The following is a 144,179-nucleotide window of genomic DNA, read 5'->3' as shown; positions in this document are numbered from 1 at the left end:
ACAGATACTATTTCCTCCTCTCTAGAAGAACAGATCATGATGGTTGCTGACCTCTCCTCTCTGGGGAGCAACTCCATAGCAGCTCCTTTTACAGATTGCTATGCAGCAGTCCTAACCTATAATAGACTGTAACTCCTAGCAGACACTCTAACAGATTGATCATTCCGCCTCCTGGTGGGGTAAGCCATAACAGACTGCTAACCCCTCTCTTCTACAGGAGTCAGATTACAACAGATTGCTACTCCGCCCTCCTGGCGGGGAAATCAATAACAGATAGCTAACTCCCTAGCAGAATCGATAACATTTTGGTCACCTTTCCTGCCTGAAAATAAAGGCGTGAGGAAGAAGGAGGACTGTTCTCTGTTTTCATCCTTCAGCCCAAAAGATCCCTGGTGCTACCTAAGGAAACTGTGAAGAAAGGAGTGGCTAACCAATAGGAAGCCAGAGCTGGGTCCCCACACTAGAGGTTCAGCCAGGAAAGAGATGGAGAAGGAAGGATCCCAGTGGATCCCGGATGCTGCGCAATAGGAGACCCATAAGGGCCAGGAGAAACCTTTACGTGAAAGCAGGCAAACTACATTGATTCCAACCAATATATAAGACAGGGGACCCTGGGAAAAGATCGAGGGGCCACAGGCACAGATCATTTGGGATTTGATTTATTGCTGAGGTTATGAATGTGACCTGGTGCCAATTATTTTTCCATTGAACGAGGTGAACAGTAAACTTTTTATTTTTTTGAACCTACCCTCCTCGTGGTTCCAGCTTGTTTATTTGGCATTCGCCAGCACAGAAACAGAGAGCTTGAGCTGACATCCATGAAAAGGCCTTAGGGGTCTTTCCTCCTTTCCTTTCAGAGTTTCGTGGGACTGTGCCCTGGTTGCGCCCTCAAGCCCTAGGAGTTCTCCCATTGGTTCTTACCTGGTTTGATGGGCCAGTGTACAATAATTAAATATACGTTGACAGTGATACGGGTTAAGATGCTGTCATATTCCAGAATGCTGAGGTTGCATTATATCTTAAGTGAGATATTATTTCAATTGTCATGTCATTCACTTTACTTTAGTTGTTTTATTAACATGAAAAATTCATTGATCATAATCAGACATCTTCCAAGAGAGTAAAACATTCTTTTTAATACTTTTCAGAGAACCCCTGAAGAAGACGGCCTTCCTGTAGAAACATGGTTTGTGTCAGGTCTATTGAGAAGTTGAGTTTGTGCTCCTGAATGAGCGGCATATTTTTGTTTTTACTTAAAAGTGCCCTGATGTTTTGCTTCACAAGTTAAGTCACACATTTTCTGAAAGTGTCTTCATGTTTTGTTTCACAAGATAAGTGATATATTTTTATTGCATCACAAACATTTAAAAATCATTCTGGTAAATGATTTGAACTAGTGTGAAGTCTCTGAGATTGCCTGAAGCCCATCGTGGGCAAGAGATTAATTCCACACACATTACCATCGATAAGATACCAGTCTGATGTGATTTAAAGCTCCTTTCATAATATTTATCATTACAAGCATCTTTTTTGTAATAGTGATGGATACTTCTAGGTGTTTTGCTTATTCAGTCTAAAATACCATTTATTGTACAGGAGTGCGTGCTACTTGCACGCATATATACTAATTTCCAGTTCGTAACACCTTTGAAAATGTACTCATAATTGTGCATGCAAACTGGTCTGAAGAGACATTAGCTCACGCATACTAATATTATCATATAAAATGCATGCAAACGCTGAATTCATTTCATGTTTCTGTTTTTTCCTTTTGCTTGGCTTTCTGTGTAACCCAGAGGCTATCTCGGGGGCAGCATGGACTCACCATGATAGCAATGAACCTCATTCCTAAGCCAGGCTTTCTTGGGGATGATCTCAGTCCCTCAAGTTTACTGCTAAAGCCCTTCTTAATATTTGCATTAAGCCAAATAGAACTTCCTTCTGGATTTCATAGCACATAATATGGATAGGAAGCTGGGGTAAGCAATGGGGAGCCCAATGGGCTTAAAGGAAAGCAATGAGTTTCTTGGAAAGAGGCGGGTATTCCCGTGGGTATCTACTGCATCTGGCAACGTGTTTATGATCTGAGTTTGTGAATAGCTCCTGACTCCGAACCTAGTTTGCACAGCATTTTCTGAGACCGATGTAAAAGACACCTCGTTCTGTTAGCATTAAGGCCTGGGAAAAACCTGAGTCTAGTGGAGAAGTAGTGCAGGTTAGAGAATGAGGGAGGTTACCATTCATATGCAGCCCCTCCCCTTTGAGGGGGTCTGGAATGGTCGTCTTCCTTGAGAGGGTTTTTAAGCAGGCCCTCTCCAGAAAGTGTTGATGCAGCCCTTCTCCTGTATCCACTTCCTGGTACCTGTCATTTCAAATGGCATTTGAAATGGCATTTGAAGTGACAGGTACCAGTGCACCCAGGGTACTGTATAGGCGCTGTATAGCACTCTATACAGTAAAATGGATTGAGCTTCATGGATGCTTCATGGACTCGCTTTGGACGCAGCTTGCATTTGCATGCCATTTAAATACTGTATCGGGTGGTATGTGATCCGGACGGTGCGTGCGGCAAACGTGGGGGCGCCCGGCACTACCGCACTCTTTCTTCCGCGTCCTTACTGTATCGGTTTGCTATCACTTAGAGGGAGTAATGAGGAGTTTTCCTGAGGTGATTTTTCAGGCCCGGTCAGAGGAGCCAGGCAAATCCTGTCTGGGGAGCCCGAGCCATGTTGGGAGGGTTTTTCCTTCTTCAGTGCACTCACTGGGCTGGTCAGGATTTTCCCTCTGGGTTGTTTTGCAGGTTTTTACAATTTCATTGGTAGGAGCCCTGTGAGACCAGTGCACCCACCCTCCCCCCCCCCCCCGGGCTCAGGACATGGAAAACCCTTTGGGGCTGCTCAGTTTTGGGAAGACCTGCCCATCCATACCCTCGACGAGGACGGAGGTGGTAGTGGCTTGCTGCAAGGAGGAACTCCCATGTTAACTTCTTTGGAAAGGAAACGGGCTTAGGTTTTGAGATCCAGGAGGACGTTTTGGCTGCCCCTTCCTTCTTGCATTTGGAGCAGGGTGAACTGCCTGTTTGCAGGGGATCCTTCCCACCAGGGATCCAGCAAGAGTTTGAGAAAGCAGAGAAATATTAGAGGGACAACCAACCGTGAGAAATAACAAAGTAAAGATCCCTGAGAACACCTGTCTGGTGCTTTCGCCCCCTGGGGAAAGAAAGGATTTGATGGTCTATGCAAAGGATCGTGTTAATATTTTTTTTTCCAGAGTTGGACGAGGTTTTCCCCACCCAGTTAAAGGAGGCCCTGCCCACCTGGGAGCTCCACCTATGCAAACCCTGGAGGGTGGAGGTTTCCCTGGCCCTGGTTCAGGGATTCTTGCACAGATAGGAAGGGAAAAATGTAAAAAGAGAGGCCTTGTGGTGTTGTCCCGCAGGAAAGACTTTTTATTTGGACACAGTGACTCCAGCGTGGTGAAGGGGCTTAATCTGCACACACAGACATGTGTCAGAGACAACACTCCCCGGGGGCAACGCATGAGGAGTGTATTCCAGTCACCCCCAGCACTCGGAGCCCTGAAAGAACTCTTTCCCCTCATAGAAAACAAATCCGCACCCTGGGGAAAAAGAGAGAGGCTGCAGGAAGAGCTAGTCAGGGTTCCTGCCCTGAGGAGATAATAAATAGTTTATGGCCCTAGCAAAAAAAAAAAACCTCCTCCTGATCATCTGAGAAACAACTTGATTCAAACCATTCCCAGCACATCGCACTATGTGTTTGTATTTAGTGCCATATTCCCTGGACAAAGACGTTTTTGAGGCCTCAGTGTAGGTGGTTCTTCATTAGGTAGCTCTCGCAGCCATTCTTACCAGTGGGAGCACCACAACTGTTTCATGCTTGGCTGAGAGACGTCTGTAGCTTCCATTTCTTCTTATTTGCACTTATCAGCTAGATTGCTGCTTTCTTGTACTGAACAGTCAGGTTGGTGTAGATTTCTCTGCAGAGTGGGCAGGAGCATTTGACGAGGTTGGTAGGAGGTTTGCACAGAGAATGGCAGAAACATCTCAGAGAAACCATTTCCACCACTGGAAGGAATGGAACAACAGTGACATGACAGAAAACTGCAGGCCTTGTGTACTGTGACACACATCAAAAGTGCACACGGCAAATAGCAAATAGCAAAGCTCCAGCTCCCCAATGTGTGATTTAGGATCAACATCTGACAGCTTGAGAAATGGCCAGTGTGCTCTCAAAATCCCATGTGCACCTGCATTTCTGACTAATTCTAATCTTGATCCAAGAAACGGAATCAGAATGTGCAAATGCATCCCATTTTCTTAAGGACTGACATGGATATGAGAATTCAGCTCTAGGTTTATAAGGAACGGTATCCAACATCTGGCAGCTGGGAAAGACCAGTAGTAGTGTAAACAAGGCATAACTGGGAGAATTGGATGTGCTGGTTGCCCTTGTAAACCCCCTCGGGGGAAGGGCCACACTTTCCAGTCCTGCTGAGCACAGGACCACTCGATGCAGGGTGGGGAACAAGAGTTCTGTGAACTGGAGACAGGAATACACCTGCTGGCCACTAAGTGGTTCACATAGTGTTATGGTTTTGAGGTGTTGGAGTGGATTCTTGGGTACTGCGGTGATGGCCACTCCCATGAGGAGGAGCCCTGTGAGGAACTGCAGTACTAGGCTAGACTCGAGACATGCAAACACAGAAGATTTGTCTTTTATTATACAGCTGGATGATATCACCAGAGGTGGCAGTAGTGAGGTGATTCTGTAGGAGCAGTCCAGGGGCCCTTGGCAGAGGAGACTCGTCTCACAATGATAGATGTAGCAGCTCTCAGTATTAAAGGGAGTCCTGGATGTAGGTTCCCAGTGCTGAGCTGTAGGTGAGATAGACTGACAAAGGTTAGATTACTCACTAAGTTGGTAGCTGTAATGTTGGAGATCCCAGCAGGCAGAAGTAGTTGGATTGCAGGCACCAAGGCAGGGAGAGCAGGCCCTCGAGGAGCGAGTACCTGGTATCCCAGACAGGCACCTGAAAGAAAGCATAGGGCCCCCGAGGAGCGGGTACCCAGGTTAGATGAAATACGCCGAAGGGCAGAGAAAGCTTCCAGTGGCAGCACGGAAGCAGTAGAGTAGCTTAGACCGGAGGCATTCCAATTCTTGCTAACTCAATCTGTTAGCAAACGAAGGGCAGGCTAATACCTGGATGGTGTGATGTCATTCGAGGGGGACGCCCCCAAGGTACCCCCACTAGCTAGGATAAGCCACATAAATAACTCCACCTCTCAGCTGTGTGATTTAGAATGAGCATGTATACATGTATAGTATTTCCATACAACTAAAAGTTCTCCCAGGTGTAGGGAGAAGAGGGTGGAGAAGCAAGTAAAAACAACATCAAATAAAATAAACACAATATTTTACTATTGCAAGTAATGAAAAGAAATCAGTGCATGCACATTTACATAACACATTTGGATTCTTATACTCTTTGGGAAACACAAGCAAATTACATTATAGTAAATAAATAATTTATTAACATTTGGAAAAGTAAGAATTTCAGCTTTTTGTAAGTTATAACAAAAAATCACTCATCTGCTCTGTATCTCAGTTAAGTTCAATAATAATTCAAGATTCCCATCTAAATTCTGGCCAAAATATTAGCACAAGTTCTCAATTGAATCTTATGTGATTTTTTGAATCCTTTAGATGAATATTTCTGCCGTCCAGGTAACTGATGAAGCAGCTTGAGAAGAATCCACTCCATCACTTCTAGGATTCACATGCTTCCCAGAGATGGATATCCAAAAATCTCACCCAAAGAATAATAATATTCCCTCTGTACTCTAAATAAAATTGCACCAAATCTTATGAAACTTCCCTGAACTAAATTACTTTAATACTATTCTTAATACTGTTCATCTAGCTTGAAATAAAACAAAAATCAGGGAATATCTGCAAACTATATTTATTTCTCTCACTACAAAATAACAAACAGCTGCTTGTCTCAGTACTGCTGGATATGTACTATTCTTCAGATAATAACTACAAAAAAACTTCCAGAAACTAAATTTTTTTTCTTTGTTAGGAACAGTCAGTTGAAGGCTGTAATTAAGTATCACCTTATGGCTACAAACCCCCCCCCCCCCAAAAGACAGCCACCTTGTAAATACAATTTAAAAAGCTCATTAGGATTCAATCCCTTGCCCCCATTGGCTCCAGATATATATCATTCACCCAAGCTCTGATGCAAAAGCCTACAAAAGGTCATTTTTTAATTTAAAATTATTTTTCATGGGAAATTACTTATGATTAATTTTAGTATCCTCATTTTCCAGTAATGTCCACTTGGTGTCAGTGTTGTCTAGTAAATAATACAGCACTGGCTTCCAGCCAAAGCAGCCTCCCTGTTGGGAAGTCAGGGATATCAATGGGAATCTTCTTAGGGATAAAACATTGAACAGTCCACTATAAAAACAGTTAATTGCTCTTCCCATTTTCTTTCAAAGAACATTTTGGTATTTTCAGCCCTTTGTAACCAACAAAAGGAAGAATTCAAGGAACTGATTCAAGTTACCTTTTATTCTTGCTAACTTAATAAATACTTTAATACACTGAGTTACAATATGCATCCAGTGTTGCTATTAAAGCAATGTTGGGAATGGCTATGAGCAGGTAACATACTACCACACTCCCAGCTGAGGTTTTGGGGGGAGGAGCACCCAGAGGGAGAAGTAGTAGAAGTTGTGGGAGGGTGGGAGGGGGTAGCATCTCATTCTCTCTTAATACTCCTGATCCCCCTCCCAATCTGCTAGATTGGGAGGGGGATCATATTATCTATGAGTAAGATTAATACAGTAGTCTCTCTGCTAAAACCTGATTGAAAGCCCAATTGAGCAGTGTGAAAACCTTCTGAGATTTCAAAAAAATCTCTCAACTACACCATTACAACAGACTCTAGTAATATGACCAGAATAACCAGGAATAGGATGATAGCACACATTAAACTGGATCTAGTCCAAATTTCTTCAACAGGGGTTTAATGACCACAGTTTTCAACACTTCTGGGTAACAACCTGCCTAAAAAAACGGATTAACTACCCATTCTAAGTAGGTTAGTAATTCCTCAGGGAGATCTTTCATTAACCAGGGCAAAGATCTAGAGAGCTTCCTCCTTTAATGTACTTATTCATCCATTTCCCAATCTTTAACATATCAAAAGGTACAAAACTGGAAAGCCTCAATGATTTTCCCTGATTCAGAGCCCCATCAATGAACTCAAAATGGGTTAAATATAACAGAAGCACCCAGAACCTTATTCTAGTTTGACGTTAAATTCCACAATTTATTTTCAGATTTATTAACCACAGGATCATTTTCTCCACACATAACTCCTACTGTTTGCTTAATATTACTAAAAGTATCCAACTACTTTGTCAGAAGTTTCTGATGAATATCTAAAATTATTATTTTCATTAAAATAGTTGCTATAAGTTATCTGCATTTAGGAACTGCAATTTCTGAGTAGAGTATTGTACAGAGTCTTGCAAAGCATTCATCACAATTGAAAAATACTCCTTTACAGGATATTGAGGATTTGGTGAAACTTTGTCAGGACTCAGCCCTGGGACTGAGAGTGACACCTACCTTCCTAGCCAACAACAAAAAAGAAACTACATGTGCTTTAGTGACTTAAATGCTATTTTGCTGGCAATGTAGAATCATTCACATGCAGGTGAGTTTTCTATGGAAGATAGTTCAGTTCCATTTATATGGAACTAGTGCCGTGCTATAGCCTTGGCTAAAAGCAAAGATTCTTATATATGAATATAACTGTTGCGCGTCCTGGCCATGCTGGTACCACAGCCAGCCACGCTCAACTCGGACTTCCCTCTGCAAGGCCTGGTCCGTCCTCCCTCGCAGCCGCTGCCAGTTCCCGGCATCCATAGCGTCCCACGGCCTCTTCTAGGCCTTCAGGGCCCTCGAGCTCGCATGGCTCTTCAAGCCAGGGCTTGGCATCCTTGTTGGTGTCGGGTCTGCCCCTAAGTGCGCGCGTGCGGAACACCCGGCCATTTAAAGGACCAAGTACGGGAAGCTCCCCCATGGCGCGTGACGATGACGTCACCCGAGCCCTGTATAAAGGGCTGGGCTCAGGCTCTGGTTTCTTGCCTTGGCAAATGGGTCGTCTCTTCATTGAGAAGCTAGTTGCCTCTTGTGTTCCTGCATTCTTGTTCCAGTACTTGTTCCTGTGTTCCTGTGTCTTCCAGTACTCCTGCGTTCCTGTGTTCCTGTGGTCCTCTCTGTGCTCCAGCATCTGTTCCTGTTCCACTTCCCAGGTTGTACTCTTTGGACTGATACTCGGTACTGACCTCGGCTTGCCTCTGACCACGCTTGGACTGATTCACAGTATTGACCTCTGCTTGCCTCTGACCACGTTTGGCCCGCTGCCTGGAACTGATCTCTGCCTGCCTCTGACTACATTTGGACTGCTGCCTGGAACTGACCTCTGCTTGCTACTGACCATGCTCAGACTGATACCTGGACTGACCTTTGCTTTGGCTGACCATCCTCGGATGGATACTCTGGCTTTGACCCTTGCGCTCCATACGGACACTCTCTTTGCTTCTCCCATGACCACCAGGCCTGCCTGCTCTAATGTCACCTGCGGCCTTCTACCAGCTAGACCACTAGGCCCTGCCTATCCTGACTGGAGGACCTTCAGTTCCTGCTCCATTCTAGTGTTCTCCGGTAACCTCTGTTCCGGTCTAGCTCAACTGTTCTCCAGAAGCCATGTACCCTTGCTCTTGGTGGGCACACCTCTCTGCTACCTCTCCGGGAGATCCTCTGAAGCCCACCTAAGCCCAGGCGGTCCGGGTACCCAAAAGCTCAACCTGCAGAAACCCAGGACTGTTATTGGTGAAGCTCCAGCTAGCCTCTATCTCCTCGTGTGCTCCACCTCCTGGCAGCAGGTGCCATCTGGGAACCCTCAGAGGGCTGTACCAATCCTGCGCCAGGCCAAGGGTCCAGCGCAACAGATTGCCAAGGCCATGGACTCGGCGGAGTCCTCCATCTTACAGGCCATTCCCGGCCTGGCTACATGTGTCCGGGAGCAGCAGCAATTTATTGAGGCATTGGCCACCTCAGTAGAAAGAGTAAGATCACAGCTCGAAGAGTCTTCCCTGGCCAATCCCGGGACTCTTGCTATCAACGCTTCCTCTACCTCGGCGCCTCACGGGCACTGCTGGCCCTCCCAGTTCCTACCTGTTTTAATGGGGATCCTCGTCTCTGTCGGAGTTTTATCAATCAGTGCTACATGCAGTTTGTACTCCAGCCTTCTTTGTTTCCAGATGAAGTGACGAAGATCACTTTTATCCTGTCTCGTCTGGTAAGGAAGGCCCTAGCATGACCCTCCCCACTCTGGGAGCGTTCTGACTCTGTACTTCAGCAGCTCCCTCAATTTATTTCCACGTTCAGATGCACCTTCGATGACCCAGGCCGACAGGTGGTCACCGGCCACCATCTCCTCCACCTTCGTCAGGGATCCCATTCCCTCTCAGAATACACTGTGGAGTTCCGTATCCTGGCTACAGAACTGGGTTGGCAGGAAGACTGCCTGTGGGCACACTATCTCGAGGGCTTGTTGTCGCCCTAAAAGACGAATTGGCAGCCTGAGAGATCCTCACATCGTTGGAGGACCTCATCGCTTTAGTTGGGCGGATTGACCACTGCCTCCGGGAACAGCACCGGGAGGTAAAAACCTAACCGACAACCAGCCCTGGAACCACTTCATTCCATGAGCCCCAGATCAAGGGCACCTTCAACAGCTTCTCCGTCGAAGGAAGAACCAATGCAAATAAACCGCGGTCGTCTTACTTCCGAGGAACGCCTCCGAAGATGGAAATCTGGTCTCTCTGTCTTTACTATGGAGGTTCTGGACACCTTATCCAGACATGTCAGGTGCATCCGGGAAACTCCAAAGCCTAAGCCCAGCGGGGGTCCCGAGCTTAGGTACTATAGTCACCAGTCCTCAACTTCTGTTGCCTGTTTCCCTCCTCAGGGAGGCCCACTCATTCTCCACCACCACACTCGTGGATACTGGGGCTGGTGAGAATTTCATTCTCAAAGAAATAGTTACCCTACTTCAAGTTCCAACTCAAGCACTTGAAGTACCTTTACGAATTGCCTCCATTCAAGGAGAGTCTTTACCTGATCGCATCACCCATCACACTCTATGCATCCTACTGACCGTGGGAACTCTTCACGAGGAAGAGATAACCCTCCTGATCCTAACGTGGTCAGTGAACCCTATTGTCCTCGGTCTACCATGGCTACAATTGCACTCCCCACATTTCGATTGGGAGTCTCTTCAACTTACCCAGTGGGGGCCCGATGCCAGACCCACTGCCTACAGCGGGTGTCCCCATCTGTTCCAATGCTAACATCTATGCCCTTTCAGGGCTACCGACATCCTACTCTGACTACCAAGATGTCTTCTCGAAGCAACAAGCCAACATCTTACCCCCTCTCTAGAAGTTCAACCACCCAATCAAACTACTACCCAGGAGTACACCTCCCAAAGGCAGAACCTACCCTCTCTCACTTCCAGAGACCCAAGCTATGTCCACATATATCAAGGAAAACCTAGCCAAAGGGTTCATTAGACCATCAACATCCCCGGCGGGTGCCAGGTTCTTTTTCGTGAAGAAAAAAGATGGCACCTTAAGGCCGTGTATTGACTACTGAGGCCTGAATGCCATCACCCGCAAGGACCGCTCATCAGCAAACTGTTTGATCGGCTCCAAGGGGCTCGAATCTTTACTAAGTTGGACCTACGTGGGGCCTATAATTTAGTCCACATTCAACCCGAGGATATATGGAAAACCGCGTTTAATACGCGGGATGGACACTACGAGTATGTAGTAATGCCCTTTGGGCTATGCAACACCCCTGCCATCTTCCAGAGGATGATGAATTAGATCTTCCGAGAACTCCTATACTCTTTCGTCGTAGTCTATTTAAATGACATCTTGATCTTTTCCAAAGACCTGGACTCCCATCGCTTGCATGTCCTGACCATTCTTCAGTGACTCAGGGACCACCATCTCTATGCCAAACTTGAAAAATGCCTATTTGAGCAGTCTAGTTTCCCATTCCTTGGCTACATCATTTCCAGACAAGGATTCACTATGGACCGGACAAGCTCCAAGGGATTCGTGATTGGCCTCAGCCAGTGGGTCTGCGGGCCTTACAAAGGTTCTTAGGATTCACGAACTATTACCGTCACTTTATCGCAGACTATTCCATGCTGGCTGCTCCACTCACCGCCATGACTAAGAAAGGATGTGACCTCTGGGAGTGGAGTCCCAAAGCCCAGTCCACCTTCCAGGCACTTAAAGAGACCTTTAGTACCGGGCCATGCCTTTGCCATCCAGATCCGAACTTCCCCTTCATTGTTGAGGTTGACGCATCCTCCATTGGTGCCGGGGCAGTCCTCAGTCAATACTCCTCAAGGGAGTTCTTATTCCATGTTATTTTTTATTCCCATAAATTCTCACCTACAGAACGCAACTACACAATAGGGGACCGCGAACTGCTGGCCGCAAAGTTGACTCTCCAAGAGTGGTGTCCCTGACTTGAGGGGGCCCAGCACAAGTTTACCATTTACACCGATCATAAAAACTTGGAACACCTGAAAGAGGCCCAATTACTAAATGCAAGACAAGCCCGCTGGGCTCTATTCTTCACACATTTCAACTTTGAGCTACGTTATTGTTATGGTTTAGCGGTGTTTGGGTGGATTCTTGGGTACTGTGGCAGATGACCACGCCCACAGGGAGGAGCCCCAAGGGGAGCCACAGTACTGGGCTAGACTCAGGATGCACAAACACAGAATTAGATCTTTTATTGTATAGCTTGATGTATACCACCAGAGGTGGCAGTAGTGAGGTGATCCAGAGGTAGCAGTCTTGGGACCCTTGGCAGAGGGGACCCGTTTCACCTCGTTGGTATAGGGGAATTCTGGTGTAGGTTTACCAGCAAGGCAATGCTGTAGATGAGACAGAGTGAGAGTTAGATTACTCACTAGATTGTAGCTGTAGGTTGGCGATTCCACCAGGCAGAAGTAGATGATACAGGCACCAAGGCAGGGAGTGCAGACCCTCGAGGAGCGAGTATCTGATCCCAGTAAGGCACCTGAAATAAAGCAGAGGGCCCACCAAGGAGTGGGTACCCAGGTTAGAGATTACCCCAAAAGGCAGAGAGAGAGCTTCCAGTGGCAGCACGGAAGCGGCAGAGTAGCTTAGACCAGACGAGTCCAATCCTTGCTAACTCAAAGTGCTAGCAAACAAGTACAGGCTATATACCTGGATGGCGTGACGTCACTTGAGGGGGACGCCCCCGAGGTTCGCACCATTGCTGGAATAAAGACGTGGGTAGCACACGCGCGCACACCATAGGAGGCCCTTGGGAGAAACATGGCGGGAGGCAACACCATAGCCATTCTGGGGACGCCGAAGAGCGCGGCTTGCAGACGTGGCGGTAGCCATCCTCCCAAGGCTAGTGGGGAGAGCAGAGAAAAAGGTGAGGCACAAGGGTCGAAGCCGTCTGAGACCGACGGATGCAACAGTTATCACCCAGCTGAGAAGAATCTCTGCGCCGATGCACTCTCACACTCAGTGGAGCCAGAAGATACTCCTGAAACACTAGCTCACATTATTGACTATGCTTGTATTTCCATCGCAGTCACCACCACCATGCCGGCTGGTAAGAAGGTGGTGCCTCGCTGTGTCAGAGAGAGAGTACTTCGTTGGGCTCATGACTCCCATCTCGCCGGCCATCCCGGCCGGACCCAAACTCTCGAGATGCTCCGCAGACACTACTGGTGGGCTACCATGGTGAAAGATTCCCAAGACTACGTGGTCTCTTGTCCTGTCTATGCACAACAAAAGCCCCCCACTGGACGCCCGTGGGGGCTTCTTCACCCTCTTCCAGCTCCCACTGAACCCTGGACCAGTCTCTCTATGGACTTCATTGTGGAGTTGCCCCCTTCCAAGGGGCACACCGTAATCTGGGTCATAATAGATCACTTCTCCAAAATGGCCCATTCTGTGCCTTTACCTGGCTTACCATCAGCTCTTGAACTCGCCCGACTTTTCCTGCACCACGTCTTCCATCTCCAGGGATTGCCGCAGGAGATTGTCTCGGATCGTGGCCCCCAGTTCGCTGCAAAGTATTGGAGATCCCTTTGCAACAAATTCAATATCACCCTAAACCTGACCTCCGCCTACCATCCACAGGCCAACAGCCAGACCGAAAGGACCAACTGCTCCTTGAAGACCTTCCTCCAGTCCTACATCAATGACCAGCAGGATAACTGGGTCGACCTTCTTCCTTGGGTGGAATTGTCACATAATACCCATGTCACATCCGCCACCGGAACATCTCCATTTGCAGTAGTCTTCGGTCGCCAACCCAGCCTGCCTCTACAGTTCCTCTCAACGTGCCTTTTCCTGCAGCGCAAGCCATTGCTCAAACCATCCACCGTTTATGGGATCAAGTCAAGGACTACCTGTGCCAAGCTGCCGAGCGGGCCAAGTGAGGTACAGATGCTCACCATCAGGTCACTCCAGTTTTCCTTCCCGGGCAGAAGGCCTGGCTCAGTACGCAGCATATCCGCCTCCGACTACCCTCACAACGCTTGGCCCCTAAGTACATAGGGCTGTTCCCTATTCTACGGAGGGTGGGAGCAGTAACCTACCAACTGAAACTGCCTCTGAACCTCGGAATTTACAACACATTCCATGTGTCCTTACTCAAGCCACTGGTCCTATCCTGGCCGTCGCGAAGACCACCGCAGCCCACACAACTTGCTGCGGAACCTGAAGCCACCCTCCAAGTGCGGGAAGTGTTAGATGTTCACCGCCGTAGAGGGCGCTGAGAATACCTCCTGGCATGGGAAGGCTTCAGTCTGGAGGAAAACTCATGGGAGCCTTCTCATCATATTCTTGATAAAGATCTCCTTCGCACCTTTCATCACTAGCATCCGGAGAAGCCCAAACTGGTAAGGGGGAGGCCTAGAAGGGGGGAGGGCCTAGAAGGGGGGAGGGCCTAGAAGGGGGAGGCCTAGAAGGGGGGAGGGCCCCCCCCTCCCCCCTTCTAGGCCTCCCCCCTTCTAGGCCTCCCCCTTACCAGTTGCGCATCCCGGACGCGCTGGTGCCACAGCCAGCTCCACTAAACTCGGGCTTCCCTCCAAAAGGCCTGGTCCGTCCTCCCTCATAGTCACCGCCAGTTCCCAGTGTCCGCAGCATCCCACGGCCTCTCCCGGGCCTTCAGGGCCCTCGACCTCGCCAAAGGTCCACCTCCAGCGCAACAATAAATAGTCATAAGTATCTGCCAAGCTTTGTGAATTAGCCCCTTAATGTTTTACCAGACAACATTGTACATTGTATTCTAAAAAAACATATTATGATAAATGTAAACTATTTTTATAGCTAATTGCATTATAGGAACAATGGTTAAACCCAAATTCAAAGAGCATGAGGAGCTGAATTTTTTTGGATAACAGCCTTGCTAGTTTTGTAGACTATAGGACTTATTACAAAATTTCATAATAAGACATAAAAGTGAGCTGGGTATTGGATTAAGTATTGATCTTTTAAGAATTAAAGTTGAAGATGACAAGACCTGACATGGCCTGCCAATAGAGATGGTTCAGTCCAGCACTTTTGACAGATTTTGGTCATGCTTTGGACAGATTTGAAGGCGGATGGCAGAGGTGAGTAAATGGTTAAGACGTCAGATATAAAACAAGATGGGGGCAGGAGGAGGAGAGTTGATGTTGGGTTACATATGGGAATTTGTAAGTGGAAGATTGCAACAGAAGACTGGATGTGCCAATTTGGTCTTTATTTGCCATTATCTACTATATTCCTATATAGATGTTACCTGTATGATAATTCTAGAGAGGCAGTAAATAGTTGGTTGTCACTAATAAGCTTTTGAGTAAACTGGATATGTGTATTTGTGAACGAGAAGTTGTCCTTTGAGATTTTACAATAATATGTGATGGAGGTGACTACCAAATCAGGCCCTCCATATACAACTGAAATAGACAGTATTAACCACTGGGCACTGGTTTAACCCACTCTTGATGTTATACCTAAGGCATACCTAATAGAATAATTATTACAATATACCTTTTTTAAATAGTGGAACTTAATTGAAGATAATTCTTGCACTGATGACTATATGGAGGTACAGCCTGAATAAATCAGTCTAATGCCCCACTTTCAAAGTTTTGACCATAAAAGATATATGGAACATAATGAAAGTGACGATGTCTTCTGATTCTATTGATACAGGCAGTGAGGAAACATGGTGCTTATGTGCCTAAGAAAGCAGAGATTTATTAGACTTGCCGATAGATAAAAAGTGAGAAAATGATGGTAGAGAAGTCCTTCAAGGTCCATATACTCTGCCCACTCCTGATGCCGTACCATAGAGTCCACCTGATCTCAGGCTTTACTTTCACATTTTCATAGCTAATGAATCTGGAATTTTCTTACTATTTTGGCCACTACCATAACCACCTCCACTGGGAGACTGTTCCAAATGTCTACCACCCTTCTTGTGAGGAAACATTTCCTTATGTTATCACCGAGTTTACACCCTTTGAGTCATACCTCTTATTCTTGAACTTCTTTTTCTTAGAAAAATGTTTGCTGCTTGTGCATTAATACCTTTCAGGTATTTTAATGTCTCTGTGCTATGGCCATACCAGGCTGTCATCTGTTTAAGGATAGAGATTGTAGAAAAGGAAAAGGAGTAACTCTTTATGCAAAAACTAATTAACAGATGTGTTTACCTGTAACAGGTGTTCTAGGTCCTCACACATGGGTGACATCATTGGATGAAGCCTGGCACAGAAAACTTAAGTCAAAGTTTCTGGAACTTTGACTAGGCACAGTGAGCATGTCCAGCATGCCCTAATCCACGCGTCCACAATAAAAATAAAATAATAAACTACTCATAAGTGGGACATCGACATTGCCATGGCTCTGACAGAATGAGCCTTGAAGTGACCCCCAAGATGCAGTCCCGCCTAGACATAACAGAAGGAGATGCAATCTGCTAGCCAATTGGATAGTGTCTGTTTGGCAATGGCAACTCTCAACCTATTCCTCTCAAAAGAAATGAAAAGTTGGGTGGACTGTCTATGGGCGTTCCATATACACCTTGGTCTTATGCTCCAACTGCACTTAGATGAGCCCTAACAGAGTTGGTTTTTAGGCCAGCCTCCAATGGGTGCAGAAGGTAGTCAAGCAGTTTTTGTGCAGGGCAGGAGAAAGGATCTAGGGCCTTTTGCTCACACCACATGGAAAACCTCCTCCACTTCAGTCTCTAGGACTTTCTAGTGGAAGGCTTTCTAGAAGCTACCCAGACCCGAGGTACATCTTTGGAAAGATCCAGTGGCTGCAGAATTAGCCTTTCAACATACAGGCTGTAAATGACAGGGCCTGGAGGTTGGGATGCCGCAGTCTGTCCTGATCCTGCGTGATGAGATCTGGGGAAGTTCGCAGACTGATTGGCTTCCGGAAGGACAACTCCTGCAGGAGTGGAAACCAGACCTGACTCGGCCAATGAGGGGCTATGAGGATCATAGCCCCTCGGTCCTGTTGAAGCTTCAGGAGAGTCTTCATTACTAGAGGAAGCGAAAGATATGCGTATAGGAGACCCTTGCCAAGGCTAGTTTGCTGTCCGACTTGTACAAGGAACAGAACTGAATAACCTTCCTGTTGCAGGAGGACGTGAACAAGTCCACATCTGGGTTCCCCCAGAGGTGACAATCCGGTTCACTACCCCCTGGTCGAGCGACCACTTGTAGAGCCTGAAGGCCCGACTCAGCCTGTCCGCTATGCCGTTCTCGGTTCTGGCCAGACACATGGCCAGGTGCACCATCGCATGGGTCAGAGCCCAGGACCAGATCTGGACCACTTCCTGACACAGGAGGTACGACCCCCATGCCTCCCTGCTTGTTGACATACCACATGGTTACTTGTTTGTCTGTTTGGATCAGGACAATTATGTTGGACAGCCAATTCATGAAAGCCCATAGAGCTTGCCTGATCACCTGGAGCTTCAGGAAATTGATTTGACACTGTACTTCCTGAGTGGACCACAGACCCTGGGTGCGGAGCCTCTCTACATGAGTACTCCACCCCAGGGTGGACAAATCTGTGGTAAGGACAATTTGGGAAGGAGGATTTTGGAAAGATATTTCCTGCTCCAAATTCGAGAGGATGTGCCACCAGGACAAGGAGTCCCGGAGAGACGGCGTGATGTGGATATGATTCTGAACATTCTAGGTGGCTTGGTGCCACTGTGACCTTAAGGTGCATTGGTCTCTGTGCATGCGCAAGCAGGCCAAGGGAGTGACATGGACAGTTGCGGCCATATGGCCCAGCAGCCTCAACATGTGCCGAACTGACATCTGCTGGCTCTGTTGAATCACCTCTGCTATGGATGCCAAGGTTACCTCCCTGGAGCATGGTAGGAAGGCCTTTGCCTGAGCCGTGTTTAGCAGGGCTCCTATAAACTCCAACTGAGGTGAGACTTCGGGTAATTGATGATGAACCCTAGTGACTCTAGCACCCGGATGGTCAAGTGCAAAGATGGATGTACACCTGTCCGAGAAGTGCTCTTGACCAGCCAGTCATCCAGATATAGAAAAACATGCACTCCCAGTCTGCAGAGGTGCACCCCCACCACGGCCAGACATTTTGTAAAGACACGTGGGACTGACGCTAGCCCGAATGGCAACACTCTGTACTGGAAGTGCTGTTTTCCCACCACAAATCTGAGGTACTTCCTGTGACCTGGAAAGATTATTATGTGAGGGTACGCATCCTTTAAATTGAAGGAACATAGCCAGTCTCCTTTTTTCAGGAGGGGATTCAGGGTGCCCAGGGAAACTATCTTGAATTTTTATTTTTTAGAAATTTGTTCAAGGCCATCAGGTCTAGGATGGGACGGAGTCCCTCTGTTCTCTTTAGAATTAAGAAGTACCAGGAGTAGAATCTCTGCCCTCTTTGTCCTGGTGAGACAGGCTCAACCATTTTGGCTGTTAAGAGGACAGAGAGCTCCCATAGAAGTATCTCCTGATGTACTATCGGCCTCCAAAATGGGCACGGAGGAGAATTTGGTGGGATACCCAAAAGGTTCAATCGATACCTGTGGTGGACGATGGACAGAACCCACTGCTCTGAGGTTATACTGGGTATCCGATTCGTGAAGAACCATAACCTGCCCCTGACCAGGGGTCCAGTGTCTCGGGTATGGATGGCTGGCTGATGCTCCCTACGATCCAATTAAAACCCTGTCTTGGGATTTAGCTGGGGTGCCGGTTGGGTCTTAGGAGCTTGCTGCTGCCTGGGACGACTGCGAGAGCTCACCCTCTGCGAATGAGAGCAAGAGGCCGGAGGATAATACTTCCTCTAGTGGTAGAAAGACCTCCTCTGACCCAGTCTCGCAGACCTCCTGGCTGAGGATGGCGGGACTGAAGTGCTGGAGGAGAGATGCTGGAGGGTATCATGATGATCCCGCAACTTATCTCTGAAGAGATTCTTTTCTGTGCATGGCAGGTCACAAGTCTTTTATGTACCTCCGGTCAGAGATCCTAGGCCTGCAGCCATGCCTTTCTGTGGGCCATTCTGCGGGCACCAATTCCCGTTGCAGAGACTCTCGCTGCTGCCTCAGAAACATCATAGGTGAAGCACACCTCGTGCTTTCCGCACTCCAGGCCCTGATGCACCAGCGACAGAAAGATGTCTTGCTGCTGTTGAGGCAGCCGCTCGGCCACCACCTAACCTGCTTCCAGGGGTTTAGTGCATCAAAACGTGTGTCCAAACCCCCCAAACTAATACCACTCGTCACATGCAAAGGCATGTTAATGAGGCTATTAGTTATTCACCCAGAATACAGAAAAAAAAATGTGTACCTGATCAAACTGCTTTTTCTGCAGCATGAATGTGATTTAAATCCAGCCCTCCATGAATATTTAGCTTGTCTAAACTATTTTTTTTTCAGAATCCCCGATTTCTACTTTTTTGTGATCACACAGTCCCAGCACTTACTGTGTAGGTGGAAAATAATAAAATTCTGTTGCAAGAATTTGTGGCACAGAACTCGTGTGCGGGTTAAACCTTGAGCTTAAGGTTTACGCCAGAGTAATGGTATAATTTTGTCCAATTGAATTCCATTTCTTGTTCTTAGCGCAAAGCACTTTCTTTGCTCTGAAATCTAGATACCAGTTTTTACTTAAAGCTATGGAGCCCCAGCTAGCTGGCACTGGAAGCAAATTAAGCATTGTTTTGTCTTAAGTGCAGAAGAAGCCTTCAGCGAGCCTTTTCACCTCTGTGAGATCCTACAGCTTCAGTGGATTTTAACAATAAATATTGACAACCTCCCAGGCTCACTGTGTGCAGATATACTGCCGTTCGTTAGAATATCTTGTTATCAAGTAAACTGCCTGACAGTTTGCAATCTGTGTAGCTGCACATTCTGACAGAGTATATTTAATTAGCTTTCAAGATTTGACAGAAAACACATCAGCACTGATCTTTCCTTTAACATAATAGCAATTTCAATCAAATAAGTCATGCCAGCCATTCTAATGAGATTCCAGCTCATATTAGATCATTTTAATGATCAAAATTACCTCATTTTAACATGTTAAGAAATCTGTCATGCTGCGTCATACCTCGTCAGATGTCTGCTAATATTTTGACTGATCCTGTCACTAACTATTCACAAATGTTATTACTGTTTGAAAATGAATCCTGAACAGAAAATACAAAAGCTTGTTGGATATGGAAAAGAAATCTAAAACAAATCCATGCAGCTTGATCTTGCTTGATTCCTAATGTTTGGGGATCAATTTTTCAAAGGGGTTAGCTGCCTTACCACTGAGAGTGGGGTGGTTAACATTGACTGGGGGGGGGGAGGGGGGGCAGCGTCTCCAGTGGGTTTGTTTTGTGCATACCATGACAGGACTGAACCTCACTCGTAAGCCAGAGTATGTTGAAGATGGATCTCAAACTCTCAAATTTACTGCCGGTGCTCTTAATACTTGCATTGTGTGCCAAGGAGAGCCAAGGGAGTTAATGTGTACAGGCAACATATCCAAGGGCGCTTGGAAGTTCTTTTTGACCAAGTCGGTGGCGCCCGATAGAGTTGGGACCATGTCTGCACCTTTCTGACACATTTTCTTGGTCTGATTGCACGCCTCGGTCCTTCCTGATTTTCATTTTCTCCGTACCTATTACTGAATAGTTGCTGGGTACCGCAGTGCTCTTCCTGTATCTTTCTCCTTTAGATGATGAATTTGAAGCTTAGTTTATTTATTTATACGCAGCTTTTTTTTGGCACTTCAAAGCGGATCACATTCAGGTGCAGTCGGTACCACAGTGTCCAGTTTTCCCCTCTGGGATTGGGATTTTCCCCTCTGCAGTTCTGCCGATGTGCTAATCCTGGGGTTTTCCTTGTGCAGCAACGTTATCGTGCTTACACAGTTCACATGGGATGAGCTTATTGTAGGGGGTAGGGGGTGAATGTAAAATAAAATCTCATCTTCTGTTACACGGTATTCCAAAATTAAATGGAACGTGACAAAACCTCCAAGGAAAATTTGTTTTTTCAGGAGGCACCTGCCCCGGCTGCAAGAATCTCAGTGACATAGAAATTTAAAAATGAAACCCTCTCGCGTTTTCACAATGGGGCTAGGGGAAGGCCCAGAGGTCTTCAGTTTTTAAATTTAGGCAGCGCTGAGTTTTCTCTCTGTGCAGAAAGCACAACCCTGGTTTCCTTTTCTTTTCAGTTTTTAACGCTTCCTTTTGATGCTTATTTCATTTTTCATAAATGAAATGAACAAAAATAAACATTAAACAAAAGAAAAATCCCTCTGTTCTGTGTTTGCAGGGGAGCAAAAATTTATTTATACTGCTGGCTCTGCTCTGCTTTCTCGTGTCCCAGAAAAAAAGGTGGCAGAACGTCGTTCTGGGTTGGTTCTGCCAGAAATTAAGCCCTCAGTAACGGACATAAAAAGGGGATGAAGCAGCACAAGTCTGAAAGTTGTGAGCAGTGGTGCCACTCAGCCCCTTGTTATGTCCGTTACTGAGGGCTTAATTTCTGGCAGAACAGGGTTGAAGCCTTGACAACTGGCACTGCTGCTCACAGGTTTCAAACTTGTGCTAATTCAACCCCATTTTGTGGCTTCATTATCGCCCCTCCCCTACTGTTCCCTGCAATGCAGGGGAGGTGGGTGTGGGGCGAGGGGGACAGGAGGGGAGGGGCTGGGTTATGCTGGGCTTCAGGCTCACCCTCTCTTCTTCTCTTCCCTGCAGGCTGCCTGAGGGGGAGGGGTTGGAGATGAACAACTCTGCTGCTCTGTCTCCTTAAGCATGAAAAGAAATGATGGAACTGCATTCAGGGCTGTTCCCTGCCTTCTGTTCTTCAGCATGCTTGTTCAAAACTCAAAGACAGCGCCCATTGTCCTGTTTAGAAAACAATATCAACCAATCCAAGAAGAGCAGGAGTAGCAACGGACTTAGTCGCTTTGAGATAATCTTGGCCTTTGTTTGGGAGGTTTTTGAAGAGCAGGAGTAACAACGGACTTAGTCCCTTTGAGATAATCTTGGCCTGTGTTTTTGTGCGCTTTCCCAAAGAGGTGTCCAGTAAAGGTATAAGGATAAGGATACATTTTGGCAGTGTTCACCTTTTGAGATAAACATATGGATTACAATGTTATTGGTCACCTATATGAATTACGAATTCGGAATAGAAAGTGGACAACAAAGGGACTTTTTGGATGTTTGAAACAATAGAAGTGTCATCTCTCCCATACAGGATATGTCCACAGCTTGACCTATTCATCAGGAGTCCACAATTAAAGAAACCTTTGAACATTGAATGACATTCTTCTGTCAATATTAACATATCACTAGGAGTTTATAATTAGAGAAATCCTTGGATAGTGAATGATGTACTTCCGGCGATACTAACACAAGTTAAGTGTTCTTGTTGAAGGTCTCCTGTTTTCTGGATGGGACAATAGCATATTTTGATGTACAGTATTTGTATATTGAGAATGCTTTTAAATATATTAAGATTTTGTTTGGGGTATTAAGGTAAATGATTGCCAGTGTGATGTTGCAACATAGGGCATTAGAGCGATAGATGTGGAGTAGGGTGGGTTTTGCATTTTAATTTTAATGCAATATAAGTTTTGAAGCACTATAAGTTGTTTTCGATCAGTAAAATTCAAATACATGTATCATTTAATTAGTAAATAATGTATTGATTTATTACCATTTATAATACTATACTGTTCTGGATTGGTTAACATGTCTTCAGCATGCTTGTCCAAGTTTAAGGATGTTCTCTTCACTTTCATAAATATTTCATATTTTAGCACATTTTGAGTATTTGGGTCTGTTGATGTTCTTACATATGGAGGTCCATGGTAGCAGTTCTGTATGTACATTCAATTTCTATAAGACTCATTCCTCCTTCAGCTCTTGGGATGTACAGTATCAGCATACACTGGTTCTTGTAGATTAGCTGTTGGACATGGAGGAGTTCTTTTGATTTTCACATCCAACTGGCTGAGACCTTTCTGGGGCCAGTCTATATTTCCAAAGCTGCAAAAGAGTGGCTTGTATCCTATTCTGTGCTGTTAAAGCACTTTTTGGCTTCAGTTTCAGTCTTCTATAGTATTCCTTGCTGATCTTTTTTCTCACTGATTTGTCTGGATTGTTGCACCTTCATCTGCTCCTAGATATTTATTTATGCTTTTTAGCTCAAGTTCCTTAATGTTGCAGTCTTCCGTCAAAGTTATTTTTTCAGTTTTGCTTAGTTTTCCATTAAGAAAGGTTGCTTCAATACATGTAGCCTCTGGGCAACATGGTGTGACCCAGGAAATCCTATATTTGTGGCTTCTGAGCATGCTCTGAATCAGAGGTAGGCAGTGCCAGTTATCAAGTAGCACAAGCCAGTCAGGTTTTCAAGATATCCTCACTGAATATGCATGAGATGCATTTACATTCGTTGTGGATATCCAGAAAACCCAAGTTACTTGTGACCCTCGATGACAGGAATTTCCTACCCCTGCTGTGAACATTCAGAAGCAAAACAGACCTCGAGGGGGAAGGAGCAGGAGAGGAGGTATTGTAATGGAGTATGCTCTAGTAAGACTAGATTGTCTAGATTGACTCAGAAGAATGATGTGATGCCTCCCCCAACACACCCAGGATGGTCGCCTTTGTTGCTCACCCCTTGCAATGGCCATGCTTTTAGAACTTTCAGCCTGAATGAAGTATGGATCTCCAGTCACAGAAGTGTGAGTATTGTGGGAGGTCCCTTCAGGTTTGAAAATAAAGGAAGTGCAGAACAAACAAGTCAGAAGCACCTGCTGCATGGATATCCAGCTTATCCCATGGATAAGGTGACACTGATTGCCTAGAAGCAGCATAAAGCTAGCACAGCTTGCTTAAGAGAGAACTCTAGAACTGCTATTGGAAGCTAAGGAGTAAACTGGAAGTTGTTACAGCTCTGAATAAGGAGATATCACCATAACATTTTTTATTGCTCTATGCAGGAACTGTTAAAACTCACTGCTTCTCATAGGTGAGCAACCCTGTAAATAAAGTCACACCAGTTTGGGAACCACACTAGCTAGTGAGTGAATTCCCCCCATCCCCCCCCCCCCACTACACCATATGATCAATCCCTGAAAGTAAAGAACCCTATAAATGATCACGACAATGACCCCCAATTTTCAAAAAGCTGCTGAGAGCAAAAGAAAAGTAGTTCATTTTTACAAGTTATTTTAAGATGAATTTTCACCAGAACCTGAACTGTGACGGGTTGATTTTAAAAGCATTGCTTGTGCAAAAACGGTCACATATGTGCGCACGTGGGGCTCACGTGAGCCACGCGCGTTTTAAGAAGCCGCGAAGGATGTGCGTGCATACCCGTGTGAGCATCATGAAGAAGGGGGCGGAAAATGGGCAGGGCATGGGTGTTCCGGGGCGGGGTCAAGACTGAGGCGCGAAAGTCTGCATTTTAAAAAAGCTGACCACGGCGCCCGTCAGCGGGCTATCCGCGTAACTTTAAGGCTGGTCCTGATGAGGAGCAAGACTGAAGATCTCTAGTTTAGGGGTTTTAGCACAGAATGGGGATTCGGGGGTCAAGTGGGGGGCTTGCAGGATGAAGAACCAGAGGGGTCTTGAAGACCTCAATATCAACTGGGCAAACTGGTTTTCCCCTCACACGAGCATGTTTTAAAATCCGCCTGCATACGTGCGTAAAAGCCACTAAAGCCCTAGTGGAAATATGCATGGGGCATTTACTTGAGCCACCTCTTAAGATCAGGCACTCACATACACATGGGAGGGGTATTTTAAATGATCCGCGCATACTGGTGCACATTATATAAAATTGCAGCGTCTCTCTGCGCAAGTGCCGATATGTGCGTTTATGGGCGCACACGCATTCCTTTTAAAATGACCCTGTTAGCTTTTTGGCAGAAAATTCCCCTAAATCTAGTCAAACAAAATTTTGATCAGTTAGGTTAAGATTTAGGTTTGCTATTTAATCAACTGGGACTAAGCGGTTAGTTAAAAGCATTCCCCAGAAGCCCCCCTACAGGTTTTCCCTTTTGTTATGCTCAGCTAAATTTGGTTGCCTTGCGAATTTAGGTGATGAAATTTAGCTGGTCAGTGGGAGAGAATTTTTAACCACCCAACTCCCAAAGTTTGCCAGTTCAGCCATTTTTGAAAATTGACCCCCGAGCTGTCTAAATGTAACTGCTCAAATTCTGGGCGGTTTGAGGTGTGGGGAATTTTATAACTACATGTATGCAGACGATATACAGTTTTTAGTACCCATTGAAGAATCCATTGAACATACATTCAAAATTATTAACGTTTACATTTCCGCGATAAAACAAGTATTACAACAATTGAAGTTGATATTAAATATGGACAAAACGGAAATTATTTTAATAGAAAGAAAATGCAGTTACAAATATATCCCGGATTTAAGGCTTGAAAATAATGTCACTATATCTCCATTATATTTTGCCCGTGATTTGGGAGTAATTATTGACACAGAACTGAATATGAGAAAACATATTGCTATGAAATTGAGGGATGGATATTGTAAATTATTAACACTGAGAAGGTTAAAAGCACTTCTGGATCATCAAAATTTTAGAACTATTCTTCAATTTCTCATATTCACAAACATAGATTATTGTTTTGCTGTATCTCATCTGAGTTCTTTGTAAACCGGCATGATGTGCTTCACGAATGTCGGTAAATAAAAGTTAATAAATAAATAAATAAAATAAATAAATTGTAATACTCTTTTTCTTGGCTTACCTGCTTCGACCATTAGATCACTTCAGGTGCTACAGAACTCAGCAGCTAGAGTCCTCTCGGGAAAAAGGAAGTTCAACCATATTACCCCAGTGCTGGTTTCTTTTCACTGGTTACCCATTAGTTTTCGAATACAATATAAAGCTGCTTGCCTTATACACAATTTGATTTATGGAGACCGAACTGAATGGCTGAATTTATCCCTAAAGCTACATGTACCACAGAAGAACTTAAGATCTGCAAATAAGGCCTTATTATCAATACCTACGATAAGATCAGCGAGGCTGAGTCAGGTGAGAGAGCGTGCAGGAACCAAACTTTGGAATAATCTACCAACAGAATTGAGATTAACAACAGACAAGAAAAAATTTAAGGCAGACTTAAAAACTTGGCTATTTAAATGCGCGTACACGGAAAATGGATCATAGGTTTCAAATACATATATCTAGACTCCAAATGGCCAGATACAGGTTTAAATGAATGCTTCAGATTTTAGCTACAGGCAGAACCTATTTTATGTTATGTTTTGTTATATAATACTTATGTTGTTTCATTTATTAATCTGTCTTAACTTTTTAGCTCTGAATAATACCTCGAGGAATAGCTTTATTATTTTAATAATTTTAATTTCTATCTTTAACAGCTAAATACTTTATTAATGTGCTTTTAAAATGTTAGCTGTTATCTTTTATTGGATGTATTTATTGTATTTTCAATATTGTTTTAACTGTAAACCGCTGTGAAGGCTAACGCCAATGCGGCGGTATAGAAAAATCAATAAACTATAAACTATAACTAGTCTGGCGGTACAACTCAGCCAGCATCTCACGATGGAAATCCTCCTTTGCCCTTCCTGCACCGAGGCCCAGGGTCATCAGCTGCATAAGCTACGTCAAGAAATGTGACCTAAGCTACTGCCTTACCAACCACACAGACCACTGTTACTCTCTGGTGATGCCAGGGCCCCCAGTCTCACTGGAAATAAGATCAGAGAGGGTGCCAACCTATCGCTCTTCTCTGAGTTTAAGACGTAAACAGGAGCCGAGCCGGGGGAAGGGAGGAGGAAACAGGAGAGAAAAAAATCACCCATTATAGGTGTCTCCCCCCCCCCCACCCAAGGAACAAGGGGACCCATAGGGAAGATGCGATGGGGAACCAGGACGGGTATTATGGGAGTAACTGAAGGAGGAGACTGAGTTGGATGAAAGAGGGCGTGGACAGGAAGAGCAGGAGATGGAGATCCTGCCCTCCTTTCCCAGAGATGGAGGCTCTCGGAGAGCAGGAGATGAGAGAAGCCTATTCCCCCACAGAAGAAAAAAGAGCTAAAGGATATTACAGAGGCAGCCTGAGACCCAGGTTTCATCCTGGAAGTTTGGGGGTAGGAAGTTGGCTGTGGGTGGTGGTAACTGAAATTTAATAGAAGAAGTTTCCCTTAGTTACCTGGAGGGTGGTGGCCAACTAGCAACTTGTCAATTAGCCTAGGTAGGATGCAAATCAAAGGCTGCATTACAATTGTTTGCTTTGTTATTTATTCTGTTTGAATTTAAAATTGACTGCTTAATGAGGACTGTGTTGGCTACCAAGTAATGAGAGTGCATGCAGGGGAGCCATTTGGGCCATTCAGAGCCTTGCATTGAAATTGTTTGCCTTATTTTTTTTTCTTCTGTTTGGATGTAAAATTGACTGCTGGAGAAGAGCTGAGTTTGCTACAGAGCAGAGACTGAGAGTAAAGGCAAGGAAGCCATTCATGCCATTCAGCACTCAGTGTTGGGATTGCTTGCCTTATTGGGGCTGGATTTGAACTTGCTTCCTAAGGAAGACTGTGTTTGAGTCTGAGTAAGGACTACAATACATCAGTTCCCTGGAAGGGGAAGCACAGAGAAGTGGCTCCAGAGCAGAAGCTGTTTGAGGTCTTCACAGAGGAAGGGAAACAGACCACTCTCTGGCAACTACCCAGATGGGGAACATGGGGGAAAAAAAATCACTAACCTGTAGGAATAAAAATTGGAGCCTCTAACCTCATGACATCTCTCTACCATGGCAATTCACAATATAATCTCACACACCTTTTACAGAGCATGATAACTAGACTTTTGGTAGGAGCCAAATCCACCCACCATGTTATGTCAGATTTGAGTCAGTTATACTGGCTCCCGGTTGAGAGCAGGATCAAATTTAAAACTCTTTGCTCTGTCTTCAAATGTATGTATCAACTGGCCCCTGAATACTGTATCTTTCCCATCTTCTGTATGTAGCCCTGGGAAGTGTGCTGCCTGCCAGGTGCCAAAATCCAAGACATTATGGAGAGGTGCCAAAAATCCTCAAGCCTTTTGACTGCTATCCAGTGCTGCTCATCCATGTTGGCACGAATGATGCTGCGAGGCACCGCACAGATCATAACAAAAGAAACTTCATGCCTCTGGGAGAGAAGATAAAGCATGACCGGAATACAGTTATACTAGGCTGCAATCTATTTAGGAAGCACTGGGTAGGAAGGAAGGGAGGAGGCGTGACATTAAATATACAAAATAATATTAAAGCAACAGAACTGAAGGGCTTATGAGGTTAGGAGGAGGCACTGTGGGTTAATCTGGAAAGAAGGAATGGAACACCTATTTATGTTGGTGTAACGTAGAGACCTCCATCACAGACAGGGCAGATGGATAGAGATTTTAATGGAGGATATTCACAGGATTGCTGTGGAAGGGGAGGTGCTATTGTTAGGGGATTTCAGTCTGCCGGATGTTGATTGAGATATCCCAGCTGCAGTGTCTTTTAGGAGAAGGGAGATCCTGGATTCCCACACGGATCCTGGATTCCCACACGGGAGAGGCTGAAGACGACAGCAGACTGAAGGCGGTGGCTGAGACTGAAGGCAAGCTTGGATGAAGGTTTGGACGAAGGAAATGCAGGCTTGGGGCCTGTTTGCTGAGGCGGCGAATGAACATCAGAAAAGCCCTTTTATAGGGCGTTGAGAAGTGACATCATCCAAGGGCGCTGCAGGCTTTTCCTGCCGCTGGTCCTTTAAAGGAGCTGGCTTTGGGCACGCGCGTGCCGAGGGGGAAGGTCCGACGGCTGTGCTCCCGGTGACATCCTGCCACGTCGTGCTGCTCAGCAACGTCCTGCCGCAGCAAGGCCCTCCGGCCTTGAAGTAAGTACAGCTGCTTGCGGGGGCCGCCTGTGAGCGGCAAACATAACAAGTCTCTGACAGTGATGGATGACCAGATATAGCCGGCCAGGTTAACTTAAGAGTCATTTCTACCACAACCTCACTTGATATCAGCCATGACTCATTTACAAAATCTGTCAGCGGCTTCTACCAAAGCAGACATTCTGAAATCCTTCACCTCTTTCATGAAGTGCATCAGGGCTGGTGCTCTCAAGGCTGCTAGCAATTATCATGCAAGCTAACCCATTTTGCCATGGGCGATAAATAGTGCCTTGTCCACTAAAGCTTCTCTGGCAGGAGTTGGAGTGGGATCTTGACTTTGGTATGCCTCGTGTCTAAAGGGCGAGTAGGAGATGCTTTTCCTGGTTTTACTCATTCAACAGAGGGGTCTTCAAAGAGTCAAAACTGGCTCCAATATTATTTGTTTACCTGCTTACCTTAGTGAAACTCATTAAGTCCCTTGTTATTAAATGTCAGATTTGTGCTGATTATTTACACAAAGGAGGTAATCTTGTAATTGGCCCCATAAATGCGTAGGCCGCCATGTGCATAATTTACAAACATTTTCAAAGCAAACTTACACACATCAATCCACTTGGAATATTATCCAGGCAAAACCATGCACACACAATTAAAGCAGGCATAGTGGGAAAGTTAGCCGAGATATTCAGCAGGAAGTATACCCCCCCCTGAATATCCCCAGCTAGGCTTACCCAGAAAACTTCTGCTCTCCGCCACAATCAGACTTGCTCTGATAAACTTACCGGACAGCGCTGATTATCAGCTAAGTTTAGGAGCCACCCCCAGACTGCCTCTGTGCCATTTTTTAAAATCTGGAAACGTTTTAGCTGGGCAAGTACTTACCTGACTAGTTAGTCGTCAATTACTTACCAGGGTAGGAAATTGAAAACTTTGGCTGAACCTGAACAAACCCCTTTTGAATATGGACCTCATACTTTCAAAAATAAAAAGAAAGAGCAAAAGTCCCAGCCCTTGTCTAGACTCCAGCCCCAGCAATACTACCCCCATGCATACACACAGTGTGTATGGTCATAATTTTATGCGTGCATCTGTCGCATAATTTTCCAAAGGACTGTCTGCAGGCAGTGCACTGCTTTACCCTCAGAAGACCCACTTTGCACTGAATTTTCAGAGCTATGCTTTGAGTGTATAAATGTCGGTCAGAAATTAGCCTGAAGCTCTGAATGTGTAAAAGTGGGCCCATAACCCAGTTACATGTACACCCTTTCTGCTCACTGGGGAGGGGTGTTCCAGGGGGTGGAGCTGGACCTTCTGCACGCATTTTTTCATTTTTTTAAAGTATGTGCATATATTTACCCCATGGAAGTTACATCCTCTAAAGAGGAAGTGCAGCTTTGTGTGAGTGAATCTCTGCACACATTGGGCCTGTTGCCCACACATTTTTAAAGTGAACATGTACATAAGTTTGCTTTGATACTTTAGTATAAAATCTTCATATAAAAGGTACCTGAAGACTTTAACCGATTATGCACAAAGTTATAAAATTAACCTTCCTGGGTGGAATTTACTTTATGTGATATTTATTTATGAGTTAGTTGATTTGCTTTGCTCTATATGCACTGATTTGTCATAATGTCTTGTTTATTTTTATGTGTTTGTATTATTATTTTCTATCAAGTTATTTTTATGGTTTTTATTGTATTTTATTGTTTATTTGTTTTTAAACAATTGGTACTTTAACTTGAGATAAATTAGATAGGGCAAAGAATAAAATATTTGTAAATAAATACACAAATTTTAATGCCTAGGCAAATGCTAATGAGCATAATCAGATGAAATTGAAAGCATAATGAATTTGTGCAAATTTTCATTCTAGACACTAAACCACATGCTAATTAGTTACTGTTTGCTAGAGCCAAAAAGTATCACCCAATCTAGAGCACACATTAGCTAATGAATGCATATGCTATAAGAGCCACCTGCTACCTAGAGTCAGTTTGTTGGGAAAGAACACAAGATATGCCATACTGGGTCAGACCAAGGGTCCATCAAGCCCAGCATCCTGTTTCCAGCTAAAAAAGGTCTTTTCACTCTCTTCTACTGTATTTGCTATTTTTTTCTTCAGTTTGCATCTTTGCTTTCTTGACTAAATTCCCAACTTAGCTTTTCCAGACATTGTCGCCTGTCTTCCTCTTTCTGCAGTCTCTTGTAGTTTATGAATGTTACCCCTTTTCTCGCTTACTTTTTTAGAAAACCATAATGGCTTCTTTATCTCTTCCCTTTACTTTCCTAACAAAAGGTGAGTTGCCCCTATTCTACTTCCCCTATATTTTTTTCATCCAGCTAATGACTCTAAAGTACTCCCCCATTTTATCAAAGTTAGAAGTCTTTGTTCAGTCACACCTGGCTCTGGTCTTGAGATTCTCTGGGCCATTAAAGCTTAGCATACACACAGGACAGTGCGTTATGCCTTGAGGCCTTAGCATGCGTGTTAAACTGAATGCAGAAGACAGTAATGCATATGTGCTAAAATTAGTACATACATGCACGTAACTGAATGAATGGAAGATGCAAATTAAGTTTCAGTGGGCATCCGGGATACTTTGCTTTATGCACTATTTGGTGTGTGTTTGCTAATGCTAAACTGTAACACCTGCCTTGGACTATGTGTTAACTTTTTAGTGTGTATGCTATTTCAAGGGCTCTGTTAACAGGATAAGAACATAAGATTTGCCATACTGGATCAGATCAAGGGTCCATCAAGCCTAATAATCTGTTTCCAATAGCGCCCAATACAGCTCACAAGTACCTGGCAGGATCCCAAACAGTAGATAGATCCCATGCTATAAACACCCAGGTATAAGTACTGGCTTTCCCCAAGTCTACCTGATTAATAATGGTTTTGGGACTTTTCCTTTAAGAACTTGTCCAAACTTTTTTAAATCAAGCTATGCTAATTTCCTTTACTCTATCCTTTGGCAATGAATTCCAGAACTTAATTGTGCACTGAGTGAAGAAGAATTTTCTCTGATTTGTTTTAAAAGTGCTACTTACTAACTTCATGGAGTGTCCCCCAAGTCTTTGTATTTTTTGAAGAATAAACAACAGAATCACATTTACGGTACACTTTCTACTCTACTCATGATTTTAAAGACTTTTATCATCTCTCCTCAGCCGTCTCTTCTCCAAGCTGAACAGCCCTAAGTAATCTCTTTAGTCTTTCTTCAGAGGTGAACTGTTCCAACTCCTTTATCAATTTGGTCACTCTTCTCTGCACCTTTTCTAGTTCAGCTATAGCTTTTTTGAAATGTAGCAATCAAATGATTTGTGGGTTTCAGGATGCAGGAGATGCCTGCTGGAGTAGGAGGGCTTGTTGGAGGAGTGGAATGGAGGACAGGGGAGATACAGAGCTAAGAGAGAGAGCGAGAGAGAATGAGACTAGACAAGAGAAGAGGAGAGAGAGGGGAAAGAGAGATAGAGGAAGGATGTGAAGGAGGGAAAAGAGAGAGGGATAGAGATTAGAGACGTCTTGGGGCAAGAGGATAGGAACAGTAGAAAAGAATAACCATAGCTATGGATCTTTATGATTATTTCTTGGATGCCTCTTTGATATGATTTGTTTTTAAATGCCTGAGATTTTCTTGTGCTTTCCCAAAGAATATGCTGTAATTTTCCAGTATCAGCTTCAGAGCATGCAGGGCTTAATTTGTAGACAAAAAGGAAGTGGAATTGTACAGCAGGGTGAGGGAGGGGCAGTGGAGGGACATGAAGCCAGGGCAGGCTATGTATGACCTGTTGTTGTTGTTGGTGGTGGTGGTGGTGGGGGGCAGGCCTAGGGCTGAGTGTGAACTCTTTCACCTAAACACACACACATATAAACACACTCTCACACATATAGAAAGGCAAGGTTTAATGGAACACAGTCAGCATGGATGTACTCATGGGAAGTCTTGCCTCACAAATCTGTTTCATTTTTTTGAAGGGATTAATAAACATGCGGATAAAGGTGAACCGGTAGATGTAGTGTATTTGGATTTTCAGAAGGCGTTTGACAAAGTCCCTCATGAGAGCCTTCTAAGAAAACTAAAAAGTCATGGGATAGGAGGTGATGTCCTTTCGTGGATTACAAACTGGTTAAAAGACAGGAAACAGAGAGTAGGATTAAATGGTCAATTTTCTCAGTGGAAAAGGGTAAACAGTGGAGTGCCTCAGGGATCTGTACTTGGACCGGTGCTTTTTTCAATATATTTATAAATGATCTGGAAAGGAATGCAATGAGTGAGGTTATCAAATTTGCAGATTATACAAAATTATTCAGAGTAGTTAAATCACAAGCGGATTGTGATAAATTGCAGGAGGACCTTGAGAGACTGGAAGATTGGGAATCGAAATGGCAGATGAAATTTAATGTGGACAAGTGCAAGGTGTTACATATATGGAAAAATAACCCTTGCTGTAGTTACATGATGTTAGGTTCCATATTAGGAGCTACCACCCAGGAAAAAGAACTAGGCATCATAGTGGATAATACTTTGAAATTGTCAGCTCAGTGTGCTGCAGCAGTCAAAAGAGCAAACAGAATGTTAGGAATTATTAGGAAGGGAATGGTTAATAAAATGGAAAATGTCATAATGCCTCTGTATCACTCCATGGTGAGACCGCATCTTGAATACTCTGTACAATTCTGGTCACCGCATCTAAAGCAAATGTTGCTTACCTGTAACAGGACAGCAGGATGTTAGTCCTCACAGTTACTACAAATTATTAGACATGTGCATTCGTTTATAACGAATTAGGCTGACCAATGACATCGTCAGGGCAAGGCTATCGGTGCCATTTTGAGTCATAGCAAGCCCGACAGCCCGATGGCATGGAGGGAGAGATTCCCTGGAATACAGGAGAGGTGGGGGAGGGAAACATGAGGGGAGGGGTTGGATTAGAGAGAAGAATGGCTGTTCTCTTCTCTGTGTGCTCCAGGCTAACCTCCTCCTCTTCTCTTCCCTGCAGGCTGGCTGGAGGGGAGGGGCTGGAGCAGAACACTCCTGCTACTCTGCCTCTTAACCTGAAAAGAAGTGCCGGAACTGCGTTCCAGGCCATTCCCCCATAAATTCTGCCCTGGGTGGTGCATCTGGGGCATGGCAGATAGGCAGAGCAGTAGCAGTAAGACCCCTCAGAAGGTGCATTTGGGGCATGGCAGGTAGGCATGGGGCAGCAAGACCACTAAGGCATGGCAAGTAGGCAGAGCAGTAGGAGGTCTTCAAGGTACTTTCAGTTTTCTTGCCACTAACTAACACAGAAAGTTTGGAACTCCAAGTAAAGGCAAATTAATTTTCAAAAAATCCAGCTTTTCCATCAACTCTGGCACCAGCCTTGTGTTATGAGGGCTCACAATGTCCCCTGCCATTGAGAAGGCACATTCACTGGGCACAATGTTTGGTGAGCAGGAAAGATAGCACTGAGCCATCTTGGCTAGGTCTGGCCAGAGTGCCGACTTGTGTGCCCAATAAGTCAGCATATCTCTGTCCTTGTCCTGCTCTCTAATCCAACCCCTCCCCTCATGTTTCCCTCCCCCACCTCTCCTGTATTCCAGGGAACAGAAGACAAAGGGGTGATACTGAAGTAGATGCAGAGAAGAGACTTAACAAAGGATTTGAATTAGCACAAATTTGAAACCCGTGAGCAGCAGTGCCAGTTGCCAAGGCTTAAGCCCTGGCCTTAATGAATGGCATTACTGTTCACAACTTTCAGACTTGTGCTAATTCAGCCTCTTTTTGTGTCCATTACTGAAGGCTTAACTTCTGGCACAACAAACCAGAAAGGTGTTCTGTCACTCTTTTTCTGAGACCCAAGAAATCAGAGCAGAGTTGGCAATGTATATCAGTTCTGGCTCCCATGAAGAAACAGAATATAGGCAGTAGTTGCACTGATTATTTATGTCTCCCCCAGTCATTGGAGGATACAGAGAAGAACAGAGAGAGTTAGTGCTGCTTACCCTGAGGCAAAGGCAGCCACATGGTTTTGATTCGAATATGTGTGAGAAAGTTCACAACCGGCCCTAGTCTCGCCACCTTTGCACAGATCACACCTGACCCTGGCCCCACCCATCTCCCCCTCTCCTCCCCTCCAAGGTTCCACCCCCTTTTTGACTACAAATTAAGCCCTGGTACCACCTTAATGTTTTTGCTGCCACATGCCTACCTGCCATGTCCCAGATGTACCACCTTAGGGGTCTCGTTGCTACCGCACTGTCTGCCTGCCTTGCTCCAATAGAACACCTCAGGGGTCATGCTGTTAATATGCCTACTTCTGAGATCCAAGATGGCGTCTTGAAGGGAGGATGTGGTGTTTGAAGCTCTGCTTTCTTTGATTTGCCTACTCCATAAGGCCGCATACCAAGAGGAAAGGACAGATTCAGGTGGATTCTTCGGCTCCCCCCTACCTGCTTCTACTCAGCCTTCCATTGAGGGCTTTTTCACCCCGATGAATTCTTTACCTCCAGGAGGGAGGTCAGCTGTAGGTACCGGAGACGAGCACACCCCAGCATTGCTGGACACGCAAATATTGTTGAACCCTGGGGCTCTCATGACTTTTTCTCCTCCATTCCACAACCTAGCTCTGGGTCTGGGCCAGCCACCAAAACAGATGCTGTTGGAAGAGACGGCGGCCGCTGAGGTGGATTCCGGTGCTTTTGTTGTGGGCTCCATGTCTGGTGGTGCTACAGGTTTTGCAGCCACCGTTGCAGCAGATTAAAGTAATTGAAGCAGGTCATCTAGGCCATTGTGCCTTGACCTCTACTCCTGTTGGGCGAGAAGAACCAGCAGGTCCCCTTCTTAGGGCTTCAGAATCCTGTCGGGAAGATGTGGTAAGCGCTGCTTCAAAGCTGAATTTGGTTAACCTCATGTTATTACTTTGGACACTGTGTGGAATGCTTTAATTTCTCTTGAAACATCTATATCAACATTAACTCCAATTATGACTGACCTACAAGAATGTATTCAACTTATGGATCCATTACTTATTTCTCATACTTCTAAGATTAATGATTTGTACTCTCGGGTTACTCAGATGCAATCTATTCAGAGTGGCTTGGTTCAGGGAGAACTTGCTATTTAAAAAAATGGAGGATATACAAAACTCTCTTAGATATTTAAATTAAATTAAATTAAATTAAATTAAATTAAAAATATTTTCTATACCGTCGTTAAGCGGGTGCCATCACAACGGTTCACAATAAGGCACAAAAACTATGTTGTTTTAAATTTTCCTTATGTAAATTTAATATCTCCACGTGACCAGTTTAAAAAATACCTATTGGATGTTTTGCAATTTCCACCTGATACTACCCCACCTATTTCCAAGATTTATTTTTCTTCTACCGAGAAAAAAGAAAACCCTGATACTTCAGCTATTTAATCGCAGATTCCTGCGAATGCCGACCTTTCAGTTTTCTCCCTCCTCCTCGGACTGCCCGCCTCCACCACAAAACCTCTTTAGCTACTGCAAAACGCTGCAGCCAGATCCCTCACAAACACCAATCACTCCTCACACATCACTCCAATTCTAAAAGAATTACACTGGCGTCCCATAACTCACAGATCACAATACAAAATTCTCACCATACTTCACAAAACCATCTACAACCAAAAAATCAAATGGACCAAAGACCCACCCCAACCATACCACAGCCAGAAAAACCTGCGATCCCAAAACACAGGCCTCCTTATCATACCCCATACAAAACTAGCACACCTTACCTCCACCAGACAACGTATCTTCTCTGTAGCTGGCCCCACCCTCTGGAACAAACTACCTTCCCAACTCAGACTAGAACCCTCTACCCAATCCTTCAAAAAGCAATTGAAAACATGGCTTTTCCAAAAAGCCTACCAACACCCTACCTAACCCTTCCTCCACCTGCCCCCCTACCTCCTCTTCCCCTCACCCCATATCTCCCTCTCCCATACACCCTATCTTCCCACCTAAATCTGGTTCTTGTCACCCCGTACATACTCCATCTGCCGCTTCTACATTATAAATTTTGCATGTTCTGACTCAGGTTATCCCCATCATATCCTTTATACCTATCCTTTATACCTACCTTATTCTTGCTTAACTTGCTTAACTTACTTAACTGTTTCTATCACTAAGGTTTTTTGCCAAATGTTATAAAGTTTGTTATAATGTTCCCCTCTTAAAGTTAATGTTGCAATGTATAAATAGTACGACATAGTGTCATACTATTCTTCTGTTATAATGTGAACCGATGTGATGTACGCCAACGAATGTCGGTATATAAAAGCAAATAAATACATAAATAAATAAATAAATTAGAAACTTCGGGGGAAGGTCAAGTGGAATTTCCTGGGACTTTACTTGTTAGTTTTGTTTTTTCCTCTGATCGGGACTCAATCCTAAGACTTTTTCTGCATAATAGGGATAAATTATACTATGGCCAGAAGATCTGGATATATCCCGATATCACGGGATCTACCCAACAGTGTAGGCAGACGTTTCTGGCAATGTGTCAAGAAACTAGACAGTTGGGTGCTCAGATCACTATTCGATACCCCTGTAAATGTGTATTGGAGTTGAATAACATTCGGTATGATTTCTTTGAGCTGTCTCAATTGCGATTTTTCCTTAATTCGCATACGACAACTGACAGTGCTCCCTAGCCTTGTCATGGTAGTATAATATTCTTTTGTCTCCTTTATATTTCCTTTTTCATTTTTCCTAGTTGTTTGTGCTCATTTGTAACCCTTGGATCTCCTAGATTTCCTTGTACTGGGTTGAATAATTATCTTGTAATTAAAGTGGATACTGTGTTTTATCCTAGCCTTACATTTCTTTTGTTTTCTATATTATTTATGTCCCTTTCTTTAAGATTAGCTTGATTGCTGTTTAAATTTATGTAAAATTCAAGTAATATAAAATAATTAAAAAAATATGCCTACTTGCCATTTCTATTATGTACCAGCATAGGAATTTTGTTGTTTTCTGTTTGGATTTCAGCCTAGATATCCCATTCTGTTTCTTTATTGGTCATACTGGGGTATTTAGTCCCCAGAATAAACATTTAAAAAAATAAGAAATAAATATGTTTCTTCTCCCACCCCACCTATTTTATGGTCTGTCTTGATGTCAAGGTTTGTCTAGGCCTTTGTGCTGTTTGCAATTCCATGCACTGTATAACATGGTGGTTCAGAAACCTTTGTGCTGTTTGTGATTCACTCCACTCCACACCTTGGTGCTTTAGACACCTCTATGCTATTTGTGATTCCCTGCACTGTATGTCATGGGGTTTTTGTCACTTGTGTACTGTTTGTGATTCCCACCAATGTATGCCATGGAGATTTTGACGCCTCTGTGCTCCTTGCGATTTCCCAAACTGTGTGCCTTGAGAATATAGACACCTCTGTGCTGCTTGCAATTCCCTATACTGTACACCTTGGGGGTATAGACAGCTCTGTTCTGTTTGTGATTCACCACATTGATGCTTGATGCTTTTGTATTATTTATAATTCTCCACACACTGAGGCTGGGGTTTTTTATGCTTTTGTGCTATTTGTGATTCCCCACACTGTACACCTTGGGAGTTTTGATACCTCTGACCGATACACACACTGTATTGTGTTGGTGGTCTTGCTGCCATTCTGCTAACCTGCTGTACCACAGATTTGCCACAGATGAATCACTATGGTGGTCTTTTTGCCATTATGTCTAGCTGCCATGCTCCATATGTACCAACTTGGGAACTTGCTGCTACTCTGATTAGCTGCCATTCCTGTGATGCTAAAACCTGGGGGTTTTCTGCTAGTCTTCCTAGCTGCCATGCTTTTGACGCTACACCTTGGGGGTCTTGCTGTCACTCTGCCTAGCTGCCATACCCCGATATACCACCTTGTGGGTCTTGCTGCCAATCAGCCTGGCTGCCATACCTCAAACTCTGCAACTTAGAGGTCTTGCTGCCACTCTATCTTGATGCTACACCCCTCAAGCTACACCTTGGGGATCTTTATGCCATTCAACCTTGCTGCCATATCCAGACTCTACATCTTAGGGTGTTCTTGTCACTGTAGGTGGCTGTTTTGCATTTCATATGGTGTCTAGGAGTCTTTTTGTCACTCTTACTGCTACTTCATCCCTCTATCAATACCTGGGTTTTATTTCTGCCACCTTAGCTTCTCTGTTTCCTCTTCATTGTGCCTTAAGATGTTCATGCCACTCCTAGTGCCATGTTGCCCTCTTGTGCTGCCTTTGGGGGTTCATGCCACTGTTATTGGTAACCTCTTTTGAAACCTTGGGGTGTTCTTGACACTCGTACTGCTGCTTTGCTCCTCTGATGGTTCCTAGGCGATCTCCTGCCACTACTGGTATCCTTTTGCCCATTTATGGTACCTCAGGCTATTCGCACCACTTTTGGTGCCACTTTGCCACATTCTTGGTGCCTTGGAGTTCTCATTACACTTCTGATGTTGTGTACCCACAAGTTTCTATAGAATTGATTAGAAATCCCAATTTTGAAGCTCAAAATAGGCTGCATTGCTTCTTTTATTGACTTTAAAGGGAAACAAATTTTCTTTTCTATTCGAAATTAATGACACAAATGGAGGTGAGCTACAAAATGAATAAACAAAGTGAAACAAAAATGTTACATCTGCGCACATTACTGACACAGAAGACTGACAGACACAAACTCATATTCTCCTTCACTCAATCTCTCACCCACAGACCAGGAGCAATGGTAAAAGAGAGGAATGATACAAGGCACAACAGAAGGCATGCAGATATATGTTTTTTTCTTCTGTCCTTTACCTTCCTCTCCTAGGGTTCAATTGCTCTGCCACTGTTCTCCTCAGCCCTGACAACTGGCATGTGCCTGACTAACTTTTATTCAGGCTTGAAGAAGGAGTTCTCTTTCCTGAGCAATGCTCGCATGTTCTAATTTTGTAGCAGCCATACGATATTTAGCACTCATGCGGACACAGTGTGTAGACCCTATACTTTTTTGGATTAGCATGCTTGCTAAAAATATGTGTACTCTATTGAGGATAATTGTTGGCACATGTGATAAAAGATTTTGTGCATTGCCTATTAAATATTTTAGTGTGTATGTTAAAAAAATATTTTAGTGGGAGGCACTGAAGAAAATGTAAGTGAATATAAGTGTTTTAGGTAAGGTTGCTGTGGAATTTACACGTCTAACACAATATTCTAGTGCAGCTCTGGAGATACTTTGCCAGTAACAGAACTCCAGCTGATGAACTCCAGCTCACAGCTAGTGGTAAACTCCTTGCAGTTTCTTTGCTAATTAATGTACTTTCTACTGTTTGCTCAGGTGTCATGATGTGTCTCCAGAGATTTCTTCCTTAAAAAACAGATTCTGTGCAGAAGTCAAGATGATGAAGGGGTTTGCTCACAGAAAAATGCACTGCAAATATTCCACAACTTATTACAAACAATTGAATGTTTAAAAAAAGTGCAGTGTTTGCTAAAATTGTGTAGAAGATTAATTTTAGCAAGATGGGAATTAGTAACAGTGTAAATGATGATAGAAAAAGACCAGATTGGTGCATCCAGTCTGCCCAGTTTGATTAGATGAGTAGATAAATTCCTATGCTCAGCCCAGCAATAGATCTGAACATTCAACCTCTTTCTTATCACCGCCCTCCATATCATTCCAAATCATGCCCAGAAACAGTTGACGTATTGGCCTCTACCACCTCCCTGGTATTTCAGATTTTGTCATCTTTCTGTATGATTATTACAAGACCAACATTTATCCAGCACCTAGGTCCCCTCCCATGTCTTATTATTAAGTTTTCTAATAATCCACACAGCTCCCAACTCTAGTGAAGCTATTGTCCAAAACATCCAGCCTCCACCTGCTCTTTGAAGTTTGGGTTGTAACCATGGTCGCTCTATGCAGGTTACCCCAGTGCCATTCCTGGAATCCCAGTAGAGTTTTGCCATTGCTGCTAGGGTCATGCACGTTAATCCTTGGCTATGCTTGTTGCTCATGGTGTCACTAGGTCATACTTCCACTGCCTCTTGACTTTTTGCAAGTGAGGATCCTTGTGTTTAGCTTTTAACACCTGATAGTATTTCTTCACGGAGAGGGTGGTGGATGCCTGGAATGCCCTTCCGGAGGACGTGGTGAAGACCAGAACTGTGAAGGACTTCAAAGGGGTGTGGGATAAACACTGTGGATCCGTCAAGTCTAGAGGACGTGAATGAAGAGTGGGTGGCTCTCAGGAATGATGGCTACTGCCTGGAGATTATACCCTTATTCAATAAACATACACACAGTTAATGTGACTCCAACATTGCTCTAAGCTTCAACGGCAAGAGAAAGTGTGGAAAAAAAGATTTACATTCACAAAAAGCGGGGAGTAGCTTGCTTGTTATGGCGGTTACTACCCCAAACTAAATAAGCCAGATACTTTACTTTCAATGCATATCCAGCATAGCTCTCTGCTTCAATGGCAGGGGAGAAGTCTGATACTTCAAGCAAATCCAACATAGCTCTCTGCTTCTACGGCAGGGGAGGAAGTCTGATACTTCATGCATATCCAACATAGCTCTCTGCTTCTACGGCAGGGGAGAAAGTCTGATACTTCACTTTCAACACACATCCAGCATAGCTCTCTGCTTCAACGGCAGGGGAGAAGTCTGATACTTCAAGCAAATCCAACATAGCTCTCTGCTTCTATGGCAGGGGGAACGTAGAAAGGTGAATCTATATACAGACAATAACCAACAAGGACTGAGTTACATAGTCTGGGTAAACAAAGGCATGGGTGTAGCTTGCTTATTGCGGCGATTACTACCCCTAACTATGGTAGATATTCATTTGGATGCAGTTCCAACACTGCTCTCTATATTAATGGTGCAGGTGGAAGGGGAAATAGAACCAAAAGGTTACTAAGAGCCAAGGATAACAGAAGTATGAGAGAAATTAAAAAAAGAAAAAGTGCATAGCTTGCTGGGCAGACTGGATGGGCCATTTGGTCTTCTTTTGCCGTCGTTTCTATGTTTCTATGATCCAGGAGGACATTCCAAGGATCCACCACCCTTTCCTGATGTTGTTTCAGAGGATTTATATCATGACCTATAATTCTGCAACTTCCTTTCCATCGAAAGGGTGGGAGTTGGGAGAGAAGCATATTAGAAAAAAAAAGGTGACTGAGATGCTGACTTGAGGACTGAGGTTAAAATCACACACACACACACACACACAAATATATATATATATATATATATATATATATATATATATATATATATAAAGTAAGAATCCTATAGTGCTGCTGATAATGCCATGATCCCCGTCCTCTTCCTATATAAATGTAAGGCTTGTCCAACTCTGTTTAGGCTTTTGGATTATCCAGTTTATTTAAAAGTACTGAGTTTATGATTTGTCCACAAAGCTCTATAGAAAGAGGATTCATGAAAAGTTTATACAACTTAATTTCACTCTGCTGGGCAATGCTGTCAGTACTGTAGATGGTTAAGGAGCTGCCTGAGCAGCTGGAGCTTAGTTCATGCCCTTCCTGAGTCCTCTAATCATAGCTAGCCGCACAGGGATGTTTTCGCTGCGTGCATGAACTCAGTAACACAGAATGCTGTATTTTGCGATTACAGTTGCATAAAATGTACTAGCCCAATCTACATTAATGGGGAACTAAATCTAAGGAGGAAGAAAGCCTCTAACAATAAAAAAAAGTATATGAAAGAAGAAACAAGAATGAATGGAAAGTTGATGAGAGAGGTCACAGTCAATTCAGTTCTGTTAAGCTTTTATTTAATTATATTTTTAACTGATTTATATTCCAATTTCAGGCACTTCAAAGTAGATTGTATTCAGGTACTATAGGTCACAAGGAGCAGTGCTGGCATTTGAACTCTGGCTTTCCTGGTTTGTAGCATTGATTTATTAATTTAATGGGCATTATGCAGATGTGCCACACAGTGGTGTATAATATATTCCCCCCCCTCCTCCCCAGAGCCCCTCTCTGCAGTTTGCGTAAAAGTTATATGAATTTTAACGTGCACAGTGCCCTGAGCTATTTTAGTACATCCATTTACATTCACAAAACCTGGGCTTTCTGTGCACGAATAGTTTTGAAAATTACCTCCAGAATGACCAACTTTTCTAGCTAAGGGCTTGATTTACTAAGCATTTTTCCCATTGTCACAGAATGGGAAACGTCTTAGTGAATCAGCCCCTAAATTTATAAACATGAAAATACTTCTGAGTCCTTGAGAATGCAATCCATTGCACGATTCTCCATACTTACAGCTAAAGGATTGGGTGTGATTACAGAAATACTGGAATCTCAAATATCTTTGAATCAGGTGTCCCTAAAATACCCCATAAAGCAGAAGGATAGCATAGGATAACCAAGAATAGGCAGCAAGATTCAGGTTTTTGACTCTTAGAAATGATACTTTGCCACATGAACTGGCTTTTCCACTTTGCATTTGATGAAATGCAAAGAAATTAGGAGGCAAATGAAAGAAACCCCAAAGCACTGATGAAACTGGCGCGTGGAGTTGCTAAACTATACTTCAAAGTGGCAGTAATTAAAACTGATTAAGAATCATTAAGCAGTTCCCATCTCTTTGCAGGAAGACAGGTGATACTACAGGGACAAATATAACTGTTTCGCTCCCAGGGCAATGACTTTTGCTATGTTCTAACTTTAGCTGCTGTTTTTCTTACTAGGGAGGCACCTATACGCTTAGTGAGAAATACAATTTATTTATTGGAAAATTTTAGTTAGCGGTGTCTCTAGCTAATGAGTTCTTGTTAAAGTAGCACATACTGTAAACGAAGGAAAATCAGCTGCTCTGCAGGGAGCTCAGCTCAAATAAATGGTACAGGAACCCACTAGAGAGGTAGTCCTACTTGACTTGGTGCTCACTAACGAAGAAAATGTATCAAATGTTCGGGTTTGAGCCCATCTCAGCACCAGTGATCATAAAACGGTATGGTTTGAGATTGCAAACAAGAGGAGTACCAGCCACACAAAGACCCGTGTTTTGAATTTCAAAAATACGGACTTTGTTGAAATGGGAAGTGCTAGAAATGGAGCAAAAAGATTTATATTCTACCTTTTGGCACTTCAAAGTGGATTATGATCATGTATCATCATCAACACGACCTTCAAGCTTTCACAACATCCTCCACTTTCGTTCCCAAAAAACACTATTCAATTCAGGAAACCTTGTTCTACAGACCTTCTCATCAATCAGTTCACTAATGAATTATTACATCTCGATCTCTCCAACGCATCTACAGCCACCACCTCATGGTGCAACATCACCAAAAAGATCGCAGACATTACCTGCCCTTCCATCACAAAAGTAGTACAACCTTCGCCAGACAACAGGAAACCCTGGTTCACCCCAGAACTGAAGCTGCTTAAACAAGAGCTAAGAAATAAAGAACACACTTGGAGGAGAAACCCATCCCCCACAACATTAGCTATTTATAAAACCTCCCTCAATGCTTATAGGATCACCATACTGAGAACAAAGAGAGATTTTTTCTCAAAAAAAATACATCATTTCATATTTGATTCAAAAGCACTTTTCTCCTACGTTTCAGCTCTCACTAAACCATCACCTCCTACCATTCCTGATGATCAAGCACTCAACAAAGCATCAGAACTAGCAGAATACTTTAAGGATAAAATTGACAAACTGACTATCTCTTTCTCATCATCTTTTTCATATCCCCCTTTCCCTCACATTACCTCACCTCAACTAAATACAACGCTGGAAACTTTTGAGACCACTTCAGCACTTGAGATAGAAAACATACTTAAAAAAATGAAACCGTCATCTCATCCCTTAGACACAATTCCTACTAACCTTCTCATCGCAATAAGAAACTCCATATCAAAACCAATTGCAGACATCATTAACTGCTCTCTCTCCCAGGGTCTAGTTCCTGACCAACTTAAATTAGCCATTCTCAAACCTCTACTTAAAAAACCTAACCTTCCAACCACAGATCCAGCTAACTTCCGCCCAATAGCTAATCTGCCATTTATCGCCAAAATTATGGAAAAGATAGTCAATAAACAACTATCTGAATATTTGGAAGAAAACAACATTCTTGTATCTTCCCAGTATGGCTTTCGGAAATCGTTAAGCACTGAATCTCTCCTTATCTCTCTTACCGATTCTATTCTATCTAATATGGACAAAAAACAACCACATCTTTTGATACTACTAGATCTCTCTGCAGCCTTTGACACTGTCAACCATTCATCTCTATTAAAATGTCTGGCAGATATAGGCATTAAAGGAACAGTCTTCAGCTGGTTCAAATCCTTCCTAGCAAATAGACATTTCAAAGTAAAGATTAACAACAAAGAATCACAACCGATCCCTTCCAACCGGGGGGTCCCTCAGGGTTCCTCCCTTTCCCCTACCCTCTTCAACATTTACCTCTTACCTCTATGTCATCTACTTACTAAACTAAACCTAACTCACTATCTCTACGCGGATGACATCCAGATACTCATCCCAATCTCAGAATCCTTACAAAAAACCTTGGCTCACTGGAACAATTGTTTGCAACAGATCAATCATCTTCTCTCCAGCCTTTGCCTCATTCTTAACAACAACAAAACTGAGATCCTAATCATCAATCAAGACATCAACATCAAACTTCTAAACCCAGCTGACCTACTCAACTCATCCACTCCCATATTAAATCACTCACCACATGTTCGAGATCTAGGTATCATGCTAGACAATCAACTCAATTTTAAAAAATTCATAAGCACAACCACCAAAGACTGTTTTTATAAGTTACAAGTCTTAAAAAAAAAAAAAAAAAAAAAAAAATTGAAGCCTCTTCTTTATTTCAACGATTTTCGGATGGTCCTACAAGCCATTATTCTATCAAAAGTCGACTATTGCAATTCGCTTCTCTTTGGCCTTCCATATTCATCCATCAAACCCCTCCAAATGCTACAGAACTCTGCAGCCAGAATCCTTACCAATACGAATAAAAGAGATCACATCACCCCCATTCTCAAGCTCCTCCACTGGCTGCCTATAAAGCAAAGGATCCTATATAAAGTACTCACCGTAATTCATAAATCCATTCACAATATCTCTCCTCTTCAATTATGTAACCAACTACGCCCTCACTCCTCCTCTAGACCCATCAGAGGAGCATATAAAGGCACTCTCTATGTACCTTCAACAAAATCCTCGCATCATAAACGTGCCATATCTACAGCAGGCCCCATTCAATGGAATGCGCTCCCACCAGACATTCGGCTTGAGTTCTGCCACTCTTCATTCAAAAAAAAAACTTAAAACCTGGCTCTTTAGCCAAGCTTTTCCAGGACCATGATCATCATTTTTTCCCCTCCAACCAGCAAGAACATATCTTCTTCACAAACCCCCATTTTCCATACCACTACCTACTTCGGTATCTAATCTCTTGCTGCAGGACACTTGAGACTTTCTCACTTATACGTTATAATTTTTATGCTCAATAAGACCTGTCAACTTAATTGTTTAAGTCTTTTTTTTTTTTTTTTTCTCCTTTATCTTTTGGTCATCAATGTTACAACGTTATTGTTAAATTTTGAACTTATGTACACTGTTCCAAGTTTCATAACCTTGTTCTATGTAATGCCTTTTGGCAATTTTCATGTTCTGTTTCAATGTAAACCGATGTGATCTTTATTTCATATAGGAACACCGGTATATAAAAATCTAAAAATAAATAAATAAATAAATGTACTATAGGTATTTCTCTATCATCTGAGGGCTTATAGTCTGAGGATAACTCAAAACAGCTCATGTGCAACCATGTACACGTGTAGATGGGTGCAAGCAAAGTTGCAATAATATTTTATGATATGTGCAGGTTATAAATTATGTGCACAAACATGCTCGCATATGTAAAAACTGTGAGCTGCATAAGTTTGAATTTCTCCATCTATGTAGTAAGTTTAGATTTACCCAGCTAAGTATTGTTACATACCTGGATAACATGGACAGAACAATTAGCACTTTTCAGACTTATCCGGCTAAGTAGTGCCTGCTGCTAATTATGAAAATCTATAAAAATATAAAGCTATATAGAAATACATATTATATAAATACATTTTTGTTATAATACCATCAATACACACCAAGAAAAAGAGAAAATACAAGAAAACAGAATAATCTAAAATATAAATGGAAATATAAATGATCAATCAACAAATGTTAGGAGTTAGCAATCTGTTAGGGAGTTAGCAAACAGATAGGGATATTTGTGGGTGGATCCTTGGGCCAGTGGCAGATGACCACGCCCCCGGGGAAAGATCCTGAAAGGGTCCACCGGTCAGGCTTAGAGTTTGGAGACAGACACACACTAGATCTTTTATTAAACCATATAAGGAACCACCAGAGGTGGCAGTAGTGAGCTGGAGTGCCCGGCAGAGCCGTAGTCCCTCAGGTACTGGATCAGCGAACCCTGGATGGCTGAGCTGTTGAGAAACTCGATATAGTGAGTAGGGCAGGTATGCAGAGTTCAGGTAAGGAACCTTGATAGAACACTCACACAATGGTCTCATAGAAACCCAGGAGTTGGAATGAATAGGCCCTCAAGGAGCGAGTACCTGGTTCCAGGGAAAGCTCTGAGAGAGCGATGGTAACTCACTGATGTAGTTGGCAGTGATGACTTCCAGGCAGAAGAGAATACAGAGCAAGTCTGGGAACAAGGGCCCTTGAGGAGCGAGTACCGGTTTCAGACTGTCACCTGAAAAACAAAGGAGACTGGGGGAGAGAGGACTGGTGAAACGACATGTAAAGTGTAAAGCAACAAAGCGACATACTTTTCTTGCAGCCTTCCTCCGGAGACAGACCGCGGCTCCCCTGCCTCCCGGGGGGCAGCCGGCGGCAAAAGCGGCCCCGCCGGCGAAAAGTCAAAAAAACGAAAAAAAAAAAAAAAAATCAACGAGTCTCCCCGCCAGCGGAAAAATGTAAAAAAAAAAAAAAATCGAGTCTCCAGCGATCACGGATCCTCCGGAGATGGACCGCCATGCCTTGAGCAACCAAATTGCATGCACAGGGGCCGCTTTCGCCCGTGCAGGCATCCATCTTCGCCAGCAGCTGCCTCCGGGAGGCAGGGGAGCTGCGGTCCGTCTCCAGAGGATCCGTGATCCCTGGAGATTCATTGATTTTTTTTTTTCGCTTTTTCGACTTTTCGCCGGCGGAGCCGCTTTCGCCGCCGGCTGCCCCCCGGGAGGCAGGGGAGCCACGGTCCGTCTCCGGAGGAAGGCTGCAAGAAAAGTAAGTCTCCGGAGGATCCGTGATTGCTGGAAACTCGATTTTTTTTTTCATTTTTTCCACTTTCGTTGCTTCAGGAGGAGGGGAGAGAGGACTGGGGCTGCCCCGGAGACCAGCACCCATGGACGTGGCCAGGGCAGGTGAGCGGGGGCTGGGGGAAAGTTTGTCGCCTACCCTTACCCCTGCCTCTAACGCAGGGGTAAGGGTAGGTGGTAAGTTAGCAGGTTAAACGTGCGGCAAAACAGCAGGGTAAAAAAGCGATAGTCAGGGCGCGTGTTACTGTATGGGAGGGAATAGCTAATTTGATCGTTTTCATCTAATATACATGCCGCGGGCGGAAGAGGTTACCCGGTGATTTAAAGAGGTGGTAAGAATGGGTTAAAGGGGATAGTGCATCGCGGTTTGGACTAACGTGGCCGAAAAGTGAGTAGAAAGCGGGTTAGGAGCAGGGTAACCGCAGCTGCACTTTACTGTATTGACCTGATAAACTCTACAAAGCCAAGATAGTTGCAATGGAGACACCAACAAACTCTTCCGTTCTGCTGGAGTCAATTTGCTACCCTTCGTGTGGACTATATAGCTCGAGGCAACAGACACTGTCACACTAGATGCCATGCTCAGATTAACATAGGCTGAAGTAACATATATCCAATCCCTACCTATTGTCAGGAGGCAAGCCTCATTATAGCTTTTTCAATCTGGTAAACCCAAACTGCCTTGAGACCAGTCCAATTTCAGTCAGCATTGTGGAATTTTGGGTTTTCAACCCTGCCACAGAAATTTTTAATGTAGTTTTCAATGAAAAGGATATCCTTTCTTAATAACTAGAGGGGAAGGGTCTAAAGAATATATAACCACTTGGGAAACATAATTATTTTGTATAAATTTATTCATTCCACCAAGGAAAGTGGCAATGAGTGCCACTGCTGAAATTTAATGTTAGAGATTGCTAATAAGGGCAGGATATTAATTTTAGACAACATCTCTAGAGATTCCAGAACCCGGATTCCCAAGTATGTAAAAGCATTTCCCATACACGTTAAGGGAAAATTGCCATCCCACCAGTCTATATATAATAGATCTAGGAAAGGCCAAGATATTTAATTTAAACCTCAAAAAGAATCCAAATTGATCAAAAAGTTTTAACAAGCTGGCCAAAGAAATTTTGGGGATTAGTGGGAGTGATCAAGAAATCATCTGCAAATGCTGCCACTTTAAAACAAAAAGATACTAACTGTATTCCCTTCACTTCACCCTTTTCTTCAATAAATTTTAATAGGAGGTCCAAAGAGAGCACAAACAGTAGAGTGATAAAGGGCATCCTTGCCTTGTGTCTCTAGAAAGAGTGAATTCCTCAGAGTACTCACCATTAGCAGCACTGCCATAGGTTCAGAGTACAACTGGGTTATTTTAAGGAGGGTCCCTCCCAAACCCAATTTGCTTAATAATTAAAATAAATAATTCCACTCTACCCAAGCAAAGGTCTTTTTGGCGTTGAAACAAATCATTAACGAAGGGATCTTATGCTTTTGAGACATCTCCAATGCTGCCAGAATAGTATGTACATTTGTAGCAGAACTGCTCTGTCATACAAGCCCCACCTGAACAATTAAAGTCAATATGCCATAATTTTGGCAAGTAGTTTGGCATCAAAGTGTAACATAGAGAGAGGATAGTATGATTTAGGTAGAATGAGATCCTTTCCAGACTTTGGAATTACTGTGATTAATGCCTGGTTAGAGGAAAAAGAAAAATGACCTACCTGAATCAAGGTGAAAAACAAGGAATTTAATGTGTCAACTATCCTATCAACAAGGACCTTATAAAATTTAAAGTCAAATGCATCTGGCCCTGGCACTTTGCAGAGCCCTGCCTTCTGGATAGCCAACAAAATGTCTTCCCTACTTAAATGAGCATTTATTTTTCATAGAACAAAGAACAGAAGACTATTAGTTTGCCATACAGGATCCATCAAGCCCAGAATCCTGTTTCCAACAATGGCCAATCCAAATCCCAAGTACTTGGCAAGATCCCACAGGGTAGATAGATACCATTCTGCTTATGCTAGGGTTAAACAGTGGATTTCTGCAACTCCACCTTAATAATGCTTTATGGACTTTTCCTCCAGGAACTAGTCCAAATCTTTTTTAAATGCAGTAATGCTAAAACTTTCACCACATCCTCTGGCAACGAATTCCAGAACTTAATTGAGTAAAACAAAAATTATTTTATTAGTTTTAAATGTACAACTTAGTTACTTCATTGTGCCCCTCGTCTTTGTATTTTTGGAAGAGTAAACAACCGATTCAAGTTTACTCGTTTTCCTCCTCTCATTATATTATAAACCTCTATCATATCTCCCCTCAGCTGTCTCTTCTCCAAGCTGAAGAGTCCTAACCTCTTTAGCTTTTCCTCATAGGGGAGCTGTTCCATCCCCTTTATCATTTTGGTCGCCCTTCTCTGTACCGTTTCTAATTCTGCAATATCTTTTTTGAGATGTGGTGACCAGAACTGCATGCAATACTCCAGATGAGGTCACACCATGGAACGATACAGAGACATCATGATATGCTCTGTTTTATTTTTCATTCTTTCCTAATAATGCCTAGCATTCTATTCACTTTCTTGGCTGCTGCTACACACTTAGCTGAAGATTTCAATGTGTTATCATTGTTGCTGCCTAGATCCTTTTCCTAAATGGTGACTCCTAATGTGGAACCTTGCATTTTGTAGCTATAATTTGGGTTACTCTTCCCTAGGTGCATTACTTTGTACTTGCCCACATTAAATTTCATTTGCCATTGCATGCCCAGTCTTCCAGTTTTGCAAGGTCCTCTTACAATTTCTCACAATCCTCTTGTGAATTAACAACTTTGAACAATTTTGTATCATTGGCAGATCTGATCACCTCACTTGTTCCCATTTCCAGGTCATTTGTAAATATATTTAAAAGCAGTGGTTCCAGAACAGATCCCTGAGGCACTCTACTATTTAACTTTCTTCACTGAGAAAATTTACCATTTAGCTTTACTCTCTTTTCAATCTTTTAACCAGTTCCTAATCCACAATAGGACACTGCATCCTATACCATGACTTTATAATTTTCTAAGAAGTCTCTCATGAGGGACTTTGTCAAATGGTTTCTTGAAATTCAGGTACACTATATCAACTGGCTCACCTTTATCCTCATGCTTATTTACACCTTCAAAAAATTGTAGTAGATTGGCGAGGCAAGACTTCCCTTGGCTAAATCCATCTTTTTACCATTTTGCCTGGCATAGATGTCAGACTCATTGGTCTGTAGTATCCTGGATCACCCCTGGATCCCTTTTTAAAAATTGGCGTTGCATTGGCAACCCTCCAGTCTTCAGGTACCATAGACAATTTTAATGATAGTTTACAAGTTACCAAAAGCAGCTCCGCAATTTCATTTTTCAGTTCTTTCAGCACTCTGGGATATATTCCATCTGGTCCAGGTGATTTGCTACTCTTTAATTTGTCAATCTGCCATAGTACACCTTCCATAGACACTGAGATTTGATTCAATTCCTCTCAATCATCACCTTTAAATATCACTTCTGGCATGGGTATCTGCCTTATATCTTCCTCAGTGAACACCGAAACAAAGAATTTAGTCTCTCTGCTATTGCCTTGTCATCCCTAAGTGCCCCTTTAACTCCTTGATCATCTAATAGTCCAACTGAATCCCTCACAGGTTTTCTATTTTGAAAGCATCTGAAAAAGCTTTTATTATAAATTTTTGCTTTCACAGCAAGTTTATTTTAAACTTCTCTTTTTGCTTTCCTTATGAATGCTTTGCATTTAATTTGCTAGTGCTTATGCTGTTTCCTTTTTCTTCATGTGGATTCTTTTTCCATTTCCTGAAAGATGTTCTTTTTTTTTTTTTAATTTAGATTTTATATTCCACTTTTTGCATTTTCTCAGCACTTCAAAGTGGATTACATTCAGATACTGTAGGTATTTCTCTATCCCAGAGGACTTACAATCTAAGGCCTGGATTTATCAAAATGCAGTAAATACCCAGGTAGAGAGTCCATCAAGCTAGGTTGAGAGAACATTGCACAAATTTCATCTTTGGGTGAATTTCCTCACTCCAAAGGTCATCAAATCTTCAGAAGAGAGCACTGTTCTGTTCGTATATCTCACTTTGAATGTCAAAGTGGCCCCTAACCCCTACACTAATACCTAAACCTCACCTCGAGTTACTAGGTGGGCCTCCCATAGAGATTAGGGATGTGCAGCAGGGACAGATTCATCCCATTCGGTATTTGTATTCGTCAGGACCCAAATCCGTTGCATCCATTCTTGGGGGACCCCAATCCATTCATTAGTTACAGATGTATTCGTTCCCCCAAAAAAACCCCATCCCAACCATTTAAATTTAATTAACTACAACCCCCCACTTTCCTGACCCCCCCAAGACTTGCCAAAAGTCCCTGATGGTCCAGCAGGGGTCCTGGAGCAATCTACTGCACTCGGGCCGTCGGCTGCCTGTATTCAAAATGGCGCCGATAGCCTTTGCCCTTACTATGTCATAGGGGCTACCGGTGCCATTGGTCGGCCTCTGTCACATGGTAGGAGCAATGGACGGCCGGCGCCATCTTGTGTCCATCTTGGGGGACTTTACACAAATGAAAAGCTTTGCTCTCATTTGCTGTGCTTTCACATGTGTTAAAGGCATTTTTTGCATGGAAAAACGCCATATAGCACTTTGATAAATGACCCCCTAAGTTTGTACCTGAGGCAATAGAGGGTAAAGTGACTCACCCAAGGTCACAATTTGCTATTATAGTCTCTCTCACCTCACCTTTTAACCATGCTGGTAGTTGTTTAGCCTTCTTTCCAACTTTTTTAATGCGTGGAATGCATCTGGCCTGGCCTTCCAAAACCAGGTCCAATCCTAATGTAAACTCCTAAAGGTGAATTTTAAAAGCCCGAGCAGGATTAAAAGCTGCCTAGATATGCATGTATCTTCTGCAGCACACACATCTCCAAATTAAAAAAAAAAAAAAGCAGGGTGTGGACATTTCAGGGCATGAACCAGAGATGTGTGCATAAATACTTAGGAGCTTGGGTGCATGCCCAGATCTCCTGCTGTATAAGTTTACTTCTGTTATGAAGGAAGCGTAAGTTATCAAATAAAGAAAAATAGGAAGGTCTGTGGGGTTTTAAGGGTCTGGCTAACTGGGGGAAGTGAAGGCTATTAAACTAAGGGGGTTCGGAGGACCTACCCCATAACTGGGCAATGGTGTTGGCGCGTACCACTTTTAAAATCCCCCGACATATGCATAGAAGCGGGATTTGCGTGGATTTGTGTGCACATACGCACGCCCACTTAAAATTTGGTGCATGTGTATGAGCGGCCAGACTTTTTAAATAACATGCAGTAGGATAGAGTATGTTATTTAAGTCAAGATATCCTACCAACTGTGTTTGCACTATTTTTTCAGTGATCTTAGCAATAAATGGCAAATTTGAAATGGGCCTATAATTATTTAGAATGTTTAAATCAGAACATTTATTTTTAACAATAGGTCTGACTATGGCACATTTTAGCAGCAAGGGCACCTTTCCTTTGGACAAAGATACGTTAACAATAGTAGAGATAGGGGCAGAAACTAATTGAGCTACATTCTTTAATACCTTTATAGGTAATGCGTCGCAAGGGTCGGTCGCAGGATTCATTTTCTTTAGAATAGACTCAACTTCTAATGAGGATGCGGTCTCAAAGATTGACTATGAGGGACTATCGTTTGGCAGAAATATAATCTTTTGGTCCGGAAAGGAGGGAAGATTTGTAACCAGATTTTGAATTTTCTCTTTCAAGGTACCTTTATTTCCCTTGCACTTGGGAATGGAAACATTTTTCTGAATAAGTTCATGACCATTGAGGTGGCTTCAAAAGAGACTTTGAAATCTTTAAGGGGCCAATGCAATACCGAGCGCTGCAGCTAGCGCACAGACTTAACACGCAATTGGACATGCGTTTTGGACATGCGTCCATAACCCCCGATGCAAAACAGGGATTAGTGCATCCAACCGCCGCATAGCTAATAGTGCTCATCACATGTAAATTCCATATAGATGAGGCTATTAGCTAATATCCATGATGCAAAAAATTTCCCATGTGTCCAATGCACCCATGGGAACACGGCAAAGGTATGCTACACTCATAGGATCATTGCTTTCTGTGATTTTTCCTATTCTGGGTGCCCAATATAAATGCACAAGATACACGGACCAGGCCTTGTATCTTGTGCATTCTAGGGGTATCCCTTGAAGTGGCCACATCCTGCCTTCTCCTGCTAGCCGTAGCTATAATAGTCACCTGCTGTAGCTTTCAGTGATTGGCTTATGACCTTAAGATGGAGGCCCAGGAACATAGATGCTGTCACTCAGTCAGCAAAAGAGGCCGATCTTTTACTATTTCTAGGGGGCATTCCATGAAGTTAGCAAGTAGCACATTTAAGACTAATCGGAGAAAATTCTTTTTCACTCAATGCACAATAAAGCTCTGGAATTTGTTGCCAGAGGAGGTGGTTAGTGCAGTTAGTGAGCTGGGTTCAAAAAAGGTTTGGATAAGTTCTTGGAGGAGAAGTCAATTAATGGCTATTAATCAATTATACTTAGGGAATAGCCACTGCTATTAATTGCATCAGTAGCATGGGTTCTTCTTAGTGTTTGGATAATTGCCAGGTTCTTGTGGCCTGGTTTTGGCCTCTGTTGGAAACAGGATGCTAGGCTTGATGGACCCTTGGTCTGACCCAGCATGGCAATTTCTTATGTTCTTATATTCTTTCAGCCGCTGTAATGAGAAGGGAAAATCAGCGATGGGCAGGCTGGGGCGGTGATTCTGCAGGGGGTGGGGAGAGGAAGAGGACTTCTGCAAGAAAACCACATATTCTGCTCACGGCCATGTGTGCACACTTCCAACTTGTCCTAATTCAATCACCTTGCTGTGCGTTTCCAGTGCCACATGGCCCGTATGAGGGGTGACCTAAGGGGATTTCCTTCCTATGGACCTTAATTTTGAAAGAAAAATCTTAGGGAGAGAACAAAAAACTATTCGTGAGGATGGGCTTTTTAACTGATTAATCTATTTCTGAAAATCAATTTTAAAGCTCACAAAACTCTTATATGGTAAAAATATTTCAGTTGATCTTTTACAGCATCTCTAAAATAAAATCTGGATAATTATAGCATTCTTTTAATGTCTACAGACAATATATATTTGCCATCAGAAAGGCAGTTTCCAGAATTGTTGAGATACTGAATTTTAGAAACCTGACCTACTTAAACGAACAGCTTCTCCAAATTTATTGACGTGTTCCCACTCGGAGGTCCTAGTCGTAAAAAAAATATGTCATTATCATAAAAGAAATTGTAACACTAGCAGCATTTTACTAACTTTTTATGGAGTAGAGCTGACCAATCACAAATAGCATCTTTCAATTTCTTAAGTTCAATGCATGTTTTCCCCACAGAAGGTAGGTATGTATTTAGTTATGTAATGCTACTTTGCAAGTTTAATTTGTTCTCTGTAAACCGATTTGATTTGCATACAATGTAAGAAGATCGGTATATAAAAAACCAAAAATAAAAAAATAATAAAAAATAGATACTTGCTGGAAATGTTTCAAATGGTCAATGTGGCTGATTGACTCAGCTTTTTGTGGTGTGATATCCGCTGGCCATAACTAGTTTAATCCAGTGTTCCCTGGTCTGAAGAGCAGCAATACACAATATAACACTACCTGACAATTCTGATAATCTGTGACACTTACATTGCCGTGCACATCCCTTCATTTGCAGAGACTATAGTGCTATCCTTAACTAGCCTCATTAAAATACATCCCTATGTATGCCAGATCCCATGCTGGTGCTGCAACAAATAATGGGGTTTTCATTTTAAAGGAAAAAGGAATTTGAATCTAATTCATCATGCTCAAAACTGTGGGAGCTGAGTGATTTTTAGGAAACAGCATAAAAAACGATGTAAAAATTACTAACAATATCCCTTGTTAATGAAGTGGCATATCCATGTAGCTGCCACTGGAGGTCACCATTACAATTCTTAAGTGCAGACAGCCGCTTCTCAGCATCTTGCTCTGAAGAGGATTACTGCCTCTCAACACAGATCTTATGCAGAAGAAGAGGGTTCGGGATAAAGAGCTACACATTTGGTTCCTTTGCTTTTTAAAGAAATAAAATGAATCCCATGACCATGTTATTCCCCAAACTGGTGATTATTTGAGTCCTTGCTTTTGCTTGCGACATGAATCTAAATTCCCATTTCTTTCACTGAGAAACTTTTTACAGTTTGGACACGGGAAATGTCCCATCAGTTGACGTTCTATTGTAGATCACCTGTGTGTCTGCTTCTTTCCCCCTCACTGCTCTATAAATAGGGTATGGATAAAGATGGTGAAACCCACACAAATCTCTGTCTTCATGAGCTTAATGTTTGCAGGAGGCAGAAACTTTTAATGTGCTAAGAATGCCAGTCGGGAATAATAATTAGAAATGATGAAATACCTCATAAGTGTGTTAATGAGGGCTTTAGCCGTGCAATTACAGGCCCAACACATGACATGTATTGATGCAGATGGTTCGTGTGCATGTGTGGGATGACGAAGAGCCCCCGCACAGTCCCCGAGCTCTCTAAACTACAGCTGTGCGTCCCCTTTCTCAGAGAGTGCTATCTCAGCATTTTCATTGCAGGGCTTGAAGGTGTTAGGGAAAAATGCTGTGCCATTGATTAGGAGACTCTTAAGATTGTCAGCTCATGCCAAGCCGATGAAATCCATAAAGGCATTTTTACATAGCAAACGAAAGTGCAGGAAAGCAGTTCTGGGGGGTTAAATATAGGATCTTGGGTAGGAAACTAAACTCCAGAACCTCCAGCGTAGCCTTTCTCAGAAATGCTCGCTGTTCCACATTCTGGAACAAAGAGGCAGATCGAGCTCTGGATTCTCGATGCATGGGTGAGACAATAATTCAGGGAGGACTGATTTAGGCTCATTAGGCACTGGGGACGGGATGATCTCCACCTTAACCATGATGGAAGCAAGCTGCTGATGCTAAAAAAAAAAAAAAGAAAAGAAAAAAAAAGCAGACAAGGCAACTTTAAAACTAGATCATGGGGGAAGGCCAGCGGTAGCTCAGAAGCACATTGCTTGGAGAAGGGTAACCACAAGGGACAGGACACCATTAAAAAAGGGAAATTATGTTGTCCTGACAGTGAGGATCTAGAAAAAAATAATTCCAAATTGCCTGAATTAACCTCTCTTGAGTGGGCTGAGAAAAAAAGTATATTTTAGGTGCCTGAATGCAAATGTCAGAAGTCTAAACAGTAAGATGGGAGAGTTAGCATGTGTGGCACTAGATTAAGATTTAGACATAATAGGCATCTCAGAGATCTGGTGGAAAACAGACAACCAATGAGAGTGGTATGGTGGCTGGTTCTCTACTTTTAGGGAAGGGGCTCTGCCCTGGCCAGTACCCTCCAGGTTTGGAAGGGATTTTCTGGGAGAGTGGAAGAGAAAAGCTGTTTTGTTGGTTTTCTGAGAGTCTTGATTTTTGGGATCCAGTCCTGCTTAAGGACGACTGTCACTCCTACCTCGGGAGGTCAGGGACGTGCTGCAATTCCCTCTGCCCAGCTAAGTGGATAGCAGTGAGCTCATAGAGAAGAAGAGAGAAGTATTATTGCAGAGACTTTTGTTCCAGTTGTTTTGGGAGGAATTCTTTTGCCACCAGTCCCTGCCCATTGAGAAGGAGGGGAGAGAGTTGGATTTTGAATACTTTTTTGGGACTTTCTACCACCAGAGGTCCAATGATTTCTGTTGGAGAAAGAGATAAGGAGATCCCATATTGATTAGGAACCCAGTCTGTATCACCAAAGCGTGTTGGGTCTTTTCCTAGTGCTTGCATCCTAAATGACACTGACTCAGCTAACTGAACCGAGAAAGAAGCACTTTAGAACTATGGATTTTTGTGAGAAGAAAACTGAAAATTTTTTTTTATTGTGAATTGGACTTGAAATATTTTTTTACAGTAAACTCATTTTGGAACACCTCTCACGAGTGTCCTGTATATCTTTTGGTGCTAGATACAGAGAATGAGTGTGAGAAGAATTCAGCAGAGAGTACACCCATTGGAGAGAAAGTGAGACGAGAGAGACTTGGCTTTTCCCCTGCATACCTTGGGCCTTGGAGGTTAAACCTTTCCCCCATTAGGAAACTCCACACCTGGGAACCCTCCATGAAACTAACAGGTAGAAGCTAAGAAGATAGGAAATGCCAAAGCTGGGTCAGACCTATGGTCCATCGAGTTCGGCATCCTGTTTCCAACAGTGGCTAGTCCAAGTTGCCTGGAAGTACCAGGCAAATCCCAATATTGAAGTCTGTTTCTGTTATGAGTGCAGCCTCGGCTGCTGTTACGAACTGAGGGCATGGTCGTTTCTGAAGCGGGTGTTGTGAGCCCTTGGGCCATGGCATGACTCAGGGAGGAGCCCCAAGACACACCGCGGGAGGTGAGCTGGTGCGAGCACGGGTAATGAAGAGCAGGACAAGGCTGAAGCGAAGACAAGGAGACAAGGTCTGACTCTCTACCGGAACTGCACGCCCCAGGATGACCAACAACGCAATGTTGATCGATGAACAGTCCTCTGACCATTCCAAGCCCTTTCGGACCTGCCGCTGGGTACAGCAAGAGGTGGCAGGCCATGCAGAGGATGAGGGCAGACTGAGTCCTTAGAAAACAGAAGACTTTGGACGAAGACTCAGGGGAGGACAATGTAGACGAAGGCAAGGATCAAGGCACTGTAGACAAAGGCAAGGATCAAAGCGCTGGGTCGAGACTGTGATGCAGCATGCCCTACACAGTCCACCCAGGGGACTGGTCGCGGACCACGCTGGGCTTGAAGCAGACTCCAGGAGGGAAGGTGGAAGCTGATACCGGAACATGACGAAGATATTGAAGAGGCCTGCACCGAGGCGTGCCCTACACAGTCCACCTGTGGGACTGGTTGTGGACCACGCTGGTACGGAGCAGGTTCGAACAGAGTCTTGACATGGACGGATGCGAGTTGCAATAGGCTCCGAAGAGTGGGACAAGACTCAAGCACAGGATTCACGATTCTCAAGGATTAAAAACTTAGGATTGAAGCAGAAGTCTTCCGGAGGGTTGCACTGTGGCGATGAAGATGACCTTTGTACTGTGAGGCGCCCTACACAGCCCACCTGTGGGACTGGTCACAGACCACGACAACGGTACGCCAGGAAAGTGGACATCAAGGAACCAAGGCATGGAGGCAGAGGCGAAGACAAAGGTATCAGGAAGGACATCGGACATCAGGAGGTATGAATGAAGAACATCAGGAACATGAAGACATCTGAAGACATGGACGAAAGACATCAGGAACTTGAAGATGACTGGAGACCTGGAAGAAGAACATCAGGAACATGAAGATGACTGAAGACCTGGACGAAGAATATCAGGAACATGAAGATGAAGCCGTCAAAGCAAGAGAAGACCACGGAGGACCTGGTCCGGAGAGAAGACACAGCCAACTGTGGAACCCGATCCGAAGGCCAGGAATGTCTGAAGAGAGGCCCTTAAATAGGGCTGAAGCAAGAAATTGTCATCAGGTGGAGTCCCGGGCATATCCGGCCGCGGGCCCTTTAAATATAGTGAAGAGGCACGCGCTGGCGCCTAAAGCAGGAAGAGATAGGAAGCAGCACCACGGACAGTGGCACCCAGTTGCACGGAAGGGAAACAGAGCAGGGAGGAGCAGGCAGGCTACAGGATGGCCTCCTTCCGTCTGATGAGGACCCCAGCAATGGCGGCGCGGCTCCATGCTGCGGAGAGAAGCTGGCTGGTGCGGCCTCCCGCGGGTCTCGGCGGTCACCCGACCGCATAGGTGGAGTCGGCATGGCGATTCAGGCTGCGGAGGAGCTGTAGACACAGCGGATCCCTGTCGCGGAAGGCAGCGGCGGTCAGAAGAGGTGAGAGGCCTGCTCGTGGGGAGTAGCTCCGCGGGCAGGAATCGTAACAGTTTCATGGTGCTGTCCCAAGAATGAAGAGGTGAAGAAACCAAAGACTATTCGGCTAATAATTATTTATGGATCTGTCCTCCAGAAACGTTTCCAAACCTTTTTTAAATGGTCATACTGCTATCCTTCTGTACATTATCTGGCAGCAAGATCCAAAGCTTATTTGTGTGTTGAATGAAAAATCATGTCCTTAAATTTATTTTAAATCTGTTAGTTTCAGGGAGTGTTCCCTAGTCATAGCCTAAGCCTCTTTGCTTCTCAATTCAGGATCTGCAAGCAGAGAGAGGTAGTTACAGCGAGGAGGAAAAAACAGCAATGCTCTCACTTTCACCAGTGTTCTTCAACATGGAATTTTGGTTGAAACTTTTTTCATGTTTGAACATAGGGACACATCAAATATTTCCTGTGTGCAATGATCAGGGCACTTTGTAACAATAAACAATTCAACACGGTAAAGGAATTGCAACAGATGAGTTTTTACTGAGGCAAACAGATAAGAAAAGCAATCTTCACATTAGTATAAATACGCATGAATTAACACAGCTCTTTCCTCAAAATGTGATATAGAGCACTCTGCTAGCATTGGATTTTTTGAACTTGCAATCCTCTGATGTCATTGAGGTCAGTTCCTTGGCTTTGTAGGTGAAAAACAGTTCAATTTGGTTTTGTGTATGTGCATAAGTTTTGCAAATGCAGTCCTACTGTCTCCCTTTGGAATTGCTTGTTATAGGGGATTTTGAGGAAAGGCAGGTGCTCAGCCTTCTAGCTTGCTTGCTTCTTAGAAAACTCCAGGATACCTTTTTCTCAAACAAAAAATAATATTAAGATCCTTCCACAGGCTGTAATTCAGAACTCAATTAGCTCTGGAAATAGCTTCCACTGCAGTCTTCTGCTTGTCTGATGTAGCAACTAACTGACAGGCAAACAAGAGACCCCTAGTGATGACTGAAAGACAGCAGCCAGGGTTGAAACCTTGACGATTGGCGCTACTGATCACAAGTTTCAAACTTATGCTAATTCAACCCCTTTTTGTATATGCAAGAGTTGTGGAAGTCTTACAAGGTGCTCACTTTTATTAGTCTGTCAAAGTGGGAATTCACAGTAAGGGATACACTGGTATTATTTGATAGTATAACCATTCCATATTAACCTATTCCATACACTCATAATTTTATAAAGCTCTATTATATCCCTCCTCAGTCATCTCTTCTCCAAGCTGAAGAGCCCTAACCTATTTAGCCTTTCCCCATAGGGGGTCTGTTCCATCCCTGTAATTATTTTTGTTGCCCTTCTGTGTACTTTTTCTAGTTCTACTATATCATTTTTGAGATGCAGCGACTAGAACTGCACACAGTACTCAAGGTGTTAGTGCTAGCAGCCTGGATCCACACCCTGATTAAGATGAATCCCATCCCATCGGATCCCCCTTCCCCAAAATGTTCTCCAATTCCTAACAAAGTACACGAGTGGATATCAGAACTCTCACAAGTAAGTAGATAAACAGGAAAAGGTGTGTGAGACTAATAACTGAAATAAAGTATATCAGTCCATAAGGAGGGTGCTGTTCATATTTTAATATATATCCATCAGGTATTTGATTGAATTAACATATCACAAAGTATGATGCAAAATGATAAATTCACCACTGTGCTCAATGGGAAGTCCATCTTTCAAACACAGAAATATTTTGGAATACTGTGTTCCCCTGCACGACCATGTTTCACCTGCCGGCTTCTTCGGGAAGGACTCGGCTAGGGATATTTATATAGCTTACATGCTTCACAGTGATGGCTGCACTAGATAGGCTGTGCAAACATAACAGCAGCTGAAGGGCTCAATACTTAACATCGTGACACTAGCAGGCAGATAATCATACATATGGCACTGTGTGCATAAGAGTGGGTAGCTCCAATATTACTGTTGCACTTCTGTCTGCATCTTTTATTATTAAAAAATTATTTCTTTTATTTATTTGACTTTTTCATTTACTGTGTACCCAGAGATTTATAACTGACCCCCTATTTTCTTTTTAATCTGAGTGAAAGCTTATTTTGGATTTTTGTCCAAAGCACTAGATGGTTCCTATTATTTAAATGTTCTCCCTGCCCTCTGCTAGGTCAATAGGCTATAAATGTAGATTTGAGACAGGGCTGGGTGGGAGTTGGAGTATGTGGGAAGGAAATACAAACAAGGAACCAGCTCCGTCGCACACTATCAATAACCAAATAATATTGCTGTGATGTGGACCCTTAGGCCGAGGGGTAGTTGGTGCAACTCGCAGGGAAGAGCTTAGCAGATCCTCATCGTCGGCAGGTGGACTGGCAGTAGCAGAGGCCCAACTGGCATTTCGCCAATACCAGTCCACGTTCCCCTTAGGTTGAGCCCTCAGGTGCCGGGGCTGGCTGGTCTTAGCTGCAGGCCTCTGTGGTGGTAAAGATCTGTGGCGATTAAGTCATTGCAGGCCAGCACAGAGAAGGAAGCAGAGTCAGGACAAGCAGCAATCAACAAGGTCAGGTTCAAGCTGGGGTTGGAGGCGGGCAGCGTTCTCAAGGTGTTGAGGTTCAGGCCAGTGGTCTGGGCAGGAGGAGTTCAGTCAGAAGCAGAAGCAGGGAGTGGTCAGGGGCAAGCAGAGGTCAAGCAGTGTCGAGGTCCAATCCAAGGTCAAGCCAGAAATCCAATCCAAGTCGATGCCACAAATCCGGACGGAGGTCAATGCCTGAAATCCAATCCGAAGAGACGAGGAACGAAGAGAGGAAGGAGGACAAGGGACCACAGGATCAAGATGAAAAGCTGAAGAAAGACAAAGAAAAGACTGACCATGAAGACAAGAACACAGGAGACAAAGCAGACTGCCAAGGAACCAGGAACAGGAGCACAGGGATGACACACAGCAGAAACCAGGAAGCAGGAACCAAGAACGCAGAGGCAAAGCACTTCTCCAGGAGTGGGTCAACCTATTGCCGAGGTGTTGGCTGCCTGAAGAGGTTGCCTTAAATACTGAAAGAGTCTGATGTCATCAAAAGGCAGGTATTTCCCACCGTGGGCCCTTTAAATGCCAGCAAGTCGGGCATGCGCATGCCTAAGGAATTCTTCCAGTGTGACTGGAGCGGCATTGGCCTAGTTGTGCTGCACTGGACGAGCGCGCCCTCGCTGGGGAGGCTGGTCGAAGCGTCGATGAGCTGTGCGCCATGATTGAGGCTGGAAGAAAGAGCAGTGGTCTGCAAGTTGGGCCTGCGGACCATCGCTTGCAACAGTGTGCTTTTAAAACTTGATCGCACTATCAAATTGCACATACTCACACTCCCCTTAAGTTAGACAGACCCCAGTTTTTATCCAGTGCAAAGTTTACTTTTACCAGCAACTCCCTCACTCCCACATATTGGAGAAAATATGTGGGAGTTGAGGCAATACTCGCTCAAACCACTTTAAAACCTAGATGCATAGCAGGGTTTTAAAGTGGTTTGAGCAAGCAATGCCTGACATTAGTGTACATGAGCTATAGATGAATATAAGTTCTTGCTTTGGTATCTCATCATGCTGCAATGCTCTTTACATGGCTTCTATATCATTCTATATTCTTAACAAAATCAAAGGCCAAGAACACTTTTACCTGGGCGGGCCAAGATCATAGGAGTTAGAGTTTTGTAATTTAAAAGCAGTCTCAGAGAGGGGGGGGGTCTTTAAGTGGGAGTTGAATACAGACAGAAATAGAGAAGTTGCAGCAACTTAGGAAGGCCCACAGAGTTGCAAACCAGAAAGCACAAAGCCTGGAGTTAGCACACAAAGACCCAGTTCAGTTTAAATGTTAGATCTTTGCATTAGCCTTGGTATGGCTCAAACATGAAGTTGATCATTTGGGGGGGGGGGGTAATTTTTGTATCAGTCCGTATAAATTATGCAGCAGATATGTTCCTAAGTTACACCGATTTTCAAAGGGAAGCTACATGCTTACATTCTCTGTGAAAATGATCCCACCAAAACTACCTGCACACCATTACACTGCTAAATTGTGCACAGAAATTGTACCTGCATGTTTCTGAAAATGCGTAAGTCTGCCTATAAATGCAAACCCCTACCCATCCCCATCCCCGGGAAGGCTCAGTCCTGGCAAACTAATGAGTGAACATGACCTGCATGCAGAGGTTTCTGTGTACCTACATATATGGCAGGCAATTTCTGCACAAGAAAACACAGTTTTTACCCTCCTAAGTCCCTTTGAAAATTACCGTCTTGGCGTGGTAGATTTCTGGCACCCTACAAAGCCACAATACGACTCGACACTACCGGCCTGATTCATCAAGGTCTTTTCCCTTAGAGAAAAAAGTAGGGGTGTGCATTCGTATTGAACATAAATGTAAAACACTACTTATTTTTTTTTTTTAACTTAAAAAAGAGATAAGACATAAACGATCGGATTTCCAACTTATTCAACATAGCTATGTTGAATAAGTTGGAAATCGCGATTGTTGATCCAAAATAAAAATTTAAACCCCTCACCTTCCTTAATCCCCCCCCAAAGACTTACCACAACTCCCTGGTGATCCAGCGAGGAGTGAGGACGCCATTTCTGAAAGCCTTTCCGAGGAGCAAGTGACATCGGCGCCACGTGATTCCCCGCGGGTTCACGCCGGAACGCTCGTTCGGCCCAAAAGGAACTTTTGGCCAGCTTGGGGGGGTCAGGAGGCCTCCCCCAAGCTGGCCAAAAGTTCCTTTTGGGCCGAACGAGGGTGCCGGAGGGAACTCGCGGGGAATCACGTGACGCCGCGTCACGCCGACGTCACGTGATTCCCCGCGGGGTCGCTTCCGGGATCCTCGTTTGGCCCAAAAGGAACTTTTGGCCAGCTTGGGGGGGCCTCCTAACACCCCCAAGCTGGCCAAAAGTTCCTTTTGGGCCGAACGAGGATCCCGGAAGCGACCCTGCGGGGAATCACGTGAATTCGGCGCCACGTCGCAGTGACGCGGCGTCACTTGATTCCCCGCGAGTTCCCTCCGGCACCCTCGTTCGGCCCAAAAGGAACTTTTGGCCAGCTTGGGGGGGGGCCTCCTGACCCCCCCAAGCTGGCCAAAAGTTCCTTTTGGGCTGAACGAGCGTTCCGGCACGAACCCGCGGGGAATCACGTGACGCCGCGTCACTCCGACGTGACGTCGACGTCACGTGCTCCTAGCAAAGTTGGTCAGAAATGGCGTCCTGACCCCGCTGGACCACCAGGGAGTTGTGGTAAGTCTTGGGGGGGGGGGGGGGATTAAGGAGGGTGAGGGGTTTAAATTTTTATTTGCACATATGGACATATACTCAACTCATTGAATTCTGTTTATGTCCATATTGACCGCAAATGGGACCCCCTTTGGACATATGGACATATGAACTTAAACTTTTGCTCTGCACATCCCTAGAAAAAAGTACTCTTTCAGTACTTTTTCCCCACAGCCTTTGCACCTAGATGAATTATTAAAAAAAAAAATCACAGATGAATGGAGTAGGTATAGAATCATAGGAAGAGAGAAATGATAAGACTTCAGGAGGTCACAGTCCATCCCTTGGCCCTTAGGCATCGTTTGCTCTATCTTTGTCATTAATGACTTTCTTTCTCATAGCTTGTGTCAAGGTTTGCATAGCCTCACACTTAGAAAGTCCTTCCTGATGTCTAACCTAAATCTCATTACTTCTTCTCCTTTACCCAGCGGGGATGAAGAATGATCCCTATCCTCCCTGGAATCCCCCTTTAGGCTAAATAAACCCGACTCCTTCAACCTTTCCGTACAGGAATGAGGGAAACCTCAGGATGCACTTGAACCTGTCGAATTTCAGTCTAATTTTGGATTTTCCTCAGATTTATTGGAGAAACTTAGAGAAATTATCTTAGGGAACCTAGGAATAATTAGAGCAGATTCATTGCAGATTCACCGCGGGTGCATCCATTCACAGGTTGCCACATGGAATTTGCCTCAGTGCCACTCTTTGGACAGAGCGAACTGGGGGTGTTGACCAGGATACTGTGAGATGGAGGGCTCTGTTTGAAATAAACACTGAAATTTTCACCCCCCAAAAATTACCAGTGGCACCACATACAGCAATAGTGCCTGTGTTTGTATGACTTGTGGTACTCTTATAGTCAGTAACTAGCCACATTGTGTAGTTTTGTGCTCATGCTCACATTCTATGGTGTAGGGGGAAATGCTTCGACATCGTGAGGATCAGCTGGGGGCGGGGGGTGGGGGTGGGGGAGGTGTTGGGCACCATCGATGATTTTCACCCAAGGTGCCCTGATCTGCCTGCTGTGGATCCCTCAAATCAGATGAATCTGCTCAAATTCCACTACAGATTCATTAATTTGAAGGTTTCCAATGAACTTTTTTTTAAAACAAAAGTCTGCTGAACTAGTTTGAGAAACGTTCAAGCTTCTTGCAAGTTCATCAGATAAGTTTGCAAACCTTTTCTCTTAAAATTTGCAGTCTTGAGCAATAGTGCCCAGGCCTGTAATCATTTTTACTGCCTTCCTCTGCACTTTCTTCAGTTTCTCCTCATTGTTTATGAAGCTTGGGGATCGGCTGCTGCAGAAAGACCAATGCAAAAGGGATTCAGATGAGATTAATGCTATTGCTTTAAAACTTAGACACTGCAGTATAGATAGCCTTTTAGAAAACACACCGTGTAGGTAACTCTCTCATCCAAGTACATTTCAGCTCCTTGTTCAACAGCACCCAGAACTTTATGGAAAATATGATTGAAAGATGACAAGACTGTCAATCTATTGCTGCTTTACACAAGCGTTTTGTAGTTTGAGTTATTCTCCATAAATTTCCTGAAAGCTGTTTTTCTCCACGTTGAAAAATTTGCTTTACAGGATATGGGAGTTTATTTGATTATTAAATGGTAGAGCTGTACATTTTCTTAGCCTCCTGCTTCTCCCTGCTTGACCTTCTTTATCCATGTGAAAAGCCATTAAAACAATGCAATAAGCATTTCTTCTGAATTGCCCAGAGTCTTTGTGTCAGAGGATGTATAGAAGAGTATTCAGCTGAGATAGGAACTTTTCCATGGTCACCACAGGAAGAATAATAGATTAAGCACTTTCACTGTCTCATGCACCACAGGAAGTTAGAACAATAGTTTAAGCATTTTTACTTTCTCATGATATGGTCTGCATTTGACAGATATTGTAAAATCTGACTGTAGCTCAGTTAAAAAAAAAATACTTCAGAAATGAGCCAGGTAACATTACCACGTCCTTTACTTTGAGGAGTGACTAGACTAGAAGCACGGGTGAACTGCTACAAAGAGGTTAGACAGAAGAGTTAAGAGCCTATCCTAAGAACACAGGAAAGAGGCAATAGTGTCCTATTCTCTAGAATTAGGCTCTCAGATCTCTACCTGAGATATATGCTGGAGTCTGTGTACAACCAGAGAATCTAGAATGAGAATGTTCTATGGGGTGGACATCATCTTCCATCCATAAAAACAATTGGTTATATACTCACCAACATTGTCATGCATGTAGCTTTCCAGCCACACAGAGTGAAGCTCCCAGATACTCTTTGGGCAGAATGTAATATCATTGCTTAAAAAATATGCATCCAAACTGGGCGTACGGGTTTTGAACACGCTAACATCCAGATCTGTTGGGCGCTTAATGCAACAGGAAAATGAGCTGCTGTGCTAAAAGGGATGCACAATGGATAATTTGTGCGTCCTTAGCGGACTTCATCAAGCACCCAGGAGAGTGGTTGTGCATTCACAACAGCCTAACCAGAGCTCCTCCCCCCCCCCCCCCCCCCCCGAACAGTGCTAATCCTGATTGGTTCTTTTATTTATTTATTTATTTTTAGATTTTTATTTATACCGGTGTTCCTGTATGAAATACAGATCACATCGGTTTACATTGAAACAGAACATACATTTTTTGCCTAGAGGCATTACATAGAACAAGGTTATGGAACTTGGAATAGGGTAAACAAGATCAAAATTAACATTGTAATGTAAACATATTGCCTAACAAGTCTCATTGAGCAGTATAAACAAAAACAAAAACATAAAAGCAAAACTGTAAATGCCTTATGTGACCTGCAGCAAGAGATTGGATACAGAGTCGAGTAGAAGTATAGAATCTGGGGAATGCGATGATGAGAAACTCTTGCTGGCTGTAGGGGAAAAAAGTGCTTATGGTCCTGTAAAAGCTTGTTTAAAGAGCCAGGTTTTAAGTTTCTTTTTGAAAGTAGTGTGGGAGATCTCTAGACGGATATCTGGCGGGAGCGCGTTCCATTGAATGGGGCCAGCAGTAGAAATGGTACGTTTCTGAAGCGAGGATTTTGTTGAGGGAACATGGAGAGTGCCTTTATATGCTCCTCTGATGGGTCTGGCTGAAGAGTGAGGATGTAGTTGGGTGCTTAAGTGAAGTGGGGATATATTGTGAATTGATTTATGGATTAATGTGAGCACTTTATAAAGAATCCTTTGCTTAATTGGAAGCCAATGGAGGAGTTTGAGAATGGGGGTGATGTGATCTCTTTTATTTGTATTTGTAAGGATAAGGAAACTGCAGAGTTTTGTAACATTTGGAGGGGTTTGAAGGATGAGATTGGGAGGCCGAAGAGAAGCGAATTGCAATAGTCGATTTTTGATAGTATAATGGCTTGAAGAACCAACTGGAAATCATTGAAATGAAGAAGAGGTTTAAGCTTTCTCAGGACTTGTAGCTTGTCTTTAGTGGTGGTGCTTATAAATTTTTTAAGGTTAAGCTGATCGTCTAGAATGACACCTAGGTCTCGTACCTGCGGTGAATGATTTAATAAAGGAATGGTTGCAGTGAGTGGGTTAGCTGGGATTAGCAACTTGTTGTTGATGTCCTGATTGATGATTAGAATCTCGGTTTTGTTGTTGTTAAGAATAAGGTTAAGGCTAGCAAGAAGATGATTAATTTGTTGCAAGCAATTGTTCCAATGAATCAGGGTTTTGTGTAGGGATTCTGTGATTGGGATGAGTATTTGGATGTCATCCGCATAAAGGTAGTGGGTTAGATTTAGTTTAGAAAGTAGTCGTCAGAGAGGTAAGAGGTAAATGTTGAAAAGGGTTGGGGAGAGTGAGGAACCTTGAGGGACCCCCTGGTTGGATGGGACCGGATGAGATTCTTTGTTGTTTATTTTTACCTTAAATTGTCTATTTGCCAGGAAGGACTTGAACCAGCTGAGAACTGTACCCTTAGGGGCGGATTTTAAGAGCCCTGCTCGCCGGTAAGCCTATTTTACATAGGCCTACCGGCGCGCGCAGACCCCGGGACTCGCGTACGTCCCGGGGTTTTCGGAGGGGGGCGTGTCGGGGGGCGGGCCCGGTGGTCGCGGCGTTTCGGGAGCGTGTCGGCAGCGTTTTGGGGGCGGGTACGGGGGCGTGGCTACGGCCCGGGGCGGTCCGGGGGCGTGGCCGCGCCCTCCGTACCCGCCCCCAGGTCGCGGCCCGGCGTGCAGCAGGCCCGCTGGCGCGCGGGGATTTACGTCTCCCTCCGGGAGGCGTAAATCCCCCGACAAAGGTAAGGGGGGGGTGTAGACAGGGCCGGGTGGGTGGGTTAGGTAGGGGAAGGGAGGGTAAGGTGAGGGGAGGGCAAAGGAAAGTTCCCTCCGAGGCCGCTCCGATTTCGGAGCGGCCTTGGAGAGAACGGGGGGAGGCAGCGCGGCTCGGCGCGCGCAGGCTATACAAAATCGATAGCCTTGCGCGCGCCGATCCAGGATTTTAGTGGATACGCGCGGCTCCGCGCGTATCTACTAAAATCCAGCGTACTTTTGCTTGAGTCTGATGCGCAAGCAAAAGTAGGCTGATCGCGCTTCTTTTAAAATCTACCCCTTAATGCCTATGTCTGCCAGACCTGTTAATAGAGATGAGTGGTTGACAGTGTCAAAGGCCGCAGAGAGATCTAAAAGTATCAAGAGATGAGGTTGTTTTTTGTCCATGCTAGCTAGAATAGTGTCGGTAAGAGAGATAAGTAGGGATTCCGTACTAAATGATTTACGAAAGCCGTATTGGGATGGTGCAAGAATAGAGTTTTCTTCCAGGTACTCTGTTTATTGACTATCTTTTCCATAAGTTTGGCGATCATTGGCAAATTGGCTATTGGGCGGAAGTTGGCTGGATCTGTGGTCGGTAGGTTCGGTTTTTTTAGTAAAGGTTTGAGAATAGCTAGTTTAAGCTGGTCAGGAACTAGACCTTGGGAAAGAGAACAATTAATGATATCTGCAATTGGCTTTGATATGGTGTTCCTTTTTGCGATGAAGTGGTTGGTTGGAATTGTGTCTAATGGATGAGAGGACGGTTTCATTTTCTTGAGAATGTTTTCTATCTCAAGAGCTGATGTATTCTCGAAAGATTCCAGAGTCGTATTTAATTGAGGTGGGGTAGAGAGCGGGAGTGGGGGAGAGGAACTAGATGATGAGAAGGGGCCAATCAATTTATCAATTTTTTCCTTGAAATAATCAGCTAGTTCAGAGGCTTTGTTGAGAGCTTGATCATCAGGAATAGAAGGAGGGGATGGTTTAGTAAGGGCTGAAACGTAGGAGAATAGTGCTTTTGAATAAAAAATGAAATGATGTATTTTTTTCGAGAAGAAATCTCTCTTTGTTCTAAGTATGGTGATCCTGTAGGCATTGAGGGAGGTTTTATACCTAGCTAATGTAGTGGGAGATGGGTTTTTCCTCCATGTATGTTCTTTATTTCTCAACTCTTGTTTAAGCAGCTTCAGTTCAGGGGAGAACCAGGGTTTCCTGTTGTCTGGCGAGGGTTGTACTACTTTTGTGATGGAAGGGCAGGTTAGGTCTGCAATCTTTTTGGTGATGTTGCACCATGAGGTGGTGGCTGTAGTTGCATTGGAAAGATCGAGTTGAGATAATTCATTAGAGAGCTGGTTGATGAGAAGGTCTGTAGAACAAGGTTTCCTGTAATGAATAGTGGTTTTTGGAAACGAAAGAGGAGGGTGTTCTGAAAGCTGGAGGATCGTGTTGATGATTTGATGATCCATCCAAGGCACAGGTGAACATGAGATTGTAGATGGGAGCGAGATGCACTGATTGATGAAAATAAGGTCCAGAGTGTGCCCTGCTTTGTGTGTAGGGTTTTTTATAATTTGTGTGAATCCCATATAGCTGAGAGCCGATAGTAGGGTAACGCAGTTTGGGGATTGTGGTGAAGCATCGACATGTAAGTTGAAGTCTCCCAATAAAATGGCAGGTATGTCTGGGTTGAAATATTTGGCAGTGAATTCAATGACAGGTGAAGGGTCCGAGTCTAAAGTTCCTGGTGGAGCATAGATTAGGCCAATTTGTAAATGATACGATTTGAAGACAGAGAGCTCTATGTTTAATGTAGTATTTGAATGTTGTAATGTAATTCCTAGACCTTTCTTGGCTGCCAGGAGCAGACCTCCTCCTCTTCTTTTGGATCTAGGGATGGAGAACAAATCATAAAGCTGAGTAGGTAATTGGTTTAATAGCACTAAATCTGAGGGTTTCAACTAGGTTTCTGTGATTGCACAGAAACCTAGTGCATTGAATAGAGTTAAAGATAGAAGAGAAAGGCCTAGGAATTGTGTGATTGGTGAGATCATTATTGGGATTAGCCTTTGATGACGGTTGTAATGTTGTGGGAGAGGTGAATTGGAAAAAAAAGGACCAATCCGCTTTCAAGACAACCTTCCGAAAGGGGATTGGTCCTTTAAGAACATAAGAAATTGCCATACTGGGTCAGAGCAAGAGTCCATCAAGCCCAGCATCCTGTTTCCAACAGTGGCCTTTCCAGGCTACAAGTACCTAGCAAGTACCCAAAAAACTAAGTATATCTCATGCTACTAATGCTAGTAATCATTACACAACTACCAACCTCTTTCCCTTGCAGGCGGGTGAGACCTCGCAGGAGCGGTAATAATTAAATGACAATATGAGCAACTAATGAACACCCATTTAGTGAAGTGGGAAAGGCCCAGGTGGGTCAGACAAACAGCCAGGGAGTAAAAATAAAGCACAAAAAAAGCAAAAATTTGAAAAACAAAAAATAATAAGTTGATTGAAGCAAATAAAGAATAAAATACGGGAGCTATTAAGTGGGACAACCACAGAGTGGTTGCCCTAGAGATAGCAACCGCACAAGACTGTGCATCAGGGGGTTCCCTTGATCAACAGTTGTTAAAGAGCTAATGTTAGTAATAGCAGTGGCTATTTTCTATGTCTACTTGATTAATAGCAGGTAATGGACTTCTCCTCTAAGAACTTATCCAAACCTTTTTTAAACCCAGCTACACTAACTGCACTAAGCACATCCCCTGGCAACAAATTCCAGAGTTTAATTGTGCGTTGAGTGAAAAAGAATTTTCTCTGATTAGTTTTAAATGTGCAATGTTCTAACTTCATGGAGTGCCCCCTAATCCTTTTATTATCTGAAAGTGTAAATAACTGATTCTCATTTACCCATTTTAGACCTCTCATGATTTTAAAGTCCTCTATCATATCCCCCCTCAGCCAATTCTTCTCCAAGCTGAACAGCCCTAACCTCTTTAGTATTTTCTCATAGGGGAGCTGTTCCATCCCCTTTATCATTTTGGTTGCCCTTCTCTGTACCTTCTCCATTGTAACTATATATTTTTTGAGATGTTGCAACCAGAATTGTACACAGTATTCAAGGTGTGGTCTCACCATGGAGCGATACAGAGGCATTATGACATTTTCTGATTTATTCACCATTCTCTTCCTAATAATTCCTAACATTCTGTTGGCTTTTTTGACTGCCACAACACACTGAGACGACAATTTCAATGTATTATCTGCTATGATGCCTAGATCTCTTTCCTGGGTTAGCTCCTAATATGGAACCTAAGATCATGAAATTACAGTATGGGTTATTTTTCCCTATATGCATCACCTTGTACTTATCCTCATTAAATTTCATCTGCCATTTGGATGCCCAATTTTCCAGTTTCACAAGGTCCTCGTGCAATTTTTCACAATCTGCTTGTGATTTAACTACTCTGAATAATTTTGTATCATTTGCAAATTTGATTACCTCACTCATCGTATTCCTTTCCAGATCATTTATAAAAATATTGAAAAGCATGGGTCCCAGTACAGATCCCTGAGGCACTCCACTGCCCACCCCTCTCCACTGAGAAAATTGTTCATTTAATCCCTCTCTCTGTTTCCTGTCTTTTAACCAGTTGGTAATCCACAAAAGGACATTGCCACCTATTTCATGACTTTTTACTTTTCTTAGAAGCCTCTCATGAGATACTTTGTCAATTGCCTTCTGAAAATCCAAATACACTACATCTACTGGTTCACCTTTATCTACATGTCTTGGGTAAAGCCATGCTGTCTTTGCAACGATACTGATCAGAGGAATCACAGAAAGCAGGATTTTTTGGGTTTTTTTCGTGAGCCCTTGAGCATGGCATGCTTTAACACCTGCTCCTAGGCAGGCGTTAAATTTGCCATGTTAAAATGGGCGCCTTGGCTGCGCTGTAATTTTTGGCATTGTAGTATAATAGCTAATACCCTCATGCACATGGAATTTGCATGTGATAAGTGCTATTAGCTATGCACTTGATTGGATGTGCGTTTTGGATGCTCTAATCCCCGTATTGCATCGGGCATGAATCTAGCATGTCCAAAACGCCTATCCAACCACGTATTAAGTGTCATGCTAACTTGAGCGCCTAATAATGCATTGGCTACACCCTTATGGTGCAAATAGCACAATTGTGCCTATCACACGTTTACTGTAAAACCCAAGGGAGTGATCCAGAACACTGGGCTGGGAATTGGACATCCTTATTGGTTAACATCTAACTTATCCCTGACTGAAGGTTACTTACCTCCAGTTTTGAAACAGGCATCAGTCTTTCCCCTTTTAAAGAAATCTACCACCTATCCAGCAGTTATCATGAATTACTATCCTCACTTTATTTTTTAGCTAAAGTGATTGAATCTGTGATCCGGTCCCAACTGACCGATTTCAAGGAAGAACATTCAGTGTTAGATCATCAACAATTTGAGTTAAGAAAACATTTTAGTACAAAGACGTTGCTCTCCAGTATCAACACCATTGAAATAGGCTTTTATGTTGGTATCTCATATGTTATGGTGCTGCTAGATATATCAGCGGCCTTCATTATCAGGTTTTGCCAAATAGGCTCACTGAGGTCGCGATAGAATGGATAGTACACACATGGTTTTGTTCCTACTTGACTGAGCAGAAACAGTAGGTTTCAACAATGGATTGGACATCATCTTGGCATATTTTGGAAAAGGGATTGGAGTTTTCTGCTATACTCTCTATTATCTATTTAACCCTGTTATGTAAGCTTTTGTTCACTCTTGGTCTAAATTTAAAATTTTATGCCAGCGACGTACAGTTTTTCTTTCCTAGACATTTTATGTGAGGTGCCACTTTCAAGTATCTTCAAATGTGTCTGTCAATGATCAAACAATGGTTGCATCACAACAGATTTATCTTGAATGTTGACAAGACTGAATTAATAATATTAAGCAGATTTCCCTTAGATGGGTTACCATCAATATTTGGATTTGAAGGGCAAAAATTTCCTATTGTCTGTGAAGTTAAAACTTTTGGTCTCACTTTAGAGCATCATCTCTCTATGCAACTACAAGTTAAGTATGTAATGACAACTTCATTTTTTAAGTAAAGGATACTTTATTTATTTAAAAGTTTTTTATATATCGCTTTTACACACAAAGGTGGATCTAGGCGGCTTACAAAGTAAAAACACTCATAATAATAAAATACAATTTTAAAAATTAAATAAAAGCAACAAAAGCATGTCAGGGGATCAAGAAGCAATACAGATATGAAGGGGTAAGGAATTCAGCGATCCTTTGAAAGGGAAATTAAGGTTGTTAATTAGGGAAAGCTAATGAAAACAAATACGTTTTTAAAGATTTTAAAGTCATGTTTTGTGGTGAGTTGGTAAATGAAGTTGGGTAAAGAGTTCCATACTTTAGGACCCGCAACAGAAAAAGCTTGGTTGCGAGTTAAATCTAACGTGGCAGTTTTTACAGTTAACAGTTAACAGTGTTAACAGTTTCTTCTATGTGTAATGCTCATCTGTGCGAGAAACGAGAGAGTTTTCTCTGTGGCCAAGCTGACTGCTTGGAATGCACTGGTACCTGCAGTGAGAGCACTTTCCGATGTGTAGATGTTTAAGAAAGCACCGAAAACATTATTATTTAGGAATGCTTTTAATATAGCAAAGTAGATGACTGAGCTACTGCTGAAGGCCTATATTATTATGCTGCTATTTTGTTTTTGTTTGCTCGTGATGATTTTTGTTTTGTGTCAAAATGTTTATGTATATATTTTATTGTTATCTGCCCTGAATTGTAGGAAGGATGCGACTATAAATCAGTTTTAAATAAATGAATACATAAAAAATATTGTTTCCTTCCAAGGTCAGTCATCTCCCTGGTAAGGACCTTGGGAGTACAACAGATGCTCACTGTGAGAGTTATGGTCCATGGACTGATTCTTTATAATATTTTCATGAGCGACATTGCAAAAGGATTGTTGGAAAAGGTTTGTCTTTGTGCAGATGAAACTAAAATTTGCAACAGGGTAGGCAGCTAGGAAAATGTGGAAAACATGAAAACAGATTTAGCAAAGCTCAAGGAATGTCTAGAGTCTGGCAGCTAAGATTCAATGCTAAAAAATGCAGAGTCATGCATTTGGGCTGCAAAACCCAAGGGAGCAGTAAAGTATAGGGTGTGAAATTCTTCTAAGCATGAAAAGAAGAGCGGGATCTGGGGGTGATCATATCTGATGATCTTAAGGTGGCCAAAAAGGTGGTTAAGGCAACCACAAAAGCCATAAAGATGATTGACTGCATAGGGAGATAAATGGTCAGCAGATAAAGGGAGGTGATATTGCCCCTGTATAGTTCGCTGGTGAGACCTCACTTGGAATTCTATGTACATTTCTGGAGACCGCACCTTCAAAAGGATATAGATAGGATGGAGTTGATCCAAAGGGTAGTTATTAAAATGATCAATAGTTTTTGGTCTAAAGTATATGGGAACAGATTTAAAAGTCTAAACATGTATATCTAGGAGGAAGGCAGGATGAGGAGATATTATAGAAACATTTAAATACCTCCACAGTTTTCATGCTGTTATTAGAGCTCTGTTGTTAAAGCTGGGAATTAGCAATCTGTTATTAGAGCTCTGTTGTTAAAGCTGAGAGATAGTAAACTGTTATTAGCGGAGTTGCTGGAGATAGCAATCTGTTATTATTTAGAATAGTTGTGGGTGAATCCTTGGACCAGTGGCAGGTGACCACGCCCTCGGGGGAGCTCCCGAGAGGGACCACTGGTCAGGCTTAGTGTAGGAGACAGACATACACTAGTTCTTTTATCAAACAATATATTAAACCACCAGAGGTGGCAGTAGTGAGCTGGAAGCACCCGACTGGGCTGTAGTCCCTCAGGTATTGGAACAGCGATCCCAAGGTGGCTGAGCTCTAGAGAAACTAAGAAAGTGAGTAGATAGGATATGCAGAGTTCTGGAACAAGTCCTTGGTGATAACATTCACACCATAGTCTCTTAAGGCAGCCCAGGAGTTGGAATGCAGTAGGCCCTCAAGAAGCGAGTACCTGGTCCCAGGGAAGACTCTGAGAGATAGATGGAAACTCACTAATGTTGTAAGCAGCAATGACTTCTTAGCAGAAGTGGTATTCAGGAGCTGGTCTGGGACGTGGGCCCTCGAGAAACGAGTACCAGTTCCGGACTGCGACCTGAAAAGAAGAAGAGAGAGCGAAGCCCCCGAGGAGCGGGTACCTCTAGTGAAGTCCGAGAAGGCAGAGTAGCTAGGTTTGCGGAGAGCGAATCCCATCCGCAGCGACCAGGAGGAAGCGAACCCTTGCTAACTCGTCTTGTTAGCGAAAACTGAGACCTTAAATATCTGGAGCTGATGACGTTATCTCAGGGGGACACCCCTGAGGCTCGCGCCAATGCCGGTACATCAGTTGGGTCGCACGCGCGCACATCCTTAGGCATCTGATCAACATGGCGGCTTGCAACGTTGAGCCAGTCTGGGAATGCCGGAGGAGGATGGCCTGGAGACGCCGCAGCAGCTAGCCTTTCATCAACCCTGGAGGGAGTCGCCAACGGGGTAAGGTGGGCGGAGCAGAGACGTCGGACAGCAACGGACATAACACATGCACAGGAGGTGTGTCTCTTTCAATGGAAGGGAGGTTCTGGAACAAGGAGTTATGGAATGAGGTGAATGTGGGTAGTCTAAGGAATAATCTAAAGAAATATTGCTTTAAAGAGAGGGTAGTGGACACATGGAACATCTTCCCTGTGGAGGTGGTGGAAATAAGGACAGTATCTGAATTCAAGAAGACATGGGATAAACCCATAGGATCTCTGAGGGAGTGGTAGGGATTGTGTGGATAAACTGACAATGCGTCATGCTTCTATGTTTCTATGAAACTGTTTAAAAACTGAAATTCTAAATCTTAGCTTTATTTTAATTTAAGCTTCCAACAACACTGGCCTCAACTGTTAGTTTTTTGATTCTGTGACTGCATTGGTAGGTTAAAGTCTTATCTCTTAGCATTAGGCCATATGCTCCTCCCAAAAGGTAGTATCTAACAGGAAATGAGCACACCATTGATCACTATTATTCTAACAAACCTAATTTTTATCACCTGATCGGTCATGTGATCTTCTCTGCTCACTCTTTGAACTGCACTCATAAGGGCTATTATGAGATATTTGTGAATACTTCTAGGTTCACTAGAAAAGTGCCACTCAGTAAAATGTAGAACTTTCCAGTAATGAGGGGTTCAGAGAGATGTACAGTCAGTGTTGAGTGATGGCGAGTAGAGATGTGCATTCGTTTTTGCTGAATTGGAAAATTTCAACGAAATTGTCCAATTCGGCATGTTTCAGGGAGCCCGAAAAAGATTGGGATTTTCCCGTTTTTTTTGCAAAAATTCGTTTTTCCGATTAGTGCGCACTAACGGAAGTCAGTGTGTGCTAACTCCCCGTTAGTGTGCGCTAACTCTTGTTAGCGCACGCTAACAAAAACTAACAAAATCTAACGGTTTTTGTTAGTGCGCACTAACGGGGAGTTAGCACGCACTAATGGGAGTTAGCACGCACTAACTAAAAATCGATTTTTCGCGGGAAAAAAAGACCCAAACCGAAAAAACCCGACATTTTCCATGGCAGCCGAAAAACGAAGGACGACATGAACACAAAAAACGATGCACATCTCTAATGGCGAATGGCTGCCCCTAAAAGATGATGTTATGAAAGGTGCTTCCCATGAGGCACAGGATAAGACAGAAAGTGCAGAAGGAGCTCTCTGAAGAAGCCTCGGAGTTCACACTGGGATTCTTAGTGAGAGGAGCAGTGAAGTACTGTTTGAGTGGACTTCAAGAAGTTGCTCCAGTACTAACTGTGGCCACCTAGGAAGAAAAGATCCCCTCAGTCCTTGGGGGTCACCTATTTGGTCTGGGAAAGCAGCAGTCTGTGAGGAAGAAGTCTGCTCTCTGTCTGCAGTTTTTCCTCTTGGGTGCCTGAGGGATGAGAAGGGCCCCAGCAAGGGATTGTGGAGGAGACAGGAGACTTGGATTAAGAGATATGGATGGAAAGGAACTGTGAGTAAGTAACTATTGTGGGGATTTGGGGAGATTTACCCTAAGAACTCTGAAGTGCATTGCTGGAGCTTTGCCAGTCTTTTTGAAGTTTTCTGGGACTGCTGATTATTTTTGCCCGACTGGATTTTTTATTCTTGGACTTTGAATGCATTCTCTCCTTTTGCTTTGGAACCCAACCATGGTGTGGATGCATTTTTATTTTTTGTGTGCGTCTCCCTTTGAGCCCTATAGTTCTTGCTTTTTCCCCAGAGGAAAGAACCCTGTAAGGGGCTGCATAAAGGTTTTTCTCACCCCCTACAGTCACTGAAGGTGACCCCTGGTGAAAGGGGGTGTGGGGGGGTGGGGTGACACAAGATGCATTTATTTTCAGGTCGATACAGACGGAGCGCACTGTTAGCCTGCTCTTGGACGCGCGTTTTCCCTTACCCCTTATTCAGTAAGGGGAGGAAAACGCGCGTCCAACCCGCGGCACCTAATAGCGCCCTCAACATGAAAATGCAAATGCAACATGCAAACATGCAACATGCAACATGCAAATGCAAATGCATGTTGATGGCCCTATTAGGTATGCGCGCGGGATACAGAAAGTAAAATGTGCAGCCAAGCTGCACATTTTACTTTCATAAATTAGCGCCGACCCAAAGGTAGGCGCTAATTTCTTCCGGCACCGGGAAAGTGCACAGAAAAGCAGTAAAAACTGCTTTTCTGTGCAACCTCGACTTAATATCATGGCGATATTAAGTCGAGGTCCCGAAGAGTAAAAAAAGGTTAAAAAAAAAATAAATTTGAATTCGGCCCGTGGCTGTCGGGCTAAAAACCGGATGCTCAATTTTGCCGGCGTCCGGTTTCCGAACCCGTGGCTGTCAGTGGGCTCGAGAACCGACGCCAGCAAAATTGAGCGTCGGCTGTCAAACCCGCTGACAGCCGCCGCTCTGGGCTAAAAGGAGGCGCTAGGGACGCGCTAGTGTCCCAAGCGCCTCCTTTTGCCCAATTCTACCGCACCACCTCATTTGCATACTGTATTGCGCGCACCGGCGAGTGACCGGTGCGCATGCCGGGAGAGCAGGCGTTCGTCTGCTCTCCCACATTTTTACTGAATCGGCCTGTTTGTAAGAACTACAAACACTTCGTTAAACGGGGGAACAAACTGGATAAAGCCATGTTTGGAGCCTGGATTTGTGACTTAAAGAAATTTAACTGATAGAAGGAATGATTTTCTGGTGATCTCTCTGTGTATTTGGATATAATCCCCTGTTTCTGTGGTTTGGGGTTAGCAGAGATTTATTGGATCAAGTTGTGAGCCTGGAAATCCATACTAAGTCTTCTTTTCTAGTACACATCAAGTCACTTAACCCCCCCTATATAGGCATGGATATTGTAACCACTGTTGTTCAGTGCTGTGTATGCTTCTACTATTGTCAGGGAAAGATTCTGGGTTCAAACTGGCCAGAGACAAAGGGCTGGAGCCATAGCAACAGACCAGAGAACTAGAAGCAAGCAGGGCCAGGAGCCATAAGAGACAGAGATGGGAGAAGATGGCCACTTGCTTTGGGGAATCCAACTGGCCAAAGTCAGGTTAAAAGGAAGTTGCTAGGAACAAGAAGTTGTTCAAAGCAAGCAGAAGGCTACTCTAGTGAGGTGAACTCTCCCCTTTCACTGCAAAGGTCTCTCCTTGTTCCAGGTTTCAACTAATGCTCAAAGTTCCTGTTCTGGCTCCAGTTTTTGCTCCAAGCTCTAACTACAGCTTCTTGTTCCTGCCTTGCTTCCATCCAGCTAAACTGCAGCTGTACTCCTAGCCTCAGTCCTGCCCCCAAGCTGCAGACCCCGTCACTGCATCAGTCTCAGTATCTGTGCCAGGCTCCAGTTTTTGCACTGATCTCTGTCTTCATTTCCTGCTCTGAGTCTGGTCTCAGCCTGAAGTCCCAGTTCCAGTTGCATGTTCCAGGTCAAATTCAGGTTCATACCCCAAGTTCTGGTTCTAGCTTCACATCACAGTTCCAGCTCACCAGGACTTCTACCTGTGAGTACTGGATTGGCCAGGGAACCTAACAGCTGAATAAATATTATCATACCCTTGTTAGGAGTAGCCTAGTGGTTAAAGCAGTGGACCACAAACAGGAATTCAAATCCCACTGCTGTTTTTTGTGATGTTACTCTCTGTTGCCTCAGGTACAAACTTACAGGGTCATTCATCAAATTATATTAGGGCCTCTTTATCCCATCACACGTTTGTATACAAATTTGATAATGAGTATGCAAAAGTTAGCTTTTTATGCAAATGAGGGACTACCTAGTGTCATGAAAATTTAACGCATACTAACATGGGATTTAACGTCGGAAATAACAACACCTTTTTTTGGTGCAGTAGAGGGGGAAAATGTTTTTTCTCCGGAATAGCCGCCGATATCACAGATTGTGGCCATAATGACAGCTAATATTGCGATCGCGAAAATGAGGGCTTTTCTCAGACACACCTACACAGCCCTGTTGGGCCAAATAAAATACCTTTTCTTACCTACCCTATCTTCCAAAATATTCTATGTTAGAGGGAAGTGTGCTAGTAGTGGGATACTGGCTGCTTCACTGGTCCAGTTACGTGATGGAATCCAGATTTGTACGCACATGTGTGCACATATTTCATATAGGGTGCACATGTAGGTGCTTTCAGCCTGTTTGATACCAAGTGTGCATGTGTGCATCTATGTTATAATGGCCGCAGCCATTTTACTACATATGCATGTATATGCGTGCATGGTATCAAATAGGCTGAAAGCGCCTATATGTGTGCTTGATTTGAATCCTGCTTCTGCCACGTAAGTGGGGAGATTTTAAGGATGGAATAGAGGGTAATGTGGATTTGTTCTGAGCTGCAAAGGGGAGCAGGTTGAGAGTAAACAAGAAGGTGAAAATGGTAATTTATTTTTTTCCTTTGGAGTGCGTAAGACTCACTTCACTGAAGGTTTCTGTATTTGGTTACTTTAGCGCGCTGATGCCATTGCCAGTTTCACCAGTTTGTTCCCATTTCCCCCAGGCTAGGAACAGGACTTCCAACACCCCCCTTCCTTTCCCCTGTTAGCCACAACCCGTAATAGTCTGCTGACTAGTCAAGATTTTTTTTCTTTCATGCCTGACACGCCATCTATAGCAGTAGTTAAATCACAAGGTAGGGGACCTTGGTGTGCGCCTATACGCTTAACAATATATGCATACATCTATTGGCTTTCCCTTCATGCCTACGCTCCACCCATTTATCGATACTTTTCACATTTGCGCATAATGGGAGATACATGCATACTCAAGCGGCTTTTAAAAACCGTTCTGTGCATATCGGCCTGACTCGTGCATGTATCTCCCGATTTGGACAAGCGACGTGCTATTGAGTCGCACACAGTGATAAGCCGTTCCGCGATATAAAAAAATGATCGTGGGTTCCAATTTTCATCTACGCTATGCAGAATCTTGAAAATTTGCAGAACCATGCCCCCTTTTATTGCGGTCGCTAATGAGCCATAGTCCTGCGATAAATGTAGCAATTTGATGATTCTAGGCCTTATATTGTAAGCCCCTCTGGGGATATATAAATATCTTATGTCAACTGCTTTGAAGTGCTAAAAAGCAGAATGTAAATATTTATTACTGTTGTTTTATTGTAAGTTTACTATTAAGGTTATCTATGTAATCATTATGAATTCAAATGTACATTTGAAAGCATATCCGGTGTTTTTTTTGTCTTTTTGAATAAAATCATTATGAATTCAGCCAAACATATCTGGCCTGTCGCAGCTCTGGGAACCAATATCTAAGTCTTGGGATGAATCCTATTTGTACATAGGCCGGGACCTTAGGATGTCACCTTTAGTTTATCTCCAACCCTCAGGATCACTTTGTATTAATTGCATTTCATTGCAGATTTTTTTTTCTTTTTCTCTCTATCAGGTTGTGTTTTGCTTTCCTGGAGCCTTGTACTTTACAACTTCATACAGCAATTGAAGTGAGAACAAGAAATGAAGCATCTCCACCTTAATCAGCTGGAAAAATGTTTGTTTTTAGAGAAGACGAGTGCATGAATGCAGTTAGCTCTTGTCTTCCATTGTGATACTGGGACAAGAAGAGCTATAGGCAGGGCCGGTGCAAGGGGATTTGGCACCTTAGGCGAGCTTTCTTCCTTGCGCCCCCCCCCCTCAGGTCACGCTGCCACCCCCCCGGTCTTGGCCCCGACTCCTACCTCAATCTCGATCACGCCCGCCGACTGTGTGGTTTTCAGGGTCACGAGCAGGTTGGGCACTGCTGCTCGCTGCCTGCCAAATCTCCACTTCTCTTTGCCACCGCTTGCGGCCCCATATGGCTCGTACCCAGTGGCGTACCAAGGCTCTCTGGTAGGGATGTGAATCGTTTTAGGACGATTAAAATTATCGTCCGATAATTTTAATATCGTCTTAAACCGTTATGGAACACAATACAATAGAGATTCTAACGATTTATCGTTATAAATCGTTAGAATCGTGAGCCGGCACACTAAAACCCCCTAAAACCCACCCCCGACCCTTTAAATTAAATCCCCCACCCTCCCGAACCCCCCCCAAATGACTTAAATAACCTGCGGGTCCAGCGGCGGTCCGGAACGGCAGCGGTCCGGAATGGGCTCCTGCTCCTGAATCTTGTTGTCTTCAGCCGGCGCCATTTTCCAAAATGGCGCCGAAAAATGGCGGCGGCCATAGACGAACATGATTGGACGGCAGGAGGTCCTTCCGGACCCCCGCTGGACTTTTGGCAAGTCTCGTGGGGGTCAGGAGGCCCCCCACAAGCTGGCCAAAAGTTCCTGGAGGTCCAGCAGGGGTCAGGGAGCGATTTCCCGCCGCGAATCGTTTTCGTACGGAAAATGGCGCCGGCAGGAGATCGACTGCAGGAGGTTGTTCAGCGAGGCGCCGGAACCCTCGCTGAACGACTTCCTGCAGTCGATCTCCTGCCGGCGCCATTTTCCGTACGAAAACGATTCGCGGCGGGAAATCGCTCCCTGACCCCCGCTGGACCTCCAGGAACTTTTGGCCAGCTTGTGGGGGGCCTCCTGACCCCCACGAGACTTGCCAAAAGTCCAGCGGGGGTCCGGAAGGACCTCCTGCCGTCCAATCGTGTTCGTCTATGGCCGCCGCCATTTTTCGGCGCCATTTTGGAAAATGGCGCGGCTGAAGACAACAAGATTCAGGAGCAGGAGCCCGTTCCGGACCGCTGCCGTTCCGGACCGCCGCTGGACCCGCAGGTTATTTAAGTCATTTGGGGGGGTTCGGGAGGGTGGGGGATTTAATTTAAAGGGTCGGGGGTGGGTTTTAGGGGGTTTTAATGTGCCGGTTTTGCGATTTTTCGATTTTTCGATTTTTCACGATTTTTCATGATTTTTCACGATATTTTACCCCCCCAAACGGCAACAATACGATTCCCTCCCCCTCCCAGCCGAAATCGATCGTTAAGACGATCGAGGACACGATTCACATCCCTACTCTCTGGCGCCCGGGGGCCAATACATTTGTGTGCCTCTGCAGCATCCTCCCCTTAATCCTTCTTGTACTAATGCTTAAGGTCACAAAAAATCAATGGCATCTCTAGACAGAAGAATTGTTGGGGGTGGGGGGAAGCCAAAATGACATTTCTTCATCACACCCACCTCTATAGCATGGATCCTGCTTTAAAACTGGTTATAAAAAAACAGTGTTAATAAAAACGTCCAAAGGGTCTTCTGCATAATTTTCAAAAGCTGGCCAATTTCACACTATAAAATTATTTGATAGCCTCATTCTATATGGCTATGAGAGTGAAGTCTGGAATATATAGGAAGGGACAGAATGTCAATACATCCTGCACCTCCAGTTCTGCAACTCTGTGCATCCATTGAAATTCCCCCAAACAATGGAGCTTGGAGCTTGGATGTTTCCCTTACAGCTCATCATACTAAAAGATATTTTCAAATTCTGGTGTCACCTCACAGTAACAGCAGCACAAACACCTTCCACTGCCAGGCACATTGTGAACTAACACAAAACCCCGCAAAAAAGACACTCAAAATCTATACTGCCAATCCATCGTAACATAACAGTAATAACACCAAGGACTCAAACAACAATAACCCTATCTGTAAAAAAGCAGGGGTAAATATTACACTGGGTCCTAGAAAACCAATACACCACCTACTGAGGAAACAAAACAAACCCGATTGCTATAGATCCCTATACAGACACTATATGCTAGCAGAATCTCTCATCATGGTCACACACACAGAGCAGAGACAGACCCTCATCAAATATAGAATAAAGCCACATAAAGTATAAATAAAAATGTGCAGACAAAAACTGAACTGTAACGCATCACGCCAGACTCTATACAGTGTAACAATGGAAAAACAAATTTCACCATTCCTTGTGAAACAAATCAATAAAATCAAGATATATAAATCATTAATCATAATTATTAAATCATACAAATAAAATAATTTCAAAACAGCTGATGAATAGAATATCCAATAATTAAAGACTCATGCAAATTTTGAAAGTTTTACCAAACACCAATAAAATATTTCAAACAGCAGACACATCACATACTACCCAATAATTAAAATGGTAGTCAAGCAAGAAAAATGAACTTAAAAAGCCACCTTTACTTACCCTCTCCAGCAGTTCTCCTACTCCTTTCCCTTGCAGGCCGCTCCAGAAGCAGCAGTAGCTGCTGAAGCAGTCCTCACAGTCCTCTTCCTTAGGGACCACAACCAGTCTCTTCTCTCTCTCTCTCACACACACACACACACACACACACACACACACACACACACCAGTCACACCCTCAGGACCAGTTTCTGTCTCTTATACACCAATCATCTCTCCAACCAGTCTCTCCCTCTCTCTCTCTCACACAAGCACTCACATACCAGTCATCTCCCTGATCAGTCTCTCTCACACATATACACGTCACCTCTCTGGCCAGTCTCTCTCAATCACACAATGCTCTCGCTCTCTCTTACTTACACACAGGCTTTCAAACACACACATGCTCTCTCTATTTCACTTACACACAAGCTCTCAATCACACACATGTTCTATCTCTCTTATAAACAGGCTCAATCACACACATGCCCTCTCTCACAGCCACAAGCCAGCCAAAAACATGCGCCATCTCTCTTGCACACACACATTGACACACACAAACACCCTCCCTGACTCACATATACACCACACACATACAGAAGCACCCTCCCTGTCTCACATATACACCACACACATACAGAAGCACCCTCCCTGTCTCACATACACATTACACTCTCACAGAAGCACCTTGCTTTCAGACTTGCAGCATTCTTCACTTTTACTAAAAGTGAAAGTGATGCTCCCAACCGTTATATAAGAAAACCACATTCCTATCAGAAGGCGAAATGACACCCTTCCTTCAGGTTCTGTCCTCCCAAGGAACAGCCACCCACACTGTACAGCTTCTCTTGTTTTACGCTTTCAGGCAATAAAGCAAGTGTCTGTCTTCAAACTATCAGTTGTATGATTATTCATGTGGGAGATATGGAACAGAAAGACATCCTTAGTCAGCTTCCCTTTTAAATGGGAAGATTCCAGTCTTAGTCATTTAAAAATATACATTTTCTAAAGGCTAAAAAAAAAAAAAAAAAAAAGCTAAATGGTTTCAGATTGGAACTATTCTAGTCTTCATGCTTAAATTATGTTTCAAAAAAACAAACAAACTCCACCTGGTATCAGTATCTTAAATTTGTGATTTTGCTGAGATGAACATTTTAAATCCTTTAATTTTTTTTTGCTTTAGTATTTGTCTCTACCCACGTTGTTAAATTTTATTTTCCAGAAGAGGGATGCTTAAAATTCAGTAATTTCATCTTTCATCCAACTTTTCAAAAGTTGCACTACCAGCACAAAAGTTGAGGTATATGTACTATCACATTTCATTTTTTTAAACTGGCAGATTCCTTTCTCATATACATACCACACACACACACACAGAAGCACCATTCCTTTCTCACATATACATCATATACACACACACAGAAAGAAGATCAGCGCAGCCAGTCTAGCTGATCACGTGGTCAAAGAAAGGAAGATCGGCGCAGCTGGAGACCAGGCGCCGAGACTTAGGGGGCACCTCGGCAGGCAGCCAGCCCCTGACTTGCCCTGCCTCCCCCCAGTGCCACCCTCCCGACACCCCCTGATGGTCCAGCGGAGGGCCCGGGAGCAATCTGTCGCTCCCGGGGCCTCGGCTGCTACTAAGCAAAATGGCGCCATGACCTTTAGCCCCTACCATGTGACAGGGGCCAACCAATGACACCGGTAGCCCCTGTCACAATGTAGGGGCTGAAGGCCACCGACGCCATTTTGTTTAGTGGCAGCTGAGGCTCCGGGAGCGGCAGATCGCTCCCGGGCACTCCACTGGACCATCAGGGGGCGTCGGGAGGGTGGCACTGGGGGGAGGCAGGGTGAGTTGGGGGCTGGCAGAATTTTGAAAGGGCACTTTTTGCCCTTTCAAAATTCTGCTGCCTGCTCTGGTGCCCCCTAAGTCTCGGCGCCCTAGGCACAGGCCTAGCTTGCCTAGTGGTTCCTCCGGTCCTGGCTATAGGGAAGGGGATCACATTTCTGCTCTCTTTCTCAGCCTCGGCACACCTCCTGGTTTCTGGTGCTTCTATTCACTATAGTCATGTGTGCTCCCATGAAAGGCTTAGGGTCGGGCTCTGGCACGCCATTTCCATGTAATCACTAGAAATAGGCAAAATCCCACGAAGTGGGTCATTTCATCATTTTCAAGAATTGCCTTGCTCTTGTCACTTCCAGTCTACAAACTTGCGACTGCCTAACATTTTGTAGTGGATAAGCCTATCAAAGATCATGTGTCCTCCTACCTTTCTCAGTAACGGGCTTCAAGAAAGCCTGTAATAAGCACAGAGGATTCCTTGTAAAGTGAGGGGAAAGCTAGAGATCAGCTGGGCTTTACAGTACTGCACCAGGAGTGAAACTGGGCAGACTAGGTGAGCCTTATGGTCCTACCATCATACTCTGCTGCCCATTTCTACTCTCAGGTTGGAAATGTGAATACATTCAGAAAGGGTCAGATTTAGGCATAGGCAACATAGGCCATGTGCCTTGTGCACCAAACTCTGAAGATGCTTGAAAACCGGGTCTCTGCCCCCCACCACAACCACCACTATTTTCTGATTTCCAAGGGAAAATCCCCCTAATCTGATTCCTCTGCCTATGGGCGCTATAATTTTAAATCAGACCCTGCATCCAGACATCCAACTTTGCATTGCTGACTTCAGGCTTCAACCCTGGCTACTGTCCATTCGTGCATCTTTCTTATACTATCAGAATTCAATCATCTTAACATTATTTTTATCTAAAGTGGATGGTATATCTCACATTTACTTACCTCATGCTTGGGATCTGAAATAGCTGAACAGTATTTAGACTGTAACCCTTAAGGAGTTTCTTTGGGGGAATTTAAATATCAATAGGGGAACGTGAATACCCAGGAAAAGGAGTGGAGAAGGGGGGGGGGGGGGGGGAGAAACATTTGTCTTTTTTTTTTTTTTAAAGCATCTGCAGTCTTTGGGAACAGAGTTGAAATCTCAAATAATATAGAAAGAATCATACATTGCTACTGATCCTGCTACAATCCTCATCCTCTTACTAGATATATTTCAAAACTTGTTCAATTCTTTTTAAGCCTTTAGACTGTCCAATTTAATTAAAAGTATTCCTTGTGCACTCACAGCTAAGTGACAGTCTTAGCCACATTGGAGATCAGTTTCCTTGGATCTGTAAAGAGTGTTTTCTTCCCTCATTTGAATATCTGTTCGCTTTATAGTCTGCTTTTTTGTGACTAATTGTAATTAAGAAACATAAGAACATAAGAAAATGCCATACTGGGTCAGACCAAGGGTCCATCAAGCCCAGTATCCTGCTTCCAACAGTGGCCAATCCAAGTCACAAGAACCTGGCAAGTATCCAAAAACTAAGTCTATTCCATGTTACCATTGCTAATGGCAGTGACTATTCTCTAGGTGAACTTAATAGCAGGTAATGGACTTCTCCTCCAAGAACTTATCCAATCCTTTTTTAAACACAGCTATACTAACTGCACTAACCACATCCTCTGGCAATAAATTCCAGAGTTTAATTGTGCGTTGAGTAAAAAATAACTTTCTCCGATTAGTTTTAATGTGCCCCATGCTAACTTCATGGAGTGCCCCCTAGTCTTTCTACTATCCAAAAGAGTAAATAACCGATTCACATCTACCTGTTCTAGACCTCTCATGATTTTAAACACCTCTATCATATCCCCCCACAGTTGTCTCTTCTCCAAGCTGAAAAGTCCTAACCTCTTTAGTTTTTGCTCATAGGGGAGTTGTTCCATTCCCCTTATCATTTTGGTAGCCCTTCTCTGTACCTTCTCCATCGCAATTATATCTTTTTTGAGATGCGGCGACCAGAATTGTACACAGTATTCAAGGTGCGGTCTCACCATGGAGCAATACAGAGGCATTATGACATTTTCCGTTTTATTCAACATTCCCTTTCTAATATTTCCCAACATTCTGTTTGCTTTTTTGACTGCTGCAGCACACTGAACCGATGATTTCAATGTGTTATCCACTATGACACCTAGATCTCTTTCTTGGGTTGTAGCACCTAATATGGAACCCAACATTGTGTAATTATAGCATGGGTTATTTTTCCCTTTATGCACCACCTTGCACTTATCCACATTAAATTTCATCTGCCATTTGGATGCCCAATTTTCTAGTCTCACAAGGTCTTCCTGCACTTTATCACAATCTGCTTGTGATTTAACTACTCTGAACAATTTTGTGTCATCTGCATATTTGATTATCTCACTCGTCGTATTTCTTTCCAGATCATTTATAAATATATTGAAAAGTAAGGGTCCCAATACAGATCCCTGAGAGACTCCACTGTCCACTCCCTTCCACTGAGAAAATTGTCCATTTAATCCTACTCTCTGTTTCCTGTCTTTTAGCCAGTTTGCAATCCATGAAAGGACATCGCCACCTATCCCATGACTTTTTACTTTTCCTAGAAGCCTCTCATGAGGAACTTTGTCAAACGCCTTCTGAAAATCCAAGTATACTATATCTACCGGTTCACCTTTATCCACATGTTTATTAACTCCTTCAAAAAAGTGAAGCAGATTTGTGAGGCAAGACTTGCCCTGGGTAAAGCCATGCTGACTTTGTTCCATTAAACCATGTCTTTCTATATGTTCTGTGATTTTGATGTTTAGAACACTTTCCACTATTTTTCCTGGCACTGAAGTCAGGCTAACCGGTCTGTAGTTTCCCGGATCGCCCCTGGAGCCCTTTTTAAATATTGGGGTTACATTTGCTATCCTCCAGTCTTCAGGTACAATGGATGATTTTAATGATAAGTTACAAATTTTTACTAATAGGTCTGAAATTTCATTTTTTAGTTCCTTCAGAACTCTGGGGTGTATACCATCCGGTCCGGGTGATTTACTACTCTTCAGTTTATCAATCTGGCCTACCACATCTTCTAGGTTCACCGTGATTTGATTCAGTCCATCTGAATCATTACCCATGAAAACCTTCTCCATTACGGGTACCTCCCCAACATCCTCTTCAGTAAACACCGAAGCAAAGAAATCATTTAATCTTTCCGCGAATGCCTTATCTTCTCTAAGTGCCCCTTTAACCCCTCGATCATCTAACGGTCCAACTGACTCCCTCACAGGCTTTCTGCTTTGGAGATATTTTAAAAAGTTTTTACTGTGAGTTTTTGCCTCTACAGCCAACTTCTTTTCAAATTCTCTCTTAGCCTGTCTTATCAATGTCTTACATTTAACTTGCCAACGTTTATGCTTTATCCTATTTTATTCTGTTGGATCCTTCTTCCTTCTCCCGCGGGCTTTACTGAATCGGCCCGATTGTGTACAAACCTCCCAGGCTTTTTTAGCCCAGCACTGTATCAGTTCTCAAAGGGAAAGACCTGGCATCTCCCATTGAAAATGGGCAGGGGCAGAGCATGCCTGTTAAGGGCATCTGCTTACACTGAACCTGCTGCTTCTGCATGGGGCAAAATCCTGTGAGTGCACTGTTTCCCTCCTCTGACCTACATACACCTACAGGAATGCTGCCTTTTAATGCGGCTAGAAGTATGCGTGTTATGGAAGCCACGCAGGCTTTTAGCCTGATGTGAGGAAGGCAGTACTCACCAGCCAGGCCATTTTACCTGGGTAAATACCTTTGAAAATTGCCCTTCAACATCTTTCTCTCTTTTCATCCTACCTTTCTTTATCTCCCTCATCTCAGCCCCACCTCTTCTCTCCTTCCTCTCCTTCCTCTCCATTATTTCTATTTTCTTCCTCTACTTTCTCCATCCTTTTGATCCCCCACACTACCTCTTGTGCCTTCACATTTCATTTCTCCTTTTTACATTTCCCTGTTCCAGACCATTCCTAGATCTATTCCATACACCTTCCACTAGTACTACCCCTCTGACATTTATTTGCCCCTAGCATTCACCCCTATTCTCTTATTTCCTTCAGCATTTCCCCCTCTTCTATTTCTCTCTCCATCTTTCATCCCTCCCCCATCCACCCCATCACCACCAAGGCCACCCATGCTGAGGGATAGCAGGAGAAGAAGCTACAGAGAAGAGCTGCTATCTTCTTTTGCTCATTGCTACCAGCACTTCAGTTCCTAGACCTATAGCGAGCCCTGGATTTGTCAGTAGGCACCTATTATGCCTGTGCCTAGGGCAACAAACATTTAAGCACAGCAGGCTGGCTAAGATTTGCTGCCTTTGACCTCTGCTGAATTTCATTCAGCAGAGAACAGTCCTCTGCTACCCTGTAACAGATCCTTACAGGAGGGGCTTGTGTGTGTGTGTGTGTGTGTGTGTGTGTGTATGTGTATGTGTGTGTATGTGTGTGTGTGTGTGTGTGTGTATGTGTATGTGTATGTGTATGTGTGTGGTGGTGGTGGTGAAAGCACCAAAAGTGCCTAGGAGTGGCCAAATCCTAAATCTGTCCCTGCCTACAGAAGTGGTGCCTCTCGGCTGCCACTCTTCTGCTCTGCTCATCTGTGTGGCAGCCAATGTTGCTGCACGTCTGGAAGATTCAGAAGAAGGGAATCAGGAGCTAGTGAGTAGGTTATACAGCTCAGGAGCCTCCACGAAGATCCAACCTATAAGCACGAAATGGACAAATTCCTTTCTACTTTCTCTGTCTTCACTGGGTAATAAACATATAAAAAGAGAAGCCACAGTTTGCCCGTGAAATAATTGGATTGTAGCTAAATATCAGCGATGGTGGCTAGATAGTATATGTAGTATGTAACAAAGTGACCAACGGACTATTACGGGTTGTGAGGAAAAAGACAAATAGCACGTTGAACCTGGCAAGAGCACCTGGTGTCACTGGCAAGGGGGGGCATCAGGGTGTGCCATTCTTATAGGCGCTTCTTCGTTATGGAGGTTCATCGCCAATCTAATTTCAGATCACCACGATATGGTAGACAGGTCCCTTTCATGCTAACAGATTTAACGGCGGAGAAAGCGAGAACAAAGCTTTTTTTAAATAAACAAATCTAAGGAAACATTGGGATGAGTGTAAAAAAAAAAAAGTCAAAATAATATCCAAGGATGCCATTCCCTGTAGGGAAATTACAGGAGCCCTTTCTGGCAGTAAAGCCGGCACCCCTCTCTCATCCATGGATAGGAGAGCAGGTGCCAGGAGAGGAGAAAGGCGCAGGGGACAGGGAGAGATGTTCCCAGATCAGTGCTCCCGCCTGCTCTTACTCCGGGGTTAAGCTGCAAGCGCGTCTGATTTAGAGGAGACGAGAAATTATTCTTACTGTTTTTTTGCCTCCAGCGGTAACCGCTCGTTTCCTTTACTGATGCTCAATCTTTTTGTCAAGGAATGCTGGAAAAGCAAGAGGCCAGCGCTGCGGAAAGATTTAATGCTGGTGGGAATCCATCCCGAGCGCCCAAGGGAATCCCTGACCCGGCTGCTTTTGGAAGTTATTAACAAGCGCGGACTACAAAGCCGCGCACTCCAGAAGTGGAAGCGCGATCATTTATTCATCGCTCCTGACAACGCTTTCTGAAGCTTCGACAGCAGCTCCTCTTTCAACTTTCTCTTTATTATTGAATATTTCCTGCATCTTTTATGTTATAGAAAGAAAGGAATCGCAAAAAGTAAAGCCATTTATAGAAAGGGGCAAAAAGTTTGTGTCAGTCAAGGGAAGAAGAATCAAAAGGAAAATATAAACTGAAAGACTTGTCAGTTATTAATTAGAACAATATTGAAAACAATCCGGCATAATAAAAAAACAAGAGTGACATGATAGGATCAAGGAACCAAGGAAAGCAGAAATAAGAATTCCGGCAAGCCATTTACCAGATCTCATTTCAAGCTAATTATTTCAGACTGCTCAGAAAATCTAACCAGGGCTCATTTGCTGCGTTAGCCTTAGACCGGGTCTCCTCCCTCTCTCCTGGACCTTCACTAACTCTTGTTCTCTCCCTAACCAGAGCTTCCTGTTCCAAATTATCAGTCAGGGAAGCCCATTAACGCCTGCCAAATCTGAAAAAAAACCACATTAAAACGATTCCCCTCAGTAAAAACGAATATTGCAGTGACATGATCCCCCTTAGAAACGATTCTGATCGTGCACGCTCTGCTGCAGTCTCGCTATAAAGTGGCTTTCTTTGAGGTAAATTAAGCATCAAGGAATTATCACACCTATTTTTAACTAAATTAGTATTTTTAGTGTGTGAACAGTTTTCTCAAGATAGACTTAATCTATGTTAATTTGTATGCAAATAACTAGTTTTCATGTAATTAAATATTCCCATGGTGTGTACTAAACTGTAATATATTTGCATGTGATAAAAAAGATTTGTCCAAAATCTATGATAATTTGTCACCTAGAAGGTATTTTTAGCTTAGTTTCCTGCAGGGGAAATTAGTCTTTTAACATCATCTGTCTGTGTGTCTGCAATGCATCCCTGAAGGGTGTGGGTTTGTGTCACCCGCCCCCATCCAATTTCATTCAAACTTCTGCCACAGATAGGAGAGCCCCCAGTGCCCCTGGCTTTTCATGTGTCCTGTAGAAAAGCATCTTAGCCCCGCCCCCTCCCCCTTAAAGAGACCTCGAACACAGCTCCTGCTTTCAATTCTGTATTCCCCCGCTCTTTCTCTCTCTCTCTTAAGGCTTCCTAGTTACCTGGGAACAATCTCTGCCTGTAGTTAGCACAATGCTGCAGTGCCCACTGCAGTTTGATCTCTTTCAGGATCTTTACAGAGCGGGGGAGCCTTTACAACGTTCAAGATTAAACTCCCCATTTACTGGCAGATTTTAAAAGCCCTATGCGCGCTAAAGCTGGGAGAAAGGCTCGTGACTTGGCCCGTCGCATCCCGTACGGATTTTAAAAACCACGCGAGCACATGCGTATCTCCCGGTACTTGCACAAATCATAAAGTTCAAAAAAGGAGTGGGCGAGGGCAGAGTCTGGGCGGGTTATGGACGGGTTGAGGCTGTAACATGAAGTCTGCACGTAAGTATTCGCGTGCACAAGCACGCACCGGAGTCCCCTACTGCATCATTTCATTTTTGCTATGGACTGCACGTAAGTAATAAAATAACATAAACTAGGCTAGTCAGTGGGGTTTTAACTGGGCTAATAGGTTAAAAGGGAGGCAAGTTAGTTAGGGAGTTTAGGAAATCATTTCTTTTACTGGGGCAAACTGGGAACGAACTGGGAAACAGGTAATTGTGTCAGTGCATGTATCTACTAAAATCTCCCCCACTTATGTGATCGAGGTAGTATTTGTGCGCACATACACGTGTCAATATAAAGTCATGTGCACACATATGCATGTATTAGGGATGTGAATCGTTTTTTGACGATTTAAAAAAAATCGTCAGATATATTTTAAATCATCAAAAATCGTTAGAGTCGCGATACAATAGAAATTCCCCCGATTTATTGTGAAAAATCGTAAATCGGGGGAGGGGGAGGGCGGGAAAACCGGCACACCAAAACAACCCTAAAACCCACCCCGACCCTTTAAAACAAATCCCCCACCCTCCCGAACCCCCCCAAAATGTTTTGAATTACCTGGTGGTCCAGTGGGGGGGGGGGGGGGGGGCGGGTCCCAGCGCGATCTCCCGCTCTCGGGGTGGAGTTTTTTATCGGCGCGGGCCTCACTAAAAAAATTAGTGATGTGAATTGGAATCGGAACCGATTCCAATTCACATCTCATAACGATCAGATTTCCCCCCCCCCCCCCAGCCGAACCCGATCGTTAAAACGATCAGGCACATGATTCACATCCCTAGCGTGTATAGCTGATTTTATAATAGGCGCACGTATATGCGCATAAACATGCACATATTATAAAATTGCAGCGTCCTTGTGCACGAGCCGGAAAATGCACACAGGTCTTAAAATTCACCTCTTAGCACAGTTTGAACAAGCACTGCAGTTTCTTCTTTCTCAGTATTTTTGTAATGATCAGGATTAGATCCAGTTCTTAGTACTCACACATCTACCAAGCACTGCAGTTTTCTCTCTCAGTCACTAAATACTTTCACTTCCCTTAGCTTCAGAGACTCCACCCTCCAGAGTCCTATTTTGAGTGACATGGATTTCTATGTCATCAGCAAAGGTTGCTGGGATTTGTAGTTTTATTTATTTATTTTATTTATTTTAAAGATTTTATATACCGACAACCGTTTGCACATCGTATCGGTTTACAGAAAACTTCGAATCCATATCAAATATCGAATCCATATCAAATATCAAATAGAATCCATATCAAATAGTTCTTATTTAATGTTTCACTTTGAGGGTTCTCTTTTCCTTACACCTACCTGTGGCATCTTACTTGTATATAATAGATTTGCACTCCATTACATACCTACCTCCTTTTTCCCAGTGTCAACAGACGTTCCTTATCCATCTCCCCATGAATTTTTATTTTGGAATCCTTCATACACAAGAACCTGTTATTCAAATTACACAGAGCCGTAGCCAGGTCATTTGGCACCTATGGCCAAGTGAAAAAAATGCACCCTCATCGTAATCACAATATACAACACCACAAGTTGGGAGACTCTGTTAAATGAAAGGGACTTTAATTTCTATTTTTACTCTGCAGTTTCTTCCTGTTCCTTTTGGCTTCCAGTTCAATCAGAATCAATAGGGCGATCCTGAAACCATGAGACTTATTTCTTTATAAAAATTTTTAACTCGCTCTATCTACAATTCTAGGTGGGGTACAAAATTACACACATATTAAAATGTATAACCATCAAAAGGTTCACAAAAGATATTTGTACATCCATATACATAAAATATTGTTCACCATATTAAATTAGTTAGGTTTCTTATGTTGGAATAATGAGCATGGAAATATTTTTAGATGTATCATATGAACAGATCAGAGGATTCAGAATGAGACATATCCAATGTACCTTATGTAAGATGCTGAGAAACTGCCCACTATGATTCTCTTTGAATAGGTGGGGGCCAATTGGATCCCTGGATACATGCAGACTTTGCTTCTGCTTTGTAGCAGGTGCAAACTCAACACCATAAAGCATACAAAGGAACTTCAAAATGAAATCCCAAGCATGTTGCTTCCCAGTTCCACACTCCTCCTTAAAACCTTGTGCACCCCACACCACCAGTCATACCCTTCCCATACACAATTAAAATTATGCATTTAGAATGATGAAAAAGAACATTCAGTCTTCTGAGGTAAAAATATCACTTGCAATATGATGTATATTAAATTTATATATATTGCTGTGGTGCCAACCCTGCAAACATGATGACTGAAACCTATATGTATCATGTCTATGGTAATGTGTGCTGGGTTTTGGCTTGGCCCTGAGAAAGCCATAAGTAAACTGAATTATAATTACAATATAGTAAACCTCTCATACTAAAACAGCACTAACTGCCAGCATTCAAACAGTAACAACCCTACCTATGAAATGACAATACTGCAAATTTTATACCTGGTCCTAGAACACCAATACGACCTTCTATAAGGACAACCAAATAAGCCAAGCTACTACAAATCCCTACAGACAAACTACACTAGCAGAATACCACACATCAGACATATGTGCAGAATACAGATTCTCAAATATAGAAGAGACCATGAAGTATAAATAGAAATGTGCAGACAAAATAAAACAGGAAACTGCAACAAGTCAGACTCTGCAACAATAGAAAAACAGAAACATCACCATTCCTCATGAAACAAACAATAAAATCAAGAAATATAAAACAATCATAATAGTAAAACCATTTTAATAAAAGAATAATTTTTTCAAACACAACATCAAATAATTAAAAACTCATAAAACTTTCCAACTGCCAATAAAATATTTCAAAACAGCAAACAGCAGACACATCAAATAGCACTCAAAAATTAAAATGAATAAGGATTTAAAAAAATCCCCTGCTTTCCATACTTGGGAACTTTAGATTTCCAGATTCCATGAGATTGTTATGGATTAGCAGAGGGAGAGTAAGGGTTGTTGTAAACGTACTCTCTCATGCTCAGTCTCTCTCTCTCTCTCTCTCTCTCTCTCTCACACACACACACACACACTGTCTTCCATGTTTAATCTCATGTATACACACATATACACTTGCTTTCTACCATGTTCAATCTCACACAAATACATACACCCTCACATAGACTCCCTCTCTCTATTGCACACACATCTCCCCTCTCACAAAGGCTACATCTCTCTCTGACAAACACACACTCACACAGACTCCTTTTCTCTCTTGCACACTCATACAACCCTGCACATAGGCTCTCTCTCTCACTCATTCACACACAGCCCTTTACAGGGGCTCCCTCTCACACACAAACACACACATTCACAAAATCCCTACCTCATTCAGGCACTAAGACTCCAAATCACACACACACACCCTCTCCTGTGCCTGTTATTATGCACACTCATGCACTCACAGGCCACATCGATGTCAGCTGTTCACTGTTCCATGGCCACAAACCACTCACAGGCCACCAGCACTTCCCTCTTCTTCAGCCATAAGCGGGAATGGTGTCTGCTCGTGGCCCGTTGGGGCGTCCCTCAACTTCAGCTGTGAGTGGGATGGGCTCCACTCTTGTCTGCTGACCTTCCTCCTGGCTGGCATCCCCTCCTGGCTGTCATCCAGAGCAGACCTCACCCTCACACCCCCTCTTTAGTATGCCACTCTTGGGAATTGATGGCAGGTCAAAAAGGTGCTGTTGACTATTTGTGGGTGACTACACTGAAGGAGAGTTGCAATGGATTGCTCATGAAAATCCACCATAGCTTTCTGCAGAGTCCATCAAATATCTGCAGAGTCCCACCAACACTCTAGGAACCTGCAGGTAACCCTGACTTGGTACTGTTTACATTATCCATGGATTGCCCATGGAAATATGCAACTGCTTAGTGGTCTGTGTTGAATTTTCATATGTATTTACATTCTGTTCTTACAAGTCATTGTTTACACAATATTTATTACCATGCTTTCTTTATAAAATTGAAGCACACATCTCTGGTGGGGATGTGCATTTATTTGAACTGAATGGGGAAAACATAATTAATGTGCCCATACTAGTTTCATTCATGGCCACCCAAGATGAATGGATGGGTCCCACAAATGAAACAAATCATTTTTGCCCCATTTGTTTATGTTTTCCGTTTATTTATATGGCCATTTGAAGTCTATGGCTGCATACTGCTGAGAAAAAAACCCAGCTGGTAACTACAACATCTAGATCTTTCCAGCATGATCTCACCATCTTGTCAATGCCAAAACTTGACAAGTGGGCAAGGAGATTAGCAGAGGAGAAATCCTTATGCTGCATCTTCTAAATTAGCCTATAGTAGCCATCGGGATCAAGTATTGTCAAAGTTCTCCCACTAAAAAGTTGAGCATGTCCAAGATGCTCTGTATTTCCTCTCTATCTCTTTTCAGAGAAGGATGTGCTACTAAATGCTGTCACGAGTTTTAAAAAAGCTTATAAACTTTGGGAATGGGCACTGATAAAGAGCTGCTTCTGCTCTTCTCTGTGCTGCAGTGGTCTCACACATTCACTCTGCCAGAAAGAGAGGCAGTGCATTGCTGCTTATTTTGATTTTTCTCTTCACTGGGAGTGGGTCAGTGTGGGAAACAATATGGAACTTGCAGTTGTGGCAGTGCTAGTGAGATGAGCAGTCCAGACTGCCAGTTGCTTGTCTATTAGTATTTAACATTTTTTTTGTGTGTGTGAAGTTAGTCAGCAATAGAGATATCCATTCGTTTTTGCCGAACTGGAAAATTTCAAAGAAATTTTCCAATTCAGCATGGGTTGGAGGGCCCAAATCCCAAGATGGATTTTCCCTGAACTTCGGGGAAAAGTTGTTGTTTGGGTTAGTGCGGTGGGGAGGGGCACATTTATTTAAAAAAAACCAACCCAAACCCACCCAACCCTTCAAATTTACTTAATTATAACCCCCCCAAAACTTGCCTAAAGTCCCTGGTGGGCCAGCGGGGGTCCCGGGAGCGATTTCCCACTCTTGGGCCGTTGGCTGCCAGTAAACAAAATGGCGCCAGTGGCCCTTTGCCCTTACTATATGACAGGGGCTACTGGTGCCATTAGTCAGCCCCTGTCACATGGTAGGAGCAAAGGACGGCCGGCGCCATCTTAGAAAAGTTCTCCATCGTAAGAGGTTCTGTGAGTGGAAGTAAATATATCAATTTGTAATATCCAAACTCCAAGTAGGCTGTACACTTCAACACATTCTATCATGTCAGGAAAAGAGAGATGAGGAGATGTCAGCATTGGCAGCTTTAGCAGGGACAGAAATAAAAAAGTCAGGCCTGAACCTAAATTGAAGAGGGATTTTTTTAGACCCAGAATGGCAGAAAAGGAAGTCTTGTCAATAAAGAAGAAATTGAAATTTGGAGATTATGTAACATTACCTCCTGTTCTTCTCCCTCTTGTTTTTTGAACATACAGAAAAGGTGGAAGAATTATCCAAGATTAACTTTAACAGGACAGGGGTAACAGAAGTGCAACCCCTGGAACCAGCAGCACACTCCTCTTTGGTTACTGCTTCTCAGGCAGTGAAGGCAGTATTTGCACCAACAGATTCTGAGGAAAACTCTTGTCTGGGATTCTCTAAATCAGAAGATATTGAAGAGCTAGTAGTCAAGGAGAATTTGGGAAGCTAGGCAGTAGTGTTGAAGACTCCAGTGAGGTGATGGGGTAGAAAGATGATATTAATGATATTGAGATCAACCCCCAGGAAGATCAAGCAGCACAGTTAGACACTGTGAGTGATGCCCCTGGCTTTTTTCCTCAGGGTTCACCTTCAGCTTCAGTACCAACATCAGCCTCCAAGGATGTAGAGAAGCGATCATGGAAGAAATCCCTGATCTGGAGGTACTTTAAAGTGAGAGAGGATCTGTGTTTTGCTCAAGTGGGGCATTTGACGAATGCTGGTATGCAGCAGCACCTGCTAGCATTAGCATCAGGGGAGGGTGGCAATCTCAGCCTAGGAGCCCATTCTACATCTCCAAGTAAAAGCCAGAGTAAAGGGTTTGAAAGGTGAAGACTTTCCCCCAATCTGATCCCATGGACAGTACACTAGGGCTACAGCACATCACCTTTTCTGAAATGTAACCATTTCTGCATGTTCCTATTATGCCTTGCTTACACCTACAGTGTTTGTGAAGGATTGTTAAATATAATTAGTGAGATGTTTGCAACTGTCACAGATTCTTTGTGCATGACTGATGTCCTTGATAAATTAACCCATAGATTCTGACTTCTATGTATAGCATAGACAGTAAAGCAGCACCAGAAATCTCTTCCTTCTCTTACCTACTGATCTACATATTTCTCTCATACCTACACATACAAACACACTCACACCCTCCAATACACAGATACACACGCACACAGATACACACACACACACACACACACACACACACAGATACATACAGATACACTTGCATAGGCACATAAACACACAGACATAGACACACACACAGATGTAGACAAACACACACAGACACACACAACCACACACACAGACATATACAGGTGCACGCACACACACACACACATACATACTCAGACACACTCGCACACAGATATATACACACACATACATATATATATACAGATACATACAAAGACACACATACAGATAAACATACACATAGACATACACATACAGATAAACACAAATACAGATACACACACAGACACATATGCACACATAGTTACAGATACACATGCAACACAGAGACATACAGGTACACACACAGCCACATACACACACACACATACAGATAAACACACACTCATAGACACACACTCAGACATTACAGACATACACATTCATATACACACACAACACAGACACATACAGATACACACACAGCCACACATAGACACAAATCCACACACACACACACACACACAAACATTTAAGTATAATACAATCAGTGTTTTAAATATCAGATTTGTTAAAAAAAATTGTTTCACCTAATATTAATGCAGCAGAGTTATCAATTTTTAGCAGCCTTTCATGAAAAAGGTAGGACAGATTTAATTTCAATTCAACATTTACAGTTTTGCCTTTAAAATGTAAGCCAAACTAATCTGCAGGTGGCATAAGCACATAATTTCTGTCAGCCATTTCACTTGTTTTGTCAGATCTGCTCTTACATTCCCTGTTCCAGCAGATGGAGAACTTATTGCATCTGTTACATGGCATCAACTGAAACACAATTAAGATGGGTGAGCTGCACTAGTATTCTCAGTAAGCCCATCACATTTACCCAGAAGGTAATAAAGTTAGTGTTGTAGCTGCCATGCCGGGCACACCGCTTTCGCTGTGGTGGTATTCATTTCAGCCATGATTGTCCTAGCATTGTCAGAGCCATTATTGTACTCACAGACTACATAGAGCTAAAGGTATCACAGGCACACACTTAGCAAGTGATTGTATTCATAATAAAGGGAGATGTGGGGGAGGTCTGCATTGAATGAATGAAAATTTGATTCCAAAGTCTCCACTTCGCCCCTTCGTATGCCCCAAGCTCTCTATTACCATGGATCTGCTTGAAAATGGACCTCTTTATTTTTATATCATCTCTAATATGTCACCTTGGCTGGTGGGACAAATTTGATTTGCCTAGCCAAGGACTCATTTTTTTTTTATACTGAAATCACACTTCCGGAAGTGCTTCAAGTGTTTGTAAACCTTTTTCTTCAGCTTATTAAGTAGCTGTGATTCCTTAGGTATCGGATACTAGGGTGTGCACTGATTTTTGTTTCATGTCATTTTCGTTTCGGGTCTTTACCTGTTAGATTTCATTTTAAAAATGTTCCGGGAGGTATTTGTTTTGTGTTTTCCTACATTTGGAGTTAGTGCGCACTAACTGAAAATGTTACCAATCAATTAGAAAGTGTCAATTTGGGAGGAATTCATTAGCTAGAGGTATGGTTCTGCATTCCATTGGCTGCCTCCTTAGTTACCGGTACTTGTTAGTGTTAACTATGATTGCAAAATGGTTTTGTAGGGGTAACTAGCATCAAGTTCTAGTCAACAAAAGCATGTAACATAAATGCATATTTAGAATTCACTAATCCTTTTGTATTTTAGGAAAGGGGCCCCGACATTTTGGGATATGCATACTTTGAATTTGCCTGGTGTGAGTCTGTGTTTGAATTCCCCTGCTGTGATAGGTAGGTTTCTGTGTTTGGGTGGGGGGAGAGGTGACTGGCGAGAGGGGAAGTGACTGGGGTGAATGTATGGGGTGACAGGTGGGAGAGAGTCTGGTTGGGGTGATGAATGGAGAGAGACAGGCAGCCTGGTGTGTGTGTGTGTGTGTGTGTGTGGGGTAACCTGTCACACAATACAGTTACCCCACTTACCCCCCCCCCCCACACACACATCAGGCTGCCTCTCTTTCCCACATATCACCCTATACCATCACCCAGTCACTTCTCCTCTCACTAGTCCCACTCCATACACAACAGGCTGTCTTTCTTTCACCAGTCACTACCCCAAGAAATATCTCTCTCACCAGTCACCCCCCCCCCCCCGCCCATACAGTTACCCCAGTTATTCCCTCTCTTGCTAGTCACCCCCCACATATCAGGATGACTCTCTCTCAACAGTCACCATCTCAACCAGTTTCTCTCCCTCACCCATTCCCCCAGTCACCCTAGTCACTCTCCTTCTCACTAGTAACACCCCACATACCAGGCTGCCTCTCTCTCACCAGTCACCATCCCAACCAATCTCGCTCCTATATGTCACCCCATACAGTCACCCCATTCACCCTTCTCACTACTCCAATCAGTCTCTCTCCCACCTGTCACCCCATATAGCCACTCCAGTCACTCCCCCGCTCACCAGTCACCCCCACACACACCAGGCTGCCTCTCTCTCACCAGTCACCACCCCAACCATTCTCTATCCTATCTGTCTCCCCATTGTCACCCCATTCACCCCCTCTCACCACTCACCACTCCAATCAGTCTTTCTCCCACCTGTCACCCCATATAGCCACCCCAATCATTCCTCCTTTCACCAGTCACCCCCACATACTAGGCTGCCTCTCTCTCACCAATCACCATCCTAACCAGACTTTCTCTCACCCGCCACTCCATACATTCACCCCAGTCACTTCCCCTCTCAGTCATCCCCCCACACACCAGACTGCCTCTCTTTCTCCAGTCACCACCCCAATAAATCTCTCTCCTATTTGTCACCCAATACTCACCCCATTCACCCCCTCTCACCACTCATCACTCCAATCAGTCTCCCTCCCACCTGTCACCCCATATTGCCACCCCAGTCACTCCTCCTCTCACCAGTCACCCCCCCCCCCCCACACACACACCAGGCTGCCTCTCTCTCACCAGTTACCACCCCAACTAGACTCTCTCCCACCCACCACCCCATACATTGACTCCAGTAACTTCCCCCTCTCACCAGTTACCACCCCCCACCCAAACACACAGACAGACACCAGGGGAATTTAAAGAATGCATGAAGCAGAATGCCAGGGCCCCTTTCCTAAAAAACAAAGGGATTGACAAATTCAAAATATGCATTTGCAATACATGCTTTTGCATTTGCTGACTAGAAACTTGATGGTATTAAATATGTATTATATCAATTGCTTGCTTATGTTTGTTACCAGGCACTGGCCATCCTCCCACAAATACCACTTTGCAACCTTGGCAACAAGTAACTATGAGAATGCATAACCATAACTCTAGCTAAGAAACTGCTCCCCCAATTGACACTTTTTAACTGATTTCTAACATTTTCAGTTAGCGCACACTAAGTCCCGTTAGTTCGCACTAACATTAAATACTAATTTTTACGAAATTTCATCTTTTTTTGTTTTGTTTTGTGGTGCTTCCGAAAAGAGACGAAATAGACAATTTTGTTGCCATTATCTATTTCATTTAAAACAAATGCACATCTCGGATAGGTAGGTTTTATAAGCCATATAAGTTATATAACATACCATAATCTACATTCATGGTCTTAATTTTATTCAGCATTGTGAGAAAATGGTGAAACCAGGATGTGAGAACCCCAAATCCTTCTCCAGCTGTTCTCTCCTACTCAGGGAGGGGCACTGCACCTTTGTGTGTTTCATCCCATCACCTATAAAGCATCAGAGGACATTCCATCAATCATAATGCTAGACTGGGTGAACACTCTATGCCTTCTTCTTCAGAATAGAACACGATTTTCCAGGGACGAGGATCAGTGGGTCTGTTTACTCGAGAATGTATCCCTCCACCAAATTCACTGCCAGTTGCACAAACATCATACTTGAGCCTATGTAAGCACAAAGGATCTCTAGTGGCAAAGGGGATGGTAAAGCAGCACTGGGGCAACCTGCAAGGAGCAACAGTTATAACCTTAAACATCAGTGGCTACCTCAGGTTTCCAAAAAAGGAATTTGTGTAGCCTTCACCAAGTGATGATTACAAGTCTAACAGTATAGGTACAATAATAGAGGTATAACAGCACCGAGTTTCCAACAAACCTGGCGTAACCTGCCTGGAGGGACCATGTTTAAAACCCAAATGTCAATGAGCATGAAGAGATCATATTTTTTTTCAACAACAGCCTTACTAATTTTGGTGGATGTGGGGGATCATTACAAAACTTGTAAGAGACATGGAAGGGGCTTGGGTTTGGAAAATGTCTTGGTCTTGTAAGAATCCAAGTTGAAGATGGGAAGGCCTGAGATGGCCTTCCAGTGGAGGTAGTGGAGGACAGCACTTTTAATAGATTTAGACATGCTTGGGACAGATTTGGAGGGCAGTGGTGAGAAAAGGGCTGAGAAATCAGGTAAAAGACAAAATGAGTGAGGGGGAGAAGTGTGTGTGTCTGTTGTGTTGGGGGGTGGGGGGGGGGAAGATGTTAGTGAGTTTCAGATGGGAATTTATATGCTCATCTACCCAAAGTGAATGCATCTCAACTGGACAGACTAGATTGGACAATTCAGGCTTTATTCGTTTCAGTGAGACTATGTACTAAGCATTTTCCCCAGAGACACAAAATGGAAAAACCCCTTTAGAAGAGAAGGCCAAATGTGTATTTTTGTTTGTGTTATTAATTTATTATTACTTTGATTCATTACCCGCCTTATTGAATAAGAAATTAATCCAAGGTGGAGTACAACCTGCTGGGATGACAGCAAACAGTCTTCAGAGGAATAGCCATGTTAGTCTGGTGTGGCAAGAAATAACAGGAGGCGCGTGGCATTAGACCCACCGATTTATTGAGGCACGAGCTTTCAAAGACCGAGATCAGTAGGGTGAAGATAAATAGCATAAGTTAAAGTGTAAACTTTAGCACCACTCTGCATACAGCATCAGCCACAAAAAAAAACACAATATTGTGGAATGGTGAGTCGCCTGACCGCGGGAACGTGGTCTTTCTGACAGCAGTATCATTGGCCCTGATGACCAGAACTTAAAAGGGAAGGCAAGCTCAGTCCAGGAAGTTAAGAAATTGCTCAGTCCAGGAAGTTAAGAAATTGTTTGATGAGTGGTATTAAAACGACAGATTTGCTGCTGCTGAGACCTGCTCTGTAAGTTACTATGCTGCATCTTTCAGACTGAAAGAAGATAAAGCAAGAAGTTAAAAGGACCTTCCTTATGTCCCAGTGAGGATGTCATTTCACATTCTGACAGCATTTAATATGGACCTGACTTAGTAGCTTTGGCTTGATTTCAAATCCTCTCTTCTCTCTTTGCGGCTGGCTCTGCTTTGGTGTTATCCTGCAATCCTATTATTTGATCAATTGGTGGCTGAACTGTCTGCATTGCTTGCTCTGTGGAGGTTTGTGTGCTACTTATCATTTTTGTGAATGTAGGTGTGCCGTGGACATGAAAAAATGGGAAACAGTGCATTATCGTAGCTAGCCCCCCTTGCTTCAGCCATTATTACCCTTTCCTATTCTCCTTGTGGTCTATCTCACTATGGTCAGTGGACTATACTGGAATTGTTGAAAACTATTATTTAATTCAATTACACACTAAAATCAATAAAATACGTAATTCTTGGGAATTTCTTGAGGTCCATATTAAGACACTGTCCGGCTAGCAAAGTTAGCTAGATAAATTACCCAGCTACAGTGAAACTGCACTACTGAATATAGCCGGCTAGATTTAACTGACTAACTTTAGGACAGCTCTTTGGCCCGACCAGACTTAGCCAGCTACATTAACCGGCTAACTCTGAATATCGGAGTTAGCCGGGTAACATAGCCGGCTAATTCAACTCCTCCCAGTTACGCCCCAGGAGGCCCCTAAGTTAGCCAGCTAAATTCTAGCCGGCTATCTTATTAGCTGGCTAGAATTTAGCCAGATAAGTGCCCAAATATTAATTTAGCTGGCTAAATGATTTTGAATATGGACCTCCTCATGCTTTCCTTTCTGGTTTTCCTAGTGTTGTAAGTGCACTTATTAAACAATAACAATATTCTCTTTCCTTTATTCCTAACTGATCTTTCCAGTTTGTATCTTCCTGCTGTTTCCGTGCTCCTTGCTTTTGCTTCTTCTCTGCTCCAGGCAGGGCTACAAACTTTTGAGCAGTTTGGGGTAGATTTTAAAAGGTTGCGCGCGGGCGTACATGTGCGCGCGCTACCCGGCGCACGCACATGTACACCAGATTTTATAACTTGCGTGCGCAGCCACGCGCAAGTTATAAAATCAGGGGTTGGCACGTGCAAGGGGGTGCACAATTGTTCCCTTCCCCCTAACCTGACCTTCCCACCCCTTCCCCTAACCTTTCCCCCCAGCCCTACTCTAACCCCCCTCAAAAAGTTTGCTTTACCTTTTGCGCCTGAGGACCAACTGCCGGCGCACGATCCACGGCGCAGCTGCAAATATGACCGCTGTGCCGGTAGCCTGACCGCGCCCCCGCCCCCGCCCCACCCCCGGACTGCCCTGGACCTCCCTCTCCCCGTCCCAACCCTTTCCCTTTCTGCAAGCCCCGGGATTTACACGCATCCCCGGGGCTTTATGTGCACTGCCGGGCCTTTTTAAAATAGGCCCAGTACGCGTAACCATTTTAAAATCCGGCCCTTTATGTGTAACATGGGACTGTCATATCAAGGCGCTGTCATTGAAGGCCTACAAGGGAAAGGACGAGGAGATGGCCTGGGTCATTAAGCCACTCCTAGTTTTGACTTTTGACTGAAGATATCACGAATGGAAGCATTTTGGCGATCTGTGCTCTTGTGTATTCTGCCTTCCGTGAGTTTCCTGACATTTTCTTTCTTTATCTTCCTTTGAAATGCCTTGGCTTGCTCTGTTTTCCTGCAGTTGATCAGTATGCTGCTGAATTTTGAGTTGTTTTTTTCACATGTGTAGCTTCTAGAAAGAATAGTTGGGATGTATCACTTCAATGATTTTCGGATGGTTCTACAAGCCATTATTCTAACAAAAATCGATTATTGCAACTCGCTCCTTTTTGGTCTCCCTACCTCATCCATCAAACCCCTCCAGATGATTCAAAACTCTGCAGCTAGAATCCTTACCAATACAAATAAAAGAGACCATATAACCCCCATACTAAAACTCCTCCACTGGCTGCCTATTAAGCAAAGGATTCTCTATAAAGTATACACAGCAATTCATAAATCTATTTACAACATATCCCCACTCCACTTAAGTACCCAACTTCGTTTTCACTCTTCATCTAGACCTATCAGAGGAGCTTATAAAGGCACACTCTATGTTCCTTCAACAATATCCTTACATCAGAAACGTACCATCTCTTTAGCAGGACCCGTCCAATGGAACATGCTCCCGCCAGACATCCGCCTTGAGATCTGCTTCGCTTCCTTCAAAAAGAAAATTAAAACCTGGCTCTTTAGCCAAGCTTTTCCAGAACTTTGATTATTTTTTACCTCCAGCTATCAAGATTTTCTCACCATCGCAATCCCTTCTGCAGATCACATTTATCTTAGACAATTACGCCTTATTTTATGATTTGGTTTCTCAAAAAGACTATACAATTTTCTCAATGTTATTTTTCGAACCTGTTTTCCATGTTTTCCAAGTTCTATAACCTTGTTATATGTACCGCCTCTTGGCGTAATTTTTATGTTTCAATGTAAACCGATGTGATCTGTATTTTAATACAGGAACACCGGTATATAAAAATCTAAAAATAAATAAATAAATAAATAAATGTATAGGACTGTTCGTACTGCAACACCGTCCCCTTCTTTTACCAGGAATCTTGGGATCCCCCACCAATGCCTTCTCAGTAGCACGAAGATGATGATGATGCTAGGTGGTACCCCTAGCTGAGATCACATGATCCCCCTGTAACAATGCCATTTTAGCAGTGTTGCGATCTTTTGGGATATCTGTTAGCATTCTGATTGGCAGATTTTAAGATCATGGGCTCATAATTATCTAGTTTTCCATCACTGGTGTTTTTGTTTGAATGTTGTAGGATGAAGAAACAATGGCGATGCTGGAGTTAAATGGAGAACCGTTACGTAGTAGCCTGAAGGCTTGCAGTGTGCCACTTTGTGCTAGGCTACCTGAAACAACTTTCCGAGGAAAATGACTCACTTTTTAAAAACTTGTTTGCTGTGGTTTCATTCCTGTTTGTGGATTTTCAACACATATATGTGTGTATTTTTGGTTTTACATGTACTTTTACAGGTGCAAATAAGGGGCAGTCTGGGTTGTTCCAGGGTGGGGCCAATAGTTTTTGGATTATGTATGCATTTTTTGTAAGTTGCCTAGAGTTCATCACCAGGCAACTAATAAGTAAATAAGTATGCACATAAGTATGCGATTTTATACCTGCTAATTAAATAGTGCAATTGATATGAGACTCATCTCTTGAGTACTGTTGGTTGGATGGGAGGTCTGGATGAACTAGGGGCATTCAGGGTAAAGTGCTAGGAGGGTCTCGAAGAATTGGAGAAGGAATGGATGAACTAGTAGAGGTATTGGCAAACTGGTGATGTCAATTATGCGTGTGTATTTTAAAATATACCAACTTCCATATATAAATCTGGACTTTATGTAAACAAGTTATATTCTTTTTGTTCATAAAATGTACGCACTAATGTTTACAAAATAGATAGAAGAGTAAGCATTTTCAATGCATTGCATTTTTTCATTTATAACCATACATATGGGGGTTAGACATAAGCATATTGTATCCGATACACGCAGGTTATAAAACACTGTAGTACATCTCCACGAGGCCATATGTGTGCATATATGGAGCCGCACAGAGTTCTTTAAAAATGATCCTGACAGTGAGAAAATAGACTCTGTTGTATTGTTTCTTAAAATGAAAAAAATTAATTCACAGATATTTGACAGGCCTAGGGCTGCACTTATAACAGTGACAGTTCCACGAAAACTTTCTGTGAACTTTGTCACGTTTTATATGGCAGCCCCTTGGAGTCTGGTATCAAAGTACATTTCAGATTTATTAAAAATATAATTAGCATGATGTGTAAGAACTGGTTTACCAGTTCTTGGAAACTTGGGGTGCCAAAGGTTTGCCTCCTCCATGAGATTTCCCAAATTTCGAGGGCCCTCTCGAATCTGCTCCCAGTGTAAAAAGCAACATCCAGGCTTCTTTGGCTTAAATTCTTTCAGCCTGACAGTTGACAAATGGAAGCAGCTGGATACCTCCGCAGAAATGGCTTGGTTTAAAAAGGAAGGTAAATCATGACAATTACATATTAAAAGTGTAAATATGCCACAACATGACCCTGACAGTCTGGCATCTCAAATTTCCCACATCTATTTACAGAAAAAAAAAAAAAAGCCATTTATCCTGCTTCGGTCTCGGTCGGAAGGTGTGATCAGAGGTTGCTTCCCCTCCGGTCTGCATTATATACAGTGGGCTTGCCTCGTGCCCATCTGTCTGTGTCAGAAGCGCCGCAATACGTCGCTTCTCGGTAGGAGAGAAATTGTTTTCTGCTGACGGATGACCTCAGCTTAGCAGCATTTTTCCGGCACATCAGCGTTCACAGCCAGGATCCGCTGCAGCCAGTGCACTTTTGAGTGGCTTCGTGACATATAAAGACCCGCTTTAGCATTCAGACTCTGCCACTCTATTGTTTACAAGCTAGCAATACATTATTTAGGGACAGTGCTGCAGAGGTGGCTTTTTTTTAATACCCAAAAGGTTTATTTGATCTTGTGGTGAGATATTTATTTGAAAGCTATCATTTCTAGGGGTAGAGGTTCGGGTGGTTATGACTCTCTGCCTTAATTTAACAGGTTTTATAGCAGTAGGTTCTGTGTTTCCAGTTTCATTTTTCATCACACCCTTCTCTAACATGACTCTCCAAGTACTGTTAGGAAAATATTTTCCTTCTGGGTTATTCTAGTAAAGCAATTTCATAGAGGAACATATTGTGTAAACGTATATAAGGACCACTGGATAAAGGAGTAAACATTTTAGCTTTCCCAAACAAAGATTTTTAGTTCACTTCTACCACAGTGATAAGCCAGGTTCGTGGATACGTTATTGTGTTGCAGCCATTAGAGACAGGTGGAGAAATTAAACGAGCACTTCAAGAAAAAGTCTGTTAGATAAATCATGCAAAAAATTGCACATGTAAACAAAAATGTATTGAAAAGAACAGTTGAAAGGCACTGAAACCAATTTGGAAAGTTTAAAATATTGGAAAGGAGCATAAAAAATACAAACAATATATTGCAGTAAGTGTCTGCAAGATTCAGTATCAATCATTTACCCCCAATAAATACCAGTCTTTAAGTCTATGTGCCCAGATCGCTTCATCAGAAGTATCTCATAGCAAACAGATTAAAAAATATGCCCTTAAAGGTAATCAAGTGAAAGAACAAAATACTTATTTATTTATTTTATTTATTTGAGGTTCTTTATATACCGCCATTCGTTTAGTAACATCATGACGGTTCACATACAAACAATACTTCTCTGAACCAGTTTAGAAAAAGGAAGGTCCATGCGAAAGATGACATTCCTCTGATGGGAATGCAGTGCCAGCGGGCAGGGGATCCTGATACCAGCCTACGTTTTGGCATTACCTTTCTCAGGGGAAAGAGATTTCAATGAAAAACGTTTATCTCAAAGCCCGTGGAATCTTCAGCAGCCATCCTGGTCACAAAAGCAAGGGCCAGTGACTAGAATGAGTGCTTATAGCTGCAGCCTACAGCTAATTCTGCTTTGCCATATATCGGGATTTCCAGCCAACTCCAGGTCAAATTAACAAGCCCCCATTGTATACATAGATTTGTAGGTTTTTTAATTTTTCTATTGATTTCCTCCAAACCCCCCAGAAAAACAATTTCATGTATGCAGTGGGGCTAAACCAGGCCTGGATCAGTCTGTTCAGATGACCTGGGGTGAGATGCAACCCTAATACACAGTACATACCCAAGCATAACTTATTAGGATACAAATAGCAAATTGTATTACATTATTCTAGTCAGAGGTCTTTGTAAATTGATCACATTTACTTCTGTGAGGCATAGCTCTAAATTATGCATATCTCCTACATATCTTAATAAGAGTCAGCTAATGAAATCTAAAATACAGAGCCATCCTCAGGGAGGACAGAAGCGCTTAGTCTGGTGGAAGGAGTAACCTTTATTTGAATGACAGATGCCCAAAGCACACTGATGGTTTACCTATGGGATAGAATTGCTGCTAAAAATTAATTATTCATATTTGCCTTTATAAAAGATTTAAAAAAATTAAGGCACGTTGGCTCTCAGCAAACTCAGTACAATTATAGCATAAGCACATTCAGTGTTAAAATTTGCACTCATAGAAGTGCCCCTCTAATACAAATTAGTTTTTCCTATATTTTTTTCTATCCCTTTACTCCCCCCCCAACCACAAAATGTATCTTTTAAAATGGCAATGATTTGTGTTTGGAATACATTTGTGGCATTATCTGATGGGAACAATATATTTCGAGGGAAAGTCTCTTCACTGGTTTGCATTGTTACTGTTTTTTTGCTTCTGGATTGTTCAAAGAGTTACCCAGGGGTTCCATGTGCAATATTAGCATCTACAGCAGATGTGTAAGTAGCCTGTACGTGTGTACGTCCTATTTTATGGACCTTGAGAGTACATGCATGGGCTTGCAGAGTCTCTTGTAAATGTTAGCAAGGAAAAGAGAGCGGTTTCCAGGTATTCTGGCAGGTTTGGAAGAACGTGCACAAGTTGTTCTTTTCTAAGTGTTATGTGTGCTCGCATCACCAAACTTGCCTGCACAGCTTTACATCTGCTAATTGATATGCACAATTGAAATCACATTTGGTTTTTTTGTCTTTAGCTTTAGCAGGAGGTCTGGGTGGACTGGCAGAGGTTCAGGTTGAAGTGCTGAAGGGTCTGGGTGAACTGGTGGAGGTGTCGGTGCACTGCTGATTCCAACTATGCACGCAACTTAAGTATTTTCAGAAGTTGAATAAGTGCATACTTAATAAATAACCTGCCTCCATGTTTCATTCTGGGCTATTACACGTGCATTGTTATATCCGCCCAGAATGGAAATTGGTAAATGGGTGGAATAGAAATGTCTATAAATACAAAATAATATAATATAAGGAGGTAATTTTAAAAGGTTTCGCATGTGTAAATGTAATATAATAACAATTTTACAAATCCATTAACGTGCATAAATTGCACATCTATGTGATTATCCTATGGAGAATTCAATGGCAGATGTTATAGCAATTTTCAAAAACTCACTTAAATGGGTATCTCAAGGGAGAATGTGAGCCCTTGGATCATGGCGCGGCTCAGGGAGGAGCCCCAAGACACACCATGAGAGGTGAGCAGGTACGAGCACAGGCAGAACAGGAGCAAGGCTGGACCGAAGAGAAGGTGAGGAATATCCGGAACAGGAACAAGGCAGGCTCAACCCGCCACTGGACCTACACGCACCAATGAGACCCAGCAACGCAATGCTGGTCTCGAGAATAGCCCTCCGGCCACTCGATAGCACTTCCAGACATGCTGCTTGGGAACGACGAATGCGTGAGGCCAGATGGAGGCTGAGGGCAGGAACAAGAAGACTTGGACGAAGACTCAGGGCACTCGGAGGACTCAGACGTAGACGGATACTTGGAGGACTCAGACAAGGACTCAGGGTACTCGGAGGACTCAGACAAGTATTCAGGTTGCCCAGAAGGCTCAGGCAAGGATTCAGATTATTAGGAGGTCTCAGGCGAGGATTTAGGAGAAAATATTGGGTGAGTGCTGCATCACAGTGCACCCTACACAGCTGCCCATGGCTGGTTGCGGACCACGTTGAAAGTGAAGCAGACTCCAGACGAGGCAATGGAACTTGAAGCCAGGACATGACGAAGATTCAGGAGAGGCCTTCACCGGGGCATGCCCTACACAGCCACCTGTGGCTGGTTGCAGACCACGCTGAAGCGGAGCAGCTTCTGGCAGAGTCTTAGGCATAGACAGAAGCAGGCACAAGGGATTCTGAAGACCAGGACAGGATTCAAGACTCTGGATTCTCAGAAGCAAGGCATTAAAAACAGAAGTCTCCTGGAGGCTTGCGCTGCAGATGAGAAGAAAGCCTTGTACCACAAGGCACCCTACACAGCCTCCCATGGGCTGGTCACGGACCACAATGGTGGCACACCAGGAAGGGTGAATCAGACGAGAGACCTGGGAACTGGACGAAGAGCTGAAGATGAGACAGACGGAATCAGGACAGGAACATCGGACATCAAGAACGAGGGACATGGTATCTCAGGACATGGAACAGCAAGATATCAGGAGAACTGGACATCTGGAACATCAGGAATATGAAACAGCAACGAGGGAGCTCCGATGAGGGATGAGACCAGGAACATCAAGGTGACGAAGTTCAGGAACACGAAGAACATGGAACGAAGATCCATCAAGACATAGGAAGACTACGGAGGACCTGGATCAGGAAGAAGACCACAGATGCTGTGAAGACCGGAATTAAAGGCCCTGAGGAACTGAGGCTGGGCCCTTTTATAGGGCTGATCCAGGAACACAGAGATGATGTCACTGCTGAGGGCTGCGGGGCTTTTCCCACTGCTGGCCCTTTAAGAGGAACAAAGAGGCGCGCCCCCCGTGCCTATGGGACGTCTGGGAAGCAGGAGTCTGCAGCGGTTTCCAGGCCACATGGGAGGCCCAGTAGAAGGCGGCTCCCTGCCGCAAAGAAGATGAAGATACGCAGTGGCTGAGATGGCTTCCCTGCCGCTCAAATCGAGGACCCCGGCGTCGGCTCCAGCCGCGAAGATGAAAGGCGGCATAGGGCGACTCAGCCTGCTGCGAGGGACAGGTGACAGCTGCGTACTCCGGGCCGCGGAGGATGGCATTAGCGGCGGCCTCTCAGAAAGGTAGGGGACTGCCTGCGGGTCCATCCGTGAGCAGGATCCTAACAAATGCATTTATATGTGTAAAACCCAATTTTAAATATGTAAATGCTTTTGAAATTCAAGACATTAGTAAACAATTTTATAAATTGGGTATAAAATGTGTTCATGTTTGTTATGAGCGGGGCGCTACGGCGAGCCCCGCTCGGGGTGTTTAGTGTGCCCTTGGGCCTCAGCCCGACCCCAGATGCGTCCAGGACCAACCCGAGGGTTGACAGCGTGTTCCAGCATGGCTGACAATCTGATCCTCCACCAGGCCTGCAAGCTCCCATGGCCAACAACAGAGGATGTTGGAAGTTGAATGGTCCTCCGACCATTCCGAGCCCTGTCGGACCTGCTGTGTGGAACAGCATGGAGCAGCAGGCCTGGCCCGAGGTGAGGGCAGACAGAGGCCTTGACACGTAGACAGGACTATGATTGATGCGATGGCTTCACGGACAAGACTTGGGTTGATGCAACGGCATCAGAGACGAGACTTGGGATGATGCAACGGCATCACAGGCAACACTTAGGTTGGTGCACGGCATCACAGACGAAGACACTTGGGTTGATGCAACGGCATCACAGACGAGATTTGGGTAGATGCAACGGCATCACAGGCGAAGACACTTGGGTTGATGCAACGGCATCAGAGACGAGACTAGGAACTTGATAACAGCTGGGAGGAGGGGCATTTGCACTGTCTCTCAGGGCGCCCTACTCAGCCCACCCATGGGACTGAGTCGCAGACCACCCTGTCCCACTGCGCGCTCTACACAGCCCTAGGAGGCTGGTCACGGACCACAAGGAGAGCGGGACAAGCACAGGGGAGATCCAGGCGAGGAGGAACTCCGATGACGGAGCCAATGTCATCCGAAGCTCCACCTATGGCTGGTGGGAACAGAAGCTCAGGAGCACAGGGACAATCCCTCCTGCAGGCCACTCCATTCTAGGGCACGACATCATCCGAGAACCACAGCCCTACAGGATCAGAAGGCTCAGGAGCACCAGACGAAGACGCAGGGAAGAACATCCGGACAGGCAGGCACATCAGGACGTGGAAGATCACGACGGGACGTCAGGACATGGACAGGGACCTCAGGCAAGACATCAAGACACAAAGACGTGGTATGAAGGCAAACGAGACGAGGAGCTCCACGAAGAACAGGAGACCTTACAAGGCTCTGGCAGGCAGGAGCCTCCAAAGAGATGTCACTCCGATGCAAGGCAAAGACGTACTGTGAAGACAGCCCTTAAATAGCGCTAGGCAGGAAATCAGTCCATAGGTGGGGTCAGCCACACTTCCTGTGACTGGCCCTTTAAATCCAGCAGAGAGGCGTGCGCCGGCACCTAAGGAGCAGCAGAAAAGCTGTGCAGGACCGCGGACAGCGGTCTGCACCGACGTCAGATGCCAGGAGTGCAGGGCTGGGCCTGAGGAGCAGGCCCGATGACGGCAGCGGCTCCGGCTGCTGCAGGAAGCCCCGGGGGTGGCTCCAGCCGCCACTCCGGCCCGGGGATGCGGCCTTTGCACTGCGAAGATAGCAGTAGCGTCGGGGGCGGTCCCAGCCCCACGAAGAGATGAAACAAGGTCCGCGGCTTCTGCCGCGGTGAAGACAAGCAGCAAGGGTGGCCTCCGGGCCGCGAGGGAGATCACAGTCCACGGCTCCGGCCACGTGGCAGGCCCGGCGGGGCATCGGGAAGCAGCGTCCATGAGGTGAGTGAAGCCTGCTCGTGGGGAAGCCCGCGGGCAGAGAGTTCACAACACATGTTCCTGCATTAGAAATTATCGCATGTACTTTTGGGGCAGAAATATGCAATATTTTATGATCTCTGCACAGTTTATAAAATACAAGCATAAATCTCTGTGGGCCCACATGCATGCAAATGGTGTACCGTAGATGGTTTTGAAGCTGGGCTCTAATTTAGTAATATTATTTATGTTAAATGTCACAAAATATAAATAGATAATGAGATATGTCTTGCTTCTATCGGTTTAGACCCAGCACTCAGAAGGGGACTTCTGGAGGTGGGAACTCTTTGCTTGTGCTAACTGACCCCGGATCTCTGTGCTTCTTTGAGTTATATTCCTTCACTTTATCTTTCACTAATAATAATAATATCATTCCTTCTCCTCTCGATTGATGCTATTATGTAGCATGCACATTTGTATAATATTTGTTCATCAAGTGGCAAAGCACACATGCATGTCCATAGTATTATTTTCAGGATATATACTGTATGTACAATCATATAATAATTTAGATAAGTTATGACAAATTCCTGATTTCCCATTAAAGATTCTGATTAAGACATCAATCTATATTCTTTATATAGTGTCTTTATTAGACAGTAATGCAGGATGTGGTTTATTCAGTGTCTTCTTCACTCTTCTTCCATATGCCAGTAACAACGGAGAATTCTACAACCAGCAAGATCTAGGAAGACTTGCTTCCTTCCACAGGCTCACACAACATATGAAATATCTCGTCTTTTCTCTAGGAAGATCTTCTCCCTTCCACAGATCACACAACATATGAAATACCTTGCCCTTAGCTGTATCCATCCTAAGCATGCATGAGTTCTGACTCTCTTTTGGATGTTACCCTCTCCATTTCAAGTCCTTCAGAGCACATAAAAGAGATCAGCTCAGCAGTACATCAGGTTTCAATACCGATACAAACAAATAATCCACCTCCCTGCATCGATGTTAAGTCCGTGAGAACTTTTTACCTGTGGGTTTTGCACTAGTAATCAAAGCGAAAGTGCACACACACACACACATTTTGTTTTAATTATTGCCCCAGGAAAACGCACCCACAGAGATTTGCAGTTGCTTTTCTCTGCAGGTACTCTTTTAGCCTTGGAAATAGTCGGGCGGATTTTAAATGCCCTGCTCGCGTAAATCCGGGCGGATTTAAGCGAGCAGGACCCTCACGCGCCTATTTTGCATAGGCCGCCGGCGCGCGCAGAGCCCCGGGACATGCGTAAGTCCCGGGGTTTTTTAAAGGGGGCGTGTCGGGGGTGGGGCCGAATGACTCAGCGTTTCGGGGGCGGGACCGGGAGCGTGGTGCCGGCCCGGGGGCGTGGTCGAGGCCTCCGGACCAGCCCCCGGGTCGGATGACGGCGCGCCAGCAGTCCTCTGGCGCGCGTAGATTTACGTCTGCTTCTAGCAGGCGTAAATCGAGGGACAAAGGTAAGGGGGGGTTTAGATAGGGCCGGTGGGTGGGTTAGGTAGGGGAAGGGAGGGGAAGGTGAGGGGAGGGCGAAAGAAAGTTCCCTCCGAGGCCGCTCTGATTTCAGAGTGGCCTCAGAGGGAACGGAGGCAGGCTGTGCGGCTCGGCGTGCGCAGGCTGCCCAAAATCGGCAGCCTTGCGCGCGCCGATCCAGGATTTTATAAGATACGCGCGGCTATGCGCGTATCTTATAAAATCCAGCGTACTTTTGTTTGCGCCTGCTGCGCGAACAAAAGTACGCGACCGCGCTCTTTTTTTAAAATCTACCCCAGTATGCATGGCTTTGAAAATATCATCTGTGTGCTTAATTTCCTTCCCCTGACCTAAACATGCCCTTGGGAATGCCTCCAGACTTTTTGTATCCTGCAGCATTTCTCAACTCCCACAACATTAGTGACTTCCTTCTCATAAATTAGATTGTGAAATGGGAAATGCTGTATATTGAGACTATGAGCATCATATTCATGAAAGCTCACTCTGGGAGGAGATATTAAGGAGTGGGGAGGGAGGGGGTCCTGCTGAGATTTAAGAGTGTGGGGGAACAATACCTTCTGGGCTGCTACAGATGCCTCCATGCAGAGGTTGCTGCGGTGCCTGACCCACTGGTGTTCCCGAGGAATGGGAAGTGATGCTAGATGGAGGCAATGTGGAGCTTTCAGAAAGCTCTGATGGGATGGCACTATCCAGGGGTGGTGATGGAAAGGGACTTAAACTAACTTATAACATGTTTTACAAATATAGATTTTTGTTTTTTATTAAAGAAATAAGCCTTCATACATATTGTCCTGCAATTCATTTCTTACTTGTTTTTGTAACATAACAAGAAAAGAAGTGCCAGGCAGGCTTAGACCAAAGATCCATCGAGCTCAGCATCCTGCTTTTGACAGTGGCCAATTCAGATTGCAGAAATGAACGAGGGGATTATTTTTATAGGTCAAACTCAATAAATATCTTTTGGCTACAAATTTTTCTAAGCTTCAAATTTGGGAGAATTGTCCCCAAGCACTCAGAACTTTTCCCCCCAGTCTCAAGAGAAAAAGTTTTTATAAATCTGTCATTGTTTCTAATAAATTCATCTTGGTAAAATAGGTGGTGACATTTTACTGCGGAATATTGTAGGATCGCCTTTGAAAATGAATACTGGTTACCCCTCGCTGCCTCTGGAGCCAGGATGATCAGGACATTAATCACTGACATCCTCTCATTTAATTTTGTAGATAGACCAGAGCTGTTACCAGACAACCAAATTTAGGATCTTGTGGGTTGTAAATTATGAGCCCTAGAGATTTGTTTCAGGTGCAAAGTCTTGTGCCTTGAAGGAAATCTATAAGATCAGTAAAGCCAAATTACACCAGATCATAAATTAGCTTTAGTGACAATACAATAGAGTATTTTGCATTGGGAAAATGACAATGCATTGAAGAACATGATTAATAGCTCCTGTTAAAGAGATTTTTTTTTCGCTTCAGAAGTATTCTTAGTTATGACCTGAAATTAAAAAAAAAAATCTAAAGTCCATAAATTAAATATCATCCAGTTCTAAAGTTGGTTCACTGGTCCTGGTTCTGTCTTTTCTTGGGTTCTGTAAAGACGGCACCTGTCTTGGGTTTTGCTAAGATAAGCACCCATGAAAAAGTTCTCATGAGATCATCCTTTGTGAAATAATTAGAAGCACAGTATATTCAGTTACCAGGAAAAGGCTACAGACTAGGAGGAAAAAGAGCTGATTTACAAAGTGCTTCTTTTGGGGAAGGGGCGATTGTACCCTTAGGATGTTTCCAAATGTAAGAGAAGCATTGAGGTACTGAAGAATTGTAATAACACTTCCTTTGGTGATACGCCTGCAAGATGATGTTTCATGCAATTACAGTTTGGCCAGTCAGACTTCATGACTTGTGATACACGGAGTCCAGAATTTAAGGAACATAAAATAATGAGGCATGGCACAAGCACTTGTTTTTGTTATTTTAGAAAAGACTGTGATTGCGGTATGGTAGTAGACCAATTGATTTGAGGTTTTAGAAGATCAGGAGATAGAATAAGATGAGGTTTGAAGAAGGGAGGAAATAATGTTTATATTAATATAAGGCTAGTAAACATAGTCTTTCACAGAGAGCATATATCACTCAAAGAAAAAAAACACCTCTACTTTATATAAAAAAATTTGCAAAACAGGCTTAGTCACATTAAAAACATTGAGCTCCATATTCAAAAGCCATTTAGATGGATAACATAATAGTTATCCATCTAAATGGCTTACCCGGCTATATTCAGTTCTTACATGACAAAACAATAAACTGGTTCAGATCCTACCTAAACAATAGGTTCTTTCAAGTCCAGATAAAAAACACATTATCAAAAAAATTTAAACTTGAAACAGGAGTACCCCAGGGTTCAGCACTGTCTGCTACCCTCTTTAACATATATATGCTACCCTTATGTCATCTGCTGGCAGGCCTAGGGATAATACATTACATTTATGCAGATGACATTCAATTAATTCTACCAATAGACGACACAATTGAATAAACATTAAGTCTAGCTAACATGTACCTAGACATAATTAAACAACTACTAAACCAAATGGAACTGGTTATCAACATTAACAAAACTGAATTCCTTCACCTTGAGAGAAAACATATAGAAATCAGTCAAACACCGATAACTCTAAGAAATAACCAGACAATTGAGCCAGCCGAAAAAGTAAGGAATCTGGGAGTAATAATGGACCCAGAAATCAACCTGAAGCAACACATTTATTTATTTATTTATTTATTTAAAAGTTTTTTATATACCGCATATGGGATCACTTACGTGTCCGTCTAAGCGGTTTATAAGTTTACATACATAATAAAACAAAATTTACATACATAGTATAACAAAATTTACATACATAGTAAAACAAAGTAATACTTAATAATAGCGGTATCGAAGGGTATAAGAGAGTTCAAGGTGTTAAATTAGGTGCAGGTCATTAAATAAAAAGGTTTTAATCATCTTTTGAAGTCATTTCGATTAGATGTCATCCGGATATGGTCTAATCAAACTGGCGCTGATGGCCCTTTGCCCTTACCATGTGACAGGGTAAGAACATAAGAACATAAGAAATTGCCATGCTGGGTCAGACTAAGGGTCCATCAAGCCCAGCATCCGGTTTCCAACAGAGGCCAAAACCAGGCCACAAGAACCTGGCAATTACCCAAACACTAAGAAGATCCCATGCTACTGATGCAATTAATAGCAGTGGCTATTCCCTAAGTAAAATTGATTAATAGCCATTAATGGACTTCTCCTCCATGAACTTATCCAAACCTTTTTTGAACCCAGCTACACTAACTGCACTAACCACATCCTCTGGCAACAAATTCCAGAGCTTTATTGTGCGTTGAGTGAAAAAGAATTTTCTCCGATTAGTCTTAAATGTGCTACTTGCTAACTTCATGGAATGCCCCCTAGTCCTTCTATTATTCGAAAGTGAAAATAACCGAGTCACATCTACTCGTTCAAGACCTCTCATGATCTTAAAGACCTCTATCATATCCCCCCTCAGCCGTCTCTTCTCCAAGCTGAACAGCCCTAATCTCTTCAGCCTTTCCTCATAAGGAAACTGTTCCATCCCCTTTATCATTGGTATCCGTGCCATTAGCCAGCCCCTGTCACATGGTAGGAGCACTGGATGGCCTGTGCCATTTTTAAAGATGGCGCCGGCCATCCAGTGCTCCTTCCATGTGACAGGGGCCGGCCAATGGCACGGATACCCTGTCACATGGTAAGGGCAAAGGCATTGGCGCCATTTTTATTAGTGGCAGCCGACGGCCCGAGAGCGGGAGATCGCTCCCGGGACCCCCACTGGACCACCAGGTACCTGTAAAATGTTTTTTTTTTGGGGGGGGGAAGCTAAGGGATTAGTTTTAAAGGGTTGGGGTGGGTTTTTTGTTTATCGGCTCGGGCGCAGCCGATAAACAAAACCGCGATCGGGCCGGACGAAAAAAAAAAACACGATGTGAATCGGAACCGGAATCCGAACCGATTCCGGTTCCGATTCACATCTCTAATAGCTTCCACTTCCCAGGATGCGCGTGGGCCCTTCACAGAGTTCCTGTGCCGTCTCGATGGAAGGAAATGGATCCACGTGCACTTACCTCTTCTCACCTGCTCCAAGATCTGGCTACCTGCTGCGGGGTGTCTCCTCTTCTCATCTGCTCTAAGATCTGGCTGTCTGCTGCGGGGTGTCTCATCCTGGCCCTCCTGCTCCCATGCTGCTGTGTCTCATCCTGGCCCTCCTGCTGCCATGCTGCTCTGTCTTCACCTGCTCTATCAGTGCTGCTGCTGGACCTTGTGCTTGTTCTCCTGCTGGCTGGTTGCTGGAACTCTGCTGCCCTGGCTCTCTGGCTGTCCTCTTTCAGTGCACTCTTTCAACATGGACAGTCTGGGGCCTTTGCCTTTTATCACATTGTACAGCATCATAACCTTATCTCTTACCAGCAGTACTTTAGCTTTAGGGGTGCCACTTTCAGTTTCTAGATGTTCTTTGTGTAATCATGAATCTGCTATATGTTTACACTGCTATGCCTGTATATGTAATTCTGCTGTTTCCATATATATTACTTACAGGTTCATAATGACAGTGCTGTTCAGTGAACAGGAATAATTGTAAGATGTGTCTTTACATGTCCTGGCAGATTGTGATTACCTAAGACATTGGCGTAAATGTCAGCAGTTGAATACTACAATCTGTTAATAAAATGCACACAGCTTTAATAAGGTATCTTCATGTGTCTCTCCTCTCCTTGTGTTTCATTATTGTTAAGGGTTGCACATGGTCGATGTAATGTTTATGGGGCTTTCAATCTCCTGTGTGACACAGCTGTGTACACTAAATGCCAACACTACATTTAGTGTGCATTTACCAGCTGGGTGCTCAAGGCAATGAAAGAGGATGTTCAAGGAGGATATTGTATACGTAATGTGAAAGGTTGCAAATGTCCAATACAAGGATATGTCACAACATACAAGTAATATTGTTCTACAACAAAGTACTGTAGGTAATAGTGAGTGCTAGTAAGAAGGCATGGTGTGTGTCACACTGCATTGTGAGCTTTGTACATTGCCAGACACAGTATGACAAAGAAGGTGCATATAAAAATATATACCTTGCTAGTGGTAGTACATGGCAGGTTCAATTAGTCAAACATACTATTTAAAAGCAAGCCAATTTTTCTGTCCATACCTTTTGGCCATGGGAGAGTGCCATCTCACTGTTCCTATGACAGTGGAATTTACAGCACATGAACTCCCTGTCAACACAAAGAATATGGCCTGCTATGCAGATCCACATGGGTCTACAATATAGCCTTACACTGCATGTAGTACCTGTATCTGTTTATTTCAAAGAGATAGCTTGTTATTGACAAGCTGCTATGCTATTAGCGTATAACATTATATACAGGTCACATGCCATTGTAATACATTTCGCCCTTAAGTTTAGCACTGCTTAAATACCATTAAGGGGATATTGTGTACACTCACAGCACAATTCAGATCAGTAGGTATGATAATGGTTTCTGTTCCATATTATGCATTATGGCACTGGCCATCTGCATACAGCCTTGCTTTGGGAGTTTGTACAGTAGGTATAAGGGAAGCCTTAGTAAAAACATATGTAACACACCCACAAGGTAGCCCAGCACAGGCATGGGAGTCTGACTGTACAGGTGTTCCTGATACAGAGAAACACACCACTGTGCTACTTGCCACCTCAGCAGATGCTGTTCCACACAGTACTGATGTAGTCCTGCTGTGCACTTGTGGGAACGCACTTTAGACTGTGTAAGAGCACTCACTCCAAGCACAGCTAACTTGAACCCAATGGTGGTATAAGGTAAGATATACCATACACAGATTTGGTAAACACTTGCGGTTTAGTTGCAAGTGTTTGTTGGAAGCTCAGGCAATATACCAGATGGTGACTAACAAATCAATATATAACTATGGGGACAGCCACACCTCTGCACCTGCATGAACAGCACATTCACCGAGTGATGTCATAAGTTCTAGAAATATAAGGGGAATATATGAAACCACAGTGACCCCAGTACATAGTGGTACAGTGTCTGAGGGCCCTGGGCTACAGACACCTTCTACTATCTAAAAGCACCCAAAACTATAGGTTAGAAAAAAACCTGGAACCTGATTACCTGCTATACTCTTATGTTCACTACACATAAAGGTGGAAGTGCCTAAAGTAGCAGGCCCCGCACACTACAATTGTCCGAGTGAGCATGGTGCACTCAGAACTGCATAATATACATATCACGCACATGTATGTTATGACAACCCCGTACAGGTTGCTGTCCCTTCACAGACAATTGGTTCAACGGTACTCTGTGAATGGCAAGCCTGTAAATATGGATGAAAGTGCTCATAGACAACGAATTGTACCTGCTTCTCACTCATTTCAACTCCCTCCTTCACAAACAGTAAGTATAGCTGCATTCCGAAAACACCTCGCCAACAGCTAATTTTCACATAACGTTCATGGCTGATTGGATAAAGGGCGACAGAATGGTTTAACATACTGTACAGGGCAGCTTGCCACAATGCCAACATGTAAAGGACATAATCTAGCATGATATACACCTGACATTTGTGGTAGGAGTTGTCCAAACAAATGAGACTGCAGTGCATCTGAGAATGCCTGATGAATCTTTCAGGTTCAGTTCACCAAAGTTAGGCTGCTGAGACAGCCATATACGCCACCCTGCATGGACTGGATAGGACCAAAGGACAGGTTAAGAATCATACAAATGGCAACAGGTAACAGCACAAGCACTGTTCACAGACCTTCACACACATGTGGAAGAGCTGAAGGTACACATGATGAGAGCCTGCAAGTGTTTAGCATTAGGTAGTTTGCAGTACAATATGGTTAGTGTGCGAGACTATGTGCTTTGCAGGGCCTCACACATAACACGTGCCCTGTAGATTTCAGTATGTGTGCCATTCCTGTAATGGTTATCATGAAGGAACAAACAGAAGTGCTGATTGTTAAAGCTGAATAAGAGCAGAAACAGTGTAATGACTCGGACGTCAGAAAAGGCACTCATATGGATATTATAGTTAGCCATCATGTAAAAGACAACTGAAAGGATGGTAAACCCTTGGCGTGCATGATGGTAACATCTGTAAGTGAAACCTGAGACAGCAGTATGACTGGTGTGTCAGGTGACTAGTGCAGAGTGCGATGGCCTGTAAGTCATAGTGTAATGTGCCTTCACAGTCCAGCAAGTGGAGATTCACAGGTTAATATGAGGGGACACTTGTCATATCAGCATGATACCACCACAGCCAATAGCCTGACCTTGCAACCATGTACTCAGTTAACCTTGCATTGTGAAAGCCAAAGGCTGGTTCCAAGGAGCTAGGCACGTTGTGAAACCTGAGAGTCATAGCACCAAGACGTTCTGCCTGCTTATAAGGAAAGGTGAGAGGGCTCTGCTGTGTAATGAGTGCGGTATTGTGGGCACCCATGCTACACACTCCCAATGTACATGAAGCACTGGCACCTGAAGGTGACTTATATCCACACTTTGTACACCTGTACACATGTTCGGAATAGGATGTGTACCTGTATGTACACAGCGAAGTATTATGCAGATCTTCATGCATGTGAGACATCACAGGTAATATGAGGAAGGCCAGGTTTCACATTTAACTGGGAATGTCCTTGTAAATACACACAGACACGCAACAAATGTAGAACAACCACTGTGCATGGTGCTTACGCATGTTGGCCATTTCAACAGTTAGAAAACTGTGACATGGACATATCAAAATGGATGAGAGGTGCAACCTGATGCCTGTCACCCCACATGGCTCTAGGTAGCTGACAGACTGTGTTAACAGACCAACCTCTTTTACTGTGTCATGCAGGCAGAACAGAAGGTGGCTACACCATGTAGAAAACGTTAACTTGGCAGCACAGCTTTTATTCCAATGCCAGTGCAAAGGTCCATAATACAGACAGTAATGAAAATAGGCCTGATACCTAGGTATACACATAATATCAAATTACTAGTTATGAGTGGAAGCGCTGCTCTTATTCGTCAGCCACACCTACCAATGCATTCTACCACACATGCCATTGCCCAGGGCCATCAGGCAAAGTGTGAAACTATAAGGTTCTGGCGAATCTGGCTGCCAGTCGCTAGGGTCTTCTGGGCTCGGGCATTGACACATGCGGGATCCTGTGGGAGATCGGGACATATATCCATTGGTAGTCCATGATGTACTGCCACATTATGGAAAACACAGCACAGTAGGATAATCCTGGCAGCTTTGTCTGGGGCATACATTAAAGCTCCCCCCGTCTTGTCCAAACAGCGAAAGCGGCTTTTAAGAAGGCCAAAGGTGCGTTCAATGACTGTGCGGGTAGCACATAAAGCGTTGTTGTATCTCATCTCTGCAGGCATATTAGGCATGTGTCCGGGGGTGAGAAGCCATGGCCGGCAACCATAACCTAAATCTGCTGCACCAATGACATAAGAAACACATTACTGTGAGCTATGCTATAGCCAGATGTGACTGTCTACCCACAACATCCAGTTATACAGTGCAAGATAGCCTGGAACATTGGTGAGCCTTAAAGGCTCATTAGTGTTGCCTGACTGCAGTATAGTTAGGAGGTGTCACCTATTGTGCTAACCATCTGATATGTTCATCAGTACAGCATTGCATGTGGCCTAACTGCCCCTTCAAATGCAGGAAAGGGGCAGTTAGGCCACATGCAATGCTGTACTGATGGTATAGCTGTCAGACAACTGCACACACCAACATTACAGCTGTGAGACCTGCAGTGAAAGGATTGACCGTTGCTTATATTGTTATGGTGATTGTGCATTGCAGGAGTGCAGGCTGTGGTGTCTGGCAGGTTGTGGCACAATAGCCTATAGAGGCAATACCGGAGGCCAGAAACATGCAGGACACAATACTTGGTGTACAGGAGGGCAAGGGTACACATTTACAGTAGCTGCCAATGTGCTAAATGGCTCGGTATATAATCACACATATGGGGAGTATGGCATCAGTGTGCAGTGTGCAGGCATTGGAACGCCACCACAGGAACTCATAGGAAAAGGGACATATAGATGAAAAGTACTAGGCACCTAGATACAGCTTCATATTTCACAACATTACTGACTCCTTTACCCACAGAACTGCAGCAGGACAGTGAACAAGGCATACATTAAGCTTATCACTTACTAAGGACCTCTGACAAGCCATGTATACTGTGTTGGAACACTGAACATAGCCATGGCAAGCCCACAACTATTAACCCCCCCATCCCAATTTGGGTGATATGACACACATCAACAATGCATGATATGGAATAGAGAAAAGATGACGTCTGTTACCTACAAGCCAAGCATCACCATACAGGCCTGCCTCAAAGTCGTCAAAAAGGCCTGATTGCCTTAGTAGAAAGGAATCATGCGTTCCGCCCGGGCACCTGGCCACCGCGTCCAGAATATGCATTCCTGCATCACAGATCATTTGGACATTGAGGGAGTAGAATAGCTTCCTGTTGCAGTAAGCTGCCTCCCGTTCACGTGATGGAATGATGGCCACATGTGTGCAGTCGATAGCTCCAATAACATTGGGGAAGTGTGCCAAGGCATAAAAAGCTCTCTTCAAGTCCATCAAGCCCTGCCTGTTGGGAGGAAAGTATCTGTAGCGATGAATGTGGGCAATGACTGCTTCAATGACCTGATCCAGACAGCATGAAAATGTGCTCTGAGACATTCCTCCCACAACTCCTACTGTGGTTTGGAAGAAGCCGCTGGCAGTGAAATGGGGTGCAGCCAACAGCTTGGTCATGCCAGGGATGGCATGGGACCTTGTGGTTGCAGGATCCAGATCAACTCGCATGTCGTCATATAACTCATGTATAGCCTGAGAGCTGAGACGATACCTGCTCACCACTACGTCCTCAGGCATGCCCTCCAAGGAAGTACATGGAGGGAATATACAGTCCCTATTAATCCTCGCCTGGGCCCTGGCATGTGGCCTGCCCCGACCAGACCTGTGACCCTGCGGGAGTGCAGCCTCTGCATGCACTGCTGGTAACTCCCTGTGATATCTTGGATGAGGCCTGGCATGTTGTTCAGGTTGTCCTGCTTCCACATGCTGTGGTCTGCGACGGGACTGACGAGGCATGAAGTGGCCGTGTATATATATATATATATATATATATACCTGGCAGTGAGCAGATGGTCTCATGAAAGTTCACCTACTAAAAACAAGCATTTTTATTGGTCCAGAAAGGCTGGTTAGCTGTTTACAGGTTTTATCGCACATGGTATACACCGCGATAAATAGCACGGTATGCGATATCGCATGCGATCTGACCTTAGCGCAAATAAAAAAGGTGTAGTTATTTTCAGTGTTAATGGCCTGCGATAATGGACAAAATCTATTGCAAACAGCGATAGCAACACCTACTTTAAATTAGACCTCCCCCAACTCCTCCCCTTTTTAAAATTTGCATCGCAATCTGCGGTACAGCCCTCTTTGCATGCGTTAACGGCAATTTTCGCATGCGATAAGCCCTTAACACATGCAAAAACACCTTACTGCATTTTGATAAATGACCCCCTAAGTTTGTACCTGAGGCAATGGAGGCTAAAGTGACTTGCCCAAGGTCACAAGGAGCAATAGCAGGACTCAAACGTTGGTCTCCTGGTTCATAGCCCACTGCTCTAACCACTAGGCTATTCCTCCTCCCAAGAAAACATGCATTACCTAAGGCAAGGATTACTCAGGTACCCTTTTTTTTGTGGTCATGCCTTGTGAACTAAACTACACATTTCTTATCTTAATATGACTACCAGATGGTGCAATTTTTTTTCTGACAAGCTGATCCAGTCTAGGTTTTATCACATTGCTTTTTTTTTTTTTTTACTGAAATGCGGGAGGAGTAACTCTTAATGTCAAAACCAATTTTTATTTATTTTTTAAAAGATTCTCATATACCACAACTTCCCAGAGATTAGGTTAATAAAGTTAACAATCATAACACTGTGTATATATACAGCAAAAACCAATGAATAAAATACAGTAAAACATCACACTGATATTAAAAAATGAAATAAAACACCATCATAAGAACTTTACCTTACCCATACGCCGCTTTAAAAAGATATTGCCTTTATCTGTTTTCTAAAATGCTTTAGGTCTTGCTCCTCCCTCCAGCTTAGCAATATCCTAATAAATGAAATGCAGGGGAGTGGGGGAAAGGAAGAAGTGCTTGGGTTATTTAAAAAAAAAAAAGAAAAGATACTTCCATTCACACTGGTATGGTCTACAGACCTCCGCATCAGGCAAAATAACCAGATAGAAATCTGGCTGAAAACATCCAAATGTTGGGAAGTGTAGGGTAGAATCCAGTCACCCTAAAGAAGGATGTGCACAACTGAACCCAAGCCTGCAGCCATGTACAAAGATTGAACCAAAGTGCAGGCCTGAGCAACACAAAAATGGAGTCTTCAGCCATGTGATGATTTTGGCAAATTCATATGAGACTGTGAATCACACAGAGGAAAAGAAACAGTAACTATTCTTCCCTATCAAATGTCTGTCTACATCTCCTAGTTTGCTAGGACACCTCGGACACATGAACTGTTGAGCATATCCTTGGTGGAAACTTTGTATCTAGCCCTGAAACCAGCTATAAAGCGGGTATTATTCAGCAAATGTCCGCTGATGAGCCTCATTACCAATGGTGAGAATATGCATATACAGCTGGATTCAGAAGATGTCATCAGCATTCCAGCATAGATGGTGGTGACATCCAATCAAGATCAATGTTAGATCCTATGGATCTAAATATGCAGTGAAGTTCCAAGTACAGAGAAGGACTTTGAACTAGACAGACTGAGGAATCATTCCCCAGAACTTGACAGATTTGTGCGGCCTTGTTGACATTACTCTTACTGCTGCAGTTCACTATACCTGTGAACTAGCAAGTTTAAGACTGGGTTCCTTGCTCAGCACAGCCTGCTCTATTGACCTTGGAGTAAAATGCCTTGTCATACTTGACAACTTTATCCCTGTTGAAGCCTTGGCAAACCAAGTCCTTCTTTACCCTGCTGCTGCCAACGTACCTCACAGAGGCATCTGTGAGACCGCTGGATCCTATTTTCCTTGTCATTTGCCTGTTGGGGTATTGCTGGATTTCCCCATATTGTGCTGTGAGACAGGTCCTGGATTGAGACCCGCCAATGGCTAAGGGTGAGATAAAATTTGCTTAATTAATCTTTCAGCTGGGTTAATTAGTTTAGCATACTGTATTTGTCAAGTACAAGTTGACTTTGAGATAACTCATGAGTTTTTGCTTATTTTCATAACAGTGCTTTGCACTGTAAAAACTGAAACTTAAATCAAAACTATAGTTATCATATTAAATCTTGTATACCTATGCTGCTAAAATAAAACTGATTAACTCACAAAAGATATAAACTTCTGTTCCCTTAAACTACTGAATGGGGATTGCAGGTTATCAGTTACATCAGATAACCGTCTGTACTTATAAATTACCCTACAGAAGGACGGAAACAGTGTTGCTCATTGGAGATTTTAATTTGCTGGCTGTGGATTGGAGTATTACTTATAGAATCTGCAAGTAGAGAGAGATAGAAACATAGAAATGACATAAGAAAAGGACCAAATGGTCCATCCAGTCTGCCCAGCAAGCTTATAGTAGCATCAGCTGTACCATAATGGTAGCATCTGCTGTGCCATACAAGTCACCCCCATACTTAGTTTCCCAAAGCATCAAATTCAGGGCCATTGTTGGTTGCTTTCTGAGTTCAATTGCACTTTACCTCTTGCCGTTGAAGCAGAGAGCAATGTTGGAGTTGCATCACAAGTATAAGGCTTATTGGTTAAGGGTAGTAACAGTGGCATCAGCAAGTTCCCCCCATGCTTATTTGTTTTCCCAGACCATAAAATTCAATGTCCTTGTTGCTTGCTGTCTGAAACTAATTCCTCTCCCCCCCCCCCCCCCCCCCCCCCCCACTATTAACGCAGAGAGCAATAATGGAGTTGCATCAACAGTATGAAGGCTTATTGGTTAAGAGTAATAACCTCCACATCAGCAAGTTACTCCCATGCACTCTTTTCTTCATTTCCATCCTCTAGCCTTCAGGGATCCATAGTGTTTATCCCATGCCCCTTTGAAATCTTTCATCATTTTTGTCTTCACCAGCTCCTCCGGAAGGGTATTTCAGACATCCATCACCCTCTGAAGAAATACTTCCTGATGTTGGTTCTGAGTTGTCCTCCCTGGAATTTCATTTCATGACCCCTAGATCTACTGATTTCTTTCCAATGGAGAAGATTTGTCAATTATTCATCATTAAAACCTTTCAGGTATCTGAAGGTCTATATCATATCTCCCCTGTACCTCCTCTCCTCCAGGGTATACATATTTAGGTCCTTCAATCTCTCCTCATAAGTCATTTGATGGAGAGTCAGACCACCCACAATTTTTGTTACCCTTCTCTGAGCCACCTCCATCCTGTCTCTGTCCCTTTTGAGATACAATCTCCAGAATTGAACACATTACTCCAGGGAAGACCTCACCAAGGACCAGTACAAGGGGATTATCACCTCCTTTTTCTTACTGGTTATTCCTCTCTCTATATAACCCAGCATTCTTCTGGCTTTAACTATTGCCTTTCCACATTGCGTCGCCATCTTTAGATCACTCGACACTATCACCCCGAGGTCCCTCTCTTGCTCCGTGCACAACAGCCCTTCACCCCCATCACATACAGCTCCTTTGGATTACCACACCCCAGATGCTTGATTCTGTACTTCTTGGCACTGAATCCCAGCTACCATATCTTCGACCACTGTTCCAACTTTCTTAAATCACATCTTATTCTCTCTACTCCTTTCAGCATGTCCACTCTGTTGCAGATCTTAGTATCATCTGCAAAAAGACAAACTTTACCTTCTATCCCTTCTGCAATGCCACTCGCAAAGATATTGAACAGGACCGTCCCAACAACGAACCTTAACACCGGTCTCTCTTCAGAGTAGGTTCCATTTACTATCACTCGTTGTCTTCTATCCATCAACCAGATTGTGGATAACCTTCAAGGAGCTATGCTCAGCCAAATGGTGATGAAATCCATGAGGGGAGGAGCGATACTGGATCTAGTACTCACAAATGGAGACAGTATTTGAAATGTCCAGGTAGGTGCCCACTTTGGCATCAGTGATCATCAGATAGTATGGTTTGATATAACAGCCAAGAAAGAGGGAAGTCCATGAAGATGAAGGTCCTGGACTTCAAAAACAGACTTAGGCAAAATGGCAGTGTACCTTGAGGAGGAGTTAGAAACTGGGATGAGATGGGTGAAGTGGAACATTGGGCCAGATTAAAAAGAACTACAAAAAAGATGACAAAACTTTATGCCAAAAAAGTTAATAAAAGTAAGAGAAAGAGGAAACCGATCTGGTTCTCCAAGGTGGTGGCTGAGAAAATACGGGCAAAAAGACTGGCATTCAAAAAATACAAAAGAACTCAAAAAAAGAAACACAGGGAAGAAGTTATGGTAAAATTTAAGGAAACAATGAAATTTATTTATTTATTTATTTAAGAGCTTTTATATACCGATGTTCATGTACTGGTACATATCACGTCGGTTTACATAGAACCAAAGTTGGAAATTACATCGAACATTCTGTCGAACAAGAGGGTACAAATAACATGTCTAACATCATGAGAACTTATTGATAATGCTGAGAACTTATAGATAGAGCTGAGGACAACTTAGAAATTAAAATTTCAAATTATAAATCATGATTATGAAAGTTTGTGAGGAAGAAAAGATAACCAAAGAGGTAAAGCATGGTGCCAAAACATTTTTCAGACATATCAGAGAAAGGAAGAAGATCAGAATTGGCATTGTAAGATTGAAAAGAAACAAGGAGCAAGGTAGGGAGAAAGATGAAGAAATAGTAGAAATAGTAAATAAATACTTCATTTCAGTTTTCACTAGGGAACACACTGGTGAAAGACTGTTGTTAGCTAGCAAGAATACAGAGGAGAGTGGGGTGGACTCATCCCTGTTTACAGATGAGTGTATTTGGGTGGATCTAGGAAGTCTGAAAGTGGACAAGGCCATGGGGCCGGATGAGATACATCCCAGGATATTTAAGAAGTTCTGAGAAGAGCTGGTGGGTCCACTGAAGGACCTGTTCAATAGATCCTTGGAGGCGGGAGTGGTGCCGCAGGACTGGAGAAGGGTGGTCGTGGTCTCACTTATTGTAATTTGCTTTACCTGGGCTTACCTAATTCTTCTGTTCATGCCATGCAATTGGTACAAAATGCGGCTGTTCACATTATTTCTGGGACACATCTTTGGAATTGCATTTCCCCTGTACTGGCTAAGCTCCATTGACTCCTCATAATTTGGTGTATTAAATTTAAGATTTGAATACTAGTGTTTAAAGGAATTCATGGTCTTGCTCCTCAATCCTTTATTGCGGCCTTGAAACTATATCAGCCACTTAGCAATTTTCAGTCTGAATCAAAAATTCTGCTTTGTGTTTCTTCTCTCAAGGCAATTAGGCTGGACGAATTTAGAGAATGTTTATTTTATGTTCAAGGGCTATTATCTGGAATACTCTTCCTGATAAAGTCAAGGCAGAGCTCTCATTACTAAAATTCAGAAAACTAGTTAAATATTACTTTTATGAGCAAGCCTTTTCTAGTGTGATCTAATGATTTCAGATTTTTTATTTTTTAGATTTTATATGAAGCATTTAAGCTTTTTTAGTCATCATATTATGGCCTTATTTTGGGTTACTTTTTAACTATGTTTTGTTTCTGAGTTCAGGCTGAGTCTGTCAGTTTTAATAACAATAAAAACAGAGATTATGAATAGCTAGGAGGAAATTTAGAACTAAGGGAATGTAATTGCTTATATATTTTAAATAAACTGAACTTGGTTTACTAGTATTTTAGCATATGAGTACCGGGAAGATACTTGATTCCTTTATGATTGTTTTTTATTCTGCATCTTATGTAGTATTTGAATTTATGTATGTTTGTGGTTTTTATGATTATGAATGTTTTATTGTAAACTGCCAAGAAATGGTGATTGTTGATCTAGAAAATGTTGTAAACAAATAAATAAATAAAAGTGGTAGATGAGAGGAGGCTGGAAGCTACAGGCTGATTGGCTTTATCTCGTGTTATGTTTATGTAGGCCCAATGATAGAGAGACAGCCTTACCTGAGCCCATGCCAAGGCTAGATACCAGCAAGAAGGGGAAGGATGCAGATCCAGCCGGAGTGAAGTCAGAACCGGCGTCTCCACTGAATTCCAGTACAAATGGAGACAGACTGGAGGTAGCGGGGTCCGAGACAATCCGGGTCACTGGCAGGAGCAAGCAAGAGAAATCCAAATCCAGTCCAGGTCACAGGCAGGCAGCAAGCAAGAGAAAACCAAAGTCCAGTCCGGGTCAAAGGCAGACAGCAGGCAAGAGGAATCCAAGACAATCCGGGTCATGACAAAGGCAAATCCAGCAGAGAGACAGCACCAGCACAAACAAGCCTGTAGCCAAAGCAAAGTTTGTGCCTGAAGACAGGGTAGATATAGCCCTGTTTTCCACGCTACTGCGAGGCATGCTGATGCGCCGAGGGGGGCGGAGCCAAGGGGCTGCGCGAGTCGGCCAGCGTTGCACAACCGTGAAATCGCTGCTGCTTCGTGCTGCTCCAGGATTTTGAAGGGTAAACCCGATTCGCAGTGTTAACATCTCAGTTGTGGGAAAATTAATGGAGTCTATGCTGAAGGAAAGGATAATGAACTATGTGCAGTCCAATGGATTACAGGATCTGAGACTACATGTTTTTTATTATGGGAAGTTCTTGTCAAATAATTTGATTTTTTTTTGATTGGATTATTAGACAATTGGATCAAAGAAAAGCACTCAATGTGGTCTACTTGGATTTCAGCAAGGCTTTCGATATAGAGGCTTGTGAATAAAATGAGAAGCCTGGGAGTGAGCATCAAGGAGGTGGAATGGATCACAAATTGGCTGGCTGACAGAAGTCAGTAAGTATTGGTAAATGGAACCTATTCCAAAGAAAGAGAGTGATAAGTGGAAGATGTTAGAAAATTATATTTTAATGTTTCTTTACTTAATTGCTTTTATTGCTGTATTGACTTGTGCCTGCTGTAACCTGCCTAGCTCGACTGGTTCGTTATAGGGAGGCTGAAAATGTTTGTTAAATAAATAAATGCAACAGTTTCTTAGTATAACTGCTTTAGCTAGGGACAGTGAGGTTAGTAATTAGGGGAGGCACCTTACTTACAAGCACTTCCGCCTTTGAGGGAGCTGGGATGGCCCATTTCCCTAGCAGTTAATAAAGCAGTTCACTCCTTTAGAGTGGGGTAGTGCAGTTTGGTTTTGGAGTTAGGAGGAGTAAGGAGTTTCTGCTTTAGTTGTTTTTGGGGCTACCTCTGGACTCAGTCACCACTAGCCTGTAGTTTAGGGAGAAGATCGAAAAGCTGCCTTTTCAAGTCCTCTCTCTGGCTGGTCAGGTTGGTCTGAATTGCTGTGAGGGATTTTCTTTTGTTGTTGTAAGAAGCCTTGTGAGACCCCATAGGTTTTGGACTGGAGGAAGATTACGGGCAAGTCTCCCTCTTAGGGGTACCTGGGTAAGGAAGACCTGCCACTTTGCACCCTCATTGAGGACAGAGGAATGGTGATGACCTGCTGCAAGTGTTTCTGGTATTAAAATCAGTTTTGGAGAGAAGCACTTGTTTATAAAATCAAGGTGGAAGGTTTTTGCTGCTCCCTTCCTACCCTGCTCAACGGTGGAGCATCGTGAGAGTTATGAGTTCCAGAAGGGATCCTTCTCCATCAAGGACGAGAGAGGAGAGAGAAACATTGGACATAGGAGAACTGTGAGTAATACCAGTTTTGAGATCTTTGAAGTCCCTCACTTGGAGTCCTCCCCTCTGAGGAAGAGGTAAATTGTGAATCTGTGCAGAGACTGTTTTACCAATTTTCTTTGCCAGTTTGGAGGAGTTTTTTTTCCTGCTTGAAACCAGAATACCCCTGTAGGAAGAAAAGTTAGGATTTCCAACCCCACCTCCCTTTATTTGTATGTACTCCTATTTACCAGCGACCCTTTCTTGTCTGTCTGCTTAAATAATTCACCAAAACTGTTGTCTGAATAATGCTTTCTTCTAAGTTACACAGGGTTAAGCTTAATACTTCATCAGGAAACACACAGCAATTAGGAAAACACAAAATAAGAAAAAACTATAGTTACGAAAGCATGCTTGACATTTGGTGCTTATCAGATTACATTTAATTAATGCTAGCCTCACCCCCTTCTAGCACAGGACTTACATGTGAAGTGCTAAAAGCCTTAACTCCTAACCCATTGAATAGGGACTGGAGCCCAGAGTTTCTTACCATAAGGGACTTGCAGTGACGCACGCTCTCTAGGTCTGGTCCTGCAGTCTCATCCCTTCTCAAGTCCTCCATCTGGGAGTAGAGAGGACAGCTTCTGCCACAGAAGCAACAGACTGTTCAGCTCTCCAATCTCTGATACCTTGTTTTTGCTATGTTCTTGTCTCTGCAAGTTGCTTCTGCCCAGGATGCCTAAAGGCAAGGCAGAGGGAAAAGCAGCAGCACTCGTATGGGTCATCTTCCTCTTGGGATGAGCAACGACTGATGACAACCCTGAGTGGTTTTCACCCCACTGCTTTTAAGGCTGCTTACCTACGCATAATCAATAGCTTCATGTATAGTCTGGGGAATGCATAATTAAGGCTTTTAATCCCTAATTTTCACACACTTTTACTAGTCCTTTGTCTCCTTCTCCAGGTCCATCAACCAGCCAACCTGATGAATGCCAGTTGTTCATCTCTGACAGGGCACTGATAAATCCTGCTCTTGGATTGGCCCTAGAGCAATAAAAAGAGGCCCCTAGTGCTCTGGCTGTGCAAATTCACACAGTACCAATTGTTCTTGTGTTTCTCTTGGCCTCTTTTGGCTCCAGCTAGGCTGGAAGGGCCCTATAAATCTGTCGGGTTTGGTTACATACACAGCAAATGCAAACTCTCTGCATTTGGCTGCCCATAGCCAAACTGGCAATGTCCATTTTTACTGACGTCAGAGAGTCCATTTTAACTGCTTGTCCTGTTAGCAAGAACTGAGATAAGTAAAGTTCCCCTGGTCATCTGGGGAATCTTACTTATCCAAGTCCTGGAGGGTAAGTGTGTCTCTTGTGCTAGTAGGGAGCTAGAGAGACATTTGCACAAACTGAGACTTAAGAACTGTACCTGCCATCTGAGAATTGAGAACTGTGAACTTTGCCATTGATTTTTTTCAACAAACTCTTTCAGTAAAGTTTATATTTTGGACACTCAATCCACAGACTCCAGAGTTGTTTTCTGGCACTTTCAATCCACCAAGGGAAAAACATAAGAACATGCCATACTGGGTCAGACCAAGGGTCCATCCAAGCCCAGCATCCTGTTTCCAACAGTGGCCAATCCAGGCCATAAGAACCTGGCAAGAACCCAAAAACTAAGTCTATTCCATGTTACTGTTGCTAGTAATAGCAGTGGCTATTTTCTAAATCAACTTAATTAATAGCAGGTAATGGACTTCTCCTCCAAGAACTTATCCAATCCTTTTTTAAACACAAGCTATACTAACTGCACTAACCACATTCCTCTGGCAACAAATTCCAGATTAGGTTTAAATGTGCCACATGCAAACTTCATGGAGTGCCCCCTAGTCTTTCTATTATCTGAACGAGTAAATAACCAAGAAGGCAGACCTCTTCCAGGAAAAAGGATTACAGTGTCATCCCCTGTCAACCCGGGCCTAGAGGGAGAATTCCTTTCCCCCCATCAGTGACAAATTTAGACCCTAAGGAAAGAGACTTGCAAGAGAGCTAGCGTTGTGTGAGATCAGCCCCAAAAAGCACAACTTCTTTATGGCTCCTGTGGAGTCATGTGAATCAGGGTTACATACGGAAAGCCATATGAGATAAGACTGAAGAATTACATAGGTATACCCTGGAGGACAGAAGAGACAGAGGAGATATGATACAGACTTTCAAATACCTGAAAGGAATTAAAGATTCACGAAAATAAAATCTTTCTGATGGAAAGGAAGCTTTTTAAAACTAGAGGTCACAATATGAAACTCTAAGGGGGAAGACACAAGGAACAATGTTCAGGAAATATTTCTTCATGGAAAAGGTGGGTTCATGGGAAAGGGTGGATGCATGGAATGATCTTCAGAGGAGGTGGTATAAGATGAGAATGGTAATAGAATTCAAAAGGGTGGGACAGAGGATTCCTATTGGTTAGAGCAGAGCTTTCCAAACTTTCATGTTGGTGACAACACTTTTTAGACAAACATAATTTCGTGACACAGTAATTCAGTCTACCAGCAAACCAGAAGTTAAAGGTTAAACGAACAAAATGTATTTCAACAATTTATGTATGTTTCCTTAAATATATACATAAATAAAATGTTTCACACACAACCTCATCTCATAAAAATATTTGCAGGCTTCCACTCACTGTTCCTCCTCCATGATGATCTCGTACATTGTGAGATCTGCATAGAGAAAGTGCTACTCTTGCACATTCCCAAAGATACATGTGCCATCACTAAAAAGTAATTTTTTTTTTTTACCTTTGCTGTCTGATCTTAGTTTTCTAATCGGTTGGTCACAGGCTTTTTTTTCCAGCTTTCCTTTCTTGTTTTTTTGCCAATTCCTTTTAAAGGGTCTTTTTTTCTATTTCTTTCTCTCCATCTGTCTTCCCTCAAACACATAATCAGGTTCTCATTCTCACACGCTATCTCACCACATTCTCACACACACAGGCTCTCACTCACATGCAATCTCACACATCCACAGCTCTCACTCTCACATGCCTCTCTCTCATACATACATACATACTGTCTCCTCTCGTGCACATGCTGTCTCACTCTCACACACACAGGCTTCTCTCACTCCTACATGCTCTCTTGCTCCAAGCACAGGCTTTCACTGGCACATGCTGTCCCTCTGCACGGGTTGCCGAAGGATGGGCTCTTCAGAGGCCCTGATCTTCCCTGGCCATGACATGGGATCTGCAGCGGCCCTGCTATCGGGTTTCCTCCTCTTCTCGGGCTGCCGCGACGTGGGATCCGCAGCGGTCCTGCTATCGGGTTTCCTCCTCTTCTCGGGCCGTCGCGACGTGGATCCGCAACGGCCCATTAATGCTGCTCTTCTTCTGTACGCAGCAGATGCTCCTCCTCCTTCCTGCCCACGCGGCTCCGGCAAACGTTTTTCTTCCAGGGCTGCACCAGGCAGGAAGGGGAGGAGGGTGAACGTGACCCTTTTCTTCAGGCCGTGGTGATGTAAGCTCCACCACTGCCCGCCGATCTTCCTGCTATAGTTCCCTGCTTCCGCCGGCCCTGTGGACCGGGCGACACACCTCCACACTACAGGCGACACACTAATGTGTCCCGACACACACTTTGGAAAGCTCTGGGTTAGAGAATAGAAATGAAGAAATGGGGTAACTTTTCAATTACACCTAAAGTTAGCATTTCTGCTTGGGGATAGCCAGCACAGAGTAGCAGCTTCTACCACCCTTAACTAAAGGCTTGGGGGTAGCCTGCATGAAACAGAAGTTGCTGCTTCCCTTAATAGAAGGCCTGGGGGTAACTTGTATGTAGTGGAAGTTGCTACTTCTGTTACCCTTGTCGGTCCATGGATCTCCCCCGTGAATCGCCACTCTCACCTTAATTGCTGGGCTAGTCACACTGCTCCTGCTCAGCAGTGAAAACGCTGCTGGCACAGCTCTTAAGACTATGTAACAGGACATCGTTGGCTAACATATGCTGCAACACTCCTTAGGTGCACGTGCACACGATCTCCCCACCTTTAAAGGGACCACGGCAAGAAAACCCCCACAGCCCCTAATGACATCAGTGCCACAGCCCTATAAAAGGGCAGTGTCCCAGACACTACTTGCCTCAGCAACAGGTCCAGCTATGCTATGTAGTGCGTGTTGCTTCCCAGTGTCTTGACTTTGTTTTAGCTTTGTCCAGCTTGTCTTCAGTTCTGTTCCAGCTTCTCTTCAGTTCCAATCCACCTTGTCTTCAAGTTCCAATCCAGCTTGTCTTCAGTTCAGGTTCAGTTGTCTTCTTCCGCGTTGCCCGCTTGTTCTCATCGTCGCTCGTCTGCCGCACCAATCTGTCCCTCCTGTCTCCCCTCAGATGGATACCCGATTTGACCTTGGCTTTGGACCTCTGATATGCTTGACCACTGGTAGCCTCTGACCATCACCTGGAACACTGAGATGTCTGATCACCACCTGCCTACAACCCAGCTTACCACAGACCTCGCCAGCCATCAGCAGAGACCCCATCTAAGTCCTGCTGGCCCCAGCAGCCAAAGGCTTAACCCGAGGGGAATGAGGGCTGGTATAGGTGAAGGTCCTGATGGGTTTCTGCTCTGCCTGGGTCCGCCTGCCGATGGTGGGAACCTGTAGGACTGCTCCCTGCAGATAGAGCCAATCCTACCTTGGCCTAAGGGTTCACAGACACAACAACTTCCCTTAACAGAAGGCTTGGGGTAGCCTGCATAGAGCAGCAGTTACTAGTACCCTGAAAATTTGCTGGGCAGAGTGGATGGATCCTTTTGATCTTTGTCTGCTGTCACTTACTATGTTACTATGGTCTTGTAGTTTTGATTCCTTTAGCAAGCCAGTGATTGTATCTCTATGCATGCAGTAAAAAAAGGAATGTTTTAACTTTGCATATGTTACCAATTTTATTTGTTGTAATGTGTTTTTGTTTTATTATTATTACTAGCCGTTAAGCCCGTAACAACGGGCTACATTAACATTTTTTTTTTCAGTTCATTTCCTTACCCCTCATTCTCCCCTCCCTCCCCTCATTCTCCCTCACCCTCTAGTCTCCCTTCCCCCTCCCCCCACTCACTCCTCCCCCTCCCCTCAGTCACTCCCCCTCCGGATAGCGCAGACGGAAGATCTCCGGGGGAGGTCCGTCCCTCCCTCCCTCGCGCGCGCTGCTGCTGCCGCTGCTACTGCTTCTTGCCGCGCCATTTTTGTTACTGGCAAGTTCTGACCGACGTGCTGCCCGCACATGTGCGGTAGAGTTGCTCTCTACTGCGCATTTGCGGCACGTTGGTCAAGCTTCATTTATCTAGTAGATTATTATTTTTTTTTTTTTTTGCTATCCGTGTTGAACAAAAGTTGGAAATAGCAGAATATAAGAATAAATAAATGAATGAAATCAGAACTGGATCCAGAAAGAGGGTTTGAGCCTTGGTCTGCTGGCACTTACCCTCTTACTCTAAGCACAAGGCTGCCAGCATAAAGTTGTCGGTGGGCTCAGCATCCTTCATACCTGTCAGAGCAATCTCTGAAGCAACACTGATGCCTGAATTGCTGGGAGTGGTTAAGAGAATTCCTCGCTTCGGGCTGGGGTTTTAGAGATCTGCTGAGGGGTCTGGGGGTTGGTAGGAAAGTGATAACGAGATAGCAGGGAAAGGAAGGCAAGAGGGAGCCAGATTAACATTTAAAAAAACAGGGAGAGAGGGGGTAATGCCAACCTGCGGACCCTGAATTGTTTTCTAAAATGCACTTTCAGAGGAGGTTAGGGGTGCTCAGCTCAGCAAGGCCATTTGTGAAATATTAGGGGGGGGGGGGGGAACTGGCCTGCAGACTCGCACCAAATTTTTTAATTTTATCAAACAATGCCATATAACTTGTTATATTCTTTTGAATGTAATCAGTTAAGTCTTAAATTATCTGGCTACGCAAGGTGAAATACCTTTAAAACCTAACCGGTTATGTTCAAACATATCCAGTTATTTTTTACTTAGCCGGATAACTTTAGGTAAATATATGAGCAAGATGTTTACTCCACTGAATAACTTTAGCTGGTTAACTTGTCTGCTCGCCAGCTTACTGAATATGGAACTAGGGCTGGTGCAAGGGGATTGGGTGTTCTAGGCACCTTCAGTCTTGCGCCACCCCAGCCCCACCCCCGGTCGCAGCCCTGACTCCAGGGGCAGGGACCACATGCTGCCACTCCCCCACCCTCCCAACTTCCCCCTCCACCCCCCAAAAAAATTCACAAAACACCTGGTCCAGTGGGGAGCCCGAGAGCGATCTGCTGCTCCCAGGTCCTTGGCTGCCACTAATCAAAATGGCGCCGGTGGCCTTCAGCCCGTACCATGTGACAGGGGCTACCGGTGCTATTAATTGGCCCCTGTCACATGGTAGGGGCTAAAGGCCACCGGCGCCATTTTGGTTAGTGGCAGCCGAGGCCCCGGGAGCGGCAGATCGCCCCTGGGCCCTCCCCTGGACCACCAGGGGGGTGTCAGGAGGGTGACACGATGGGGGGGGGGGGGGGGGAGAGAAGCAGGGTGAGGCGGGGTTGGGCAGAATTTTGAAGGGGCACTTTTTTCCCTTTCAAAATTCTGCTGCCTGAAGTGGCTGCAAGCGGCGGCGGCACCCCCTATATCTGGGCGCCCTAGGCACAGGCCTAGCTCACCTAGTGGTTCCTCCAGCATGCATAACTTTATCTCCAGGGAGTGGAGGTGTTCCTGGGGAGCATTTTGCACTTACCCTCAAACTATGCATTTTCAAATGTGTGCATGTAATTTTCTCTTGGAAAACCTTTGCAGCTGTAAATGTGTGCAGGTTGCTTTGGTGAGAGAATTTTCACAGGGAAAGTATGAATGTAAATGAGGGTAAAGTATGCAGATAATTGACTTTAAAAATATGTAGGGTGTTACAAAATTACCCCTGAATTTAACAATCAGCACACTCAAAACAGAAGGACATGGATGGAACATTAAATCTATTTAATTATGAGCCAAAAAAACCCCAATTATTTCTTTTAGTTACAAACATTTGCTATTCTGCCTTTCCCAAGGTTGCTCTCAAGGTGGATTATAATAAATTTAAGTGAACGGAGGCATTAGAACGACTTACAATCGAATCAGAATGTGCAGTTAACATAGCATTGGGATCCTGCATAGGAAACCCCATTTCTGAATCGTTTCAAGACTCAGCTGTGTCCCTGTTGTGTCTCACACAGTCCCTTGATGGGGGCTCAGCGAAGGTTTTAGGGATTATTGGATTAAATGTGACATTGAGTTTTAGTCTCAACTTTGAACATCACATGCTCGCAGCTCTGATGAAGCGTTGCGTTTGACATCTTCTTCTGCTCACTAGGTTACTGCACTTCTGAGTCTGACACCGCCAAGGTCTAAGCTTCTGCAAATTGAGAACAGAACAAAACACAAAAGATGCCATCCTAGGAGAGAGCTATGGTACATTGAGCCTAGTGTCCTCTCTATGACAGTAGTAAAACCTGGGTCTCTTTCTTGGAAGAAGTACCTAGAAGATCCTGCTGAGATAATCCATTCCCTATTGATTACTCCCAGCAAGAAGAGGATGCATGATTCCAGCCCACCCAACTATTCATTTTTAATGGAACTGTCCTTCCAAAACCCAGCTATACCATTGGCCTTTACCACATCCTCTGACAACAAATTCAACAGCTTAATTGTGCATTATGTGAAAAGCACTTTCTTAAATTAGTTTTAAATCTGCATCCAGTTAATTTCATGGAGCAGGCCCTAGATCTTGTACTATTTGACAGAGTAAATAGTCATTTCCTATTAATTTGTGCTACACCCTTTGTGATTTTATAAATCTCTGTCATATCCTCTCTCAGTTCTTCTGTCTTCTGAAGCACCTTAACTTGTCCAGCCCTTTTTCATATGAGTAATGTTGCATGGATTTATAGGAAGGCATTATGATATTCTACTATAAAGACCCCCTATGTCTCCACCATACTATATGTCCTTGGCACAAGCCCTGAGTTAGGATGCAGGAAGGAAGAGGGGGCAAAGCATCCCTAACTAGCGCCTCTATCAAGGCTGCTTGGATTGGTTGGCCCTCCTGTATAAAAGCAGGTGGCGTTTTAACTTAGATCAGGAAGAGGGAGGAGTCTGCAGTTCAACGTTTCTCCTAGGACAAGCAGGATGGTACATGTGTTACATGATCAGATGGATCCCGGCACAGAAAACTTATGTCAAAGTTTCTAGAGGAGTTGGATCATAGGGTGCAATTAGCAGTGGTCCAAGCCCTGCAAGGTATTGAGCTGCCGGCCCCACTGGTGCTTTCACTGGTGCCGGAGCCTGCACCCTTGATGTTGGCACCGCTGCTGGAGTTCCTTG

The 144,179-nt window shown here is 43.8% G+C and overlaps 1 protein-coding gene across 1 annotated transcript; it reads right to left on the bottom strand.

Annotated features, from left to right (window-relative positions):
• Positions 1-56,845: 56,845 nt before the first annotated feature.
• On the bottom strand, positions 56,846-127,853 carry LOC115092412 (putative nuclease HARBI1). The gene is made up of 2 exons (XM_029603244.1): positions 127,275-127,853; positions 56,846-57,010 (listed from the first exon to the last, which is right to left on the bottom strand). The coding sequence occupies exons 1-2, from the start codon at positions 127,851-127,853 to the stop codon at positions 56,846-56,848; spliced, it is 744 nt and encodes a 247-aa protein (XP_029459104.1).
• Between the last annotated feature and the right edge of the window lie 16,326 nt (positions 127,854-144,179).

Source organism: Rhinatrema bivittatum, chromosome 5 (assembly GCF_901001135.1).
Source record: "Rhinatrema bivittatum chromosome 5, aRhiBiv1.1, whole genome shotgun sequence".
In the NCBI taxonomy this organism is placed as follows: Eukaryota; Metazoa; Chordata; class Amphibia; order Gymnophiona; family Rhinatrematidae; genus Rhinatrema; species Rhinatrema bivittatum.
Note: the sequence above shows the minus strand (reverse complement) of the source record. Positions and strands in the feature narration are given on the sequence as shown.

What these genes read in the sequence shown, in the direction of transcription:
- LOC115092412 (XM_029603244.1), bottom strand. Translation starts at nt 127,853, where the DNA reads ATGCCTGAGGACGTAGTGGTGAGCAGGTATCGTCTCAGCTCTCAGGCT. An exon ending in TGTATGGTGATGCTTGGCTT is followed by an intron (nt 57,011 to 127,274) that starts GTAGGTAACAGA and finishes TTTTTTTTTTAG; the next exon opens with CATCAGCAGCTTGCTTCCAT.